The sequence below is a fragment of the Thrips palmi genome, unplaced genomic scaffold (genome assembly GCF_012932325.1).
Source record: "Thrips palmi isolate BJ-2018 unplaced genomic scaffold, TpBJ-2018v1 HiC_scaffold_4, whole genome shotgun sequence".
NCBI classification, from domain to species: domain Eukaryota; kingdom Metazoa; phylum Arthropoda; class Insecta; order Thysanoptera; family Thripidae; genus Thrips; species Thrips palmi.
Window position 1 is genome coordinate 7342736 of NW_023144631.1, and position 134848 is coordinate 7477583.

The window sequence follows — 134848 nt, forward strand, 5'->3', positions numbered from 1 at the left end:
GACACGGCACGCGCAAATCAATGGGTGGTCGATAATCGCAACGTGCGTCGACCGGAATAGCCGGCGTGGCCAAACGCGACCCAAAGACGACTGTACGGCGGCGGGGCGGCGGGGCCGCGGCCTGTCAAGAACGGCGAGACTACACCGGCAAGACGACGGACAGGGCGGCGTCACCCGGCCTGGCGTGCCGCGGCCTGGCGTGTGGGGCACCCCGTGAGTGCGAGAGAGACAGAGCGATGAAGACGACTCTCGGAATCAGTTTGCTGTCGAGGAGCACCGCGGTGCTCGGGCTGCAGAGTTGGTCTGCCAACAACAACCTATCCGTTTTGGGTCTTCAGATAACAATCAGCCGTCTGCATTAGGCCATTTCTTAGATATCTCAGGTTGAAAGTTTCTCTTCTCCATGAGAATAACATTATTTTTTGGGTGGCTGTTGATCGTCTGGAAAGTTATAAACGCTTGCAGACGAAAAAAGTAGAAAAGAAAGGTAGAAAAGAAGAAACGGAGTGATTATAGACATGCCCCCGGTGGGGCGGGGCAGGGAGGCCGCCTGCACTGCGTCATCGGGATGCAGCAGCCCCGCCACGCCCCGCCACGCCGCGGCGGCCAAGTGGCAGCAAGGGTCTCTTCGGCAGGACAACATGCGGCAAGCTTTGAGGTTTGAGGGCGGCAGGGTGGCAGGGCAGGACGGCAGGGCGGGGCGCGGGGCGCGCAGGGCCGGGCCAGGGCTTGGGCTTGGGCCGGGCGAATGAGTTGGTACAGGCAAGGACGGCGCTCGGCGCATGCGCACCAGGACCGCCAGGACGCCGCCAAGGGGGCGCTGGGCCATTCATGCCGGGTGCCGGGGCTGGAGGGTGGCTCAGGCGTCGGACGCGGTGGTGGTGGAGGGGGGCGGCAGGGGGCGGCAGGGGGCGGTGCGGACGGGGTCTGAAAGCGTGGGCGGCAGGCAGGGGGGTCTAGGGGGGGGCTGGTTAGGGACGCGGCGGGACGCGGCGGGACGCGGCGCGCAGAGTGCGGCTCAGTAGCGGGGATGTGCCGCGGCCTGGCGGGCGCCATGTGCTGCAGCAGCGCCCGCTAGCACCGCTAGCACCGCTAGCAGTACTCCACTCCAGTGCTCCATGGCGCCTTGGAGGCAAGCGCCCTGGCCGCCGAGGCGAGGGCCAAGGCAGCCAAGGCCCCTGGCGCAGCTTTCCGGGGCCCCTGTCGCGGGGCCCCCGGCGCCCCCGGCGCCCCCGGCCTCGGGGCTCACGTCCTGGGGGCCCATGGCCTTTCTGGCAAGCGCCGCCGGTCGCCACGGCGTGCTGCTGGCGGTGCTCATCATGGCCTGCTTGGCGTGCGTGGCGCCGCGCTGCGAGGGCCTGCTGGCCAGCCAGCACACGGGGCACGCGGCGCACACCCGTGACCACGCCGCCAGCCCGCAGCTCGGGCCGCAGCCACAGCCGCACGCGCAGCCCCAGCCGCAGACACCACCGCTGCAGCCCGACAAGAAGCTGGTCCTGATGCGCGCCGCCGCGCTCGGCCCTCGGCTGCGACGACAGCTGCGCTTCGCGGAGGCGCCGACGGACGAGGACGACGCGGACGCGGAGATCGGCGAGGCGGCCGAGCGGTGGCTGCTGTCCCCTCATCCCGGTGGCGGAGGCAGCGGCGGCGGCGGCGCGGCGGCGCGGGCCCTCGGCCTCGACGACTTCCCCCCGCCGCCACCGCACCCCAAGCACCTGCTGTACAACGCGGTGCTGCCGTCGCTGCCCTGGCGCAAGCGCGACGGCCGCGACAGCATGCACGGCCACGGCATGCATGGCCACGGCGTGCACGGCCACGGCCTCGGCCACCACGCCTCGTACGAAGAGCTCGGCCCCGGCGAGGACCTCGTCAACCACCACATGTTGCGCACCACCCGCGGCAACAGACAGTACGACGTGCCACAGATAGGTAAGCCTGCTCCACCTTGTCGGTCCTCGCCGTCCTCGCGTTCCGTGAACGCCGTGAACGCCGTGCACGCCGTGTAGTCGGCGGTGTCACCTTGACGCCGCGACCCCGCCGAGCCCCGCCGAGCCCTGCCCTGCCAGAGCGCCCTGCGTTCTAAGGGCTCGTGTGACCCAAGGCGAGCAGCTGGTGCGGCTGGTGTCGCATGCCAGCGGGGCGGGGCGGGGCGGGGCGGGGCGGGGCGGGGTGGTGTTTCCGGCGGCTCCCTCGATGAGTGCTGCCCTGCCCAGGGTCCGCTCCGCGCTCCGCTATCTATCGCTGGCCGCGCGGTGTCCCCTGTCCTGTCCCTGGCGGCTCGCCTCGGCCCGCCGCCCGCCCAAATCGCCCCGTGTTTGTCGCGCCTCCATTACACTGTGACGCACGCCCTGGCAAGGCACGCCCTGGCACGGCACGCCCTGGCACGGCACGCCCTGGTACGGCACGCCCTGGTACGGCACGCCCTGGCACGGCACGCCCTAGCAGGGTATGGCGTGGCGTGGTGTAGCAGCGTCCTCATCAAGATTAGCGCGCGGTGGGTGCCAGCGCTCCCTGCACCCGAGCCGAAATGTCCCTCCCGACTTCTTGTTTTCGCTTTCGTTATTGAGGAGAATGTGTTTTACCCGACGCGGCGCACTCTGCTCACGTACCGCGGCGCGGCGCCGTAAGTGGATTTCCACGCCACTGCCACCGCGATGCTCCGCCGCCCATTCCCTTCCTGATCTCGTTCCGCGTCTCGCGTTTCGCGGCCGCGAGTCTTGCGCCAAGATTCGCTGCGCCGTGTCGTCAATCTCACTCACTCAAAAAAAAAAAAAAAAAAAAAAAACGCAGATAGGCTTTCACAGCGAACGCTGTTATTTCTTTAGCTGAGAAATTTAGTGAGCACAGCAATACCAATGGCTTCGGCCGCAAAGATTGCTTCAACAGTCGACATGAAAGTTAGTCCTCACAAATTTTACCTGCGAAGAACGAGAGTTTGCTGCACATTCCGATAGGTGGCTGTAACGACTGGAATAGTCGCAGACGAAAAGAAAGAAAAAATCTGACGAATTTAGAAACGAACTTGGGGTCCGAAGGGTGAGAGCTCGGTGAGAGCCAAGGTCGCTAACCACTGCGCTGACACGGCGGCGACATCTCTTCTTTCCAAAAGATTGCTGCGTATCGACTCACAGAGAGAGGCGGCGACGGCTCCGCGCTTTGTTCGTCTTGGCCGTCTCCGTGTCGCGGTGCCGCTCCTCTTCGACGGGATTGGCCAATTTCTTAGTGACGCGCCCCGCCCCGCCCCGCCCCGCCCCAGGCGCGGCACGCCCTCAACCGATGGAGCACCCCGCCGTCTTTCTCATACTCGAAGACGGAGCGTCACTGTCAGCCGATCCGAAACAAACAACAAAATACGAGACGGAGACGTGGAGCACGTGGAGTGCGTCGCGTTGCACGTCGGTCCGCGGCCAGTCGCGGCGCGTCACGGCCAGGCCGCCGGGCCGCCGGACCGCCACACTGACAGAAAGCGACGCGAGGAAAGGAAAGTTTTCTCGTTGCCGTGCGCTGTGCGTCGCTGTGCGCTCTGAAGACCGAAAAGGCCGCCCGGGGCGGCGCGGCCGGCACGGAGTGTTGCAGACTGATTCCGAGAGTCGTTTTCTTCTCTCTGTCTCTCTCGCACCTACACTGAAAGGACGGTCCAGTTAAAAGTACCAGACTGTTCCTAGTTAAACGAGCTCTACGGGACGCCCTACGAGTGCGAGAAAGGTAGAGCGCCCAACGCGACTCTCGGCATTAGTCAACTGGAGCACTGCGTCGCGCTGAGCTCCACGAGGCCCGTGTCGGTGGCTCTCTGCCCCTGGGGCTCCTGGCTCTGCAGCCGCCAGCAGGACAACGCCCTGCCTCGCCTCGCGCCCGCGGGGACGAGCTTGGTCGGGCTGGGTCGGGCTGGGACCGCCCGCACGGCTCGCGAAAGGGCCATGTCACTCTGGCACTCTGGCGTGTCGGGGCGAGGCGCGCGATACGGCACTGAGGCCCGGGGCGTTCAGGCGGCCGCTGGGGGGCGACCGCGGCACAGTGGCGGGCCAGCGGAACCTCCGGAAGGTTGTTTCTTGGCCGCAAGCAGCCTCAAGCGGCGCCACTCATGAATCGAATTTCACACAGGATAAACAACTCGGCAAAGTACAAAGTGGGGTGGGTGGGTCGGACCCTCCCTGGAGCCACCTGGGCCGCCGTGTCCTCCCTGGACGAGTCCCTAGATGGCCCGAGGGACAAACCACAGAGCACACAGAGCAGAGAGTTGCCCCTGAGCCCACCCCGCCCCGCCCCACCCCACCCCGCCACGCCGCCCGGCCCTCGCTGGGGCCCCGGCGAGAGCCCCGCCCACGCACTGACCTCAGGCGAGGAGTGTGTCTTCATCAGGATGACGCGAATTCTCTTTCGCACACTCCCCGGGCGGGCGCTGTCTTTCCCTGCGCATCCTCCCGGCGGCCCCCGCAGCCCCCGCAGCCCCCGCAGCCCCCAGCCCCGCGGGCGTCAGCCCGTGAGTGATGGTGATGGCCCGCCGTGCGCGCGACACTGCTGCTTGTGTGCGAATCAAATAAAGCGCCCCCGATGGCAGTGAGTGCGAAGCGAGTGCGAGCGAGTGGTTGCCACGGAAGTTGCCGCGCCGACCGAGTTAGGCAGTGCGGCGGTCCGGTCCGGTCCGGGCCGCGCCATCCCGGACTGGAAGTGACGCGGTGCTGCGCGGTGACACCCCGCCCGTTTTATTGACAGCCCAACGAGGCAATTGTACGCGGCTCGCGAGCCGATCGGGCCGAGTGGGCCGAGAGGACGGGGGTGGCGCGTCGCGGCGCGGGGTGCGGGTCAAGCGGCGGTCGCGCAGCGCCGCGCAGCACCGCCACGCCAGTCGAATTAAGCCGACCAGGAAATGCCTCACGCCGCGCCTGCCTACGGCGCCTACGGAGAGGAGGGGGCATTCATGTGACCAGCCGGACCACCGCAGTGAGGCCACAACAATGGGCCAATTTTCGGGCGCTGTCAAAGAGGGCCGCCGCGCCCCATCGGGTTAAACATGCTCGTGGGCATTCGCTTCGGATGCCAAAATCATGCTCCCGAAGGACCACAAGCGCCGCCCTGCCCGTCGTGTGTCCTCGGTAGGAAGGGGATCCGCATCATTTGGTTCGATGGTCGATTCGTTTTGAAAAAAAAAGAGCGCCCGATATCCGAAAAGAGTGCAGCTAGTGGTACGTACAGTGCTTCGCACATGCCCACGCTCACGAAGGGTTGAATGTCATCGTGTGCGGGCCAGCACGCGCTATCGCGTGAGCCCTCGGCAGGGCACGGCACGGCAAGGCGCGGCGCGGCACGGCGCGGAGGAGGGACTCGAAACAGAATGGCAGCACTGCGGCCAAGCCATGCCATGCCATGCCATGCCATGCCATGCCATGTCATGCCATGCCGAGGACCCGGAGCGGACTACGATTTCCATGGGTAATTCGTCCCCCATGCCGTGTCCGTGCTGTGCAGTGCTGTGCCCATCCCGGTGGCCGGACCGGGCTCGACTGCGTCCCAGGCTACACATTTTCCTCGTATCAGGCCGAGGTGCCCCGAACGACTACCGACACTCGTGTGCCTGCACTGTTAGAAGAAGCTGACGTGTATGGCGCGGGAGGTCGAGGCTTTGGCTGGAGAGACTCACGCCCTCCGGCCGCGCGACCTCTCGATTGGAAAACAAATGCGTGTTTCAAGCGTGGATCTGCGCTTGAAGACCACGCACTTCTTGAAGCGTATGCCTCGAGGTGATTCCCCCTTGCTTCAAGAAGGACTTCACACGAGTGCTGCGGTGCGACGCCGTTTCGCTTGTTTCGCCGCTCGTCTGCCCTTTGCTGCCCGGCCCGGCCCCAACAGCCTGCCAGCCTGCCAAACGACTTATTTGAATTTTACATCGGCCGCTCGTTACTGACGGCCCAACCACCACCGCTGTGCCCCGCCGTGCCGGGCCGGGCCGCTGCTGTGCTGTCGCGTCTATTATATTAATATTCGGTAGCCCCCCTCCCCCACCGGACTGCCCCGACACGGCGAATTAGCAAGTCGCGAGTCGTGCGTCGGCGCCCTGTCTCGGTGGATTAGAAAATTGGCTATTAAGGAGCTTCTAATTGGAGCGATTTGCATCCTCCGCCGCGTGAGCAGTCGAGCCATCGCCGCGGTGCACCGCACTCTAAGTGATTTCTCACAAATTCTGGACGAAACGTCAGAGTTTTATTTTTTTTTTTTGAAGATCAAACAAATTTGTTCGTAATTTTGCACAGCACTTGGGCAAAATGTGTAGTTTTTCGTTACATATACAAACATGAAATCTTACGGAAAAGTTCATCTGTAAGAAACTCTCCGACGTCTCGGGTAAAATTGTGCGTGTGAGCTTGGCTGGCGTGGTGAGCCACGGGCGTGATCTCGTTTGCACGATCTGCTAGTATGAAGGTTCAGCCCATAAGAGCGGCACCACGAAGGCACGGCGCGGCCCTTTTAAGCTAAACTGTCAGCACTCAGCTCGTACCGCTGCCTGTTTTCTCACGCCAGTCGATATTATGCTCGTATTACACAGTTCGGGCGAGCGCGCCGCCGGCCGGCCGTTTCAAATCGCGCCCCGACTTTGTACTCTCGAGAATCGGGCAGTCTACGTCGCCAGTCCAGTCAGTCACCCTCGTTTCCTTCCGCTCGTCAATCATTCGGGCATTCGGGGCATCGGCATGCCGCGGCAGTGTGGGGACGGACGCACAGGCCCACTCATGGTAGATTCCCGCGCGACTTCCCCGTGCTCACAGGAAAAGCGGCAAATCGCTGCCGCATTTCGGGACAGTATTTATTTACCTCCCTTGACGTCCTGGCCGTATTGCTCTGAAGCGCCGAGCGGTGAAAGCGCGCCCCACCGCCGCGGACCAAAAAGACCCGATAGAAGGCTTCGGTGTTAATTTTTCAGCACGCTGCCATTGGCCTTTTTATCTTTTCGAGAATGCATTTGGCAGCTTTAAGGGCTTGCCACTCTATTTGCCTTTCTTGACTTTTTGCTTCCATTTAATTGTGCCACATCCATATTCCGCATCGGAGCTCGGAGCCACCGCGGGCAGACCGCGCTCGGGCGCGCTGTTGCTCGGCCTTTTCGCAAGCGCTTTTCAAGCGCGTTCACAATGGCGCCCCTCGTCCAGCCGCCCGGCACCGCCCGGCACCGCCCGCACCGCCCGCACCGCGACAAACAAAATACTGATTGCAACAAGGCGACACAACAGCAACAACAAGGACAAAAAAAACTGCGTCGCTTGTCAGCCTGGGACGTTTTAACAGGATCCTGTCCTGTCTCTCTCATTTTTTTCACTGCCGTTTATGGCGACTGTTGATGTTTTTTTTCCGCTCGCGGCCATGGCACGTCGCTCGTAGGCACGGGGCGATGCGATATTTACATTGCGCTGCTTTACAAGGTGGCGAGTAAACAGGTCGCGTAGTAGGGAAGTGGGACGTGGATACGGAGAATTCTAATATCGCGAAACTCTACAGGCACCGACCACAAAGTCTAGCGGCCTCGCCGCACACTCACTCACACATCGACCTCACGTACACTCACACGCACACACATACACAAACCGTTTGCTTATCAGCAGCCGCCTGTCGGGGCGGCAACAACCTCCAGAATAAGACATAGGCCGCCGTATGGGCGTTGGTATCGAATTATCAGACAGTTTGGCACCGCGGGGCGGGGCGCTGCCCGGGGCAGCTCACGAAGTGCACGAAGTGGAGCGGCGGCAGGCTATAATTAGAAAGGCGGGGTGGGGCGCGGCAAGGTTTGCGTGACGCTGCAAGAACATGCCAACAGGTATGGAATGGCGGAACGGCCGGAACGGATAGCGGAGCGGGCCGCGGGAAGGGCCTGCGCGCCCTGCTCGCCCTGCCCGCCTGCCCCCTCCCTAGATTAGCGTCCGGCCGATGTCGTTACTCGCCCCGCTGGACGTCACTGCTCCCATTAGGGCGCGAGGCGGCCGCCGCCCTCGAGGCCGCCGTCGTGGCCACCGTCGTGGCCGCGGGGGAGGACGTCGTCGTGGCCGCGGGGGAGGCCGCCGTCGTGGCCGCGGGGGAGGACGCGACGTCGTCGTGGCCGCCGAGCTTGCCGCCATCATGTGTGCTCTAGCCTCTAATGGTAATGGTGACGATAGGCAACGCGGGCGCAGCCCTGTGCGGCGGGCCTGCCTACCCGCTCGACTGCAGGCGCGCGCCGCCCCGCTCCGCTCGCTGCCAGCACCAGCCAGGCCAGCGTGTCGCCACGTTGCGAAACGTTTTAACCCAGTTCCTGGGAAGCCGGTCGGAAGCCTAGCCGGCTTTCCACCTGCTGCGACACGGATGTTTCCCCGCCAGTTTATTCGCTCTTTTCCCTGCGCTTGTTTGTGTTCCGGGAAAGCCTTAATAATGAAGAAAGTCGAGCAGTCAGGGATTCAGGCATTCGGTCAGTCAGTCGGTCAGTCAGTCAATCAGTCAGGCAGTCAGGCTGGCAGTCACGCTGGCTGTGCGGCAGGCAGTCGGGCTGCGAATCAACCAGCGCGTCAATAAAACCTCGGCAGTGCAGTGCACGGCGGCGATTCCTCGGACAGGAAAACCGATAAACTGACGCTTGTCGCGTGCACTGTGCACTGCCCTGTGCACTGCCGTGTGCACTCAGGCGGCTCGGACGGCGGACCCTCGGACTCGCATTTTGATCCAAGACTAACTGTGGTGTTGGCTCATAGACACTTTATGTGCCTTGGCCGGGTCGTGTCGCACGGGTTCATAACTTTTAAATGGGGACTTCTTCTTTTGCTTTCCTTTCCGTCTTCCTTTTCGCCCGGTCATGATTGAGTCGTCCGGAGTCCGGGCAGGGTGCGGGGGCCCGTGAATTGGCAGGGAAAGCCCAGCCCGCCTCGGCCCGCCCGCACACATCTTGACGACTCATGGGCCGCGCAAGTCGGCCGCGCGACCACCACCACCACGCCGCGTCGCCGCGTCCTCCAAGTTCGGTGCCGTTTTTGCGACACGCCGCCTGGTCCCAGTCCCAACCCGGCCCCAGCCCCCGGCCGCCCCCGGCCCAGGGGAGCCACCAAAGCTCGGTTCATCACTCCCGCGGCCAGGCCGAGCCGGGCCCTCCAGTGACTGCGACATCTCCAACGACATCGGCGGCGTCTGCCACTTTTTTCCCCCTGCCACTCCGCCATTTTTTTTTCTTCTCCCACAGAGCGCGAAACTTTGAAAAGGATTTGCTGCATTAAGGAAGGCACTCTGGTGAGGGCGATCCATCCGCAGCGTCCGTCCGACTGCACGTCGCCGTCGTGGCGGATGACTGCTTACTTATACATACAGCCATCCTCCCTGTACTTGAGGAACTTCTCAAATTTTTCCCCGCCATTTTCCCGTCCGGGACGAGTCGGCGGCCCGCCTCGCCTTTATTCCACTCTCATTCGCATCATTCGCGTCGCCCCCGCCGGAGTTTCCCGACTCCGGGCCGATTGTTATTACAGGGTGAGCCACCGCCTGGCTGCCTAGAAAAAACAGAGAGGGTAGGTCATGGGGAGTACAGAAAGAGCGGGGGCGGGGCGTGCACACACGCTGAATGCCAATGCCAGCTGTCTGCACGTCCCGGGCCACGTCACCATACTGCCATGCAGTGCAGGCGGCAGGCACGTCCTGCCCGGCCGTCCTGTTCCTGTGCGTTCCACGCGTGGGCAGCGTGTAACGCCGTGTCAAACACGGAGAGAAGGCGGCGCACAGTGGGCCAAGGGACCGGTACAGGCGTGCTCGAAATCCCGGACGCGTTTTGAGCTCCAGAGTCGCTAAATGGGACTCAGACCCAGCGTGTGACCCCACCAATGGATTGCTCTCCGAACGAGGAACCCATTGGTGGGGTCACACGTTCGATTCAAGTCCTGTTCAGCGACTCTGGAGCTCATGCCCAGTCCTCTGGCTGGCCCAAGGCGGGGCTCGCTGAGTTTCAAGTCGCCTCTTCAATTGTCTGCGAGTGCGCGTGTGCCGCCGGCAAAACAACGGCCTAGTCGGCGAGGTCGTGACCGCTGCCGTGGCTTTGGCCGTTTTTAGGTCTGACGCACGCCGCGTCGCCGCGAGGGCCCCCCTGCGCGGCGCTCCGCCCGGCTTTGTGTTTCTTCTTCGTACACCCGAGCGGGCGATTTCGATCAAAGTTTCACGCACAAGACCACCATAATGCGACGATCAACTGAATTGGGAATCAATCAGGGAATCGGCTGAAAGGGAAGGGGATGGAACGTCGCCGCGGCGGACTGTTTGGTCAAAAGGAGGGAAAGTTTTCCACCGCGAAATACCGTTCTCTCCTGCGGGAACGAGTGGCTCGGGACGCAGGCGAAGGCAGCGGGGCCGTTGGTTGGCCAGCACTGTGGGCCGGCGCGGCTAGCGGCCGGGGGAATGAGACAACATAGCGGAGGTATATTGGAGGCGGGAGAGGGCCGGGCTTGAATTTCATATACATACCTGTGTCGCCGCCCCGCCGCCCCGCCGCGGCGCGCAGTATTTTTGTTTTCGCTCGGGCGGGCGCTCAAGGCTGCGGCGTGGCTGCGCGCCTCGCCGCCCTCCAATCGTCATCTATTTCTGTCCGGACGATTACGTGTAATTTGCCAGATCCCAGGGCGCAGGGCGGCGGCCGCGGGGAGGCGCGCCAGGAAAGAAAGGAAGGGAAAACGACTCAGTGGAGCTTGCCGGTGTCGTCTCCCGGAAGCACCCCGAGAAGGCCCTCCGGGCGGACGGCCGACGCCGCGCTCGTCAACTATTCATCGATTGTCGCGTGGCGCGAGATTCAATTGCCTCGACTTCACCCTTGCCCTAATCGAAGCGATGGGCGCGCGGTGATCGGGGCTGCTTGCCCTCCTGGAGGGCCCGCCTCGCCCGCCTCGCCCGCCTCGCCCGGCCTCGCCCGGCCTCGGCCCAGTCGATACCACGTCCAAATATCACCCCCTGTCCGCCGTCCTGCGCGCCCGGCCAGGTGTGTGTGTGTGTGTGTGCGTGCGTGTGTGAGTTGCCGTCCGGGTCTCGTGGCAGGTTTCCCCAGCGGAGCAATTCACACCGTGCCCCGCGCCCCGCGGCGTGCCGCGCCACGCAGCGCTTTGCGGCGAGTTGCCAGCACCTGCCGCGCCGCGCGTCCCCGGGGGCCGTCCGAAAACGGCGTGCTCGGGCCGGGCAGGCTCGGCAGGCTGGGCAGGCTCGGCAGGCTCGGCATCACCGAAAGCAATCAATCAACCGATCCACGCGCGGGCCGCCACCGCGCTGCCTCGCGCACGGGCCGCCCCGCCACGGCCCCGCCACGGGCCACGGGCCGCGTCAAACTAATTCCCCCGTGTGTGGCTTTGGCGCTCGCGCGGCCCAGGGCCGCCCAGGGCCGCCGAGGGCTTCCCCGGTGGCGTGAATCAGCCGGTGACTCGGCACGCTGGGGAACGCGAGGCCGCCGAGCCGCGCCGAGCCGGAAGCCCCGTGCGCAACAAGAAAGCCCCGCGGCCGCCGAGCCAAGCCAAGCCGAGCCAAGCCGAGCCGGAGCAACAAAGGGGCCGCGAGACCACCGCGCCGCCGCGCCGCCGCGCCACCGAGCACCGCGAGTCGCTGGTGAGCGCGGTGCCTTAAGCATGCACTGTGTGATGTCAAGCAGAATCCCCGGCGCGCTGCCATGGCGCAGCCCACCCTCCCTCGCCCCGAAGCGCCCCGACCGGCGGGCTGCGGGCCGGCAGCACTAACCCTCCCAGCACTTCCTTGTTACGACGAAGGGCTCGCTACAGCCCGACGCCTCCCCCTCCCACACTCACAAGGCCGTCGAGGCCCACCCCGCCCCTCTCTGTGACGTCACACGACGAAAGCGCTCGCCGCTCGGCCGCCTCGTGAAGCGCTTCGAGTTGACGCGATCGGTATGGCAGTGCACCGCCACGGCCCCTCTCGCCCTCTCCGTGGAGGCCTCTTTTATTCAGTAAATTGGGGCACAGGTCGAGGCTGGCCAACCGGGTGCGCTGCTGATCGCCAATATTGTGGAACGGTTATTTTTTCATCCGCCCAGTGCCGCGGCCCAGGCCTGGGCCCAGGTGGCAGTGTAGCTGCAGGCCTCGCGGGACGCCGAGTGTTTGTCTTCCCACCTGGAGGGCTGCTACAAGGGCTGCCAAGACCCGCGCTTGCTCCACGTCGTGCTGTGGACTGATCTATCGCTCTATCTCTCTTGCGCCGGTAGGGAGCACCCCATGAGTGCGAGAGAGAGGGACCTCCCACTCTGGAGTGCCTGCTCCCCGCCTCCCGGCCCGCACGGCGCACGCGTCGCGAGATGTCAATGCCGCCCAATTTCCATCCGTCGCGGCCAACTTTACATTTCGGGGCGGCGGGCCGCGGCGGCAGGCGGCGGCACCGGGACGCACGCCTCGCGGCAGAGCGACTGAGACCGCCAGAAAGGGAGCGAGAGGGAGGCGCGGGCCGCCAGGCGGCGCACAAAAGAGCGAGGGAGCAAAAGGAAGAAGAGCAAGAAAAGACAAGCAGACTTTACGCCGGAACTGCGTCCCCCCCCCCTCCCCGCCGCCAAGAAGACGGGCAATCTGAATGGCGGCGGTCGCCGAGTAAAGTTTCTCCCCGCGAACAAGAAGGACTCGCCGCACTTTTTTCCCGCGCTTTTCGGCACCACGCAGCGCTGTGCGGCATGCCGTGCAAGGCAGTATTGCCTGGAAGTGCTGGTAGCGAGCAACAAACAGCCTAGCCGCCCTCCGCGGCAGTACGAGGAAGAACTGCGTCGCAGTCACAGTTGGAGACGGATCCATCCGAGCGCGACAGGCGGCATGTTATGCACAGGTCTGCCGCCGTCATTCAAACACCGGCGAAGACCCCCTTCTCTTTTGTGTGTCGCTGCGAACTGGAACAACTCAAACTGGCATCCGACGCCGGAGCCGACAGACACCCCCCGCTGGGAGCCTCGCCCAGCCTTGCCCCGCCTCGCCTCGCCTTGCCTCGCCGCGTCGATGCCTGATTCCTGACGACACGGAACCGCAAAAGCTATTGTGGCCCGCGGCCGCGGCGCGCGGGACGAAAATAGAGTTTAGCCCTGCCCCTTTGGCCGCCGCGCCCCGCCGCGCCCCGCCGCCTCGCGTGCCTGCCCCCATAATACACGAGGTTATTGCAGAACCACTGGATCTGTTGCTTCTCCTGCTTCGCCCCGGCCTCCACCATTCCATCGCGGTGCGCAGCCCTCCGCGCAGCCGGCCTGCCGGGACGTCCTCCTCCCCGCCCTCCGCGACCGCGGTCACCGCGACCACGCCGCCGACGCCTCGGACTCTGCGGCAGTAAAAGCCGTGTTCCGGCGGCGCGCCGCGGCCGAGCCCGTTACGACTTGGAGAAGTGAACGACCTTTGCAGCGGGTCTGCGGCGGCGGCTGGCGGCGGCCTCGGCCGGGGACTACTCCACCTCGGAGCGGCCCGCCGAGGGCGCCTCGTGGGAGTTCCCTGCCAGCCGCGCGCCGGCGGTATTCACGAATACCGAATGCAAACTGCGAAAAAAAAACACACAGTGGAGTGAAACAATCTTTGATTGAAAGAGTCGGCGCAGGTTGGAGCCCCTTGCTTGCTTGGCGAGCGGGTCATCGAACGCTGCTGACCCACGACGCCACTGAGCACTGAAAGCAAGAAATCCGAAAACTTTTCTTTTTCGGTGCGCGGCTCGCCGTCCGATCACCGACACTGTTCCATCCCAGTGCGACCAAACAGAGACAACACGTGCGGTTTCTTTTTCTTTCCGTCTTCCTTTTTTGCGATGGTCGGCGGTCTGTTCGGCCGGCAAGGGCAGTGCGGTCGTGCCGTCCGGCCGAGCGTGTTGTTGACCGTCGGCGAAAGGGGAGGAAAGGGGAGGCGGTGCAGGATGAGGGGCAGGGGGGGGGGGGCGGACACAACAGATCTCGTCCAATCACGGAAGGCAAACAAAGGGAACAATAATGTTGCCCCGACGTATCCTCGCAGCGTCCTCCCATAGGCCCACAGCAAATACATCATGCTTCGGCGGCAGCGCGCGCACACACGCTCACGCACACACACACGCGCGCGCACAAACCACCTGACGCAGGGCCACACGCGTACCACCAGTGCCACGCCAGACTTTCCAACAAGAGGCATGCAGTGGCTTTGTCCGCCCGGCCCGGCGTCCAGGTCGGCCACCCGCCACCACGACAGTTCCAAATTTAGTCCCACGCGAGGCGGCGGGCCCAGCGTGCCTGGCCGGCCGGCAAGCTGACTCCGAACGGTCCCTCCGTCGCTGTGTCTCTCCCGCACGCGTGGGGTTCCGCGAGGGGGAGCGAGACCGAGCGACGGCGTCCGAGGCTGGCCGGCGACATTTCAATCGGCGGAGTCCAGCCGGCCGCGTGCTGCCTCAGCCTGCCTCAGCCCGCCTCAGAGGTCGCGGTAGCAGCGTTGCAGCCGTTGCGCAACACTTTCCGTTCGAAACCCCTTTACCTGCCGGCTCGCCCATCTAAAGTGGAGATCTCCGTCTCCATCCCCGGTAAGCGGCCCCTTGTCGCCCGTTCGGGAACAGAGGCAGGAAACCCGGCCGAACAGCGGCGCGGTAGTCGCGAGTTGGCGGCGGGTTGAGGCTTGCAGGGTGAGGGGCGAGGTTCGGCGCTTGCTGTCTCGGCGCGCTGTACCGTGTGAGTGTTGCTTCAACGCCACTCGGGGCGCGGCGGGGCGCGGCGGGGCGCGGAGCACGTCAGCACCTTTGTGGGGCCCGAGATGAGATGCCACGGTCGCTGCACACCCAGAGTACACCCAGTGTACAGACGGGCAATGATAAAGGCTAAAGACCTCGTCAACGCGAGCAGGCAGTGGGGCAAACTTTGAAGAGGGGCGAAAGCGACTAAGCGGCGCCGAATAAGGGGGGGGGGGCGGGGGGAGTGAGGGAGAGGGAGAGAGTTCTCATTAGGCCACTCGTGCAACTTGCGCTCGCGTGGATTTAGCGGCCGGAGTTTTTGATCCGTTCATTATCCCAACAAGCAGCCCCTGCGAGAAAGTAAACTGTGCCCATGTCTCTCCACCCCCCCCCCCCGCCCCCTTCCACACACACACAGAGGCATGCATGTACACAAAAGAAACACAGAGGGCTTGCATGTAAAAAGGTCCATCAGCTGTTCACGGCACGTCCGCCCCTGATGGTGGGTCCCTGCCGCGCGGCCTTCCTCGGCTCTCTCTCTCTCTCTCTCTCTCTCTCTCTCTCTCTCTCTCTCTCTCTCTCTCTCTCTCTCTCTCTCTCTCTCTCTCTCTCTCTCCGCCGCCGCCCTCGTTTGTCTCTAGTTTACATCGTGCGGCCACCCAAATCACCCCCTAGCTTGTCGAGGACACACAGCGGCAAGGCGTTTGGAAAGTGTAGAGGCCGCTGAGACGAAACACTCGCGCTCGCGTGGTGCGCGCGGCGTGCGCGGTCCCCGGCAAGCCCCTCGACCCCTCGGTGTCGGTGGCACCACCGGGCTTTGGCGTCATCGAGTACCTGGCCGCCCCGCCCCGCCCCGGCGGCGTATCGCGTGACGGCTATCGCTTCCAAGACGACGAGAGCAGGACCGTGATTCCCCGGCTCGGGTCGCACTCGACTTGCTTGACCGGCTTGGCCGGAGAGGTGTGGAGCCCACACTGTGGGCAGCCTGCGCCGCGTTGGCGGTGCACGAGGGGCAGGGCTCGGCCAGGCCGGGCCAGGCCGGCAGTTAAGACCCCGGAGATTTGAGGCCCCAGCCACTACGGCGGGAACAGCGCAGCGGAGCGGCGCGCTGGGCCGAGGGCGGCCGAGGGCGGCCGGGCCGGGGGCGACCGGGGCGACCCGGAGGAATCAGGAAGACGGTGCGGAATCCCCCGGATATCAAGGATGAACCGAGACACGTGGGAGGAAAGGGGCGGGGTCTGGGCGCGCGAGGCGGCGCGAGGCATGCCTCTGCCGTCCAGGCGCTCCAGGCCCTGCAGGCCCCCCAGGCCTGCCAGGCCCCAGCCCGCCGGGCCTCGGCCCCTCGGCTGGGCCACCGAGCCGTCTCGTGGCGCCCGCCTAAGCCCTTCTGCTGCTAAGGGCGGACCGGGGAGTGGCCTTAAGAACCCAAATTGCGGGCCGGCCGAAGGGCGGGAGGGGTGCCCCCCCTCAGCGAGCCAAGTGCTGAGCCAAGAGCGCATTTCTACACAAAACTGTTTTTTAGAACTGTTTGGAAAACTTACAGTCGACCTCAAATCAAATTACATGAACCCCAAAAATGTCAAAAATTTCTCGCTGGCATTGAAGTAAGAAAGTCCCCCACTACTTCTAATTGAAAAAGACTTGGATGACGGAACTGTCGCATGACTATTGATTTCTTTCCGTGCGTGCTGGCCGTAATTTCCTTGAATCCGAGCGCCGGGCCGCAATTCGCTAAGATTGTTCGTTCACGGGGGCAAGGGCGCATGCAGGCGTTCTTGGGTCGCGATGATCTATAACGCTCTATTATTAAACAATTGCTGCTTGGCCGGGCCGTGGGCCGGGCCCTCCACAAGGCCCCGCCACGCCCCATCAGGCCCCGCTAGACCCCGCCACGGTCGTGGGTTGTGCCAACCGTACGAATTGTGAGGGCTCTACAAAAACAATACGGCATGGCGGAACTTATCCAGTAAATAACCCGGGAATCTTATTGGAAATAACACTCGAGCTGGTCTCCTTTGAGGTCCTTAACATGTGGTAGTCTGCAATGAAAAGCCCTGAGTAGAGTCTACACACGACCCTGGGACTGAGTAGGATGCTTTGCAATGCAGGCAACACGGCTCGAACGCAGCGACCATGAATATCAAAACACGGCAGACAGCGAAAAGGCATCCTTATTGCCGACTAAAGAGTATCACGGTTGCTAGAGGGACTTGATGTTCCTGGGGTTCCGGACGGATTCCTGCGCGGCAGCAACATTGCCCCCGCGCCTTCTGATTGTGCCTGTCGGAGCCTTCGGAGCCTTCGGACTCAGGGTGTAATCCCCCGCTCCAGCCCGCGTGATCCGGCCCAGGCTCCGGGCCGCCCCAGGCTCCAGCCAGCTCTCCAGCTGCAACGACTAGCTGCTGCCCCGCTGCTCCGGGGGCGCCGCCGTCACCGTGAAATGACGCAGAGTTGAGCCGTGGCCGTCGCTCGACGAGGACTCTCGCCGGGACACAAGCTGGAACAGACGTGTTGCATCTACCTCCTAGCACGACTTACTCGGGTAATTACACACTCTGGGGACACTCCGGTCTATCGTTGAATCATACTCATGACTCGTATTTTCCTTTTTGGTCCTCCCTCGCGGTGCCGGGGCGCTGCACCTCCGCCAGTGCCCCTCCTCCCGACAGACCCATCGCGCCACATGGCGCCACGCGTGGGCTGGCTGGCTGGTCCGTTTAAACCGGATAAAGGGGGTCATCTCTGCGCGAGGCACGGCAACGTTCTGAAGGCCAAGGCAGACGCGGCGCCTCCAACTCGCTTATCCACAATTGCTGTGCCAGTCGGTCCACTCCGCCTGCTCGGGCAGAGGCGGCCTGGACGCTGTTCCGCGAACGAGCTGCCCGACGCCAACAGAGACATTCTGGGTCGACAGAACACTGCAACTTGAAATCAGACTACCTGAAAGGAGTTCCTGTTAAAATGTGAAGCGTAAAGAGCGTCGCTGGAATTGAATGCAAGCGAACTTGGAAACGGAATGGGTTCCACGGACGTGTGACAAGCTGTTCATGAAGATCACCCCAGTGGTGAATAAAGCGTTGGAGAGCTTCGTCGTGCGATGCATTGTGTTCAAGTGGCGCGCCTGGTCACGCCCCGCCATGCATCGCTGTGCCTGGCTGTGCCCCTGGTCTTCCGTCCCATTGTTGCCGCGGACAATGACCGTCTTTGTTCCGGAGTGATGAGACAGCGCGCCGCTGCGCTGCCTGCGCGGGCCGCCGGGCCGGTCCGGGGCCGGGCCCTGTCGCGAGCCATCCCACTGCATTAGTGTCTTCGCGACGTCCGAGTCCATCAGGTCCTCCTCGCCGAGGCGGGCCGAGGCGGGCCACGACGCGCAGCATCGCGTCCGGGGGAGGGGCGAGCCGTCTCTCACTCTCGGTTCTCCTCGGGCCCGTCAAGACCGTCAGGCTGACAAGGAACGGCGGTCGCGGGTCTCTGTCGGCGTCCCTATTCGTAATTTTGTTCCGTAATTGTTGTTTTTCGACCCTGGCCGTCCTTGGCTCGCTACAAGGGCTCGGTCCTGGCATACATCTTCCACCCACGCTGCCCTCACTGGCTGCTGCCCTGCCATGCCAGCCACGACGCTGGCGCGCTGGCGCGCTGGCGTGGGTCGCTTACTCGTTGTTGTGCTTGGACCGGGGCCAGGGGCTTTGCTTTCCGATCGGCTGGTTGGATCGGCCCGCCCCAACACGGACCGCCCTTTGCCGCCAAGCAAATCGTACAGCGGTCAAGAAAACAACAGGCAATTAATTGAGCCTCTCTGGTAACCAAAAAGAACAAAGTGAAGCGGATAGTTTGTGGGTATTTTAGTGCCTTACCAAACTACGGCCACAGGCGCGAATGAAACATTGATAATAAGAGCTGGCTGCCTCGCATTCACCGAAACGCCGGGAAAATGTTGGAGAGGAGTGAACGAAAGTGCCTGTCAGGGAGGCATTGTTGCCAACAAAACGTTGCCTGCCCCAACGCTCTTATCGATTGAAGCAGGTACGCAGGGCCGTCGGCGCCGTTGGGTTGGCAGGGTCAGGCCGGGCACGGCCGGGCACCACCGCCCCCAAGCCCCGCAGCGCATCCCTGCAGGGTGGTCCGCCGGGGCTTTTCGGGGGTGGGGAAGTGGACCCAACACGCGTGCGGCAGCGCCCGGGTCAAATCACAACTGGACCCAGTTTCTTGCGACGTTTAAGCCTGGTTGGCCGAACCCAGCCAGGCAGGCTCTGTCGCTGAGAGCTGTGCTTGGTGCGGACCCCAACATTAAGAAGTGATATCCGCCATCGCAAACTCGCAGACAGTGGGCCTAGGCCCAAGCTGGCGGCCGGTAGCCGGTGCAACACACGTCGCGTGCTCAGCGGCTCCAACTGTTGGACCCTAAAGCACGCCCTGATCCTCGTGATATCAGGCTTAAGTCCCGCGGCCAACAGGGTACACAATACCGCACTGCAGCTGAGGCTGGGCACGGCGGTGGCCCGGGGGCAGTGGGTGGGGTGGGGTGCCGGAGGTACGCAGTGGAGGAGGGGTGGCTACACCGTCCCACGTGGACCCCATTTTGTTTTTGTTTTTGTGGCCTTGATGGTTCCGATTTTTACCGCGTGCTGCTCCCCGCCGAGCCCAGCCCTCGGCCCGGCCGCGCTGCCGTGCGTACGGCCGGTGCGCCTCCCCTATTTCCCTGCATCATTTGCTCTCAAAAGAAAACGGAGCACGGCCTTGGATGGCCTTGAGGGGGAAGAGGAAATAATCCCCCGAAGGCCCAAAGCGCGAGGGCCGTGAAATCCATGACGTGCGCGGCCGAAAACTCCCAGTAGTAAGATGCCCCCAGGATTGCCTGCCGCCATCTTGCATCCCCCTTGGTTTGCGGCACGCACACCGTTCCTGAAAGAGGTGGGCTTGGACGCGTCACAAAAATACGACATTGACGAGGAATGAAGAAAAAGGCTGTACCCACGCCGATGCTGTTTGCAGCCGGTGGCACCGATCTTGGCCAGACGTCATCAGTGGCCGCGTGGCCGCGTTGACAGAGTGCGGCGGACAGGCACTCAGCCAAATGTCACGGGTGGCGCCAGCTCGCGCGAGGGAGACTCCCCGTAGGTGGGGCCTCGCCAGGCCTCGCACGCATGGCTGCACGGTGCGTGGGGGGCGACGCCCGGCGACGCCCGGCGACGCCTCGCTGGAGGCTCCAGGCTGCCACGGCACTGACCGCGGCGTCGTTTGGACCGCAGCCGTCTGCACCTGCTGCTTCTGTGCTGGGGGATTTGCGGTGGCGGGGCATCTCCAGGGTGAAGTGACTTTCTGTGTTTCAGGGTGGGAAGAGGAGTAGATGGGGCGGGGTAATGTCCTTCCGCGTCCCAATTGCGTGCGTAGCCCCACCCCACTTCACCCACCCCGCCTCACCCACCCCGCTTCACCCCACCCCACCTCACCCCGGTTAGAGTAATGAGGGACAGGCGCCGTGGTTATCCCTCGGGATGGCTCGGCTCGGTTCAACTCGGCTCGGTTCTACTCGGCTCCCAAACTTGTTCCCATTACGAGAGCAACAACATTTTCGAACCACCGGAATTTCCATGCTGCCTTCATTCATAAATGAATAAATGCAGGAGTCAGGTGTTGCCCTTGTTCCCAGCCAGACCATTAATATCCGAGCAAAATTCGGGTGGGTTCGATGCAATTAGGAAACACTTTAACTGTATTCATAATGAACTTTAAAATGATGTGTCCACGAGTTTTGGCCCTTCATCCCGCATGGGCCGTTTCCATTATAAGGATGAGGAAGAAAACGGCGCTGCCGGGCGCTGCGCTCGCACAGGCAGCGAGTGGTAGGGTGGCACTCTCCGGAGACCCCTTCACCTCCACCGTGGTGCAGTGCTGCCGCTGCTGGCGCGAGGCTGCAGGCTCCCTCCTCGCTCCCAGCAGGCTAGAAAGGCTAGAAAGGCGAGGGCCGCGAGAACAACTCCGAGGAGGCCTCCTTAAATTATGCAAGCCTCGCCACCAACTTTTCGCAGACTGCAAAGAAAAAGTCAGCGGCTGGTGCATGGCCTCGCGGCGCCTCGCGGCTCCCTGCGTGCACCTTTTCGCGCCCGGCCGCCGTGCCGTGCATTAGTCGGCCGGTCTGTGGGGAACTCTAGTTCGCACCACCTGCTGCTGCCGCTTACCTACACTGCCAAGAATCGATGAGAGTGACCAACAGTTCCCATACTACTGAAAGTCAAATAATTCATAAGCATTCTCCAATTAGGCAAAGAAAACTTTGTTGGTGACACTGTAGAAAAGGAATAGTTGTCCTATTTACATTTTCCGTTGATCTAGGGAAACCTCGGATCGAAATAAGATGCTTGCCTCACCACGACCAGTGTGCAATGGCCCCGGTATCCAGAATGTATCCGGGTGCTTGCGCATCTTTGCGAGCGCGGTCGTATGTGTGCATCTTTGTGCGTGTGTGTGTGAGTGTGTGTGTGTGTGAGCGCGTCCTTTAGCTGGGAGCCTCCCGAGGGCACACCGCAGGCAGACTGGTTCCCCCGGCTGGACGGATCAATACAATGCCACCTCAGTGTGACCTGTTGAACCCCGCCTTCACCTCACCCCTGCCTGGCCAAACCAGAGGGGTGGGTGGAAAGAAGGAGAAAGAAAATGTAAGGAGTGCGAGGTCATGGCACCTGCGTCATTATCTGCCTTCCCTTCGGCCGCTCGGCCCTCGGCTCGGCCCTTGGCTCGGCCCTTGGCTTGGCGCGGGGAGCGACGCGGAAACGCGGAGGGGGGACCTGAAACGGCGCGTGTGCTTACGAAATGCTGTCAAGCCCCCGCTCGATCCGGCGACTATCAAAGGCCGCTCCCTTTTACAGGAGCACTTTATCGGCAGATGGGAAATTTGGCCGTCACTCCGCGCCCACGTGCGCTCTCCATTAATTAATTTTCCCTGCCTGGCCTGCAGGGCCCTGCAGGGCGCGTTATCCACTACCGCTACAGTAGCAGAGAAATGGGGATCAGAGTCCTAGGACCAAGTACTTAGTTTTGGGACTAAATGCTAAGATCGGCCGTCCCAGAAGGACTCGATACTCTATTATTATCCAAAAAGAAACGACTGCCTTTGATCCCTCCAAAAATGCCCCGGCCGCGTCTGCCCTGGTCCCTGTAGCTCCAGCAGCAGCCGCACTGGACAGACTGAAGGTGACCCACGACACGGCGTCGAGGACCGCGAAGACTCTTATGGGGGGCTGAGCGGATGAGCCGGCTGACTTTAAATCGTGATGCTGCAGCAGTCCTGTATTATGCACTGCTTGGAGGCGCGCCTAGGCGGGTGGGCCGAGGGGTGGGCGGGGTGATGGGCGCCATGAGTAATGCAGACTCCTCTCACGGCACGGCGCCATGGGGGAGGGGGCAGCACGCAGCACCTCGCAGGCAGCGAACGCACACCAGATTTAAGCATCAAGCACCGAGCAAAGCCCACGAGGGCGAACTTGACAAAAACGTTCAAGCTTGCCTTTCCCAGCGCAGCGAGCGTGATCCATGTGAGAGTCGTTTTTTCAGTTCCTTCTCTAAAATTAATTATCTAGTACGTAATGTCTTTAGCCCTCCCTGTGCACGAGGTAACACCATCACCGCTGGGCATGAATAATGAGTTTAGCACTCTTTGTACGCGAGGCCCTGTTGTTTTTGTTTTTCTTTTGAAGACTCTTTGAACGGGGATCAGACTACTTGACAGCATGTTTTCGTAGTGCGAACTCGTGTCCAACACGAAAGGGCAAAAGCGCTTCCGCCTAGCAACTGCAAGCGAGCGGAGGAAAACGGGCAGGCCTTTCTGTCACGGTGGTCGACGATGTACTGGGTTGTGCGGACAGCCCGATGGAGCGGCCCCGAGCAGCGCTAGAGCGCTTTGCAATGCACGGCCGAGCAGAGTGCCGAGCTCTCCTGTCTGCACTCGTACTCCATGCGCAGACGGCGGCAACCTGCTCGCGCCGCACGGCCGCCACAATACGGCAAACTCGGGCGCTGCTTCAAGTTTGATAAACTCAAGCCAAGGCGGCGGGGAAAGAAAAATATTCGACATCCTCTCAGGACGGCTAAGGGGCTGGGCAGGCGGCCCAACGACCGAAAACGGCCCGCGCCGAAAAAGAAAGGTTCTGAAGAGACTCGAAGTCAGAAATAACCGTTCGGTAAGAGCTCCTGATTGCGGGCTCTCACGCGTGGGCTGCGAATCGGACGCCCACTGAGGAGCCACTGAGGAGGGCTCCTGCAAAGAGGAAGGGTTGCCTAGCCTACCGAGTGGTCGACTCGAGTTTCGTAAGTGCCTTCTGGACTCACGCCCACGCCCTGAAGGGATCATCGTCCCAAAGGTCTCCTGTACCTTACGGCCGATGTTTTATTAAGCTGCCCATGCAAGAGAACAGTTGTTCTTCCTGACAAAAAAACATGGCATAAGACTTGTGCTAACAGGGTTAATCTTTTAATACCATCTCGTTTGTGGCTAGATGCCTTCAGTTTGTGTTTTACGGATTCCTGCTGACAAAGCTCACTGTCCCTCCTTAGTCCTCTCAAAATGTCAGGGGTGGCCGACAGAGTTTGTTTTCCGGGACGGCAAACGCCCACGCCGTCCAGTCCTGCCGGCCCGGCCGAGGCCCGGCCCTGCCACCTAATCCGTGCTCACTCACCCCCCTCCCTCGCTGGCTCACTCAATCCCTTACTCAGTCAGTCCAGTCAGTCAGTTTGCCCCGAAGCCAAATTAGCTGTTGGTTGCCGCTGTTCTCCATACGGACTAACGAGGACAAATTAAAGGAAGGACTCTTCGCGCGTGGGCGGCCGTTCAGAGCCGCCAACCAGACGGAGCAGTAGGCGGCGACCGATCGATTTCATCGCGCGTGGAATTTTACGCCGCTAGTTTAAACACACCGCGGCCTTCCCTCCCCCACCCCACCCACGGTTTCTTCATTAATTGCCAATAAAACAAGCGTGTCTGTAACAGCGGCAGCAGCTCACTCGTGCGAACGTAATCCCCATTGAGGCTGCCGTGTTGTCGCTGGTTCCAGCGGCCCCTGCCCCTCTCCGCCTCGCTGGCGACACGTTGGCAGCCAGCGCGCTGCGGAGCGCTTTCCACCTCGCTGGAGGCCCTCTTCGCCGTCATTGTGCTCTCGGTGAATACACAGCCGATTGCCAATTACGCCGAGCGACGGCTGGAGGCATTTTTGCTGCCGTGACACTGGCGGAGCGAGCAGCTGACTGCCCTGCGGCGAAGAAGGCCTCGAACTAGGAGCACTGAATGGATGAAGCAGTCATTGATTGAGTATGCATCAACAAGAGACAAGTCGGGCTGGGGGGAGGGGGCGCCCTCTGGCCTTTGTGAAGGCGCAGCAGCAGCGGGGCGAACTTCCTAGCGCTAACCGGAAGCACGTATTGCTCTATCTGCACGTCCGTCTGCTCTTCGGACTGTCTGTCGGTCTGCCTGTGTGTCCACAGCCCTCATCAAGCGACAACATGCACAAGGAGTGTATCGCTCGGTCCGCGCCTGTCCTGTCCGTCCGTCCGTCCGTCTGTCCATCCCTCATCAGGCTGAGCGGCGACATGCGCGCTGCGTGTAACAAGGAGCCTCCCGCGTGCAAGTCCGCGCCGCCATCGGCGGGGGCGGGCGTCTGTGGATTTCAGACCAAGTTGGTGCGAGGATGGAGGCGGTTACGTCACGCCGGAGCGGAACAATGGCGGCAACGCCCGCAACGGCCGCAACGCCAAGGAAACCCGCCCACGAACGGCCTTCCAAAAGGCGCGGGACGAGCGCCCTGCAGCCTCGCGGCCTCGTGCGCTGAGTTTTGTGATTGCAAGTGTCGGACACGGGACCTTGCCGCCCCACGCGACGCACGCCGCTCCAGCACTCCAGATTCAGGCACTCATTGGCCTCCTCCCGGAGTCCTCTCAACACCTGTCCCCGCCTCTGCGACGCCACTGCGACACCGCAGCGGGGGCCCCCCGCCTCCCCATCTCAACGAGGAGGAGGGGAACTGATTTGTTCAGTGCTGCGCTTCAGCGGCGCCTTGCCGCGCGCCTCGCGGGGTGCCTCTCCAAAGTTCATGATGACTTCTCTTTCACGTAGAAGTGCTGGAAAGCTTTCAGCTCGCTCTGTCCGACTCTTATACTCCTCGCCTGCTTGAATTTCAGCGTTATCCAAAATGGGATATTCTTTCTCCTTTTAGTTTTGTTTTGATTATTTTCCCACCGCACGATACTTTTAGCCGTTTCCTCGTGCCTATGACGCAGGCGGCGTTCCACGCTCCAGCCACGCACCGCCGTGTCAATTTGTATATATGGGCTGCGGGGGTCGAGCAGGGGCCGAGGGGTGGGGGCGGGTGGGGCGTCAACTACAATCCCCCGGATGAGTCGGGCAGTGGGGGCTTGCGGAACGAGCTGAGCCACTGACGTGAGCTGCCAGCCGCTGCCAGGGTGGCTTGGCCGCCGTTACACGCACCAACACACGCGCACGCACGCACTTCAGTCAAGGGCGCCGGCAGCCGCTGCCGCGCGGTGGCCTCCCTGAACTACATGATTACTGGTAGTCATAAAAAATTCCATTTGGTGGGAAGCGATCGCAGCAGCGTCATTGTCCGCCGCGCCATCAGCCCCACTCTGCTGGCAGGTCACGCGCGTGCGTGCGAGTGTGATCGCAGTGCGTGGTGCGTGACGCGGTGGGGCAGGGCGTGGCGTGACGAGGCGCTTCCCGGAAGCGATCACGCCGGAGCGCACCTGGCTGTACGTGCCTGTGCGCAGCATTGCCGACAAAGGAGCAGTGAACGGCAAGGCGGGCGGCAGAGGGCCGGGCAGGCCGGGCAGGCCGGGCAGGGCCATTAGATGACCTCTGGCGGGTCGTAACCCCAGCGCTCCGCAGCGCTCGCAGCGCTCCCTGCCGGCGGCCCGAGGACACCTCGCGGCGAGGTCACGGCAGCCCCCCGGGACGAGAGGGCCATCATGCTGGAGGGGCTGCTGGCTGGCTGCTGGCTGGCGGACGGGCGAACAGAAGACCGGTGAGGCGGCCAAAACTCAAGACGCGTTTTGTGCTCTAGAGGCGCTACAGGACCCGAACCGAACGTGCAACTCGTTCTTTGTTCGAAGGGGAATCCATTGCTGGTGTTACACGTTGGTTCGGTTCCCATTAGCGACTCTGAGGATCAAAACGGCTCTGGAGTTTTGGCCGCCTGCGCTGGTCTTCTGGCTCACTATGGAGCTCTTCTGTAACATGCGCGGCCAGAAACCACGTGGTTCCGGATGGCCTCAGCAGAACGTTTCGACAAAGAACAGAGGTCCAGGCTGACTGACTATAGGCAGAGCAGCTGGGAGTGCCGGGGAAGTAGTTCAGGGACACGCTCCATTCAAGGCGGGGCGCGTGGGCGGCGGGCGGCGACAGTCTGTCTGTTCATGACCCACGCGATGGAGGCCGCCAGCCTTGCCGCCAGCACAGCAAAAGACGGCCTCCATTTGAAACCTCTGCCTGCCGCAGGCTAAGCAAACACACAGAGGGGTGCTTTCTGTTTCAGTGGTTTTTCTGTTTGTCTGACAAACACAATCCCACACCCACATTCGTGCACGAGCTACACCCCCCCTTTTTTCAAGCTTACACGCACGTATTAGAGGGTGAATCCGGAGCGTGGTGGATAGTGGGTTGTCACGTTGCCTAAACTCAGCGTTATAACCTTAGACGAGGCCTGCAGAAAGCGAAGAAATAAAGCAGCCTCAGCTGCCGGAAGCAGGCAGGCAGAGGCGGGCTCTTGCCACGCCTCCCCTTTCCCGTTTCTCTCCCTCTTGCCGCCCAGAGGCCCAGCCTGGCGTCGCCGCTCTCAGTTAGAGTGAGTTAGCGAACGACAAGACAGGCGTCTCCACGGACGTCACATCGAGGACGTCACCGTCCCTGTCGCGACCGTCCTGCCTGTCTAGAAATGCCGCGCTTCCCGAAGCCTTGCGGACCTTGCGGAGCCGTCTTTGAGTGCTTTCGGGTTGCGGCAATGTAGACCAGGTGGCAACGCTGGTGATGGTGATGATGGTGATGATGGTGATGATGGTGATGGTGATAATGGTGATGATGGTTGAGGTGGTGGCGTAGGAGGGAACGAAGACAACAGGTGCGTGGCCCGAGCCCCCATTCAGGGCGTTCAGAGCCTCATTCTCCCGGGCAGTCGCTCGGCTCTTCACCCAGCATGGCGCTAACAAGAGGCCCGGACCGGACCGTCCGTCGGGGCACCCCTCGGGGCCCTCTCTGGGGCAGGCACAAGGACCTCGCGTGCGCCCCTGAGGGCCAGTTGGAAGGGGCGGAGCAGGGTGGGAAGGGGTGGGAAGGGGCGGGGTAGGGCGAGGTGGGGCGGGGCGCGATGTGGTAAGCGTGGGTTAATTGTCGCGTTCCCCCGGGGACGCGCTGCTGGACCCCGAACCGGCCATCAGGCCACGCCTGCTACGCGCATGGCTTGTTTTCGAGACCGCTCTTTGACCCGGCATAAATGGGTTACCCAAGTAACGCGTGGTCTGCTGGCAAGCTTTGAGTTTGTGGGTCCCGGCTGATTAGGTTTCAGCCTTCGTGGGGGCACAGCAGGTCGGAAGTCAAACCTGACGTTGGATTTAATAAATCACGATATGCATACCCTCGGGTGCGAAACAATCTGGTAGACTCCAGCCTACTCCACCACAAGCACTTCTCTTTTCTGTTTCGCACTTTTTGGTTTGAATGCCAGTCAATCCCAAGATGAAGTGGCCAGTCCAGACAATAGACTAGCGCCGGTTCCGTTCGACTCAACGTTTGCGGAGACGGTCTAGGCATCCCTGGGGAAGCAGCCGGCAGGTATTTGGCTTGGCGACCTAGCTCCGCCTGGCTCCGCCTGGCTCCCACGCGCCCGCCCCAACGGCGCACCGCGGCCCCACCGCATACCATCAGCAATGCCGCAGCTCTACCGAGACCAGGGGCCGCCGGGACTCAGGGGAGGGTGTGGAATGTTTGATACAACTGGCGCACCGGCTGGGGTCCTAAGTAAAGGGCGGTAATGGGAGGGGCAGGGGGAGAGGGAGGGTGCATCCCACAGGGCGGGGCAGTGCTTCGCAGTGGAGGCACATCCCAAGATGGGGCCCGTCTGATAAGAAGCAAGTAGACCACGTATTCACTTGTGAGGTCAAAGGCTCCCGTCCCGCTGTGCTACACTGTGCTCGCTGTGCTACACTGTGGTCGCCGTGCCACACTGTGCTCGCTGTGCCACACTGTGCTCACTGTGCTACATTGTGGTCGCTGTGCCACACTGTGCTACACTGTGCTCCGCTAGTCCGCGCGGTGCGATACGAATCCTTGCCTCGCTGCGCTCGCCTCGCTCCACTGGTGCCGTTCATGGAAACGCGGAGCGCGCGCTCTGCAGATCAGCTCATATATCTGCCCCGCCACGCGCCGCCCCTCCGCGCCGCCTACTTATCGTGCCGGGGTCACTTTGAGCTCGACTCGGCCACCAGTTTGGACTCTCTCTTTTTCGCCGAAGCGACCTCCGCCTTCGTCCCCGCCGTGCCCCGCTCGCTGCCTCGCTGCCGCATCTGCGGCAGTAACGACGCTGAGGGCTCGACTCGTGCTCCACGACCGGAAAGAAGCCTGGCGCACAGAAGAGGAAAACAGGACGAAAGGAGCGATGATTTCTGAAAGTGTCGCAATCACGTTTTCTGACATTTATTTCTTCGTCATTGTGACTGCGCGACGGGGTAATCGTGTTTCTCTTCTCATCCGCTCCCGCGCGATGGAGACAAACTTTGAATGAACTTGGCGCCCCGGCGGCGAGTCCCAGTCAATTCCGCGGCGACTGCCAGCGAGTTCTGGCAGTAGTAAAGGGGGCCCATTTCGCGGACCGCCATCTTTGGGGTTCATTTCAGACTGCCCGTGACCAAGGGATTCCAAACTACTGCCCGTGACTATGGGGCGTCCATACTACGGCCCGTGACAATGGGGCGTCCATACTACTGCCCGTGACTATGAGGCGTCCATACCACTGCCCGTGACTGTGAGGCGTCCATACTACTGCCCGTGACCGGGGTGTCGTTACTACAATTCCCCGTTACATGTCCGCATCCTCCCTGTCCCGACAAGATACCTAAGACCCGGCATGTCCAATAAAGACCCGCTGGTTCTGATGCGAAAGTCGCCCCGTCATGCCTAATTAGGTCCATCGGCTGGCGAGACCAGCACCGGCAGGCCACCGCAACGCCCCGGCACGGCACGGCCCGGCACGGCCCGGCACGGCCCGCCACGCGGCCACCCAAGCGTGCGGGTGTCATGAATAATGCAGAGCCTGGACATCGAAAAGGAGTGCGATATACTGCTGCCTTGCTGGCAAGCGCGGGGGCACGGGTTGGGGCCACAGGGAAAAATGTGTCCACAGATTGAGGGCGGGGAGGGGCGGGCACGGAAAGCCCGATCGACGTGATGACCGCCACCAGCTACATGTGTAGCACGTCGGGCCCGGCGGCCGGGCCGGCCGGGTCCGCCCCGCCGGGGGCAGTGTGATGGATGCGCGGCGAGGGTCCGCCAGGGCGCCACCTCCCCTCCGGCCTCCGCCCGCACCGCTCCGCGCGCTGCCGCCGTGACCTTCTCACCCGAAACCAACGCGGTCGCCCGCACTGGCCGCAACGCGACAAAACGAGCGCACTGTCCGCAATTCTTTGTTTTTCTTAGCCTGTAGTTTGCGTTTATCAGTTTGATCGTCGAAACAAAAATCCAGTCGATGCGATATTTGTTTTCATTTTTTCATGATGCCTCTATATTTTTGGCGGTTCAGACAGAGTAACCCCCCTGACCCTAGTGACCCCGCAAACTTATTCCATTCCAGCCACAGGCTTGGCTTTTTATCCTCAGCTCGTTTTTATTTTTTCGCAGCTCCGCGTCTGCAAGACTCGTGCAAATAATTTGGCTTGATTCATCAGGAGAGAGGGGAGGCGCGCGCAGTCTGTTTGTTGGTGCAGTCTAAACATTCTGCCGAAGCGAGCCAACCATTTTCACTGCGGGTTTTCGTTCGCAAACACACCAGCTAAGTTTCGTGTCAATGCTGCTGCTGCTGCTCCGAGCCACCCTTCGCCCGTCCCGCCCCACCCGAACTTGGCAGTGTTTGTCCGCGGGCGGGCGGGCGGGCGGGCGGACGGAGGCGTGCGGACTTGCCGCCAAGCAATCTGCGAATCCGCGCGCAGCATCTCCATTCTCCGTTCCCCGCGCCACGACACGCCGTGCCGCGCCACGCCCACTCCGCGGCCCGCTGCTTTCAGGCAAGTGTGCTCAGCGCCACTCGCAGAACTTGGCGAGAGACAGTCCAAGAGTGCTTGCGAGGAAAGGCCACCGCGCGCCCGGCGCCTGGGCCAGGCCTGGGCCTAGTCCCCAACAGTTGCCCGGAGACGGCGGCGAGATGCGCCGCTGCTGAAGGTAGTGAGACCACGCACGAGTTACTACGGGCCGAGAGCGGGCGAGGCGGTGCAGTCGGCCTGTAGCACGGGTTTCATGGCAGGCCGAAATCTAATTTGATAATCCACTGCTGGGAGTCGGGCGGGAGGCGCTCCAGGCGAGCACAGCCCAGCAAGCCCGGCAGGCCTGTGGCCCTGTAAACCTTTTCCCATCCCTCTTGCCTCTCCCACGCCGCAGCGCGCTGTCACTATGTCATCAGCTTGGCAGCGGTTCTGCTGGTTCCGCTGGCCATCTTTAGTAACGGAGCGCCCTGCCCCATCCCGGCACACCACGGCACGCCCCGGCCGGGCCGCAGGGTGGGGAGTACGGCGGCAGCGTTCCGGACGCCACTTGTGACGTCAGCGGTGGCCGTGACGTCGCACAGTGGAGCCCTCCCCCAGCCCTACCCACCCCCGCTCTGCAAACCCTTTACTGTATCTGTCCCATCCCTGCCGCCTGGGTGGCGCCTGTGGCAGTGTGGTGGCTGGCCCTCTAGCGCCGCCCCGGCAGTCATCCCCGAATTCCGACTCCAATGCAGCGACCACACCAGCTCCGTTCGCGCCGCTTGCTAAGTAAAACCAGGGAGACGAAAACAAACAGAATCATAGCCATGTAGAGGTTCATACACTCTCGGTACCTGCTTGGCCGTGCTTGGCGCAGGAAAAACTGGAGAAATATGTAAAGGACACGAGCCAGGGGCCCAATCCTTCTCCATCCCGAGACGCGGCGCCACGCCGCGGCGGGCGTGGGCGAGATTTACGGTGGGGGAGGGGCAGGTCGCACCGACCACGGGTTTCTGCCTATCCCGCTGTCCCACGGAATTGAGGGAATAGATTTATTGGCGCATATCAGCACCATTTGGATCAGAATTGAAGTTCTGGAACTGTTAGATGTGCAGAAAAAATGACGCTTTATTGAAGAAAAATTAATGACCGAGGGTGACCAACAGTGATCAGAATAAGTACCGAAACAAGAGCGTCTATAACATGCAAAACTATCAGACATCGTGATGTCTCAAGACTAGATGCCTGAAAACCATCCCGGCAATTTGGTTACAAATTTGGTGGGGTATGTTCATTTGGGAAGGGCAGTTCAAGGTCTAAATTACCATCCTTTGGCCTTCAGAGAAAATGGCGAGCACGTGAAACGGAAACAGGGAATTGGATCGGCAGGACCCCTAGAGCCATTTGGCCGTCCCGAATTTTTAAAATGAAAACTATCGATTCGTTTTTGTGGATCAAATTTTTGATTTACTCCAGTGGTGATCAGACCCGAGGTGATCAGAGCCACGCTGATCAGAAAGTGATCAGGAATCAGGAAAAAAACGAGAAAGGGTCGAAAAAGCATCAGGTGTTTTCCTGATCTTCAATTTTCTGATCCAGAAAGTGATCAGCGCTAGGTGATCAGAAAATCCTGATCCCATTTACACCTGTGGAGTGTCGCGCCCGCCCCACCACGCCACGCCGCGCCCCATCCCGCTGTGCCACACGGAATCCTGAAGAATAGTTCGTTGCGCATGCGAGCAGCCATGCGATCGCGGTGAGTTGTGCGGGATCCGATTTTTAGCCACTGCTGCAGCAAAAAAAGACGTTTAATCTAAGTAAAATCAATAATAGACATCGAGGGCACCGAGTGAGGGGGAGTCAAAATGGTGCCTGCAACAATGAGGGGACCATACTACTGACTTTGCCCGCAGTCGCAGTGGATGTGTCAGAGAGTTCCTCGCCGCCTCACTCCCAGCGCCACAGTGTACCGACTACAACAACTTTGTGGGTATTGATTCATGCAAGGGTACAGCGTGAACATCTACCGTCTTCCGCATCCTTGCGTCCCTACAAAGAAAAGTGATACTGCACACAAAACAGGAAAAACAGGGCAAAAGGGCATGCGGCGAAGGACTGAACGTGTCCTAAAGGCCGTACGAATAAATATGAAAAGGATTCGGAACTCGTTTCATGTTTCGCGGTGGATCATTTTTCCTTGTTATGTGTGCTTGCTTCTTCCTTTCATTTAATTGATTGTTTCACTGTGCGCGTTAGGAAAAGTTTGTCGCGGTAAAAAGCGTCCGTTTGAAAGCGATGTGGCCGGCGGAAGGGAGAGAGGCGAGCAAGGGGAGGGGAGCCCGCCGTTGGCGGTCTGCCCCCGGCGCCGCCCAACACCGCCCTGCACCGCCCTACACCGCCGCTCCTCCCAGTGGTCCGGAAAATCACTTTATTGGCATTGACAAGGACCGCGGCACAGGGCTGGCAGGCAGGACTGTGGGGACTACCGCGCTACCGCGCACGACTGGGCGCCCCCATTCACGCCCTTGCGGTGGCGTGGCGGCCCGGCAAAGGAAGGGCGGACGGGCCAGCCCACAGTGCCTTACACGTGTAGAAGAGACGCGCGTTCGCCGACCTCAGGCACCCACACAAAATCCTTTCTCGCCGCCTTTATCATTTTCTCTCTTTCTTTTCCAGGTACGTTGGCAGCGCTACCGCTTCCCGCCCGAGCTTCCCGCTCGAGCTTCGTCGACAGGCGGAGGTCAGAGAGGCTACGGAAAAGCAACGGTTGACGGCCGAAGGGGCCAGGCAGTCTTGCCGTCGGGCGTGTGCGCGGCGCGCAGCGTGCGTCGGGAAGCACGGCGTGACACTTGTTGCGTCGCGTCCGGTCGCGTCGTACCGCCCTTCGGAAGCAGACTCATTCCGAGAGTCCTTTCCTATCTTGCACTCATGCGGCCTCCCTTGTAGGTGCGAGGAGGGACACAGCGACGAAAACGACTCTCAGTATTAGTCTTGCTGCGCGTCGCACAGGACGCGTTTGAAAGCCTTCCCACTGGCCGCGATGGCAGGCTTCACCGCGGACGGGCACTTCTTCGCCCTCTGCGGGAAACGAGGTGGGCGGCACGTGGTCTCGGCTCCCGCGGGCACCAGGGCTCGAGGCGGAGCGGGGCACGTCGGCTGCGTCAACACGTCCGGCAGGCACGGCCGGGCTCGGCCACGTCGACAAGCAATTCGGCGGGCTGGCCGGGCTGGGGGAATTACCTGCAGGCCGCACGGACGCCCCTTTATGGCTCATTTCGAGGAGGACAGCGCCACCCCGCCCCGCCCCGCCCCGCCCCGCGCAACCTTGCCCCGCCCAGAGCCCGGCCGCACCCGGCCAGTAGCAATAAGGGCAAACTATTACATTCCCTGGAAGTCCGGCCTTCACCGCCTTTACGGGAAAAAATGAGCGAGGTCGAAGTGACTTCGGCCGCTGTATTAGACAGCCGCCCGAAATGTGAAGACGCGAATCCAAGGCCTTTTACCGCTGCTTTTTGTTGCTCGCCAGCGTAATTTTCCATCTTCCCTGTCACTTCGCAAGGCCCTTGAAAACTCGCACCTGCTCCCAGCCTCTGCTCTGCTGCAGGCGTCGGGGTAAAACGATCACTTCGGTTTCTAGTGAACACTTACACAAGGTTAGCGCACTCGTAATTTTTTTGAAAAATGAGCGATGTTTGCTTTTTTAAAAACACGTCAGTGCATTGAGTACGCTAGTAGTGATTCACCCCGCGGGTTGGTCGCGGCTGCTTGCGGCTCTGCGTGTATCGCACACAGCGGTGAGTTAATTGGCAGGCCCGGCTCGGCACGGCTCGGCTCGGCACGGCTTGGCACGGCTCGGTTCGGCTGAGCGGCACGCCCACAGGCAGGGACCCTGCCCCAGCCTGCCCCTGCCCCGGGCCACTGCGGATGCTGGAAAGGTCACCTGTCGAAAAGCCCTGGCAGCCGAGCGATTCAGGAGATCGGCTTGTCGCTCTGTCCCTCTCGCACCCTGACGGAGAGCCCCATGAGTGCAACAGAGACAAGGGAAAGGCTCAACTTAAAAGGACGCGCACGTAACGCGGAGCTCCGGTCGCTTTTGGACGCGTAATCGACGCGACGCCAGTCGAAAACGGACGCTTTTCGCGGGAAAAAACACCCTGGAGCGAAAAATTAAAAATTCACTCTACGCACGTGCTTGATGTAAAATTCAGTTTCCGTCGTGAATATTTGACCGTGTTTGCGGCAGGCTTAACCTCTCTGACGTTTAGACCCCGAAACAGGCTTCGGCGGTAGATTAGTCGTTGCGGATCGTCCACTTATCACGTGACGTTTTCCATAGCTCTGTCCTTGTTGCTCCTCATGGACTGCCAATGAGTGCAAAAAGCCTTTCGGGTCAGGAAACGCTACGTAATTTGTTAACGGTCCCTCGGTCGGGTTCGATTCCTCGAGAAGCGTTCCAACCAACCGTTTCATCATCGTAAATTATTTCGTGAACAAGTTTGGCTACGTGGCTACGAGGCTTATGCAGTCCGTTGGAAGGAATGTTCAAATTTTTGAAGAGGCTTTAGTGCACTCTAGAAAGGACTCGCCTGCTGCGGCGGCCGCGCACGAGTGCCCGAGGCCTCCGAGACCCACGTCAACCTGGCCGGCTAGCCTAGGCACGCCCAGGCACGCGGCCTCGGGCAGGGTGAGCCTCCTCCCTGTCCCAGCCAGGAACAGCCAGCAGACTGATTCCAAGAGTCGTTTTCGTCGCTCTGTTTCACTCGCACCTATAGGACACGCCCCTTGAGTGCGAGAGAGACAGAGCGATACTCTCGGAGGCAGTCTGCCGCGGAAGCCGGAGGTTTGGGAGGGCCGCGGGGAATGGTCGTTATCGGAATCAACTACTTGTGTCTTCTGCGAGCTTTGTCCGCCAACACGACGCTGAGGCAGCCCGTGGCAGCCTCTGGGGCGGGGGGTCTCCTGACCAGCCTGGAACCGGGAGCGAACACACTGTAAACATCCTTTCGCCGACTCCCATGATGTCCTGAACGAACACTGCTAGAGAAAAGTGAAATTACCAGTGCACCGCTCTCCTATCCGTGCAAAGTCAAATTATCTCACAGGGAAAACAATTGAAAGACCTCTTTATCTGCCAACGGCCCACTGAAAGGGCCGTGGGCCATTGTCTGGGCAGAAATGGAGATGTCCTCGGCTTTCGCTGTGAGTGTATTTTTTGGGGGTGAAAGCCTTTTTGAGAGCGGCGTGGCCTTGAAAAAGGCCGCGTTGTGTAGCCCCGCGAGGCCCACCAGCAGCGGCGCTCCTTTCACTTTCTGCGACGTTTGGCAGTCTCTGTCGCGTGGACCGCGGACGCCGAGACTGCCAGCACCGCTGACACCTCAGACACCGTCCGAGATGGAAGGTAATTGCCTTTGACAGATCCCGCCAGCGCCTGCTTTGCGGAAGGCAAGAAATGTTCAAGTATTCAACGAGATTGCAGCCGGATTTCAGCCGTGTTTCCCCCGTTTGTGCGTTCACCTTTGATTTTTTTTGTTTCGAGGAAAAATCGCAACAACAATAATCCTACGCCAGCACCTTTTGTTTTTCGTTGCGATAACAACTCGTCCCTCCACGTGGCGTGCCATCGGGCGGTGCGGGCGGCGCGGTCCGCGATCCGCGGTACACAGCCCGGGGCGCGAAGCACATCCCGCCCGCCACCGCGCCCTCTGCCCTTCGGGACCACCGAGTAACTCAATTCGCACATAAATACCGTTCACGATGCACGACGCTTCGAGCTGCCTGAAATGTGATCGCGCGAGTGGCCCTCTCTCTCTCTCTCTCTCTCTCCCTCTCCTTCCAATCACCTTTCACCACAAAGGACAACATCCGGCACCTGGTGATTTCAGTGGGGTGACATCTTTGTTGCCTCCGGCTTCGATTGCCGGCAAGATGCTCCGTGCTGTTTCCTCCCCGTGCTTTTTCCTCCTTTCCTCCCCGTGTTTCTTTCTCCCCGTGATTTTCCTCGCCGTGCTTTTTCCTCCCCGTGCTTTTCCCTCCCCGTTCTTTTTTTCCTCCCCGTGTGACGCGCGTGGTGCGAGGCCCGTGTCCCGCCCTTTATGACGTGGCCGAGGCTCCCGGCCGCTCCCGGCGGGGCCGAGGCCGCCTCCCGGCCGCCTCCCCGGCCATCACGAGCGGTAAGCCGCCTAATGCCCGCCTTGTGCCCGCCACGCCACCGTTAGGTAATTGAAAACTTTCCTTAATTTCGGCGGCCACGTCGGCCGAACGGCGTCTAATGAGCGCGTGGCCGTCACCCGTTCCACCGCCTGAACCGAGGCCTGGACCAAGGCTTGCACCAAGGCCTGCGCCAAGGCCTGGACCAAGGTCTGGGTCTTGCGCTGGGATTGCAGCCCAGCCCGTCCTCAGCCTTCACCCAGTTTGCCTCTTGTTAGGACGTCAGGCTACCATAGCACGACAAAAAAGATATGACTTTTGCTTATAGGAAGTACAGACATGCAGTTCCACCTGTAGCTCGCTCGTTTCTGCCAAAATAGCCTCAGAAGAAACAGACCACTGACAGCGCAAAGGCAAACTGCTGTGGACGTTGTCGTCTTCTCGGACTAGGTTGTATTTCCAGTGAAGGCGACTTTTCTTTTTCCGCGTGTGGGATTTGCAGTCCTTTTTGGCCTTGCCGGGCCTTGCCGGGCCTTGCAGGCGCGAGTGGCTTGTATGCAGGCATGTCGGCCCCGGCCGCAGCGGCGGAGCAGCGGGAGCAGCGCAGCAGCCGTTCATGAATAGTCGATAGCCGTGGGCTATTCGGCCTGGCCCTCGGCCTGGCCGCTCCCGAGGCCGCTCCCGCCCTCGCCTCCGCTTCGGCGACCACTGCAAACAAGCGGGGCGCCGTGCGGAGCGCCGGAGCGGCGGCCAGAGCAGCTCAACCTCGGCGGCCACAAGTGCGAGCGCGGCGCGGCTGTGCCCCGACAGCAGACTGATTCCGAGAGTCGTTTTCGACGCTCTGTCTCAATCACACCCCTGGAGCGTCCCCTGTCGACGCGAGAGAGACAGTGCGACGAAGGCTGGCGGAGTGGGCCGAATCTGTGTTCATCCGCGAGGACCAGAGGGACTATGTTACAATGCTAATCTTATGGGGCCTCATTTTGCAATGGCAATTATGAAAAAACTACTCAAAAGTTAGCAGTTTAACCATACAATTCGTAAAAGCTGATTTTTTTCGGAACCCACTGACGTAAGATCCTTCTTTACTGCTGTATTTCGTCAAAACCGATGTACTATAATCACGATAAAATTCCGATGTTTCGCGGACATGTCACATTACCTCAATTATAGTGCCCCACTTCATTCTAGAAACGGTTTAGATGTATCATTACAGAAAAACAATGCGTCATTTCTTTTGAAATCAGCGAAAACCGGGACATTTATAGGTTATGTTGACCGCGCGGAGGGCCTCCCTCCCCTCCCCGGCCGCGCAGTCCGTCTTGCCGCCGGGGACGCCAGGCCGCCGCCAGCGCAGAAAGACAAGCCGATTACGGTCATAAAACCAGGAAGCTTAGAGCCAGTCGTAACGCACATTCTTATTCCGTCGTTGTCGCCTGGCTCGGCCGGCTTGGCCGCCTCGGCCGGCCAGGCTTTGTCTTCGCGTTTCTTCTCCAGCCGTTTCAATTTTTCTTGCGCTCGGCGAGAGTGGCCCTTTCTGGCGCGCTGCGCACACTGTGCACCCCGGGGCTCGTTCCTGTCGTCCCTCGGCCTCCGGGCCTCCGCCACCACAACGCCCGCCTTCTAATCTCCCGGCAGGTCATAAATAAATCACATGACACCATTTGACTTAACTCCGGCGCCATAGCGCGCTACCGCCGGCAGCCTCGAAGGACGAGGGCACATCCCTGCCTCCACATCGTCTCAGCCCCCTTAGCCGCCCCTACGCGCTGCTCATTTCAACCGCCCCGCATCTTTCTTATTGTGCGTGCTCGGCAAGCACGCCGTCCCCTCGGAGGCCGGCTTGGCTCGGAGGACGCACTGAAGGCGCCGCCGCCGCTGCTGCCGCTAGGGAGCGCTTCTGAGCGCTAACAACCTGCTGTGAGAAATTTGCCGTTTGAACGCGCGCGCTTGCTCTTGAATGCATTATCCGTGTCGCTGTCCCGAGGCATCGCGCCGCGCCGCACCGCACCGCGCCACGCCCGTCCCACGGATGACGGAATGGAACGCGTTGTTGGGGGCGGGGCGGGGCCGGCCGCGCTGGGAAACGCCGCGGTGATAATTACTCTCCTGTGAATATAAATTGATCCGCGCGACACCCCGCGGTGTCCACAGCGTGCTCATCAGAACGACGAGGCAGGCAGGCAGGCAGGGCTGAAAGTAGCCCGGTAAGTGCCTCCAGGGGAAATTGATATGATAACAGCGAGAGGCTTGAATGGGCCGGAAACATCCTTCGGAAACCCCGGCGAGCGCGGCCCCCGCTGCCCCCGCTGCCCCCACGGCCCCACGGGCCGCGCCCCTTCCGTGACCCTTCGGCCCTGCCAGTGTAGGCACCGCTAGGCGTTCTCGTCTTCCGCCGCGTCACCGTGGACCGCCACGGCTTCTTTCTCATTCCCCTTCCCGTCCTGTCTCTCTCGCATCTACACGGACTGCCCCATGAGCGCGAGAGAGACAGAGCGACGAAAACGACTCTCCGAATCGGGCTGACCGCCCGGAGTGCCAAGCTTCGGCAGCGCGGTGGTCACGCGTGTCCACCGGGTTGCCTAACCGCTGCATCACAGGGGCTCCACCACCGCAGCTGCTGCTCCTGCTTCCTCCTCTCCCCTTTTTATTTGGCCCAGCAATGACGTCACGGAGGCCACTTGCGAAGATTCCAGAGATAAAAATCTGGACGGGGCGCGTTGCGCCTTGCCTTGCCTTCCTCTCTCCAGCGCCTCATCCTCTCCCATTCGGGACGCGCGTGCTCACAAGTCGGCCGAGGGAGAGAGAGAGACAGTCGGGCCGCGCCAAGATTTTTCGAGGTCAGAGAGAGAGAGAGAGAGAGAGAGAGAGAGAGAGAGAGAGAGAGAGAGAGAGAGCTCAAAGAGCATCCCGGGGTGCACGTCTGTCTGGCGGATTCATTACGCCGGCTCGCACTGCTTTGCCGCTCCGCTGCTCTGCTTATGGTGTGCTCGCGTGGTCCGCCCGTTCGCTGTGAAGACGCGGCACCACCTTGGTCAAAGCCGCTCCTTCCATTAATTTAAGGCACCCGCGGAGACAGCGAAAATAGCGAAAATTCCGAGGGGGTAACGACTAGTAAATTTCTGGTCATCCGGATGACGGATTACCATTTTGCTGTCAGCCGGATTACCGAAGTTGTTACCCCCTCTAAAAATTCAAAGGGTCTGTTGAAAATAGAATGTTCATTTTCACGCCACAAAAACTTAATTCAGCTGCATATTGGAAGTCGATCGCGTGACGGTGAAGAACTGAGTGATCATGTGCATGCAGATCCTCCTAAATTATTATTGCTGACAATTTACCCCCTCCAGCTTTCCTCTTCTCTCTCTCTCCCTCTCCCGCGTCTAGACAGGCACGACGCATTGGCACCACACTCGCACACACCACACGCGCACGGTTCGTTTGGTCCCCTGTCTGGCCACCCCTGCTGCCTTAATCGAATCCCGGCTCGGATTTCAAAACGTCCACAGGGCGCCACCGTCGTGCCCCCTCGCATCCGGGCCATCCCGCCGTGCCGCCCTGCCGCCCCCGGGGCCACGCCGCCCCCACTGCGCTGATTGGATGCGGATGAGAAATACGCGTGCACGCCTCGAGTATAAAATGAGCAGAGAGAAAATTTGGCGCATGACGCGGACGGATGGCTGGGGTAACAGGGCTCGGCCTTCCTGTCCGTCTGTCTGTCCACCTGTCTGTCTGTCTGTCTGTCCGCGCGCCCGTCCACCAGGAAGCGCTTTTTATAATCTAAACTGTCTGCCGCTTTACCTGACCGCCAGTCCGTCCAACGTGTGTTTGCCTGTCCGTCACTTGTCCGCGTCTGTTTGCCGGCTCGCTCGACGGGCTGTCGGCTGCCCCGCAGGGCGAGTACGCTGGCAGTGGACAAGGGGTCACGGACACGTCAGTGACACGTCAGTGACACGTCAGTGACACGTCGCGGACACGTCGCGGACACGTGACGGAATCGGGAACTCACCGACAGACTGGTGGCTCCGCGTAAAACAAACCCTGGAGTTGAGGCAACTTTGATGCGACCCGTAGTTCCCGGCCCGGGGGTCGAAGCGAATTGAGCTGCGTGCTGCGGCCAGCACGGCGGCCCTTTTGGGGGACTTTCAGGCCGAGGCCGGCCGAGGCCACACACCGCATGCGACCGGCGGGGCCGGGCGGGGCCGAGGCGGGGCGGGCCGCGGGAGGTTCACGCGTAATCTGTGTTAATGACGCAACTTGTTCGGCGTTCCGCGCCACTCATTGCGCGGGTCGGCCGTGGGCACTGTGTGCAATGCCCCGCCCTGCCGCGGGGCGTGGTGGTGCGCGGCGCGGTGCGGCGTGGCGTGCTGTTCAACAGGTCTAGTGGTGTTTAAGCGCGCGGCCGGCGGCGGCTGGACGCCGGACGCAAAGTGACTGTGCCCTGTTGTTGACTCGTGCATTTGCCAGCAACAGCCTGTGGCACTACTTAACGATCTGCGTGCGTGTGAGTGAGTGTGTCTGTGTGAGTGTGTTTGCCGAGAGCACGTGTGCGTGAGGGTAGGCCTAATTGCAATCAAACAATCAAACACGTGCAGTACGCGGGGAAGTGCACAGTCTGGCTTTGCACCGATTGGCTCGGTGTCACTTGCACAGTGGAGTGGTCTGTCTGCGTGTGTGTGTCTCTCTGCGGCAGAGAACACTCCCCGAGGCCCACGCATGGACGTATTCTTGGATCGCGCTCACATCAAACATTTAAATTCGACCGCGCCGAAGCCCCGAAATGGCTTTTCGAAAGCACGCCAAGGGAAGCGCCTCCGGCCGCGAGGACCGAAATAGGAGTATCCAGGCGTGGGATGTACGAGAGAGAGACAGCGCCAGGCGAGGCGCCAGGCCCGGTGAAGCCTTGCCAAGCCTAGCCAAGCCCATCGGAGGAGGAGCCCGATACGCCGTGGCACCGCCATGGCACGTCCCGGCGTACACCTTGCGAGCTATTTTGATGTTGTTGTTGCTAGTTGTTTTCCGTTCGCGTGGAAGGAGGGGAAGGGTCGGAAGCGAAAGAATACAGCCGCCCTGGAGGGCCTGGAGCAGCTGCTTCAACATGTACAACACGGGGTGATAGTGGGACGGTGGGTGGCCTTGGGCTGGGGCGCGACTACGGCCGGGACTATGTTAACGGGATAGTATTCTGACCTTAAGTCGATCAGCTTCCTCGAACCCCTGTCGCTGGCGCGCTGGCGCTCTACGGCATGGAAAAGCGCATGGGTGCTGGATTCAGATTCATATCCAGATTCAGCCTGCCGCCTGACTGGTCGCGCTACGCTCCGCGCCCCGCCCGCCACGTCGCCGGCCCCTGGGGACTGGTTCCGGGAGTCGCTTTCGTCGCCCTGTCTCTCTCGCACTCACGGGCCGTGCCGTACAGGTGCGAGAGACACGGGGCGACGAAAGAGAGTCTCGGAATCGGTCTGCAGGGTGGAGCGAAGGGTGGAGCGAAGGGTGGAACCAGAGACCCGCCGGCTCATGAATAAAAAGCTCGCGGACGGATGCGCGGGTGTCCTGAAATTCATGGGACACGGAATGGATAAGTGGCGTTGAGGCCTCGGTCCGCCTCGGTCCGCCTCGGTCCGCCCCGTCGGCGTGCTCAAGGCGTGGCCGACACCGCCGCCGTCCTGGACAGTCGCCTTCCAGTGCTTTCCAGAGCGCAGAGCGCTCACCCGCGGCCCCGGACTCCCCGATCGGCTCTCCGCATTCAAGCAGCCGCCGCGATTCGCGATTCTCCGCCACATTTCTCGCGCCAAATGTGCGCAACATTCTCGTGCCGAACGGCCGTGCTTGGCCGCGCCGGACTGGAAGAAGCGGTGCGGGTCGTGAATTTGTCGCCGGGCTAACCGTCTGCCTGTCTGTCTGCCCGTCTGCCTGTCTGCCTGTCTGCCTTCTGCCTGATAGTCCGTCTGTCCGTCTACCGTCCTGGCTCCGTTGTCCTCGCTCTCCCTTTCTCTCCCTTTTCCGCCGCCTCTGTTGGCGCCAATTATTCATTCATTCAAATTGTATTGAAATGCCGACAGCTCATCACCGCACGCCCCGGGCCACCGCCCCCGCCTCGGCCACCGCCTTGCCGCCTTGCCGCCTTGCCGCCGCCGCTTCTTCTCAACTTGGCGGCCGCGTCGCGGTTCGCGCCGAACCATAATCGTTCTCAGAACAAAGCCCTCGTTTTTAACACAACTTGGCTGATTACGGTTTGACGATTTTGCTGCCCCACCGAGGGGTAATATCCGGGGATTAACTTTGCCGCCTTGGCTGGCTGCCGAGGCTGCCGGGGCTGCCGAGGCTGAGCGCGGAGGCGAAGGGCGAAAGGGAGAGCGGAGAACGGCCGAGGGAAACACCCAAAAAGGTGTAATCTTGTCCCTGGAGATGCCTTCGGCGAGATCAAGAGAATTACAAGGTCGTAATGAAAATACGCTAAACTCAAGGCCACGGCCAGGAGGAAATCTCAGGACAAGAAACCACATTTTAGGGCACACTGAAACTGTTAAGTTGAGGAACTTATCTGCTAGAGGAGTTCCGGGGGCTCAACTGCGCCCCGCCTCTTCAATTTGTTCAAAGGCAGTGAAATGGGAAGCATTTGAAAGACGCCGCCGGGCTCAGCGCACCGTGGTCTTAGCCACTGGAATCAAACGAGGCATGCGTCGTTTCCATGGAGACGGACACGGCGCGCCCCGACCAATAACGGGATGGACCCCGCTAGAGCCGCTGGCGGCCGCCGCGCCCCGGGGTCCGGGAGGCGGGGCGGGGCGGGGCGGGGCGGGGCGGGGCGGGGCGGGGCGGGGCGGGGCGGGGCGGGCCCACTGCGCGCGTCAGCCTGATGACTTCGAAATTTGATCCGCGGTGGTTCGAAATCATTCGACATTATTACACATTACTATTCGCGGTGCGGTGCGCGGCACGCCGAGGCCCGTAAAATATGTATAGCCTGTCCGTGGGGAGGGCGGCGGCCGCGGCGGCAGTGTAGGTGGCCAGGGCCAGGGCGGCCTGGGTGGCGTGGGCCACAGGTGCGTCGGCCGCGCGTTTGCCGACGCCTCCTGCTCCAGCGGCAGGCCGACCCGGGCCGACCTCGCCGACGGAGAGGGAGGTCGAGCCGTAAAGCCAACATTCGTATATTTTCGGGGGAATTCCTGCAATCTGTGAACGAGGCTAGACGTCGCCATGGGAACCGGAGAGGGTCAAGAAGATACCACACGCGCCACGCGCTGCCTTGGGTTCGGCCTGGCGAAAGAAAGTTTGCCCTGTGTCGCGGCGTGTCGACTGATCCATTTCGGGGCGGCGGTGAAGGGTAGCCGGGGGTGGGAGAGAGGGCGCAGTGCTGCAAGAGGTCAGGCTCATGGTGAACTCCTAAACATGTCAAGGTGCGGCGCCGGGCGGGCGGGGGGCGGGGGGCGGGGCTGGACTGGGGGTGGCCATTGCCTCGGCTACTCCTTCTCTTTAGCGGCAAGGCCCCTCCTGTCCTGAGGAGCGACTCGCCTTGCCGTGCCGTGCCGTGCCGAGCAGCGCCAACATTACACCACTCTATTTTTGCCGCGCGCTTCGGCCCGCCCTGCGGTGCCCTGCGGTGCCCTGCGGCCCCCGACGCCCACGCTTCGGGTGCGTAGGGGACGGAAAACCGGCAGCTCGTTCACCCCAAAGTTCGCGGCCAGGCGGCCACACACTAAACTATCTTTGGCCAACAAGCACGCATTGATCCCCTTTGCTCGCCTCAGCACAAACACGCGCACACACGGACGGACATGGACAACGACCGCACGCACACAGACGCAATCGGAGCGACGCCGCCGCAGACGCGACGAGCCTAGGCCCTTCCAACGCAGTGGGGAGGCGGGAGTGGCGAAGCACACAGATATATTGGGCGGATCGGCCTGGGCGACGCGGGGCGACCACAAGCCCCGTCAAACTACACAAGTCCATTTTCACGGCGGGGTGAGACGAGGCGACGACGAGGCGACCCAGCACGTTATTAGCAGGCCGAGGCAGGCAGGAGGAGGAAGGTGGCCCCGCAGACACGCAGGGCGTGGCGGGCCTGGCGGCGTGTCACCAACTCCGCCCCGGGGCCCCTGCTGCTTGCGCTGCTTGCCGCGAGGGGCTGCTTTCCTGCACCCCATTCAATCTACGTCAGTAATGACGTGTCAAGTCGCACCTACACAGGTAGGGCCCGGCAGGCACCCCCCAGGCTGACGACAACGCAAGTCGCCTCCGGGGGTCACCTCGCCCTCCCCCTCCCCCTTCCCCGACCCTCGCCGCACGTCTTCCGATACGCTCAGGGCGGCCTAGCCTTTGCCTGGCGTCGGCCGCCGTGCTGCTGGTGGCAGACAGTGGGAGACTTCCCCCGACCCCTCCGGCGGCCAACCTGCTGAAACAGGGCTCGGGGCGACATCCGGTGGGGCCGCCCCGCCCCGCCCTGGTGGTGGCCGCGGCACCTGGCCGTGATTAGCCAGAGTAATGCATCGGGCGGGACTCGGCGGGCGGGGGAGAGCGCGCGCTTTCAACGGCTTTCAAACTCGCTTTCATCGCCGTCCGCCGCCGGCTTTCAGTGCTTTCACCGCTTTCAGCAGCGCGACGCCTCCAGGAAAGCCCCGGGGAGACTTGTAACCACCCGACCGACCCGTGTCAGGGCAATGCGGGGCATAGGGAGGCCGGCGACCCAACGGGCCGCCTTGGCTGCACGGTCCTGGCCCTGGCCCTGGCCCTGGCCTTGCCCGCACCGGCCGGACGAAAGCGGAGTCCCGTAATGGTAACATAATGGAGTGACTCGGGCGCTTTTAGCGAGACAACGCTCATTAAGACGCCATTGAGGAAGTACCCTGGCGGCGCTTCGGCGGCGGCGCCCCGCCCCGCCTCGCACGCCTCGCCGTCGCGTTGCCACCTCCAATCTCGGCCGGGCTGGGCTTTGATCTGCGCAAATCGACTTTCATGCCGTGTTTGGCGATTCCCCCGGCCGCTCCCACCCTGCCCGGGCCGGGCCCGCTCGGCTACGCTCGGCGCGCTCGGCGTGCCGGACAGGGTCGGACAGGGTCCTTGGACGCACGCCCACCCTCTTTGGTAGAGTGGGTCTCCCCCCCCCCCTCCCCGGGACAGGGCCCGGGACTTTGATGTCGACCCGCTAATGGCCAGAGATTAATGGACACTTCGATTAAAGTCGATCTAAAACACACGACTGGCGCTGGAAAGCAGAGACAGGACGGCGGTACAAACTGGCGCGGAGCGGAGCGTGTCTGGGCCACCGTGGCGCGGTACACACGGCTGTCTGCCCTCGCAAAGAGGGAGAGAGAGAGAGAGAGAGAGAGAGAGAGAGAGAGAGAGAGAGAGAGAGAGAGAGAGAGAGAGAGAGAGAGAGAGAGAGAGAGAGAGAGAGAGAGAGAGAGAGAGGTGGGACCGTAGCGCGAAATCACTCCCCGGGCTCCTATTCAAGGAGAGCAGGACCAGCCAGCCAGCCTGCCCGGCCTGGCGCGTCAAAAATTAATTGAATTCGCGTGCGATGCTGCTGCTGGGTCGTGCTGTCTGATGATGATGAAGAGGGTCTCCGGCGCCGTATCCCGGTCATGCGCCGCGCGTGTGTGCGCAGGGCGGCCCATGGCGGCCCAGGGCGCGGCCCTTAGCGTGCCCGGTGTTTGCAGCACACGTGTGGCCCGGTGTGGCCCGGTGTGGCCCGGTGTGGCCCGGTGTGCGGCCCCTGGCGCCGCCGTGCCCCGTGCCCGCCACGCGCTTTTCACAAATCCCTCACCGAGGCTGCAACCTCCGGCCAGGAGACTATTCCGAGAACCATTTTGGTCGCTCTGTCCCTCTTGCACCTAGGGGACGCCCCTAGTGCGAGCGACGATGACGGCTCTCGAAATGAGTCTGCAGTCGGGGCGCCGTCTTCGTGTTTGGCGCGCACCATTTCGCGGGCCGCGGCCCCGCCTTGCCCGGCGCCGCCGTCGAGGCCGCCGTCGTGTCTGGCACGCACTGGACGTGGGCCCGGCCTTGACAATGCAGCATTGTCTGGGACGCGGCGTCCGCAACGTTTTGCCTCACAATGGAAAGGGCACGGGAAGGCAGCGAAGCCAAAGCGGGGTGGGGCGGGGCGGGGCCAAGCGGAGGGTCGTCGAGTCAAAGGTCATGCAGTGTATGCAGGCGGGGCGGGGCGCATCACCGCTGCAGTAGGCGCAAGCGGCGCGAGGCTTACAAAAGAATGGCAAAGCAGTTTCCATCGTCGCAGTGCGCCGCGCTGGCCCCCGCGTGACCCCGGTGCCCTGTGGCCGTGGGCTGGGCACCCCACCCCGATGGAGCCTCTGCCGAGCCTCTGCCGAGCCTCTGCCCAGGGCCTCTGTCGCGGCCCTCCAGCCCAGCGGCCGGTTAATGAACAAACTGGCTGCGGCTTACAGGGTGCCATGGCGGCCGTGTTGATCCGCGCGGGGCGGGGCGGGGCAGGGCAAGGCTGGAGGCTGTGTCGAGGCCGTCCCCGCCGTCCCACCGTGCCAACCTGGCCGAGACGGCACGGAAATTGATTGAGCGCGCCACGCCGGGCCTCAGCCAGGCAGGCCAGGCAGGCCAGGGTCCGCTCTCGGCCTCAGACGGGGCGCCGCCAGGACCACCAGGACCGCCAGGACCCAGGACGCTCGTTTGGGCGACGTTTCCTCCGCTAAGTGGCTGCCAGGGACAGGCCCGGGGACAGGCCCGGGGACAGGCCCGGGGACAGGCCCGGGGACAGGCCCCGACTGCTTCCGGCCGACCCTTCTAGGCTGCCGTGCCGGAAGTACCGGAAGTACCGGAGGGGCAGGCGGCGGGTGCGGCCCACAGTGGGCCAGAAGACCGGGTGCAGGCGGGCAAACCTCTAGACGCGGTTTTAGCTTCAGAGTAGCTAAAAGGACTCGAACCGAACGTGTGACCCCACCAATGGATTCCTTGTTCCGAGAGCAAACCATTGGTGGGGTCACACGTTTGGATCGAATCCCATTTAGCAACTCTAGAGCTCAAAATGCGTCTTTGGCCGCCTGACCGGTCTTCTGGCCCACTGTGCGGCGGGCCCGGCCCAGCCCCGCGCTCCGGGCCGCGTGTTTTTGAGCGTGTACGCGTTGCCGGCATTGTCCGAACATGTTGCTGTAATGAATGTCGTTCATCAACCCGGCCAGAGCCCTCCGCAAAGCCCCTGGAAGCCGCGCCGAAAGCCCCGCGCCGAAAGCCCGCCGCCTAAGCCTTGGCCGGCAAGCAGGGCAAGCCCGGCCCGCGCCCGACTATGAAGCGCCCCAGCGCCGAAAGACACTTTGGCCGTCGTTTGAACATGGCGGACCGCCAAAGAGGGTGACATCAGGTGCGTGCGAGATTTTCGGGTGGCCAGGCATGACGAGAAGCGTGGCCCGACGTTCAAAGCGGACGGTCGCTCCCAATACGTCTTGCCGCCGTTGTAGCTCTGTTGTGCACAGTTTGGTTACTTTTTTCTTCCTTTGCTTCATCAAACGTCAGACCTTTAAGTTTTTGAAGTTTCCTTTGAAAAGTGAGGCACTCCAGAGAGCGGTCGGGCCGAGTCGGGCCGAGTCAGGCGCTGCTGCTGCACTGGAACTGGCAAGGTCACTTCCGGCGGGAAGGCCTTCCGAAGGCCGCCCGAAGTCCGCCCGAAGGCCGCGGAAGCAACAAAGTCATATTGGCGGACAGCGCGCCGTAAAAGGGGGAGGCGAGGGGCATTGGGCGAGGAGCGAGGCTCGAACAACGCCGCCAGACGGCTTGTAACGGCCGGTAGCGCGGTACGCGGTACGCGCTACGCAGCGCCGAGGGCCAAGCTTCCTGGAACGACCACAATGTTGCCGTCCAAACACCGCCGCGCCTGGCGTAGCCCAGGCGTAGCCTCGCGGATGGGGAGGGCCACAAGGTCCTGTTTTGTGGGCGAACAATGGACGCGGGGTGTCCACGGCCACACCACAATTCGACGACGCGCAGTATGCCGCGCTGTTCTCCAGAGTCTTTACACTGTGCGTCCTGTTGCAGAGTGTCCGCCCGCTGACGACGGCATGGAGCGCTTCGCCTGCCCGACCCCCGACCACATGGGCCGGTATCGGTGTATAGACGACCACGTGCTGTGCGACGGCTTCATCGACTGTCCCTCGGGGGAGGACGAGGACCGGCAGGCCTGCATGTTCTACAAGACGGTGAGTCACACAGCGGACTGAAAGTCGATTTCCTTGTTCTGTCTCTCTCGCACTCATAAGGCGTCCTTATGGGTGTGAGAGAGACAGAGCGACGAAAACGACTTTACAGGCTTTTTCTTCTTCAGAACTTAAAAAGTGGTGATGGCTCTAGGTCACTCGTCTATCGAGGGTGACACCATGGTGACTCTGAGCCGAGAGGCGATACGAGACCAGCAATCAGTCGGCAGTTAGGCCTGTGCCACTCGAACAAGCCGGCCAACCGAAAACGCGATGTCTCACACACGCTCACTGCGCGGTGTCACCGCGGTTTCACCCCTCTGGCGGTGCGTGCGTGTTTTCCAGTACGTTCCCCTTCCAGCAGACTGATTCCGAGAGTCGTTTTCGTCGCTCTGTCTCTCTCGCACCTATGAGGCCACCCCATGAGTGCGAGGCAGACAGAGCGACGGCTCTTGGAATCAGTCTGCTGGCGATGAAGGGCGTTTGGCAGTTTGGCCCCGCTCCCTCGAGTCGTTTTTGCGGCGCGTTGGCGGCCGTGATGACGGCCGTGATGACGGCGATGACGAGCAGGGGAATCACAGCCGGCCGGCGACCGCCACTAATGCGAGTGCAGTGTCTCCCATGACCTTTAGACGGCATGAGTCGGGGCGCGCGGGGAGGCACAGCGGTCGGGGAGACGCACGGTCGGGGAGACGCACGGTCGGGGAGACGCACGGGGAGGCGCACGAGCAGGCGCACGGCACGGGGAGGCGCACGGAGGCGCGACCCCACCCACTGGCCCGTGTTCAAGGCCGCCGCGCGCCGCACCCGCCCCGCCCCGGCCGCCCCGCCCCGGCCGCCCCGCCCCGGCCAACGCGCCGAGGGTCGCGGCATTGCCGCTGGCTGACGGCCACTGATTCGAATTAATTGACCCGAATCCGAACAGAGCCCCCCTCCCCTCCCGGTCTTTTCAAATTTTGCCGGCCGGAGGCGCGTCCGGAGGGGCGCTGCCTAGTCAGCGGGGCCGCGTCTGGAGGCGGTGGGCAGAACAAAGTGGAAGTGGAATGTTAAAGTGTTGTGTCTGGCCAAGCGCTTACAACTCTCGATACGGTCCACCTAAAGCTTTAGCTCTTGTCAAGGTCGTCGCAGTATGCACTGTTGCACTGCACTAACCCCCACGTTCTCTCTGTTGCAGACAAAGGCTCATCTAGACCTGCTGGCCGACGCCCTGCTCCGCTGGGCGAGAGGGCGCTAGAGGCCGCGACGCGCCGCGACGGGCTCCACCCCACCCCCTTCTCTCTTTTGCTGCTGCCTGTAGAGGCGACTGCCGCCGAGCGCGCTGCCTGACACGAAGACAAGAAGACAAGAAGAGGAGCGAGGAGAAGAAGGCCTTGAATCAACCGGTGGACCAAGCGACGTGACTGTGTCAGGGAGCCCGCCGCAGCGCGGCAGCGCCACAGAGCGACGGCCAAGTCTTCAGTTGTAGTCTTCCCTTAACCTGCAACACTCCCGCTTTCATCGGTCCCTTTGGTTGCTCTTGGTTGCCCTTGGTTGCCCTTGGCTGCCCTTGGCTGCCCTTGGTTGCCCTTGGTTGCCATTGGTTGCCCTTGGTTGCCCTTGGCTGCCCTTGGTTGCCATTGGTTGCCCTTGGTTGCCTTGGTTGCCCTTGGTTGCCCTTGGTTGCCCTTGGTTGCTCTTGGTTGCTCTTGGTTGCCCTTGGTTGCCATTGGCTGCCCTTGGTTGCCCTTGGTTGCCCTTGGCTGCCCTTGGCTGCCGTTGCTTCCCATTGGTTTGCGCGGCGCCGTGTCGCTCCGAGCACCGAGATCCGCATCGTGAAGTGAATTCGTTGGGTTTTGTCACCCATCGCAGCGCCGATCGGGAAAAGAAGAAAGACAGAATGAAAGAAAGAGAGTGGTGCGTTGTTGGCGAGGCCGGCGCCTCGCCGTCTCGCCGCCTCGCTGCCTCCAGCTGGAACTATCTGGATCCTGGGTTTAGGAGTGAATACTTTTCCGTTTGTTTACACGCGTATTCTCCCCTCCTGTCTCACTCGACGAAAAGCGTGTCACTCTCTTGTCACGGCACTGGACTGGGTGCGCTGGGCATGAATCGGTAGACGAGGCGGTTGGAGTGGGGCACTCTCTAGCGGTGCATCAAAGAGTTAATGCCAAATTGACGCTCGGGCGGCTGCATATTTATCCAGTACCTGATAGTGTTTCTGATTAGTATAGTTCGAACACATGTGCACACGTAGGAATATAGGTTCATGTCTTACACTCTATCTCTCTCTTCTTGCTTTGTTGTCCCATATGCTGTTATTTTTAATCGTAGGACGGCGTGGGTAGGATGAATGTGGGTGGGAAGAAGGCCAGTGGTACCGTCGTAGCTCAACGCTGCATCAGCGCCGCGTTCGACAGTGCGTCTTGATTCCGTCTGTGCGATTCAGTCACAGGGGTCCTGGGAAGCAGCCTCTGGTGGGCAGGCAATCCCGTGCGCGGTGGAGCTGAGCCGGGCCTGAGTCGCTCGGTATACTCCGCTCGGTTTAAGCTGACATCAAGTTATTTTAGAAACTTTTCACGTAAAAAGGCGTTTGTGGGAATGCGGCGACGTCGAGAACGGGCGCGCAACCTTCGACAGGACGAGCATGAGCCGCGTGAGTCCAGGAGCAGCAACCCAACAAAATGAAAAGTGGCTCACGTGGTTCAGAGTCGGTCCGGGAAAGAAAAGATGTTGACATAACAAGTATCCAACGACAGGAATGTGCGACACGCCTCGCAAGGCGGGGTGCTGCAGCCCTAGAAGGTCTGGCCTATACTTATACTCTTTAATATTTGCACCACTCAGGCTGCACTTGACTGAGCTGCTTGACAGAGGAAAGAAACGTCTTGTAAATAGTCTCAGGCAGCTCCAAGACCCTTGGAGCCTTATCCAGCGGCAACTCCGTGGTCGCTCCTATAAGTATAATATAATGGAAGTTCTTCGGTAGGTTGATTTTAGACCACGAGTAGGTCTCACTATTGCACCACTATTGTTACACATTTCATGTAAGTCAGCAATTTGGGGGTTTGCGATGTAAGCTCGTTTCGTTTTAATTTCCAGTCACTTTCTCTCACGTGCAACAATTTTATATGGGTTCAAATTTGTTCATTTTCGTTTCAGTTTCCGAATCGAGACAGGCAAATTGTATGCGCTTTCACGGAATAAGCAACGTCCTGTGCGATTTACAGTTAGTGAAAAAAAAACGTGGTACTTGTTTTTTGCATAAGATGGAAATTCAATGGCAATACTGTTAATCATATCAAGACTTTCTTGCTATCACTGTTGCTTAATTTTTGTAAGTGAACTATTGGCTTTGTTACACTGTTCTTAGAGTGTTTTTCACGAGCTCGTTTGTTGATTTTGAATTTGCTCTTGTGATAAATGAGAAATGTGAATTTTTTGAATTAATATTCTGTAATGCAAGTTGTAATAATACGGCCTACGTATCTCGAAAGAAAACACTATATGAAGGGAGAGAGATACCTTGAGCGCGCGACTTTCTTTAAATTAGCATCGCATTGTTTTGGTTCCATATTGCAATGCCGCGAGTCTACCAAGACATTAACTGCATAACTTGCTATTTTTGAACTCGGAGTCGGAAGAGCTACAACAAAGAAAGTCAAACATAGCTGCGGTTGAATCGCTCGTTTAAAATCTGGGAAATTTAGACTTAGTAGCTACGTAGATTTGAAACACTCATATACTTCACATATATTTTTCTGTGAGATACAAAATTTATTTTTGAGACAACTGTAAAAAATGCATTGCCCTTTTATTTTGAGTAAAATAGACTTTTTAGCTGTGGTCTAGGCGGAGGTTTGTGTAAGCTGTCTACGCGATAAATGCCCTGTTTAATCTGCATCCTCGCAGAGACACGCGGTTGCTCTGGTGTCGTGTCCCCCGTGTTCGTGTCCTCGCAAGTGTTGCCATCAGGCCGTTGGGCATTGCGTTCGGGGTTCGCACATGGTGCTCCCTTTGTATTCATCATTTCGGATCCGGTTCAGCGCGAAAAGTACAAACAGATTGCGTGGTACAGTTCAAAGATGCAGATTCAATGAAGTTAGAACTCGTGTTGCTAAATTACTATATCGTATTTACAATTATTTAATGTCATAATATATTATATTACTAGTTAATTATATCGTTATTCGTAGAAGCTGGTAGCCATGCTGTAGAGAGTAAGTGTGCTTAACTAGATAATTGGAATCGGCGTGCCCTAACTGATTCCCTAGATGAGTTTGATGAGTGTCATTAAATTATTTAACATTTTAAATATGTCTTTGTAGTCTAGAGTTTTCTTTTCGCATACTATCTGTTAGTGATAATTCAAACATTTATGGAGAATTTGATTGAATCTGCGGAAATGGGCTTTACCATGGAGAGTATTTTTTATGTAACTACCAGTTTATGAAAAGCTGGTTTCAAAATTTATGAGAGAGTACTTTTTGTCGCTTTGGTTTAAGTGTCACATGAAGCTTTTCCGTCGTTCTTTTCCTCCGGAGGCTGGACTTCAACCACGACACGAATATAAAGTAAGGCACCAGTCGCTTGATTCTCAAGAAAGACACCCGGAAGATGACACTCGTGCCATCCTGAGCCACCGGGTGTCTTTATTGACAAAGAGGAAAGAAAGCACAATTTGTTAGCCAAAACAAGAGCGAGAAAAGGAGATCTCGCACAAATATATCCGTCTCGTGTTGAAGGACAAAGAGGATCAGAGTCTCGGAAACCTTTCATGGACAAGATGCTTGCAAGTGGTATACGAGGGAAGTCCCACGAACTTCAACGTATCCTGATAGGCTTTGCTTGGTGCAAGAGAACCTGTTCATATTCAAAAGGACCTGAATAGAGGATAAAATATTCCTTTGGCCGCTTGGCTATATTTTAAGGAGTAATGAGTGTCGTGTAACGATTTGAAGAAAGAAGGAATAGACATCGCGTCCAAATGCCCTACTCGTGGCCGCACCAGGTGACAAATTTGTTGAAACTTTTGTCGCTTGGACCGTCTGAGACCAAAACTAAAGATGTTTTCCTTTTTTTTCTATTTGTGACTTCAAACTCGATCTTGGCTTAGTTAATCTTAACTACACGCTACAAGGCCTAAAGCAACCAACAAGGTTTACTAAATTACAAAACGAGACTGCGAGGAAGAATTCAGCTTTATCAGGCCTAGATTGTTGTTGACAAAGTCGAAATATTTTTCATAGACAGTAATGTTATTTGAGATCTGTGTGGATTTAAAAAGAAACTGTGGTTCAATGTGCAATGAATGACATCAATTGGTGGCAAAACTCGTTCGCAACATTCAGTGTTCCTAGTATTCCCTCGCTAGAGTCTCACAAATTATACTTCGGAGTTAATGTCGCTTGTTTTCTTTCATTTACAATTTCAGAAACATGTATTTCTTTTTGTTTTGATCGGTCCGTACCTCTGCTCTACACAGTGTTAATGGATATTCCCACCTCAACTGGGGAAGTTTCCGCTGAGGGTTGCTTTTCTGGGAGCAGCACAAAACATTAATTTAAGGTGGTAACTCGCCGACGCCAAAAATATTGTTTGAAATTGCCGCTTCATTTTTTTTCTCGGTAACTTACTGCATTTGTTTCCCTTGGATTCTTATTAGAAACAAACCCTTTTGCACCAACACCTATACATGTATATTGAGAGTAACTATCCATTGCACTCTAAACACACACACATTCACACCAACACAAAATCTTTTTAATAAAAGATCTTTTTTATATTAATATTAAGAGCACACATTAGCTGTAACGTTATATATGCACGTTGACTACTTAAAACAGCACTGCAAACATTGTGATACGATATCAAATCCTGCCACACTTGTTAATTCTTATACAATTATTAGTGTTGCACATTTGCACTTTGTGAATTTTTCTTTTAAACATAAACTAACACAAGTGTAAAAAATCACGTTTGAAAACAAATTTTAAACTTAAAGATCTATTGATGTTACTTTGTACTTTTCTTAGTTATTTGTGTTGATAACTGTATATTCAATGACTGTTATGAGTAGAGTGTACATTATACTGGTGATGTGCGATTGGAGCCGCGCGTAACTTGTTCCTGATTTCAATTGTTACATTATTTCTAAGTTATTTTGTTCTCTTGCTGCGGCGTCATGTTATACTCCTTGTGCATTCCATTACAATTTTCTTTCTCTGGACAGTGTTGTTTTCTACACGATGTAGGCGTTTGTTGGCGTTTTTCTTCGATTCTGACTACAATCAAGCCTGATATTCATTAAGACTCGAGAGCATGCTCCTCGAGAATATTGTACATGTGTATATTTTACTATTATAATGTTAATTAACTATGTATGTGAAAGTCATATCGTAGTATGTTCGTAAGGTGGTTGAGAAAAATAAATAGCCTCGAACAAAATCGCTCGCCGTTTGCCTACTTATGAGAAAACCTTCCATTCGGCCAGGCAGGCGAGACTGAGAGGTCGCCTGAAAAATAAAATCGAAGAGAAACGAGTCTTCGCGAGCCAAACAAAACAAACTTGAAACGAAGCCCCGGTGACAAGTCGCAGCATCACGCTGCGCCGTGGTTCCGTGGGCTTGGAGGCTTGGAGCGCCGCGGAACGGCCAATGCCAGCCCGCAACACACGCGAGCGCGGCGGGCTGGCCTACCTCGCCGCTCGCAGGGGCTTCGGCCGCCGCTCTGCAGCAGAGCAGCAGCGACGTCGCGCCCCGCCCCGCCCCCTGCCAAGGGTGACAGTAAGTGCTCGGCGGCATGGCCTTTTAGTTTGAGAAGCTCCAGACAAAAAAAACCACTTGGTCGGCGACATCCTAGGAGCGGGCGCTTGTGGTGTTTTATCGGTTCCTTGTATGTATACGAACTGCCGAAAAGACACTTGGACGAAATCCGACACCCCCTGTGGCTTTGGTACGGGTCTAAACACCCCAAAAACAGCTGTTTTCGAGGGTTTGGGACTAGATGGGTTCTCGCAAACCGAGATCCAAAAAAGTACCCAAATGGGTCTCAGATACTCAAAAAAATGCGCTCTTTCGAATGCCGTGTCGAACGAGGCTCTACGACGTCGGGTTTGGATGCTACGGGCTCTCAAAGTTGCTCAATTTCACTATTTTTACTGAAGATTTGAGCATATCAGGGCCGTTTGAAGTAGACCATCGGCGATTTCGCTCCTCTTTGTCTTAAATGGTGCCTACCCATAGGTTAACACCCCCACAAAATTTCAGCCATGTCAGGCAATTATTAGAGGAACTGTGAACAATTTAATTTTTGGGTCATTTTACCACTGGGCTTAGGTAGTTTTGGGTCCAGAAAAAATAATTTTTTTAGCTATCTACTTTTGATCAGCACCTCTTGAAACGCCTTTTTTAAAATGGTGCCTCAAAACTTTTTTTCAAGGACAAACTTGTCTTTTTCTAGCTGTAATTGGAACATTACTTGGGATACGGCTTTTGGTCTGCCTCATACGGTTTTTGGTTTGCCGCATACGGTTTTTTGTTTGCCCTATACGGCTTTTGGTCTGCCTCATACGGTTTTTGGTTTGCCGCATACGGTTTTTTGTTTGCCCTATACGGCTTTTGGTCTGCCTCATACGGTTTTTGGTTTGCCGCATACGGTTTTTGTTTGCCCTATACGGCTTTTGGTCTGCCTCATACGGTTTTTGATTTGCCGCATACGGTTTTTTGTTTGCCCTATACGGCTTTTGGTCTGCCTCATACGGTTTTTTATTTGCCGCATACGGTTTTTTGTTTGCCCTATACGGCTTTTGGTCTGCCTCATACGGTTTTTGATTTGCCGCATACGGTTTTTTGTTTGCCCTATACGGCTTTTGGTCTGCCTCATACGGTTTTTTATTTGCCGCATACGGTTTTTTGTTTGCCCTATACGGCTTTTGGTCTGCCTCATACGGTTTTTTATTTGCCGCATACGGTTTTTTTTTTGCCCTATACGGCTTTTGGTCTGCCTCATACGGTTTTTGATTTGCCGCATACGGTTTTTTGTTTGCCCTATACGGCTTTTGGTCTGCCTCATACGGTTTTGAATTGCCGCATACGGTTTTTTGTTTGCCCTATACGGCTTTTGGTCTGCCTCATACGGTTTTTGATTTGCCGCATACGGTTTTTTTTTTGCCCTATACGGCTTTTGGTCTGCCTCATACGGTTTTTGATTTGCCGCATACGGTTTTTTGTTTGCCCTATACGGCTTTTGGTCTGCCTCATACGGTTTTTGATTTGCCGCATACGGTTTTTTGTTTGCCCTATACGGCTTTTGGTCTGCCTCATACGGTTTTTGGTTTGCCGCATACGGTTTTTTGTTTGCCCTATACGGCTTTTGGTCTGCCTCATACGGTTTTTGGTTTGCCGCATACGGTTTTTTTTTTGCCCTATACGGCTTTTGGTCTGCCTCATACGGTTTTTGATTTGCCGCATACGGTTTTTTGTTTGCCCTATACGGCTTTTGGTCTGCCTCATACGGTTTTTGATTTGCCGCATACGGTTTTTTGTTTGCCCTATACGGCTTTTGGTCTGCCTCATACGGTTTTTGATTTGCCGCATACGGTTTTTTGTTTGCCCTATACGGCTTTTGGTCTGCCTCATACGGTTTTGGTTTGCCGCATACGGTTTTTTGTTTGCCCTATACGGCTTTTGGTCTGCCTCATACGGTTTTTGATTTGCCGCATACGGTTTTTTGTTTGCCCTATACGGCTTTTGGTCTGCCTCATACGGTTTTTGAATTGCCGCATACGGTTTTTGTTTGCCCTATACGGCTTTTGGTCTGCCTCATACGGTTTTTGATTTGCCGCATACGGTTTTTTGTTTGGCCCTATACGGTTTTGGTCTGCCTCATACGGTTTTTGATTTGCCGCATACGGTTTTTGTTTGCCTATACGGCTTTTGGTCTGCCTCATACGGTTTTTGATTTGCCGCATACGGTTTTTGTTTGCCCTATACGGCTTTTGGTCTGCCTCAACGGTTTTGATTTGCCGCATACGGTTTTGTTTGCCCTATACGGCTTTGGGCTGCCTCATACGGTTTTGATTTGCCGCATACGGTTTTGTTTGCCCTATACGGCTTTTAGGGCTGCCTCATACGGTTTTTGATTTGCCGCATACGGTTTTTATGAGGCAGACCAAAAGCCGTATAGGGCAAACAAAAAACCGTATGCGGCAAATCAAAAACCGTATGAGGCAGACCAAAAGCCGTATAGGGCAAACAAAAAACCGTATGCGGCAAATCAAAAACCGTATGAGGCAGACCAAAAGCCGTATAGGGCAAACAAAAAACCGTATGCGGCAAATCAAAAACCGTATGAGGCAGACCAAAAGCCGTATAGGGCAAACAAAAAACCGTATGCGGCAAATCAAAAACCGTATGAGGCAGACCAAAAGCCGTATAGGGCAAACAAAAAACCGTATGCGGCAAATCAAAAACCGTATGAGGCAGCCCAAAAAGCCGTATAGGGCAAACAAAAAACCGTATGCGGCAAATCAAAAACCGTATGAGGCAGACCAAAAGCCGTATAGGGCAAACAAAAAACCGTATGCGGCAAATCAAAAACCGTATGAGGCAGACCAAAAGCCGTATAGGGCAAACAAAAAACCGTATGCGGCAAATCAAAAACCGTATGAGGCAGACCAAAAGCCGTATAGGGCAAACAAAAAACCGTATGCGGCAAATCAAAAACCGTATGAGGCAGACCAAAAGCCGTATAGGGCAAACAAAAAACCGTATGCGGCAATTAAAAAACCGTATGAGGCAGACCAAAAGCCGTATAGGGCAAACAAAAAACCGTATGCGGCAAATCAAAAACCGTATGAGGCAGACCAAAAGCCGTATAGGGCAAACAAAAAACCGTATGCGGCAAACCAAAAACCGTATGAGGCAGACCAAAAGCCGTATAGGGCAAACAAAAAACCGTATGCGGCAAATCAAAAACCGTATGAGGCAGACCAAAAGCCGTATAGGGCAAACAAAAAACCGTATGCGGCAAATCAAAAACCGTATGAGGCAGACCAAAAGCCGTATAGGGCAAACAAAAAACCGTATGCGGCAAATCAAAAACCGTATGAGGCAGACCAAAAGCCGTATAGGGCAAACAAAAAACCGTATGCGGCAAACCAAAAACCGTATGAGGCAGACCAAAAGCCGTATAGGGCAAACAAAAAACCGTATGCGGCAAACCAAAAACCGTATGAGGCAGACCAAAAGCCGTATAGGGCAAACAAAAAACCGTATGCGGCAAATCAAAAACCGTATGAGGCAGACCAAAAGCCGTATAGGGCAAACAAAAAACCGTATGCGGCAAATCAAAAACCGTATGAGGCAGACCAAAAGCCGTATAGGGCAAACAAAAAACCGTATGCGGCAAATCAAAAACCGTATGAGGCAGACCAAAAGCCGTATAGGGCAAACAAAAAACCGTATGCGGCAATTCAAAAACCGTATGAGGCAGACCAAAAGCCGTATAGGGCAAACAAAAAACCGTATGCGGCAAATCAAAAACCGTATGAGGCAGACCAAAAGCCGTATAGGGCAAACAAAAAACCGTATGCGGCAAATCAAAAACCGTATGAGGCAGACCAAAAGCCGTATAGGGCAAACAAAAAACCGTATGCGGCAAATCAAAAACCGTATGAGGCAGACCAAAAGCCGTATAGGGCAAACAAAAAACCGTATGCGGCAAATCAAAAACCGTATGAGGCAGACCAAAAGCCGTATAGGGCAAACAAAAAACCGTATGCGGCAAATCAAAAACCGTATGAGGCAGACCAAAAGCCGTATAGGGCAAACAAAAAACCGTATGCGGCAAATCAAAAACCGTATGAGGCAGACCAAAAGCCGTATAGGGCAAACAAAAAACCGTATGCGGCAAACCAAAAACCGTATGAGGCAGACCAAAAGCCGTATAGGGCAAACAAAAAACCGTATGCGGCAAACCAAAAACCGTATGAGGCAGACCAAAAGCCGTATAGGGCAAACAAAAAACCGTATGCGGCAAACCAAAAACCGTATGAGGCAGACCAAAAGCCGTATCTCAAAGTAATGTTCCAATTACAGCTAGAAAAAGACAAGTTTGTCCTTGAAAAAAAGTTTTGAGGCACCATGTTAAAAAGGCGTTTCAAGAGGTGCTGATCAAAAGTAGATAGCTAAAAAAATTATTTTTTCTGGACCCAAAACTACCTAAGCCCAGTGGTAAAATGACCCAAAACTTAAATTGTTCACAGTTCCTCTAATAATTGCCTGACATGGCTGAAATTTTGTGGGGGTGTTAACCTATAGGTTGGCACCATTTAAGACAAAGAGGAGCGAAATCGCCGATGTTCTACTTCAAACGGCCCTGATATGTTTAAATCTTCAGTAAAAATAGTGAAATTGAGCAACTTTGAGAGCCCGTAGCATCCAAACCCGACGTCGTAGAGCCTCGTTCGACACGGCATTCGAAAGAGCGCATTTTTTTGAGTATCTGAGACCCATTTGGGTACTTTTTTGGATCTCGGTTTGCGAGAACCCATCTAGTCCCAAACCCTCGAAAACAGCTGTTTTTGGGGTGTTTAGACCCGTACCAAAGCCACAGGGGGTGTCGGATTTCGTCCAAGTGTCTTTTCGGCAGTTCGTATACATACAAGGAACCGATAAAACACCACAAGCGCCCGCTCCTAGGATGTCGCCGACCAAGTGGTTTTTTTTGTCTGGAGCTTCTCTCTGCCGCGGGCCGCAGGTTCAGTTTGAGGCGGGTTGTCTTCTTCGCACTGTGTGTTTCTCAACAGGTGCCGTTTGGTGGGAGAGCCTCCGCACCGCTCGGCGCCGAGAAGCGAGGGGTGGGGGAGGGGCGGTAAGGCTTCACGTCGCCTCGCCGCGCACCTGGTGGCCGTTTTAGAGAAATGAAAGAAGCTCCGCGTGCCTACGCGTGCCGCGTCACGGACGGCGTGCGAAGCGGCCGAGGCGGCCTTGGCTGCCTGGCGGGGCGGGGCGGGGTGCGCCCGGGAACACCAAGTCACGGACGGCGTCACGCGTGGCCACGCGCACGTCACAAAGTCACAGGGGACGCAGAGGCGGGGTGGGACCGGGTGGGACCGGACCAGAGGGCGGAAAATGACTCGGACTGAAATAGCGTTCAGACTCGACGCGTTCTAGCACCACCCTCCCGTGTTGGACAACTTTTATTTCGGGGCTGAAGAGAAATACCTCGACGCGCCTTAGGCGTCTCTGAGATCGAGGTGTTTGAGGGAAGCGACATGGAATAATGGGGCACTCTAGACATGTATAATTAAGGAATCAGAATCAAAGTTTATTATAACAACAGTGAGAACATATCATACCCACATATTGACATCCATTTAGAAATTCTTAGTAAAAGTAAAATCAAACATGATTTGATAAATTGTTGCCCACAGGCAAAATTAAAGTTTCTTTCAATCAAAAAATTATTAAATTATATTTATAAAATTTTCCTTATTGAAGATAACAAAGAGAGTCTTCAAACCTCATTCAAACACCACAAACAGTCCATATCACATACACATGCGTCAATTAAACAGACTTATTTCATGAAAATATCACTCTCTACAAGCACACCTATAACAAAACTCAACAGAACAGATGTCTGTTTTATAAACAACAACTGTACAAGTATAAAAAAAACACAAAACAGATTTGACATGTAGTTCAGTAAAATAATAATACTGTTTTCGCACATTGTACCTAAAATATAAGATCTTGATCCCAAATTTTCTGAAACAGCAAAATTAGCGGCTGTTGCGCCAACACTCCATTACCCCTCACAAACTTAATACAAATGGATCAAATTTTCTGAAAAATTTAAATGGTTTAAAGAGAAAACAAATCTGAAATTGTTCTTCAATGAGGATTTCCAAAGAGTATAAAATAGGATTTTAATTCAAGCATCTTCAAACTGCCCATCATCAGGAACAAAGGGATTCTTGTCGGCTCGGATTGAAGGAGATGGATGAATGTCGGAAGGTAAAAAAGAACCAGAATGAAGAACCACTTCGTGTATGATTAAAGCTCTGGCTGGCATCGTCAGATGAGTTCTTGTTTGTTTGACTAGAGAAAAAGTTAATGTACAATGAGAAAAATCATATGGAAAAACATAACTTCAGCAGAAAAGTGCTGCAGAAAATTTTACATACCTGTTGGATCAAAATAATCATCCTGTCCTTCATCCAAATCCCAATCTTCATCATCGTCACGGGAAACATCAGTACTAAAAGTACTTTCTTTGAGAGAATTGTAAGAACTTTCTCTGAAAAAATTGTAAGAAACAGAGTTAAACAAAATCTTTTTCATTAAAGAGTCTATGAAGTTTTTGTTTGACAGAGAATAACTTTTATTACATAGGCTTTGTACTTACACAAGATCTTCTGTGTCATTGTCAGATACTGTTGACTCATTGTCGCTAAGCCAAAGTCTATCTGCTTCTGTGTGACAATTATTTAAACATTAATTCAAGGAAAATTACAAAATTTATAATGGGATATAGAAAAGAGCCAAACATACGAGAATCACTGGAATAATCACTGTGTGTGTCAGGTTTCTGGAGACCACTGCGTCGAATCAGTCCATTCTTAGCACCTACTTGCACTTTAATGTGCATTGCATCTTTTAAAGATGTGTACAACTTTGAAGAATAATTCAACTGTAAAAAATTGATAAGAGTTATTAACTTTCCAACCAACAACACATTGTTTTTTAAGATGCTAATATTTACAGTACTTACAGAGGACTTTGGATTGAAATAATTGAGTTCCAAGTCCACCCCTGAAAGATTGCCGAGACCCTCCTCAAGAAAAGATGGCAGAGCTTCTAAGTTATTTTTGTACAGATCCAACCATTTTAAACTGTGGAGTTTGGAACAGGAAGATGGCAGCTCTCCTATCTGCATCAAAAAAATTTGTTAGTGATTTGGAAAAAAAAAGGAAAAAACACATTATATTGAATGAGTTAAAGCAAACTTTAAGCAGTAATCAAATATATTCAGGAAAATTCTTATGACTTGCCTGATTACTATCCAACAGCAATTCTACTAAATTAGACAGATTTCCAAATTCATCAGGTAAGTAGAGTAATGAATTATTTGAGAGCACAGCAACTCTTAACTTAGATAATTCACAAAATGTATCAGGAAGCCACTGAAGTCTATTCCCATCACAATTAAGGATCTCCAAAACTTCTAGGCAATTGATGTCATCTGGTAATGTAGACAAACCAAGTCCACATAAAATCAACTCAGTAAGCACACCAGTGCATTGAAATGGTTTGAACGAAATTTCCCAAATAAAATTGTTTAGAGAGCGCTTATTTCTCTTGATGTCCACAGTCTTGTCATCTTTGGTATTTCCTATGTCAAGTCTTTCTAATACTTTCAGCTGATGAAGCAGATTAATGTGGGGCGTAGAGAGGCCACACTGATATAACCTGAGGTTCTTCAATCTGACAGTTACGCCAGTCCGCCACAAGTTGTAAGTTTTCACCACTTGGGATGCATTGGAAAACAGATTGAAACTGAGGTCTAGTTCTTCTAAAGAGTGGCAAAAGTCACTCCAAAGCCAAGCTGGATTTGCTTTAAGACAATTGTTGGAACAATTCAAAACTTTCAGTGCATGTCCACACATGGGCGCAAGGCTCCAGTCTTCTATGTGGTTGTGAGACACATCAAGATAAGAGATTCTGACAACACCTTCCTGCAACCAATAAAAGGTATAAGTATCCTTTCATAGGGGAAAATTAAAACCTGCCTCTGTGATACGGTACCTGGAAGCAAGTTGGAACTGCTTGCAGTTGATTGTGCGATAAGTTTAAAAACTCCAATGATCGGAGTTCAGCGAAGGAATCAGGCAAAGTTGTCAGCAAGTTTTGAGGCAAGACAAGTCGGGACAAACTTTTCAGCTGGCCAATGGATGAGGGCAAGCAAGTCAACAGATTGTTTGATGCTTGTAAGCATTGCAGGGCAACTAAATCACTCAGTGCCTCTGGTAATGTAGATATTTTACAATTTGATAAATCCATATGAGTCAGTGTTCTCAATTTGGGTAACAGGGCTAGGTGGAATGACAACACTCCACTGTTAATGGCATACACATGATTCGTGTTTTGGCAAACATTTTCTTGGTCAAGGGGTTCAGCCATTTTACAAGATGATAAACCAGTCGATAAGATATACCTGGAATATAAGACGAAGAGTTAAAACTCGCGATTGTCAAATATCCAAACTTTTATTTTCAAAGATTAAGGTTATCGTTAAACGTAGTTTCAAACACTTCTCAACATGCTCGACTCAAATTATACATGGAACGTATTTTACACTTACCAATATGTGTCTCAACTTTCTCAGTCGTTACCTACGTCAGAGCAATGAACACTATGATCTAAAACCTCGCAATCAAACTCGAACCATATGATCAGTGATCAGGTTCAAATCCGCCACCACCATCACCTAAACACGAAGACAGAAGAGGGCCAAAAAAAGTTGTCCAACCTTGAAACAGAGAAAGACTACTTTTCTAAAGTCATTTCACGTCCGTTTTGTCTATTCTAATCCCTCTTACTTCTGCCTTCACCTTAAAAATTCCTAATTAATTGTTTCACAATGAAGTTTTTGCAATAAAAAGCGTCTTATTACTACTGTTTCGGTTGGAACTTTTTTTTCTGCTAAATCAGCTGTGTAGCGCGCGCCATTTGACTCGATTCGTCTTGATCATGATATTTGCACGTTTCGTTCTAGTTTAGTCTTCAGTTGATGGCATCCATGATAGTAAAGTTATTGATTAATGAGGCAGCAAAAGAAAATGTCAGTTTTCTTTGTTTGTATGGAAGGATTCAAGTAGTGACTTTTTTCTTGGGCAGCGAGCGCACTGTGAAAGGCGGGGAAGGGGAGAGAGGGGAGGGGCGCAGGAGGGGAACCAAGGGAACCAACCAACCACAGGAGTCATTAGGTTAGGGCCAGTTAAATTTCATCTGCGTTTTTGTACTGGAATCGTAAAAGTTACTAAAACTTGCTTTATTTCCGCGTAGGTGCACGCGATGAGTCGTACTCGCTGATCAAGAATCATCTGTCGTGAAAAATCACATCGCTCGTCCTGCTTCAAATATTCAAGTCCAAACATCGTCTGCAGTCTTCACGGCCCACGGCTCATCTTATAAACAACATTGTCACATTTCCAAGTTTATCTCTCCTGACAGATCAAGAATGTTTCGTCATCTCTCATCCAAGGTACTGGGCATACCTGGTCGCACTCACAGCACAACTGCCTCTTCCAAAGGGGGCAAGTGGAACCTTGTTTCTTCAGTCTGTCTGCAACGGAAACCCATTATTAACAAAGAGATGAAAGACATCGAGAAGCAGGTGCAAAACTTACTATTTCAAGTTGAAAAAGAAACATCCTGGAAGTGTGATTGGGAGCTGGAGATTGAGAAGGATTTGAAACATTTGCAACAGATTAAAGAGTCTAAGAATGCCAAGGCTTCTGATGGAACTTTGAAAGTTGGACTCAAGCTTCGCAGAGATTGGGAAGATGAATGGAAAGCAGAACTCTCAAATTTTTCGCTGCAACCGCGTGTCACAGAAGCAGACAAGAAGAATAATGTCAAATCATGGCATCGCCTCCTGGATAGTACATTAATTTTTGTTGTTCAAAGTGAGGACAGTGGTAACCGTTGGGTTTTGCCCTATGGTAGTCGTTTGGAAGGGGAGACTATGCGACAGGCAGCTGAAAGAGTTCTGAGAGAAAGCTGTGGAGCAAACTTAAAAGCTCAATTTTATGGTAATGCACCATGTGGCTACTATAAGTTTAAATATCCTAAAGCTATTAGAGAAAAGATGGGTGTGGAGGGTGACAAGGTGTTCTTTTATAAAGCATATTTAACTGGTGGTGATGTTAAATCAAGTACTGCTTTAAAAGATTTCAAATGGGTTCCTCGCAATCAACTTAGTTCAACATTATCAGCAGATTACGGTCAGTCAGTTGAGATGTTCTTATTTGATGAAAATTAGTAATATATGTCGGTAATTTGGGTTTTGTAAATAACAGAATAAAAGAAACTCCAACTGGTTCTATTTTTTATTTCTGACAAATAAATAACTTCAGGTACGAAAGATGATATTGTTGGAACAATATCTCTAGAGAGAAAGATAATACTTAAAATACTAATGATCATCCCGTGTTGGGCCTGGACACTCATTTTGCATGTCTTTCTCATCATCAAATTTCAAGCAGCACCATACACAATAATTATATGATCTTCTTAAGTACTTTGTGAGCATTTCTAGCTTTTCAGATGCCTGCAAAAATACACACAATACATATATACAATTTTTCACATTCCATTATTTTCTATTATATTTTTTTTAAAAACACTTACCTCAAACTCGTCATCCTCTTCCTCTTCTTCTCCATCCTCGTCCTGTTCCTCCTCTTCCTCTTCTTTGGAATCACCTCGTAGTGAAGTGCCTTGTTCAGAAGAATTCTCCTCCTCAGACCCTTCACAGTCAACCTTTTTCCTTTTAGAAGTTTTAATTTTTGGCCAAAACCAACATTCATCAGGTTTACTCAGACCCTAGGGAACAAAGGTAATGCAAAAGACATTATTGGAGACAGCAAACACTTTTTAGATTATTTTTTTTTTCATTTAGATATTCATGCAAAATGATATAAGCTGCAACACACAAATTTACCTCATTTGTGTCAAGTTGATGACAAGATTTCTGGCTTTTGAAAAGATCGATCTCCACCAATCTTTGATCAGATTTTTGCTTCATCCGAGCGCGAAACTGCTCTATACTGACTTCTGCTCCTTTTGCTGATTTCTGTTTCTTGGCTCTGAATAGGCGTTTGGCCTCTTTAAGTTCCTCAATGGCAGCAGCTCGACCAAGTCCTTGCCGATCAGTTTTAAGTTGCAAAGGAATAGGATCTACATTTCCTGTGCCTAAAACAAATCAGAAAAAAAACCATGAACAAAGGTGTGCACAGCGAAGGGAATTTGTGCTTAACTTGACGTACCCGACTTTCCAATAGCTGTGCCTGGTGTGTACCCCATTTTCTGGAGCAAAGCAAAACCTTTATTGCTAGCTCCTAAGGCTTCTTGTAATCCTTGCTCTCTTCGCTGTGCTTCGATCACTCTGACTGGCTGCTGTTTCTCTCTCGACTCAGCATCCTGAACTTGCTTTTTCTTGTAGTTATCATGAGAGCGTTGCTGATTACGGTTGTGTAGGAGACCGGGTCGTACATCTTGAGCTGGGCTACAACCAGAAAAAATTCGTATTCGATGTTTGGAGGAGAGAAACCAATGGAAACCAAGGACCAAATGTTTAACCTATACACACCTGTCAACAATGAAGGCAGCTGACATGTAGTCATCCTCGTCTGAAGACATTTTATTACGTAACAACCGACCACTGAAAGGTTTGGTACGTTTTTACAACCAAACACTCAGTATATTTCTCAGAAGTGTGACTTAGGAATGTTCACACTGTTTTTGTTTGTGTTCAGTTGAATGAATGAATGAATGAATTGAATGAATGGCAAATTCCTTATTCGCAGGTAGAAACTTTACTGCGAATTATACGACCAGCAGACGAAGGGAAGCAGACGAACTTCCGAGGACTTTATTCAAAATTAGATCCGGAGAGATAAGATGACAATGAAACTTTTTAATAAGAAGTAAATATCCTTATCAGCGAGGTACAAGGTGCGCAACGTGGTTCGATGCGGTGCACAAGGTGCCCAGGGCACAGTGCGTTGGTGCGTTAGTGGAGTCAGTGTAGTTGAAGCTGATGGATGGCCTTTGTTGTTTTCTTCATAAACGCAGATGTATCGCACCGCCAAAAGTCTCTTCTCCTCTGCGAGTGTGCAGTTACCTGTAGTGGCATCTTTCAGGCGAGTCCACACCGAGGTGAAAGTACCTGTACCCTGGGGACATGTGGCAGGTAAATGTTGCATCATTTTCTTATTTCGAATTGTCACTGCCTGTTTAATATTTTGAAATTACTGTTCGTTATTATGTTTTGCAGGAAAGTGGTGGAACAAAGATGAAGGGAAGCCTATCATTGCTCTTCATGGCTGGCAGGATAATGCCAATTCGTTTGATCGCTTAGTACCTTCGATTTCGCCCAAGGCATCAGTTCTTGCAATCGATCTACCTGGGCATGGCCATTCTTCACATTTTCCTCATGGATTTCCTTACCACCGCATGTCAGCTGTTATGACCTTGCGACGAATAGTGGAGCACTTTGGATGGAAAAGTGTTACATTAATGGGCCATTCCCTAGGCGGCCAGACCTGTTTCATGTATGCAGCTATCTATCCAGGGGAAGTGGACAGCTTGATTACGATTGACATTTTAGCTCCTATTCCTTTGAATCCTCAGAAGTACATAAAGCATGGTGGTAAGACAATTGATGAGTTTATCAGAAGAGATCTTCAAACTGAGGCAACTGCTCCATCGCATCCATATGAAGATCTTGTGAAAATGGTTCTTAAATCTCCAATTTCACCAGATACTGTAGAAGGAGCAAAAATTTTGATGGACAGGGGAAGTGTAAAAACTGAAGAAGGTAAATACCGATTAACGCGAGATACCAGATTGAAAGGCAATTCAACTTCAGGATGGTCAGCGGACGACATACTTAAATACTGTCTTGAACTGAAGACTAATATTTTATGTATCAAAGCAGAGGGCTCACCTTATTTTTCTACAAAGGAATTTTTTGATCAATCGTGGGAGAATGTTACTAAAGCTGCTAAAAATGCTGAACTTGTATATTTGCCAGGAAAGCATCACCTTCATTTAGAAAATGTAGAAGCTGTAGCTCCTGTTGTGAACAAGTTTTTATCTAAGTATTATACTAGGTAGTTCACTACTTAAGTAGGATTATTTTTTGAAAGAACTGAAAAAAACAAATGTATTTCATCTATATCACTTTATTTTTCTCTTTAAAAAAATATAAGCTTATATTTGTACAATAAACAGTGATTAATCTAATTACCGAGTACTTTTTTAAAATCAAAGAACAACATCCACTGATTGCATGTAGATGAAAACACCAATGATATATGGAATATTAAGTTACAAACAAGAAATAAGTCTCAATAATTACAGAGGACAGAATCCTATTGGCCTATGGAATGCAAAAGAAAGCACCAAACACACAATTCTTGCAAAAACTGTCTCATTAATCCCAATCATCCTCCTCTTCAGTAGCAGAAGTAGATGTTGCACTTTCCTTGATTGGAGGTGGAGGTATCATTGATGAGATTTTGTCCATTGCTGACCCTTCTGGCAATTTGTTGGCACCAGATATGCCTTTTCTCCGCAATGCCAGCTTCAAATGAAGATCAGCCATGAGGTCACCACCACCCTGAGCTTTCTCTTCTTGCTTTTTCTTCTTGGCTTCCACTTTTCTGTCTTCCACCGACCGCTTGGTCTTTCCGCCAGCCTTACGGATTGCGTCCATAAGCGTTGCTCGAGAGTCCATTGCTGGAGCTGGGACTTGTTTGCAAACTGCTGATTCTTCAGCTGGTGGTGCACTTGAGGGTTCAGTGGTTGGGGGTGGGGGTGGGGGTGGGGGTGGAGGTGGAGGTGGAGGAGGCGGTGGCGGTGGCGGCGGCATATGAGGAGGTAAAGGAGGTGCACTTGTGGGAGGTGGAGGAGGTGGAGCGCTTGCTGCAGGTGCAGACTCTGTTATCGATGAATGACTTAGATGTGGAGCTGCTTCTCCTGAGAACAAGCCAGAACTCGAAGGAGTTGTAGGGCTTTCAGGGACTAGACTTGGCAATTCTGGAATAGCAGGTGTCGTAGTGACTGATGGTGCAATAGACAGCCCAAAGTCCATATTGTAACGAAGGTCATCAGCGATGCCAGGGAGGTCAGGAAGGTCAAGTGGAACATCAATGTCAGGTACATCTCCCATTCCAGGGGAATAGAAAAAGTTTTCCCCAGACCTTGCCTCCAGGTGCTCTTGATGAGCAATGGACATCGGAGCATCATCCATGGCACTGTCCCCTTCTTCCTCCAAAGACTGGCGCGTTTTGGTGACAGCTCCAAGCGGATCCAGTAGCACATAACGTTTGTAGGGGTTTTCAGATGTATTGAACAACAAAAGAGAAGAAACTGAATCTATATCAGGGGGAAGACTACCCAGTCCTTCCTCAACAGCAACCTCCAAGTTACGGCGAACCTTCGAACCCACTTTAACATGATAAAACTGCAATTTTTCTTGAGGTACCTTGCCATCCACAGGCTCCTGCTTGCTTTTAATTATATTGTCATGGTGCCTGAACTGTGTGGTGGCTGGTGGGTTGAAGGTTGATTGGTAATCTTTGCGAGCATCACTAGCTGGGTATTTTGCACTGGAAAAGACCTTGGTCGCTTTGTTACTTCCTGTTAGTTTCTCAATTTTCGCCTTAGCAACGGAAGTTCTTCGGCTGAGCTGCTGTAGCTTGTTTCTGTTCTCTGCAATGCGACTATCAATCCTACCAAAAACATCATTGACAACATCACTTAAATAATCTAGAGCATCAGCAATCTGATGAACAGTTTCTTCCTGGCGAAGGTTCAAGGAGATGACAGGAATGTTGTAGAGTTGATGTCCCATTTTTTCCTGTTCTTCTTCAGGTTCTAACTGGTATCTCGCCGAAGGGCAGTATTCCGTTGTACATTGATGTTATAATGAACTAAATTCTCACAGCCCGATGTCAGTGCGAGATTAACATGAAGTCTCAGGCTCAGGTTCTCCAGTTGACACTGACACAGTACATAACAGCAGACGGCGGAGGGGGGGGGAGGGGGGCTCAAGTTAGACATAAGTATTCACCGCCGGCGCCACTGTCTCAAATTTGACGAAAATGCCATGAGCTGTGAGTTAATGACGTGAAATTCAAGGAATATTATTGAAAGTATTTTTTTTCGTTGTGAAGAGTATGTTTGATAGAGCGCGACGTTTCCGACACTCATAATGGAGGAATGCATCGGACTCTTAACTTGACAGGCATGAGACAGTAGACAACATTGCAAATATGATAGTGAATACCGCTTTGGAATGAATCTTTGACCATTTATTTGAGAGCTGTGTAGACTTTTTAACTGTAGCTCAATATGTTAATTTATTTTGAAAAAATACTGTTTTTACAAAGTCTTGACCTCTATGAGTAAGTTAAGCTTCAATCGTTAGTTGGCTATACCATACACAGCCCTCTGAAAGTGTTGGAGTAGTGTTGGCATTCATTTTCCAGTGCAGAAATCCGATCCGATTGACGTGGATGTGAAATAATTCATTCAGTCATGATTTCAGACAACTTTTAGTCATTTCACCAAATTATACAGGAGCTTAATTACTGAGGTAATTAGTTAAGGCCCAGACGCATTGTATCCGTGTCCGAGAATTAATTTGCTTGACTTGTTGAACAACCCGTGACAGTCATTACTAGTATTCTTGGTTAGGATTCTATTTTGTTATTTTGTGCTAGTTTTGGGAGAATTAGACGGAAACACTGAACTTAAAACTATAAGTTCATTCCCAAAAACTGACAGGTTTTCTCTATCAGTTCTAAAATTTGAGTTTGTTTCTTTCAACATTGTCTCTTGCCACAGTAAGGGTATCAAATTTAGTACTGCTCTATTTATCTAATCATTTTACCTCGCCCATCAAAGAGTTGTAAACATTTTATTTTCAACCTCATATATTCAGTTTCTTCCTCTGTTACTTCCTCATTTTCTGAATTTTTTGTTTGTGTGAGTCAGGATTCTTTTTTCAATCCTCTCGACATGTTCCTTTCTACTTTCTTTTTGAAATGTCTGTGTGTCTGGAATGAAGTATTTTGTGTTCAATTCTCTTCTCTGTTTCGAACGCTTCTCTGGTTGAACGCCACTGAGTGATGCACTTGTTGCGATATTGACTAATTGTAATTTAAATTATTACATCATTGTTTTCTCTGTATTTCAGATTTTTCTTTCTTGTCAAAGTGGTCCCGAATAGAAATTTTGTAAAATGATGGACGACATAGATAGTGGAGCAGCACAGTCTGAAAGGAAATCAACTATTATATTCAGAAGGTTACAGCAGGTCTGTACATGTTTTGAAAACTGTCATTTCCACTTGACAAAACTTTTGAAAAACAGGGTTAAACCATTTGCCTTTATCTATGTCCCATTCTTCCTTTTAGAGATATCAAAAATTACTGGATGATTCTACTCCACATACCATTGGACGATGGGCATTTGCAATTTTTTTGCTGTTCTTCTTCCTGGGCAGAGTGCTTATAATGCAGGTCTGTATTTTAGAAGAATAAAAAAATGTTTGGATGTGTGTCTATTATAAGTTGGTAATATGATCTTTCTCTCCTTTTCTTAAAAATATATTTTTAGGGCTGGTATATTGTGACGTATGCATTGGGAATCTATTACCTTAATCTGTTTGTTGGATTCATCACACCAAGAATAGATCCCGCTCTGGAGTTTGATGGTATGGATGTATAGTTAGTTACAATGACAACCCATTCACAGCTATATAATGCACTGTAATGTATTACATTGCTATTTTTTTTCAGATGATGCTGGTCCAGAGTTGCCAACCCGGGCTAATGAAGAGTTCCGCCCCTTCATTCGGCGCTTACCAGAATTTAAATTTTGGTACTCGGTCACTAAATCAACATTGATTGCAGTATTTTGTACATTTTTTGAAGTTTTCAATGTTCCTGTCTTCTGGCCAATTCTTGTGATGTATTTCTTCACCTTGTTTGGAATTACCATGAAGAGGCAAATCAAGGTGAGTTCAAGTGATTTTACATTCCTATTTTGACATTCCAAGTGATGAGGATTTTTTTTGTGCCGCTTATGTGGTAGCTAAGGAAAATCTTCTTTGTTACAGCACATGATCAAGTACCGGTATCTACCATTCACTCATGGGAAGCCAAAATATCAAGGCCATGAAGAACCAGGAAAGGTGAATAACTCTAAGTGATAGTATACTTGGTACCTGAACCTTTATTTTAATCTCTTTTCTGTTTGGGACTGTGTCTTGCCTCCTTGCATTTCTGAGTTTTCTGTGTGCCTTGAATCACTCTGTGGTAAAACTTAATGAGAAAGAGTTTTAAGACTCCAGTAACAAAGGGTAAATCAATGAATGTATATGCCTTGTGTGAATTCATTGGAGGTTTTGGTAAGGTAGTTTTTCTTATGTCATCGTATTCATAGGAAATTCTTGCTTAGTATGGAGGTGCCCCAAAGCAATTTTTTGTCTAATGGAGTCACAAGCACTGAATAGAAAATTATTGGTATTGTCAGAGGTCATGTTAGCTTTAGTATATTATTTTCAAGTTAACCCGTCCTTGACATTTTGTTACTTTCTTAAGGAGAGCATTTTGATACTGAAAATATAAAATAAAAATGTTGGTGAAAAATTTAAGGGTTTTCTAACTTGAACTGGACAGATTGTTTGGACAGTAAGAGAGATGTACCCCTTTGAACTGAACATTACATTGTGACATTTGTTTCCATTTGTTTTTTATTAGTAACATCCTGATCTTAGCACTATACTATGATCGTGAGATGGATGTTCAATTTCAGTGTGTTCTCTTCTTTTCTTTTTCTTATGAGTGATCATTTGGAGTTAGATATAGTAGATTGTTGAATACAGTAGGAATTATGTTGAAAAGTTCCTGTAAAGTGTTGACAAGAGATCATCATAATCTCTTGGTGTTAAAGTCGTCATATTGACAGGGAGTATAGTGAACCATTTCTTAACTCATGCCAAAAAATTATTATCTATCTGTTACGTGAATACCTGGAGGCTATTTGGCTTGACCAATCCACTACTGTGCATAATTCTTGTAATTTGAAGAGAAGCTGCAGAAATCTTTATTTATTATTAGTTTCTTTTAAATTTTAGTAGTTTTTCTCTCAGCCAGACTTCATCTTGTCCTTATTTCAGTCAAGCATTCCATAGCCTTGTGTGGTAAATACCATCATTGATCATAATCATTTTCATCCATTGTTGTTGATTGTTACATACATACCACCAGAAAAAAGAAGAAGAAAGGATTTGTTCTAAACATGTTTACTGTATTTTTCAGTATTAACATTCTTTTGTGTCTGTCCATGGCTGAATATGAAACTTCTTGTACTTTTGAATCCAATATTTCTGTTAGAAATTTTGAATTGTTAAAATTAACTAGTTCAATTGGAACTTTTCTTCAGAGAAAGTTTCTTGTCTGCATTTATAAATTGTTGTTGTTGTTTTAAACTAATTTTGTTGTTTCATTATTGCTACTAGTTTTTCTTAACATTATCCCAATTCCTGTTCAAAATGTTCCATGTCTTGCAGTCAAAAGTTGTCAACGTAGGCCAGGAAGAGTTATGTTTGGAAATGGAATGTTAGGTGTTGTTTCATTCTTTGATCATTGACCAGCTTGTCTTAAAGCGCAGAATATAATCTTTGCATGTGTCTGTTTAGTCCTTCAGACACCTTTCTTAATTTAAAGAAATATTTGAAAGTGTTACCTTATAATTTTGAATAAAATGTCAATGATGGCAAACCACATACTTCTTATTTTGGACCACTTTTCCCCTCAGAATTGACATTTTTCATTTTAAAAGCATAACAAGATATTGTTACGGTAAATGCTGGTGTGTCATTAAACTTTCTTAAATATCTCAAAGTGCGTGGTCAAAAACTCACTTCATCCAATTCTGTTTTTTCCTTAACAGCTCGAATATGGTCTTCATCTTTCATTATGGTTTCTAGGAACCGCATTAAGCTTAAGTTTGTATGATGAATCTGGCTGAGGTAGTGTATTACAAAATTTTGGCCCTTTGCCCCCCTTTGCTAGGACTGCAAACTAACACTGTAATAATAATTTAAGAAACTGTGCATAGAGCTTCTAATGAGGTGACCAAGTGATCTAGTCAGTAAAGGAATTTCTATAATTTTCTTTTGTATATGTCAATATTATCATTTGTCTCTCCCTTGACAGTTTCTTGGCCTAGTTTCCCATCTTGTTATACCATAGTTTAGTCCAAACACTGACGAAGAGAAATCAGAACAGAATGTTTTGGGGAGGCTTTCACTCTATCATTTCTGCATATGATTGTGTATAATTTATAATCAATTTTACAGAAAAGCATTACAGCCACTGTTTGCCCATCGCTCAGTTTTCTTCAATCTCTACCTGTCCTTGTCCGTTTCATAGAACACACTGCTCTTTTGTTCTTTATTACTGTTTTCTTTTTCTTTTTTTTTTTAACCAAAAGCAACTCTTTCTGCTGTGACTGAGAGAGATGGTTATCGGTTTTCATGGTAGAAGTAGCAACTCACTTTGATCATGTCTGACCAACCAACCAGTATTAACTAAGTTTCTCATTTGTGTAGTATAAATACACAAATAATAGTGTGCGTTGGAAGGTCTTCATCTGGTTCCAACCAGCCATGCCAATTAACAATAATCACTATGAAACTGATACAAAGTCAAATAACTGCAAGTCATTCATTTATCACACCTCTCTACTTCTGTGTCTGTGTTCTATAAATCGGCATGACTGATTTCCGATCTACTTCCTGCTACTACCTCTCATTCTGTTTGTCATGCCATTTGTTTTGAAAGAGTTTTGTTTCACGTGTTGCCTTTGGCTATTTTAAGGTGTTGTTTTATTCAGACCAATGTGTTTTTCGCAGGTGCCTGTGACCACAAATCCCACTCAGAGAACACTAGAAGAGGTGGAAAAGGTTCCTTTACCTGCCAGTATACCATTGATTTCTTCAACTCAAGTTGTTTGACATCAATTGAAAGAGAAGTAAAGCTATGAACACTGAGAGTGAGAGGTGTGGAAGGTTTAACAGATTTTACCATGTTTTAATGTGAAGACTGGTTGTTTGGTTTGGTTATGAGCAGAATACACTACTTGGAAGAGCGTAACAGACAAGCATTAGAGCTTTTTTTTTGTATTTATTGTATAAAGTGGAAATAAACATTTGTATTATGTGATAGTGCGTTCTCACAGCTGTGTTCACTCATCTATGTGCATACAATTATGGAAAATACTTTGTCGAGAGCCCATTAGAGTTTCTATGGATATTTTAATTGTATATGTGTAAATAATGAGGAATATTATAATATATTATGCAATACAACAGTAACTCCATTCTTTGTCCTGTTTCATTGTTCCTTGTGATGTCAGCCTGCAAGGTAGGGATTATTTCCGCCGGCATGCACACCTGTGCTGCGGGACAGTAGGGGCTACGCCCAAATGCTTGAGGGAGCGGGCCCCGGGCCCCGTCCGCGTGAGGCGCGGGGTACCAGTTTACTTTCTTATCGCTGCCTTTTCAGCGTAGTAGGAAGAGAGAAGTGCGTTTAGAAGGTTGTCGTAGCTGCCGACGTGGTCGTTGTAAGTTGACGCCCGAAGATCACGCAGCCTGCTGCATTCCACTGAGTGAGAGAGCGCAGGAACACCGAGGGCTGCCGAGCCGAGGGGTTGGTTCCGTCGTTCCATCCGTTGGTCAGACCGTCAGACGCAGAGAGGGCGATAAGGGCGGACCTCGAATTCCGGTCTGCCGTTCACCGCGAGTAGCGAGAGTGTCGGGGACAAGAGCAATGACTTCTCAGTGCTATCTGCTATCGGTGGCACGGGGGTGGGGGTTCTTGCCTTTCTTCAGGTCCATACCTACGTTTCGGCTTCACCTGTCCTAACTTTTCGAACTTTGCAATTGAGAAGCCTGATAGTTATTGGATAAATAAATCAATGATAACTTGCTGGCACAATTTTACTATACTCTACTAAAGCCAAGATAAATGAAACAAAAAGAAACTGTAAAATAAACGCTCGCTAGAAGAAAACTAGAACACAAACTGAAGCTACAGGCTCTGTCTGGGCGTAATCAAAAACTGGATTTGATCGACAGATGGTTTGAGATTTGGGTTGCTGATTGACAGCGCGACCTCTGGCGGAGCCCTGGCCGAGCCCACGCACGGCACCGACGTATAATTGAATGATTATATGTTACGCTTTGATGCGGGAAACTGGCCCAAGGAGAGTACACTACAGCTCGTTGTGAGGGGGAAGGGGGGCGGCGTGTACCTGCAACCCCCGCCGCGCCACGCGGGGGAGGCGAGAGGGGGAGGGGAGGGGGAGTCACGTTTGGCCTAGTTCGCCGTAAAGTCCGCCCGCCGTTCACTGGCGTGTCCTCCCCGTCCGTCCAGCGCGATCCACTTGGACGCGCGTGCTAGGCCCGGCGTGGCGCGGCGTGGCGCGGGTGCGCGCGGGCGGCTGGCGGGACACCGCAGGGCCGCAGGGGTGCGCGAGGTGAAAGTTGCCACTTATGCAAATGGGACGTTGCCGTCGGTTGTTGTTCAAGTCGTTACTGCTGCACGTGAAATGAAAATTGACCGGCAGCATGGCAGGGGAGACTGTTGCTCGCGCGCCACGCGGGGGTGGAGCAGTCAGGGGGCCTGCTGAGGGGGCAGTCACCCCTGACCCGAAAAGAGAGTGTGTGCCTGTGTGTGAGAGTGAGTGAGTGAAAGGAGGAGGGGGAGGGGACTTAGTCAATGAAACAGGGCCAATCCGGCACGATAGGTAGTTGAGATCGCGATATGGAACGAGGTCCAGGTCATTCGGGGTCGCCCCGCCCCGCCCCGCCCTCGCCCCGTGGTTGGCTCGCCACCGGTGGCTAATTTGGCGGCCCCGTCTATCGCGGCCTTGGCGGCCCGGACGAGGAAGCGCGTTCGCCGCGGCGCGCGGGGCGTTCCCCACTTCCGGTTCGCGTTTCCCGCGGTTCCCCGCTGCGGCGCCACGCCTACTCCGCCACCCCTTTGCCTGCCTTGCCTTCGCCGCAGCCATAAGGAAGGGCGGCGATGGCGCACGATGGTGAGACCGCGGTGCGCGAGGTGCGCGAGGCGCGCGAGGCATCGCAGTGCGCCTACCCACTACCCAGTCCCAGTGGTGCGCCGACAGTGCCTCTCTCTCGCACCCCTGCGGGACTTGCGGGACGCCCCCGAGCGCGAGAGAGACAGAACCGGCCTGCAGCCCCAATCATCGGCCGCGTCCGCCGCGTCGCGTGTCGGCCGCATCCCCATTCTATCGCTGCGTGTTGCGCACCACGGCGCCACGGGGAGAATCGAGGGCAGGATTAAAGAGGGCAATGCTTTGGAGGGGGGGGCGATCCGAACAGGGGCATAGTTTGTTTTGCGGAGGCCGCGCGAGCCCTGCTGTGGTGCAACGCTGCAGCTCTGCAACACTCCATCCGTCGTCGGCGTCGGCCAGGTCCGGTCGGGCGCGCCGATGTAGTTGGTGCTAATCTAATTTGGCCAGCGTTGGCAGTGCCATGACAGCTTACAAGGAATCCAAGCAGGGTCGGGCTGTCACTCCCGGAGGAGAAGTTTTTTTTTGGGGGGGGGGGACGGTTCGGTTCTCGACGGTCACCTGAGGCTATTGCCGTGCGGGGTTTGGAACGTTCTCGAACTCGGCGGCCTCGCTGCCGGACAGACTGACACCGGCCAGGCCGAGCCAGGCGGCCACCCCATTTCCCAGGGCTCTCCGCTCTTCGGCACGCGAGCTACGCGAGCTACGCTAGCCGCCATGGAAAGGCTCGGTGTGGTTCGGTTCGGTTCGGTTCGCCACTTCCGACGGCTGTTTGCCCTATTTGGAGGCCCGGCCGGCTCGGCGCTCGGCGCGCACCCCGCGCCATGATTCCGATCCGCGTTGTTTGTTTAGTCCTCGTCGGCGTTGCCTGAGCTGACAGCCCTGCCTAGACGGCTGGCGGCGCCGGCGGGGCTCATGCTGGCCTAGTTGGACTCCTCCATCGACGTCCGATCCGATGGAAAGGGTGGAATGGAGTCACATCACATGTAAAATTCACTTAATCCAGCCGGGGCCGGCGGCCTACTCTGCCCCCAAAGCCCCGGCACGCGAACCAGGCAGGCAGGCGGGCAGGCAGACACGCCACTCATCACGACAGGCAGGCAGGCAGGCAGGCAGGCAGACAGACTCGCTTCGCTACACCCGCCAGACGGGGCGGCACCAACGTCCCTTGGCAGACTTTGCCTGCCTCTGCTTTGCCTGGCTTTCCCTGGCCACCCCTGCAGAGTCACTCCACTCGACTCCACCCACCGCCCCACGCGGCGCACCGCCACGCCACGCCACAGACAGTCGGCACGACGGCACCCTGGCCTGGTTGCTCGGCCGCCTCGACCGCCCCGTCTGCCTGCTCTATTTTTCATGGCGACTCAAACTGTTTTATTCCTCCGACAGACACCCTGTCGCCAGCCTGGCCGGGCCGTGCCGCGCTCGCGCGCGGTAACTCCTCCGCCGCTAGCGTCGCGTGGCGGACTTTTCCCGCCAAAAAACGGCAGTCTTTCCCGCGTCTTTACGACTGGAAACGCCGGCCAGAGTTTGCGGTCGGGGCGGTGGCGACTTTTGCTCGCCGTCAAGAAGACCGAGGCCCTCGGCAGCGACTCGGCGACGACGAAGACGACGTCGCCAGGCCGTCGGCCGCACTCGTGACGTCGTTGTTTGTCCCGCGAGGGTGGCGACCATGGTGGCGACGCTGCACCTGCCGGACCGGGCTACCAGCACTCGTTTTCGTCGCTCTGTCTCTCTCACACCCATATGGGACGCCCCACGAGTGCGAGAGAGACAGAGCGACGATAGCGACTCTCGGGATCAGCCTGCTGGCCGTGCTGGTGACGAGGCCCGATTCAAAATGGACGCGGCGCGGCGTGAGGAAACGAGGAAACGCAACGCTCCGTTGTTGTCTCCTTTCTTCGCGACGCGAGCGCTAGCCGATTCTATACTAAGATTCAGGATGGAAGGCGCCGCTGAGTAGCGCGGTGGTAGATGACGGTCGACTACCTGACTCCGCCCTGGTGTGGGGGTGGGTCCGGGTCGGGGCCCGGCTGGAGTCCTTTTGTCTCCTTGCATTTATAATGAGCAATTTAAAATCTCTTAGTATTACTTCAAGATTCTAGAATTGGTATGAAGTCAATGCAGATTTGAAACCACAAGAAAAATCTGAGCAATTAAAAAAAAATTGGAGGTTTGAGTCATTATTATTTGCCAGTGTGATAAACCGGTTCAACAGGACAAAATTGTCGTAGAAACACGCCGTTTTCACAAAAGTTCATAAAATTTTAGAGTCATTTCAAAACACCGATCTATTTCTAAAAATTTCTAATAATTAATGTTTTGAATTGGTGCCAGAGTTAAAAGCCCATCACTATTCGACGGCCTTTTGTCGCGACTGTGAGGGTCGCTCTCCACCCGCACAATGGGGCGGGGGCTCCGGGGTCTGTGTCAATGAGCAGGTCAGAAATGTTGTTGCGGTAGCTGGGGAGGCGTAGCCAGCAGAAAATCGGGCCAGCGGCGCCTGGCCGCCACGAGGCACCGCGGCGGGTGTGAGTGACTCACCTCTGCGTCCGTGACTGTCCGTGACTGTCCGCGGCTCGAGGCGGCCGGCCGGTCATTATCGACGCTTTCGGTGCACTTAGGCCCCTGGGCACCGCACACCGCACTCACAGTGGCAGGGCAAAGGCCGCAGGACGTCTCGTGAACTTTTACCGTTCCGAGGAACCAGCACACACACACACACTGTCATGATTTTACCCCACCTGTAAGTCCGTTATTTTTAATTTGGGGTGCACGTCGCCATCGCGACGGGGTTCGTGTTCGCGAGGACGCACCACAACGCGCGTCCAATTAGTTACGCTTTTTATTTGTTTCTGCTTTTTAAGGGTGGGTGTTTCTTTTTTGTTTTTCCTTTTCAGTTGTCGTCGCTCGGCGAACGTAGAATGGTGAATGGTAGGGGAGGCCGCCCGGCCGGGCCCGACGGTGTCGTGCGAAGTGGACAGGTGTACAAACATTCCGAGCCGCGAACGAAAAATGGGTGGGAAAGGCCTCTCCGTCTGCGGCTGGCCAATGGTGGGCTTGTTCAGTTGTTGATCCACGTGCGCGCTGGGTGTGCAGGTATCCGAATATAGTTGGCACACGATTTTTTCAGCGCGACTCGTATCCGAATTCTGAAAATGAGTGCGCACCGGCTCAGACAGACAAGCCAACTGAACCAACAGAAAACAAAGCCTTTTTAGGCCCATGCAAACAGACAGGAAAGAAAAAGATTCGCTTTTTGTCGTGGTTTCGGGCGGTGCGGTGTCTGGCGGCTGGCGGCAGTGCGCTGATGATGATTAACGATGCACGGTAGAAGTGGAGTCGCGGACCGTGGAGCCGCTCGGGAGTTGGCAGCCCTGCACCGCCTGCACAAAGACCGGCCGATAGCAAATTAACTTCTGATGCGGTTAATTTTGACGCGTGTCGAGATGGGTGGACTTATCAAGTAATTGCAATTATTCGTCGGGCCAAGGCCGAGAGCCTGCATGCGGGTGTAACGCCGTGGCACGCCGCCAGAGGGCGTGGCGTGGTGCGGTGGCGGCGTGGTGGGAGCACACAGGGCTGCCTGCCCCCACTGAGTGAGAGCTTCCGAGTGACGACGACGACGACGCGCCGCCTGGGAGCACGCACAGCGTAGCACAGCGTACACCCCACAAGCGCCCGTGGGTGGAGGTCTTGTCTTCCTTGGCTGCGTTTCCCGAGGCCGCCCCAAATCCCTTTGACCGCTCATTCCCACACATTTCCGTCATGTGCGAAAAACATGGGCACATTAAACGCATAATACATTAAAGTATTGCTGTAAGGCTGTAAAGACGCCGTTTCTACACCGGTATTTTACATGGAGGAATAAGAATTGGCCGTGGGAAAGGATTTTGTACTGGCGGGTGGAGCGTCGTGGCTGCTTTGTCTTCGGGTTGCCTGCCCTGCCCTGCCGCCGTCTTAGCTCGCCCGCCTCCGGCACTGCGGCCTGGCGTTGTTGACCTCGTCTCGTGGCGGTTAGCGCCGCCGACGGGCAGCCGGGGCAGACGAGCCATCGGGCGGCCCGCCGTTTCTGTTTACCCATCGCCAAAATGCAGTGCAGTCGCCTCACCGCGGTCATAAACACTGTGAACGGCCAACGGCCGCGCGGCGCGCGGGTCACGGCCGTGTCCTGGGACGGCGGCCTCTTCAAGGGAATCTCGCTCAATTTCCACATTATTTTTTCTAATCGTCCGCCCCCGCCTCTGTCGTGTCGCGGGCATCGTGACCGGCCATCGTGTGCATAGGGCGTGTGCTGTACTCATTTGTATTTTTAGCGGGAGGGGAGGGGGAGGCACAGTCCCGGCCACCACGTCGCGCGCGCCCTCGTCGGCCCTTGACAACCCCGTGTCGCAGCCCGGTCGCAGCCCGTCGCAGCCCGGTCGCAGCCGTCGCGGCGGACAAGACCTACTTTCCGTCCACTTTGTTTTTTGAGATTTATTTCGGGTCAAACAAGGGAAGGCTTATTTCTGGCCGGCCCTGCCTGCCGGCCTTCCTGTCCCCGTCGTCTCTCCTCTCACAGTGGCTGACCGCGCGACCCACAAAGCGACCACTCCGCGACGCACTTCTTCTGCAGGCTGAGCACTGTCTCTCTCGCACTCAAGGGGAGACAGCGTCGGAAGCAGTGCTCGGAATCGGCTTTTCCTGCACAGTGGCCTCGACGACGAGTGGCTTTCGGTCACGTGAGAAAGCACGGCGTGCGTGTGCGTGTGTGCATTGGATGCGGGGGACAGTCCAAACAGTGGTATCGCTACGCAAACGGCAACGCTAGGGCATGCCGGACGACGCAGCACACAGTGACTAAGGCCCTCCCTGTGGTGTCGCCGCTCCCCGCGCCGCCCTGTAGGCTGCAGACAGCGAGTCTCCGCGCGCCCGCAACCACGCCGCCGTGCGTGTGTCCCTGCGGGGCCCGAGTGGGGTGCGTGGGGTGCCTGCCGTGGCGGGGCCAGGCGGGGCCAGGCCAGCCAGGCCAGCGGCGTGCACAACGGCGTCCTTGCGCACTGCACCCGCAGGCCGCAGGCCGGAACCGCAGGCCGGACGCGTTTCGCCATGCCATCAATGGGGAGAGCGAAGATGCTGATGCTGGGCGAGGACCGGCCAGCATCTCGGGGCTCTTGGTGTCCTCGGGGCATGCGCGGCGTCCGCGGCGTCCGCGGCGCGGCATCGATCGCAGGGCGCGTGCGCGGAGAGGTTGGGCAGGTAGCGGCAGGGCGGGCGGCGGGCCCATGGGCGGGCCGCGGTGGGGTGGGGTGGGGCGTGGCGGGGCGGGGTGTGTCGCGGCGGCGCGGCGTGGGCGTCGCGAGTGCTCGGCTCGGCACGCCCCGGCTGCGCTCCGGACGGCCGTGCTCGACTCGGCTCGCCTAGGCCAGACCGTGTTGGTTCCCCGTGGCGCTCGCCGCTCGCCTCGCGCGTCGCGTCTGCCTCCTGCCGTTCAGTTCCTCGGCGAGCACTGCCGCGAGCGAACACTCCGCGTACACTCTACACGCACCGCACCAAGACCATGACGACCGCCGACGTCCGCGTCAGGATAGGGGTGGGGGTGGGTGCGGTGCCGGTTCAGGCGGCCCCCCTGCCCGTGCCACTGGCCGGGCCTGGGCCCCTGCAGGGCCACATCGAGTCCCTGGACCCCAACAACGACCGCACGCTGTTCGCCGTGTACTGCTTCATCAAGAACTTCATCGGGTGAGTCTAGTGCGGCCTGCACGCACCAATCCTACATGCCCGCCCCGCCTCCCCGCTCCGCCTCCGCCTCGCTCCGCCGCAGTGCCGCCCAGTGGGTGGCTCTTTGTTTACGTTGGCGCGTGGCTCCACTCCAGGCTCCAGGCCGCTCCAGGCCGCTCCAGGCCCGGCCTGGCCTGGGCTGGGCTGGGGGTGGCTCGCGACCCTCGCTGGTGTCTCTGGCCGCGCATGGAGGCTGCGGCCCGACTGGCCGGACCAGCCTCGGCGGAGGCAAGGCAAATCGTAAGGCAATCTAACAACGCACGGCGGCGGTGGCAGCACACCTGTGCGTGGCAGTGGGCGAGGGTGCCCCGCACCTTGCCGCCCCAGGCACCCTGCCGCTCGTCCGGCGAGCACCCTCCGCGGCGGCAGCCTTTGTCCAAACACGCCAAACATGTCGGCGCGGCTTTGTCGGCTGCCGGCTCCTGGTCTCCGCCAAGCAGGGCTCCAAGCTGGGCGTCGGGCTGGTATTGATCCCATGCGTCCCGCAGCTCCACCGCGGCGCGACGCGGGCCCAGGACTCCGTCCTAGAGCCCTGCTGGAGCTGTGGGTCCTGCGGGGGCTGCTGCGGGTCGCGGTGCCGAGTCCGGACGCAGTGCGTGGCGGCGTGGCGGCGTGGCGGCGCCCGAAAGCGCCCGGCGCCCGCAAGGGCCTCCAGCGCCTGCTTTGGCGCAGCGGGACGCATGCCCGTGGCACAGCAGCAGCAGCGGCCAAGATGGCGGGGCGAGTCGATACCGCTCACAGATTTCCAGTGCTGGAGATGGAACCGTTCGCAGGGGCGCTGGAGTGGAGTGTTCTGCTTATCGAGCCACCCTTCGTCAAAACACTGAACAGGGTCGACTCGGATCAGCGTCGAAAGACAATAGGGATTAACCTAGACTTGTCGCTTTGCTCACGGCACACTTAATTTCTAGGCATATTTTTGTGCATATTATTCTGAAGAAAGAGTCAGGCTATTCGCACACAAAATTGAAAATTGTTTAAGTATGAAAATTACCTTCTTTGTCTTTAAAAGTTTCCTCAAAATTTTCGTGAGTAGAATTTCGTTTGGCTGGCTCGCCCCGACACCGGAAGGGCGCATCATGTTCGCGTTTCGCGTCCGGTCCGGTGACCCGTCTCAAAATTCGGCGAGTCCCTCCGAACAGGACGACGAGGCTTCGCTGCTTCGACACTCTTCGGCCGTCCTGTGTAGCCCTGTGCGCTCCAGCGGACCCTGCCCCTGTGCGTCACCCGACCCGGACCTCGTCTGCTGGGGGCAGGACACCGAGGACACCACAACAACAACACGCAGGACCCGAAATAAACCATTAATGAGCCGATGCTGCGTCCGCGAGTCCGCGGCCCTCTCTCTCTCCCCCTCTGCTCGCGCGGCGTTGGCGTCACACATGCGGCTGGACGACGCAGTTCGAACAAACAGTGCGATTCCGAGAAGAGCTTCGTCGCGCTGCCTCTCTCGCACCCCAACGGGATTCCACATGAGTGCGAGAGAGACAGAGTGACGCGTGCTCGCGCATCACTTTCTCAAATCACGCGGTCCGATCCGAAATTCAAACCGCCGCGGTGAACTCATCGCGTGGTCGTTCTCGTCGCCTTTTCTATTGTTGTTTCCCTCGCTGAGTCTCCGTTTCCTCTTCTTTTTGTCCCCGCTCGTCCGAGATAGGTCCCAGGTCCCAGTTCGCGGGTGACGCAAAGCCGCGCCAGCGAATTCGGCGCGCGGTCCGCGATTCCTCTCTCGCGCCGCTCTCTCCTATACGGGACGCCCCATGAGTGCGAGAGAGGCAGAGCGAAGAAAACGACTCTCGGACTCAGTCTGCTGCGGTCAACGCGGCGATAATTCGGATTTCGCGAGGCGGCGACGCGAAGGGGCGGTGATTTTGATCCGCCGCTGAGCTGTGCGGCGCCGTGCCTGGCCGTGCCTGGCCGTGCCTGGCCGTGCCGCGGTGTTTGGCGGCGAGGCGGACGCGGCGTAAACACTATACGACCCCGACCCCCTCCCCCGGCACCCCGTTAGAACCTCGGTGTCAGCATCGGGGCGCGGCGGGGCGCGGCCAGGCGCGGCGATGCAGGCCGCTGCACTGCGCAGAGTCAGCCGGGCCCGCGACGTGGTTGGCGTTGGTGGCGTCGTTGGATTCGAACGCGCCGCGCCGTGCCGCCACACTGCCAACCCCCACGGCCGCTCCACAAACATTCGCCTTCCTCACTGTTTCGCCTTGTTTTCGCGGCGCGCGCGTGTCGCGCCATTTCCCCGTGTTTGGGCCGCAGCAGACTGAGTCGTTTTCGTCGCTCTGTCTCTCTCGCACTCACGGGCCGTCCCGTTTAGGTGCGAGAGAGACAGAGCGACGAAAACGTTTCTCGGAGTTGGTCTAGGGACGGAGAACGCAAAATATTTTCTTACTCGCGGGAAAAGGGACAAGGTGCCCCCGAAATGGAGCTCTCAGTGATTTGGGGTGTTTGGTGGAAATATTTTCCGGTGTGTGTGAATTCTATCACCGTGTCGGTTCAGCATATCCGACCCGCTGCGTCTGCTGTTTGAAGCGGCCGAGCGCCGCCAACTTACCCCGTCGATACCCCGGGCGCGAGAAGCTTCTCATGGACAAACACCGGGCGCGGGGTATCGCCGCCACTGGCTTACGCAAAAGGCTGCATTGTTTGTGGCAGACGCAGGAAAACCTGTCGAACAGGGCTGAGTTGAAGCTCTGCCGGGCGCCTGGCGCGCAGGCAGTCCCGGACGCAGCCCTGTTCGACGGGACGGCCTGCCCACGGAACTCGCAGGCGTCCGTCGGGGTGGCTGGCGCGTGGCGACGCTCGGTGCAACAAACTCTGTGACTCGGCGTTGCTCTGCGTCTAGGGTGGCGCACAACAACACTATCCGGGAAACCGTCCCACCGCTCAATCAAAGTCCGTCAAACACGGCGCCCGCGGCGCACCGAAATATCCGCGGCCGCCTGCACCGAGCCGCGTTTTCGCCGCTCTGTCTCTCTCGCTCCCGTGGCTCGTCCCATAAGGTGCGAGAGAGACAGAGCGGCGAAGCACCGCTCGTAACCAGCCTCCTGCTGCACCGTGCCGCCTTGGCGCGCTGCCCGCCCCGGACCAGCCCGCACAACATGGGGCGGGTCAGGATCGGTTGTCGCGGTCGGCTAGATGCAGCGGGGCCTACACGGCCAGCCCGACGGACACCAGACGGCCTGCGCGACGTCCGCCGAGCTGTCCGCGGCCCTCACTCACCCACGTCGTTAGTCCGGCCGCACTGCGCCGCACTGGGTCAGCAGCGGCAGCAGGCGCCGCGCCGCGCCGCCCCAAGCCCCAGGGCCCGAAGTAGACCGGCATCCTGAAGACTGACTCCGAGAGCCGTTTCGTCGCTCTGTCTCTCTCGCACCCACACGGCACGCTCCGTGAGTGCGAGAGAGAGGGGCAGAGCGACGAAGACGACTTGTGTCTGCTGGCCACCACCCGGAAGCGAGGCCTGGCAGTGCGGTGACTGGCAGTCGGTCCCGGGCGGCGACAGCTCGACGGGGCGGCCGCACGCGAGCAGTGTAGTGCGTGCTCCACGCGGACTGTCTCGCGGACTGTCGACTGGCGTGGCTGCAAGCATCCAACGTGTGGAGCTCGAGACCGTGGGCAGGCTGCAAAACGCGGTTAACGCGTGAGGTCACAACATCCGTAGGAGGAAAATGCGAGAAGCCGTCCAGTAGTGCCAGTGCCCTGCTTTTGACCAGGCCACCCCTCCCCTCGCGTGCCCTGGGTATCTTAACTTTCCCATGTTTTTAAAATAGGGCTCCCGGCGTGGACCCCCCACCCAACCACTTCCCCAAAACCGAGCACCTGGCCCAACGAACGGAGTCCGGGCCTTCGGGGTGAGTGGCAACGCCAGGCGACGCCGCCGTCCTGGCCTGCCTAAGCGGCTTTGCGCCCCGACGGCCGACGCAGCCCCACGGCCCGCCACGGCCCGCCACGGCCCGACGTCGCGCTTCGGCACAAACAAAGGCGGTGCTGATTCAGGCAGGGGGGCTGGCAGGGGGGCTGGCAGGCTGATTCCGAACTAACTGTGCTGTCGTCTCTCTCGCACTCGTGGGCGTGCCGCAGGAGCGGGACAAAGACAGCAACGCACCCTTCCGGAATGAGCCTGCTGGCCGCCTGGCTGCGCGTGATAGGCCCGCCTGAAATCGGCACCCCTCCGGGGCCCTGCCCCCCCCCCCCTTTTCGGCTGTTGCGTGCGCTGCCGTCGTTGCGGTTGACTCGAGCCAGCCAAGTGAACGAACTTGCGTTCGGCGGCGCGGTGCGCGGTGCGCGTCGGCGGCTTGGGTCGCTTCTTGTTGTTGTCGGCGATGCCGCGCACCAGTAGGTTGACTCCGAGAGTCGTTTCCGTCGCTCTGTGTCTCTCGCACTCATGAGGAGTTCCGTATAGGCACGAGAGAGACAGAGCGACGAAAACGACCCTCGGAATCAGTCTGCCGGCGCCCGGTCAGACGCGGAGCAGTTAGGGCGCCGAGCCTGTAATGACGCTTTTGTTGTTGATGTTGTTGTTGGAGCACCTGCCGCTGGCCTGCGTGGCCGGGGGATCTGCATAGTGTGTAGGGTTGCCGACCCGGCGCGGCCCGCGGGGCCCGCGGGGGCCCCGGGCCGGGCTGGCTGGGGCCGCTGGCACCGTGTGAACCGGCGCCGCTGTTGGACACCCTACAGACAGGCCTTGGGCCTTCAGGGCCTGCACTACACGCTCGATAAGGCCGCCGGGCTTTTGTCCAGCGATACGCGCTGCCAGCTTGTCTGTCCGGCGGGCCTCATTTGCCAATGCCAGGCGGCGTCATCACCGCCAAGCAGTGCCCTAGGCAGGCGGGGCGCGGCGGGGTGGGGCGGGCCCTCGTTCGCACCTCCGTGACACGTGTGTCGGCCCAGCCGAGCCGCCCCTCCAAGGTCGCCGTCGTGAGAGCCTCTCTCTGTCTGTCTCTCTCTCTCTCTCTGTTGTGGCGCGTGGACGCGCGGCCGCGTGGCAGTGGCAGCCGGTGGCATCTTGAGGCGTGGCAGGGTGAACAACCGGCGGCCACATCCGTGTCGCTGTGGCTCCCATTCATGCCTAGTCGGCCCGACAAACAAGTGCACCGCGCATTCCCCGCTCCCTTACGCGCCGCGCGTAGTCGCCAGTCAATGATACCGCGGACACTGCCAGAATAATTAGTACCGGACACCGGGGACAAGAAGTCGGAAGGTGTTCGGTGGCGCGTTTTGCGTGGCTATGCAAGTGGAAGTCTGGGCGAAGTCGGCTTTCGCGTGTGGTGTACGTGCGATGAGGCCTTACTGCGCTGTTGCTGTTGCTGCTGCTGCTGATGATGATGATGATGGTGATGATGCTGCTAATGATGTTTTGTGTGCGGCTAACGAGGCTCTCTCTGTGCTCATCACCCACCCGCCGGCAGCCGGCTGGGTCCTGATTGGTGCTGGCTGGTCCTCCAGGGCAGCTGGGGGAGCGGTGGCTCCAGCACAGCTATTTATAGACCGTGGCGTGGCGTGGCGTTGCCAGTCAATACAGCGACCGGGTTGGTTGACGCGAGCCGAACCGCTGCGTCACATCCGCAACTGCGCGCGCACTGAAAAATTAAAAGTCGGCATCGCGAGTGAGGAAAAGTTTTGCGGCACCGGTGTTTGAACCCGGGGCGGCACTGTGCATCCTCTCACAGGCGCGGCGGGCGGGAAGGCCCAGGCAGCACGTGGGCGGTAGTGGTTACGCGCCTTCGCCCCGCGCCACAACGCCACCAGCCACTTCGCCAAGGTCACGTTCATGATCACGCCCGGCGTCCCGTGCGTGCGATCGCTCGGTCGCTCGGTCGCGCGCACAGATACAGATATCCGAGCAATCCCTTTTGTGCTTTTAAAAATAAATGAAAAGGACGACGTGGGCGTCTGGCTGGCGTCCAACAGGGCCTCGTCCGCCTGGCCGGGGGAGCGGCCGCCGCGTCGCATGGGCGGACACCCCAATTGCGCCCCCGGGGGGCCGACCGCCCCCGCCCCCTCTGCCCCCTCCGCCAATACTCTTCTCCCTACAAATCCCCCTCCCCGCCACCGCCGCCCGCTCCCAACAGACAAACCGCGCAAGGCCTCCACCAAGGCCGCGCGCTGCCTCTGGCTGCCTCTGGCTGCCACTACCGCCACGCTGGACCGCCTTGGCGGAAGGGCGCTGCCGGTGGAGAGAGCGCTGTGGTGATCCCGCCACGTGCCCACAATGCCCGGCCCCCGGTTCTGCCTTTGACCCGCCAAGGGCGCACTCCCCCGCCTCGTCCGCCCGCCCCTCTTTGTGTCTGGGGCACAGGCAACCCTTTATCGCGCACGTCCATCGTCCTGCGCCGCGGACTCGGCCGCGGACGCGGGCACGAGAGCGAAAACAATAACAAACAACAGCAGTGGCAGCAACAAAAACCAACAAGGCGCGAAAGGGCGCGTGCCACGTGGCCAGCAGGCAGGCGGTGGCCTTGCCCTGCCGCCCTGCCGCCCTGCCTCGGCTGCCTCGGCCCTTCGGGGTTCCTCAGCCTCCTCCACGCGCACGCAGTACGCAGTACGCAGTACGCAGGCCTAGTGCCGGGGCATTCGCGTCTGCCGGCCTGCCCGGCCTGCCCGGCCTGCACGTAAAAAAAGAATTTGTTGTGGCAACGAAAATGTATGTTGATTTTGGGATAGCTAAAAAAAGTTGTTCGGCGTACTACCAATTCGTTGTCTGAACGAACATTTCGTTCTGACAACGAACTATATCGTCAGGAGTACTAAACACAATAAAAATGAATGTTTGTACTCCTGACGAATAATTTGTCGTGAGAGCAAAGTGTTCGTTCTCACAACAAATTTATAGTACGTCTAACAACTTTTTTTTTGCTATCCCAAAATCAACATACATTTTCGTTGTCACAACAAATTCTTTTTTTCCGTGTGCCCACCCCCGAACCGGGCCGCCGCCCCACCCCCACGGGGCAGACACGTGCTGGCGAGATGTCCTTGGACCGGGCCACTGCGGCAGCGGGGCGGGGCGGGGCGCGGAGGGCGGGGCGGCCTAAGGGCTGCGGGCGACGCACTGCGTCGCCACGCTACGCCGCGGCCGTCGTAGCTGGGGCGTGGAGCGTGGAGTCCTTGGAGAAGGCCGCCGCGCTGCCGCCACGCCTGCCCGCCTGCTGCCTTCTCGCAGTCCATTTCGCCCCGACGCGATTTACGGCGTGTTTAGCCGCCGCGGAGGGCGCGAGGGAGGGCGAGGACGATCCGGCCGGGTTGTCGCGGAAGGGGAGCCGCCGCCTGCCTCTGCCTGCGCGGCTGCGCGGCAGGATGAAGCACGGGGCGAGGACATTAGCGAGGGCACCGCTAAATGTCAGTCGCGGGGAGCGGCCGACGGGCGCGGCGCGGCAGTCCTCGAGGCGGGGTCGGGTCGGCGGCACGGGGAGCACGGAGCACGGGGAGCTCGGGGTGGGGAGCGCCCGGCGGGTAGGCACCGCGGGCACAGCCCTGCGCGGCCGGCTGGACGGTTGCCTACCCGCCGGGGGCTACGCCTGACCTGCACACTGCAGAGTCGCTCTCGTTGCTCTGTCTCTCTCGCACTCATGGAGCGTCTCGTGTAGGTGCGAGAGCGATGGAAACGACTCTCGGAGGCAGTCTACTAGCCACAAGCGGAGGTAGCTCTCCACTCCGTCGCGTGGGTGGGCCTGGCGACTGCGGACTGTACCGCGCGGACCTACTGTACCCACTGTACCCACCCACACAGGCACAGCCTCACAGCCACACAGCCACACGGCTAAGTGGATTGTTGCCTCTGCCACCTGCTGCAGATTGCTGCCGTCATTTTCACGTGTCGGGAATTGGGAGGGAATCCCTACACCGCGGCTGACGCGGCAGGGCGGGGCGCCACTTCTACCCTCGCCACCGGCCGCTTGCCTGCTTGAGTCACGTGACGGCCAAGACGAAAGACGGCCCTACAGCGTCGGCGCCACCCGCCGTGACAGCGCGCGGACGCCAAGGAGGAGAAGGAGGCAGGGCGGAGGGTTATCGTCGCACCGATATACCGATGGAGGCCGAGCCAAACAAATGACGAAACGCGAAGCGACGCGGAACACGCCGGTATTGTGTGCGAAATGCGAAATGCGGTATCGAGAGTCGAACTGTGGCGCAACGCTGCCGCTCGGTCGCGGCGCGCTGCAAGAGCTCGAGTTGAAACTCAGCGGCCGTGGAAAAACAAAGCGCACGGCAACGGCCAGAGCGAGACCAACCCGAGGCCAACAAAGCACTATGAACCCGAACCGGAGCCAATTATTTTTCTCGATAATTCGCACGCGCGCAGCGCACACTTCACACTCCACTCGGAACGCGTTTTTTCGGGAGCCGCGGATCAAGAAAAAACTGTTTTGACTTGTCTGGAGGACGCTGAGAGGTTGTAGATAAAGCAGAATGTCACGGCGATAAGCAGTAGCACGCGGCAGACGCAGGGCGGCCAGCGAGGCGCTCTCTCTCCCTCCTTCTTGCGCACGGACTCCAACCTATGGCGGTGCCGTCCACCTGCTCGACTAAACATTTTTCGAAAATAAAAACACGATCCTAGTGTACCCCAAGCGGGGTCGCGAAATTTTTTTAAGGGGTCGCGGCGATGCTGGGGTCGTGTTTTAGGCCGATTTTAAGCAGCCACTGCGTCTGATCCGAGGCGGGCATTTTGCTCCCTCAACGGGCAATCGGTCTTTGGACCTTCCTTTAGCATGCCTTTGTTACGGAGTGCAATTATCAGTCTTAGTTTGAGAGCAGTATTGTCTCAAAGTTGGCCGAAACGCTCAGAAATGTCTATGAAAAATCGTGTTTTGGGCCGATTTTAAGCAGCCACTGCGTCTGATCCGAGGCGGGCATTTTGCTCCCTCAACGGGCAATTGTTCTTTGGACCTTCCTTTAGCATGCCTTTGTTACGGAGTGCGATTGTCAGTCTTAGTTTGGGAGCAGTATTGTCTCAAAGTTGCCGAAACGCTCAGAAATGTCTTTGAAATCTCGTTGTGCTGTTTTGGTCAACTTTGAGACAATACTGCTCCCGAACTAAGACTGATAATCGCATTCCGTAACAGAGGCATGCTAAAGGAAGGTCCAGGAAACAATTGCCCGTTGAGGGAGCAAAATGCCCGCCTCGGATCAGACGCAGTGGCTGCTTAAAATCGGCCCAAAACACGATTTTTCATAGACATTTCTGAGCGTTTCGGCCAACTTTGAGACAATACTGCTCTCAAACTAAGACTGATAATTGCACTCCGTAACAAAGGCATGCTAAAGGAAGGTCCAAAGACCAACTGCCCGTTGAGGAGCAAAATGCCCGCCTCGGATCAGACGCAGTGGCTGCTTAAAAACGGCCCAAACACGATTTTTCAAGACACTGCTGACCGTTTCCGGCCAACTTTGAGACAATACTGCTCCCAAACTAAGACTGATAATCGCACTCCGTAACAGAGGCATGCTAAAGGAAGGTCCAAAGACCAACTTGCCCGTTGAGGGAGCAAAATGCCCGCCTCGGATCAGACGCTGTGGCTGCTTAAAATCAGCCCAAAACACGATTTTTCATAGACATTTCTGAGCGTTTCGGCCAACTTTGAGACAATACTGCTCCCAAACTAAGACTGATAATTGCACTCCGTAACAAAGGCATGCTAAAGGAAGGTCCAAAGACCAGTTGCCCGTTGAGGGAGCAAAATGCCCGCCTCGGATCAGACGCCGTGGCATGTTAAAGGAGGGGTCCCGTGGGGTCGCGAAATTTTTCCTGGGGGTCGCGGAAATTTTTGGCTTCAAATTTGGGGTCGCGAGCCGAGAAAGGTTGAGAACCGCTGCCTTAACCGGTCAAAGCCTCGGCCAATGCATCGCCTCGGCCTTGGAGGCAGTAGATGGCCGTCGCCAATGCCTTGGCCCGGGGGTTCAAGGCCGCCTCGCCCATCGCTCTAGCAGGGGCGGGGCGGGGCGGGGCGGGGTTCGCGATGTGGGTCAGGTGGACTGGTGCGGATGGCCAGCGGGCACCCACCCCAGCAAGGTACTTCCAGCCGAGGGCTGCACCGCCAGGGCGGTCGTGGTCAAGGTTCCTACTTCTTTCCTCACAGCGATAAAGGTGGTCGGATGGTGGTAAAAGATTCAGAGGGTAGTCCAGAATGCAGAGGCGCATGCAGAATGCATAGGGCACGCATTTTAGATCTCTGTTTACGTATGTGTTTGACAGAGGCTTCGTTGTCCACGGTTGTCTCTCCGGCACCCCGATGAGGGTTACCCTGTCACTGGCTCCGCGAACCACAGCTGCGGCCTTGACGTCCGGCAGCTGTGTAGTGCAGCTAGCAGCGCTAGCAGTGCCGGCCCAAAAGGCAGCGAGGCGATAAGGTGCTGATAGCGCGTCCCTGCCGCGCCGCCGGGCCGTCACGCGGGCCGCCACGGCGGTATGCCGACGCCGCGCCCGGCGAGTCAATGACATTCTCGGCGTGCTCCAGGAACACGCGGTAACACGGTCACGGCCTCGGGGCGGCCGCCGGGGGTGCCGTTTTAGAAGCAAGGCTGTGGCGGCGGTGGCGTGCGCGGCGTCGCGGCGTCGCACGGCGTGCAGCCCCTCCGGGTCGCCGGCCAGCCTGCCACGCCTTCCGCGTGCCACACTCCTTTCGTCCGCCATGGCTGCGGCGTTATTCACACCCAGTGCCGCCAATTCTCGGAACGGCCGACGGGGGGCGCTAAAATGCAAATAAAAGGAAACAAGTTCCTCCGCCCCCGGCAGCCGGCAGGGTCGACGGGGCGAACGCGTGCAGTGGGAGGGGGCGTGCGATGCGAGGCATGCACACACAGCGGAGAGCAAACACATTATGACACCGTGGGAACTCGTCACAACTCGCCGTCGCTGCGCTACGCATTCTGTGTGTGTGTGTGTGTGTGTGTGTGTGTGAGTGTGTTGGTGTTTGCGTGTAGTGAGTGCGAGGAATATCAATCGACATGGCGCAACGCAAACGCGGCGCAAAGTGGAAAAGCGTTTGATTCACGATTGATTGCACAAAACGGAGATGAAGTTTGCAGCACAGTGCAGAGAGCCAACTCTGGCCGCTGCTGCTCGGATGCCGGCTGGTAGGTCCTCCAGGGGGCCGGCCCTTCGCCCTTCGGGCGGTCCTTCGGGAAGGTCCTTCGGGAAGGTCCTTCGGGAGGACCAGCGGGCGGCTGCATCCCTTTTCCCGCCTTCCCGCCCTCTCCCATTCGAACCTTGCGTAACCTTGGAGTGCGCGGAGGGGCGGCGGGGCGCGGCGGGGCGCGGCGGGGTGCGGCTGGGGTGCCTCTATCGAGCCGCGCGCGCCTCTCGCGCTGCGGTCGGTGGGGTGGGGGAGGGTGGGGGTGGATGGGAGGATCGGCGGGCGGGGCCTGCGCAGATCTTTGTTTACTTCCAAACAACAACGCGGCGGCGCGGCGCTGAGACACGCGAGGCGCGAGGGCGACACCGCGAGGAGGCCGAGGAGGGACGCCCGGCCGGAGTGGAGTGGAGTAGCTGCCGCCGCTCACCGAGTCGCTCACGCAATCCGAGGGACGAGGAGCACGCCGAAGCCGTCTATCAGGCAGTCGGCCTTGATCTAGCCACCCCGCGCATCGCACCGCACCGCGCGCTGACGACAGGAGAGGCATTTAAAAACTCCCGCCAGAAGCGTGGAGCGCGCGACGGTAGGTCAAAGCCCCCAACCCGACCGGGGACCGGGCCGGGCCCTGGCCCCACTGACACATTGTAGGAGTTAATTGAATCACCAGGACGGAGCAGGAGGCCCCCGCTGCCTGCACAGTGCGCACACTGTAAGACTGCGCGGCGCCCAGGCTGGCCGTGGCTCGCCGAGGCGGAAACAGGGAACACGGACAGGAAGCCCCAAAACACCGAACAGAGTCCGAGGCGCCCTTCAAACATCCCCGCGGAAACGCGCGGCCGCGCGCCGCCACTGCCTCATTTCGGGTGCGGCGAGTGGACCGGAACCACCTCCACCACCGGCACGCGCTGGCACGCGCTGGTCGGCGGGAGCGGAAGGGACTTCCTCGGCGAGCACGCCGAAAAGCAATCAGTATTTAAATCAGGGGCCGGCGGCACCGGCCTACCTGCTCAGAAATGCATTAAAATGGCAAACACTAATATCCCGGGCTGGCCCCGCCTCGCCTCGCCTTCAGCGCAGCGACGCCGCGGCCGAGACGCACGTGCCGCGCCGCTGGGGCTGGGCGCGGGGGTGGGGGCAGACTAGGCCACGGAGGGGTAGGGGTGCGCGCGGCGGAGCGGCGGAGCGGCGCCCTGCCCTAGGCTCTACGGCGCAGCCCTCCCGGCGCAGGGCGGGCTGGGGCCGGGGACGCTTGCCCGGCCAGGCCGAGTAGTGGCGGCGGCGGCGCCCAGGCGGAGCGCGCAGCGCGGCAGCCCCCGCGGCCCAGGCCCCAGCCCAGGCAGTGGCCCCGCGCCCGCCAAGCAAGGAAGAGCTGCGACGCGCACGCCGCTCCGGCCGCCGCCACGTCCCCGTCGGCCCCCCGCGCCCCGCGCGCCGCCGCGCGCCCTGCCCGCCACGCGCCGCCACCCCCCACCGCGCTGGCGGCCAACGCGGAGTGGTGGCAGCCCGTTAACGGCGGGGCTGCCTCGGCGTCGGGCCCATCGGGCCCATCGGGGGCCAGCACAGCCAGCAGTGCCGAGCCGGCAGGGTGAGTGCAGCACGGCCAGCACGGCCTGCCCGGCCAGCTTCTTGCTGGTCAGGGTCGCAGCGTCATACGCGCCCTGGCTGCCCCCGGCTGCCCCGGCCGCCCCGGCCCCGGCATGCCCCGGCAGGCCAGCGGATCGATACACGCCCCTTGAACCAGCCCGACAGCGCGAGGCGCGAAGCGCGAAGCGCAGCTGCCAATAAATCGAGTGGCACTACTCGCACGATGCAGGCCGCACGCAGATTGGGCCTCGCGAACAGGCCAAGCACGCCGTCCGCGCGGACAGGCTTTTACCCCCTCCTCCTCTCCCCCTCGCAGCTTCGAAGGGTAGTCCTGCGGACGGGGTGGTCGGCCAGACACTTATTCCCACCCCCGACCACTCCGACCGGGCATGGAACGGAACAGGCCTTTCAGAAGTTTTCGCTCGAGAGCATTCGCTCCCACCCTTCAGAGGAAATCCAGCGCAGCGCACGAGGAAAAGCCAGGGGCGGCCAGGCTTCACTCCAGGAGCGGCTGCTTTGGATTGGCCGCGCTGCCGCACTGGGTCACTGGGTCACCGAGGTGCACTCTTGCACGTCGCCGTCGTCGTCGCGGTGCTCCCCGTCCTCCCCGTCCTCCCCGTTCGCACTGCCGCCAGCCTCCGTCCATTAGCGCGCCTTCCTCGCGGTGCTCAGGGCCATTCCGCGGGGACGACGGGGACCTCAGAGGCCGCCGTGCACCGCCAGGAATGCGGACGGGCGTCGGGGTTGGCGGGGTGCGTGGCGCCAGCGCGGCGGCGTGCACGGCGGGGCTTGCAGTGTGGCCACCAAGCTTGGCCACAAAGCTTCGCTAGGCAGCCTGGCTTAATAAACGGCTCGGTTATACACTCTGGCTAAACCAGCCTGACAAACAGCGTAACAGCGTGGCTAACGCCGTGGCTCCTGCCCTGGCTAACGGCCTGGCTAACGACCTGGCGGACAGTCCGCCCCTGAGGAACGGCCGGCTTGGCTCGCGGCTATGGCAGTCAGACTTACAGCTTACGCCGGCCAACCGCATCATGAACGCTGTGATCGGTTCACTGACACCGCAGTTTGGTTATCCGGCCGGGCGGATCCATTACGATCAACGGATTGATGAACTGCCAGCTTGACTAAACAGCCAAACAGCAGGGCCAGTCGGCCGTCTGTGGGAAAGAGAGAGAGAGGTTGTGGAACGAGTTGAATCGTTCTTTGGATGTACACAATGTAGCACCGAGCTCTGCCGGATGCAATCCCGCCACGGCGCTGCACGCGGGACTGCCGACCTCGCCGCGCTCCCGGACGGGCTCCAGTGCAGCGGTGCCGGGTGGCGAGGGGCGGGGAGAGCGGCAGGGGAAGGGGAAGGGGCTCCAACGGTCCGACACCTCCGCCGACTGAGACGGATGCGCCTCCTTACTTATGGCTACGTGTTGCGCTTCGGACCGAGTTAGCCAGCAGAGTCGCAGCCATTTGCATTTGAATTGTGGCGCCACCACCCTTACGGGGAGAGGGTGGGGGAGGGGGGAGCCAGGCTGGTGGTTGGGCCTACACTGGCCTACACGCCGCACGAGGCAAGGTCATCCCGGCGAGCCACCCCCTTCGAATGGTCATCAGCCCCCTCCCCCCTCCCCCTCCCCCTGGCGGTACCCCCAGCTCCACTACACACGCGACTCGGCAACCCCCTCCCCTCCCCCTCCCCTTCCACGTGGCGGTGCGAGCACTACACGAGCCGCCGCGGGCTTTTCCAGAGGCGGAAGTCTTCCCGCCGCCCCTCCCCACCCTCCGCCAGCCCTCGGCCTCAGGCGGTAAAGGTGCTCCGTGCGGCTTTGTCCGTCAGGGCGCAGGGGAGAGAGGCAGAAAGACGGCGCTTGCCAAATTTTAATTAGTTTTCCGCGCGGCAAATGGCGCCAAGTGCCGTGTTGCGTGTCGTGCATTCATTGAGCAGCCCCGCGTCTGTGTGTGTGGGTCCTGCGTCCTTCCTGCTCGACGCCAAGCAGTACAGCCCCGAGGTGCGTCCGGGAGCTGCCTCTGGTCTGGCTCTGTCACTCCCCTGGCTCGGGTTGCAACAAATGAAAGAACAGGAGGAAGTGACAGAGTACAGTGAGCCTGCATTTGCCGCGCACGCTGCCAGGACTCGCCTCGGCTCGGCTCGGCTCGGCTCGCGTGCCAGGGGTGCCGCGAAGCTATTGCAGAGGCAGAAGGGCTCACCGTTCTACTCGTGAGAAGGGCAAGGGGTGGGGGAGGCCGACGACAAATAAATAGAGCTGATGTCATTGTTCCGCCAGCCGGGCCTGGCTTTGGGGGAGGGGCAGTTGGGGCGCCACCTGTCCCGCGCACAACGATGCACAGCGACACGCAGCGATTCGGGAAACAATTACGCAGTTGCCCCGTTACGTCGCCGGTTCGGCCGCATTGTTCGCGACGGCCAAGGCCTGGCCAAGGCCCCACTCCAGCGCACACCAAGTGCCCCTCGCAGTGCCCCGAGGCGAGGCTCCTGCAGTCGTTTCCAGCGATCCGTGAAATGTCAGTGGTGTTTCCTAGCGACGCTGTCACCCAATGGGGTCGTGCGGCAAGCTGTAGCAAGCAAGCAAGGGCCAGAATAGGACAGAAAAAGGCCCCAACTTATGAGAGAACTTGACTCAAAAACGAAGAAAGGACGCAATCGCCATTTACGTAGGGCCTTACGCCGAATGTTTTTCTAGGCTTCGGGTTGTTTTGACGTTTTTCATTTTTCGCTGTGCACGCGGCGCGCGGGGCTTATCGTTGCAAGGCAAATCCCACAAACACATGGTGGTGTGTGCCCTTTCCACTATCGTCTGCCATAACACCGACCAGCCATCGGAGCCATCGGCCGAAAAAAAAAAGAAAGAAAAGAGAAGCGCCATAGACTTCGAGATAATCGAGTTATCTATCGCGTCCACCGAATGGCATGACTCGATCATTTCGCCACGAGCAACGCGGAAACGGCGCTAATTTGTGGAGAGATGCACCAATTGTTGACTGGCTGCAGACGACCCGCGAAGCGCTGGCCATAGCCCCGATGATCTCGGCCCGGATTGGGAGCTCCGTGACCTTGGCGCTCTCCGTGACCTTGCGGCGCCGCCACACTCGACCAATGATGCTCACGTGAGTGGTTTCAAATCCGCCCACTGGGACGGGAGGCGCGTCGAACTCCTCGTCGGGCTCCTCGATATATCGCGCGTTATTGGTGAGGGCCGTGCGGGCACTTGGCGGCTCTGACGCAATGCCCGGCCGGCCGGCCACGGCGGCAGCGTGCGAGACACTGTGCGAGACAGTGTGCGAGACACTGTGCATGGCGTGCGCGGGGCTCGGGGACCGGCGGGGACGCGCGGCCAGGGCGCCGGCCTTGCGCGCCTACTTAGCGTTTCATCGAAGCGTCACACCACCAATGATGGCGCCGGGGCACTGCTTCACCGCGGCCACGCCGACCACGCCGGCGGCACCGAGTCCCCGCGTGACGTGGCTGTGTGTACTGTGTGCCGTGGTGTGCCCGAACTCACGCCTCTGCTTCGTGGCGAGCGGAGCGGCCAGGCGACCCGGCCGCCGCCCGGCTCCGGGCCCCGCATACCACCGCCTAGGTGTTTGGACGCCGAGCGAAGCGCTGCGGCATTTAAGCCCGGCGACAAGTTTGGCGTCTCCCCTTCAAGTTTCATTTTATTTTCCTTGCTTTCTTACGACCCGGCTCTCGCGGCCGGCCGGCCGGCGTGGTGCTGCCTGCTGACAGCCAACTCAACTAAATTATTCCCAGCCCAAGTTGTTGTCGGTTGTGTTCTCTGCCACGTGGAGAGCTGTTGTACTGGGACCGGGGGCCTAGCGAGATTGGGAGGCCCAACATACAATCACTCATCAATCATCGAGCAGAAAAAAAAACGCGAGACGCCACACTGCACGAAATGCTGTGACCAGCCACTCCGGGCGATTCATGCAGCCACCTTAAATGCACCTGCGGGCGTCCTGGGTTGATCGTTTCGCACGCATCGGCTGCTGCTGCTAACCGAGGATTAGTGCAACGGCGGTTGGGCACTGATAGAAATAGCAGCCGGACCTATCAGCCGGCGGCGGCGTGGCGACCGCCTGCAGCGTTCACGGGGTGCAGTGCACTGTGCAGTGCACTGTGCAGCGCGAGGCGCGGCGTGGCGCGCCAGGCGCATCTTGTTGTCAAGCGGCAGCAGTGTTTTGTTGCCAAAGAACGGGGGCAGCAGGCTGCCCGTCACTCTGTCTCTCTCGCATCTACACGGGACGCCCCACGAGTGCGAGAGAGAGAGCGACGAAAGCGGCTCTCAGTCTGCAGGCAAGAAGGGGAGTGGGGGCGAACGCCACGATCGCGGGGTGCATCAGGACGCGGCCGACGCGCGCGGACGCCGTGAGGAAGACGAAAACAACGCCTAGCGCGGGGAGGAGGGGGTCGTTAGCCCATGAGGGAACGGCCACATTGATGGACGCGTGTCTGTCGCATCGGGGAAAATAATTGGTCGGTGCTTAAGCAGCCAGTCGGGCCGCGCGCGGTGCGCTGGCGTGGCCGCGGACGTCCTGTCCTCCGCCACCACGCCGCCACGCCGCCACGCGCGCGACGCGTGGTGTCGAACACCCGTCCGGCGTCCGGGTCGTCTGGTCCGCGGTATGCCCCTTCCCTCTCTACCTGTTCTCACCGCGCGGACTGTACGCAGCCCGGCCGTTCGGTTGGCGGCTTGGCTCACCGGCCGGCTCCACGGATTTAGACTTATCTCTCCTGAACGAACCCGCGAGATAAAAGGAAACGCCGCGTCCAAACATTGCGGCGGGCGCGGACGAAAAAGAAGTAGGTGTGTTGACTGTTTAACATCGCTCCCCCGGCCCGGCCCGGCCCGGCCGGCCAGCCGGAGTGGCGGAGAAGGAGCGAGCCCGCGAAGGAGTGGCTGGAGACCGGTTCGGTTCGCACTGCGTGACACTTCGGCGGGACGCGACGTGATGCGACGCCGCGGTCGACGCGCCGCACTGCCGCAAGCCGAAATCCATGTTGTGACGAACAGATTACGGCAGAAGTGTCAAGTATGAAAACGTGGAGGCCTTGTGCTCACGGTGCCCTCTGTTTGTCTGTTGCAGGTGAGTGTCCGTCCCCGTGTCCGGGGAAGTGGGTGTCCGTCCGTCCGACTGCGCGGCCTGCCCGCCCGGCGTCGGGCGGAGGCGGCTCCGTCTTTTGCAAGTCAGTCCAGCGAGGCTCAGCCCGCTTGCAAGTCGCGGTGGAACAACAACAGCCATCGCGGTGTCGAGTGCCTTTACAAGGTGGCGCGGTCACAACCGCGTCGGTTCACTGGTTCGCAAGCCGCCTCGGCCCACGTGTTCGTACCGTGATCGGGCGTGCTCGTGGTTGGAGCTGGAGCGGGGCTGCCGGGCGGGCGGGCCCTCGCTGCAGATGACGGCGTCCGTCTTCATTTTGCAGCCCCATGCCCACATTGGCCACCATCAACGCGCGGCCACCAACAGCCAGCGAAACTCCCACTGCCCATCAGCAGTCGCGGACCAGAATAGAAGGGCCCGCCCCGCCCCGCCCCACCCCGCCTGCCCCGGCACTGCCCCGCAAATAGGGCACTGATTCCTGTGCGTCTTTTTATTTTTTTCGTCCGCCTGCCACACCACGACGCGGCGACGCGCGCTTCTCTCGCTGCAGGAAGGCACGCGCGCTGCGACTCAGCGACCCGCCTCCACACTCGCACTCCGCACGCGTGGCCGCGCGGCACACTGCACTCGGCCAGCCCCGGCAGCCGCGGCAGCCGGAAACCAGTCCCGGACCCGGATGGCGGCGGCGGCGCCAGGTCATCTGCTGTAGGGCGTGCTGGCCGGAGCGCCTGGAGGGTAGGCCGCGCCGCGCTCCGCGTGCAGGGCCTGGTGGCCTACCTCGGGCTCCGCGGGCGCTCGCCCCGCCGCCCCACCTGCGCCGCCCTCGCTGCTGGCTGCCGCGGGCTGCCGCTGGCACGGCGGCGTCCTCGAGACAAAGGAAGCACTTTCTAGGGCAGCCGTCGGCGGCAGGTCGGCTCGCCCGAGGAACACACAAAGTTGTGAAACGCGAGATAAGTTTCTGGGATGAGGAAGCTGGCGGGCGGCCCAATGCTGCTGCTGCTGCCGCCGGCCGTTCGAGAGGCCGTTCCGCCGCCCCCCCCGCCCCGCCCCGCCCCGCCCCGCCCCGCCCCGCCCCGCCCCGCCCCGCCCACCCGCACCCCATCCGGACGTGCCGACGTGGCGGTCGTGCTGGCTCAGGGGTTCGTCGGCCTCCAAGAGATGTATCGACCTGGGCGACTGACTGGCAGGCCGAGGCCCGGGAGCCCTGCTTCGAGGCGGGAACGAGAACGGGCCGCCCTGGGCTTCGCCCTCTGCTTCGGCTTTGGGCCGCGTGTTCCTAATTGCCCGAGAAGCGCGTCGAGGAGCGCGTCGCGAAGCACCGCACGGCTGCCGCCAGATTCAGCCAGGATAGCGAACTGCTTCCTGGCTGGCCACCACACTGACGGCGAGCATGATGGCGCGCCACGCAGGGCGTCCGCCACGACGGGGTGCCCGTCGACCCCCACCGCATGCCCCGGGCCGGGCCCTGCAGTGCAGGTGCGCAGTGGGTCAAGGCCGCGTCGCCGCGTGCGTCCAGTGCAGGCGTGCAGTCGCGGTGCATCCGTCCATGGCGGCGCCCCGGCCTGCCCCCGCCCGGCGGGGTGCGGCGGGGTCGGGTGGGGGTATCAGATGGCGGCGCCGTGGCGTCTAGAGGCGGCAGCGTCCGTCCACCCGCGCGGCCCGCGCCCGCGGCCCCGGCCCCTCCCCGCCCCCGGCGGCGTACAGTGTACAGGAGCCCCGTCCCCCTCCCGCCGCGGCCACAGAGGCCGGCCCGCGCCGCGTCCGCCCGCCAGCCCGCCACACTCCCTCGCTCCCTCAGTGTGGCGGCGACGCGGCGACCGGGCTGACGACTCGAGAGCTTCAGACAAAACACGGCGGAGCGCGGTGAAGCTGCCTACGCCTGCCTAGTGGGAGGTCGCCGACGACGCGTTCCTGACAGTGCCGCGCGCCCGCCGCGTCCCAACCCCCCGTCGTGCCCGCAAGCCTTGCCATGGTCGGCGCGGTCCGCCGCCGCAGCCCCATGATGCTGCGACACCTGCAGGGCCTGCAGGGCTCCATCGCGCAGTGCCTGGACAGCCCCCAGGGCAGCCCCACCGGGGACTCGCCCTGCTTCCTGGACACGTAAGTCGGAGACGGGGTGCAAGACGGGGTGCAAGACGGGGTCGGGGCCAGCCCTCGGCACCCGCTGGGGCGACCAAGTGCTGCACGTCATCACGTCCTGCCGGAGGAATGGCCGTGGTCGGAGCGACATCCACCGCCATCTCCTTGTTCTTGGCGCCGTGTTGACTGCGCTCGAGGGCCGGGAGCAAGGGGTTGGCATCGATAGCTAGTTCAGCTTTGTTCACGACACTGCAGTCTGCAGTGCGCGCGTGGGTCGTGGTAGATTTGAAGGGATTTCTCGGAGGACACCGAGTGGACAAGTTTGTTCGCACGGATCGCCGCACGAGGAAGTCGGCCAGTCTGAGGAAGGCTGTTCCAAGACTGTTCCCAGGAGCGAAACATTTCGGAGACGAGTAGGAAGAATTGAGTAGTTGGTTGTCCCTCTCGAGCCGGCTTATGTCAGGCAGCGAAGCGCTGCGCGCTGTGCGTCACCATCCGCATGCCTCTGGGCCGGCCCTTTGAGGCCGAGGCTCTCATTGGTGCTCGCTGCCGGTTCAAGCTTATCTACCTATGCGTTGTCGAAGATGTTGTCACGCCGAAATCCTCCTCGCCTGTTGAGGTTGAGAGTGCGATAGCGGCTAGGCAGCCATGCAGCCAGGCCGGGACTGCGGGGCTGTGGCCCACAGTGTGGGGACGCGGCGGGCTTCCTCGTCGGCGACGTCGCATCACGCAGCACGAGACGCGGCGGCGCGGCCCGCGGCGTGCATGCATGCAAGCGACGGGCCATGCACGTCAGCAGAGGCGCACTCTGTCTCTCTCGCACTCATGGGGCGTGCCGTGCGGGTGCGAGAGAGACGGAGGGTCGAAGCACTGTTCTGGATCGGTCGGCGGGGTGACACCGGACCGCCAATAATGCCGGGCATTACGGTCAATTTGCGTCACGCCGCCCAGCAGCATGCAGGCTGACTCCGACCGGCGCCTCGACGCTCTCTCTCTCTCTCGCACTCGTGGGGCGCCCCGCAGGCCACAGGGGTACAACGAGAGAGACAGCGCGCTTCCATTATTGGAGCAGGTTTCGGAGGAACCAAAGGGATGGCGTTACAGAAATGGCCGGCAGGCTGCCTTCTACGCAGTGAGGGCTCGACCCTGGTGCTCCTCGAGAAGCCATCGCCACGCCTCGCTTCGCGCTTCGCGACATTTGGGCAGGCAGGCCGGCCGGGCCGCGCTGCTGAGCCGCTCGGATTCCCGCGCATCGCGCTGCATCGGCTCGCGGCTCCCGGCTTCCCTTGCCTCGCCGCTCGCTTCTCCGCCTCGTTTAGTCGCTTTCCGACGCATAGACTTCCCGCCCTGGAATGCCTAGGCGACGGCACGAATCGGATTCAGCAGTGTGGTGGCATTCGGCGCCCTTTCCGCCGAGCCAGCAGACTGATTCCGAGATTCGTTCGCGTCGCTCTGTCTCTCTCACACCCTTACGGGGCGCCCCATGAGTGCGAGAGAGACCGCAGTGAGCGGGATCGGCCTGCAGCAGCAGCGCGACGGCGACAAGGAGCGCGGCAGCGGCTACAAACGGCGCGGCGGCCTTCCCTTCCCCGTACACAGACTAAGTGCGAAAAGACTAAAGTGCGCGACTTTGCCCGCCGAAAATAACTGTCGCTATCTGCGGGCGCAAACAGGTGCCGCGGCGCCCCTCGAGATACATTGTAGGCACGCGTGGACCGCCGGGCCGGGGCCGGCCGGGCCAAGGGCCAAGGGCGAGGCGAGGACCGCCACTCCGCCACCGCGCCGCCGAGTCCGGGGCAGCAGCCCACGCGCTTGTCGGAGTCCCGCTGGTCTCGCTGCATCCGCTGCTCCGCTCTGTGACAACACTGGGAGCAGCGCGGAGCCATGGCGGAGCGGACGCCTCTCAGGCCGGCACTGACCTGCCTCGCTGCCCGCGGCTCGCTGCTGCTTGCTGCCTCGCCTGCCGGGCCGGCCGGCGCGCGGTGGGGCGCGGAAGAGGCTGAAGACTGATTCCGAGACTCGTTTTCGTAGCCCTGTCTCTCTCGCACCTATACGGGGCGCCCCATGAGTGCGACAGAGACAGCGCGACTCTCTGAATCAGTCTGCTGGCCGATGGCGCGATGATTATTCCACAGGCCCATTAAATTCGGGACAAACAATCTGACGAGCCGGCGAGGCTGAGGCTGGTCCCCGCGAAGATCCCATTCCCGTCCCGCGTTGCCAGCGACATGAACGGACGGCGGCATAAGCCAAGGCATAAGCCCACCTCCTGCCCCTGGCCGCCAGCGCCGCCAACGCCGCGAGGCGCCAAGCAGTTGCAGTTTGCTGACGGCCACCTCCTTGGCGCGGGTGGCGGCACCGCGAGCGCCAAGCTGCTTGTTGCGCCGGGGGTTAGAGACAATTAATAGACTGGTGGCTGATTGCCTGCCTCTCCCTGAGACGAAACACAGCCTTATACGCTCCACCCCCTGGGCGTATCGGTGTGAATTCGAGCTTAGTCAGTTGGGAAGCCTGCTACGGAAACAACACGAAAGTCGTGACACCGCAACTCACAACATTGCACTACTACATCTGTCGACGGCGCACTTTCGTTCGCGGCACAAAACACACCCACACCGAGACGCTCGTCGGGCGGTGGATGGAACCGTGTTTGCCACTCCCTCTTCTTCGTTTTTCTTCTTTTTCCTCTTTTTCTTGGCCGCGGCAGGGCCGTGTCTCCCGGCCAACCGGCTCTGCTGGCAGCACCTGGCAGCGCCTCCTTCAAGGGCATGAGAAATGACACTCGTCACTCCCCTCTGCATTGGGACCATTGTGTTGGCCCGTTCGCCGCGAGCCGATGGCTGACTCACACTCGCTCGCACACACTGATCCTCGCACACACACACAGACACACACACACCGCCCTAGACAGCCACGCATTTGAAATGGCCGTGGCGTCGCCGAGGCGCTCCCGAACCTGATCGGTCGCCTGGCTCTGTACAAACCGTTGGCGCTATTCTTAGTGCAGCCGTTTCCGAAACGACGGGTTCCCCTTCGACCAATCCCCGTCGTTCGGGGCGTAGTGGGTGACCTGCGGACTGATTCCGCCAGTCGGTCCGTCGCTCTGTCTCTCTCGCACTCATAGGGCGTCCCGTAGAGGAGCGAGGGAGACAGAGCGACGAAACGACTGGCGGAATCAGTCTGCTGACGCTTTCCCAATTTTCCGTCCAATTTTTCCCGAGCTAATTCTGGGCCGGCGTCGTGTCCGCCCCGGCGTGCCTCCAACATGTTTCAAGGAGTCGTGCGTCGCGTACCGCGAGTCGCGTCCGCGGGCGCCTACCTCAAACCGAACCGCTAACGAAAAACAGGTCCGCGCCGTCTGGGCCGTCCCGGCCGTGCCGTGGGGGGCCGCCACGCCGCGCGGTCAAGCTCGGGAGGGGGAGGGTTGAATTGAAGGTCGAAGTGGCGTGGCGCTTGGCGCGGCGCGGCGCGGCGAAGACACGCGGTGCGACACTGCATCGGTTGTGTCCACCGCACCCTTCCCTCGGTCCTCGTCCCCGGTGCCGAAAGGCGAGGAAGGCGTGGATGCACCGTGGGCTGCAGGCAGCCAAAAGACGCGTTTTCAGCTCTAGACTCGCTAAACAGGAGTCGAACCAAACGTGTGAACCCACCAATGGATTCATCGTTCGGAGAGCAATCCATTGGTGGGTGGGGTCACACGTTTGGTTTGAATCCCATTCAGCGTGCACCTAAAGACGTTGGCGCGCCGGCGCGTCGCGACGGCTGCTTCTAGTCAAACAGAGCCCAGCCGGCCGCCACAGTGAAAGACAGCCAACAAGTACGCCGCCTTCTGCGAGAAGAGAGAATTCGGCGAAGCCACTGATTTGCACCCTGGCTTCGAGAAGCGGCAGGCGCACTACATTCTCTTCTTCCGAAGCTTGCCGATTTATTTTTAATTTTCCTCACCGACAAACCCACCCGGCGGGCACGACACAGCCATGCGGGCCAATGTGACAGTGGGCCAGTCGAAGTGGACTTGTTTGCCAGGACTGCATGCTGCACTCGGTGAGCGCGACCTCGCACGCCGCCCCGCCCCGACCGGGTGGGTGTCCCAACCCAAGGCAGCGCGCCCAGCCCGGCCCAGCCCCCTCGCTCGCTGCACACAAACTTTCCTCTCAGAACGAGGAACAAGGACGGGGCTTTTCCAAAGCGACATGACATCTCGGCGTCGCGGTCGCGGGGCGGGTCGCGGGCCGTCGCCAACAGCACGGTGGCCATTGGTATTAATTATGCCGGCCGCTGGGCGAGTTCAGCGTCTTCCTGAAGGCCGACCTCCTACACTTTCGAACGAAGGGGTTCCCGGGGGTTCCTCTGACGCGTGACGTGGCGTAAATGAGCACGTGTTGTGATCAGTGCTCCAAAGGTGAAAACTCGGAGTTTTAACACCCTCTTCTTTCTCTCCCGCACTCTCAGCACGCCCCACGCCCCTTGCGTCGGCGAGAGGGACAGAGTGTCCTGAATCAGACTCCCGTTGTTGATGCATGGCGCGGCCGCGGCCGGCCGCGGGTCTGACGCAAGCGCGAGCGGAGAGCGGAGCGAGCGTCGTGCAGCGTCGCGCAGCGTCGCGCCGGCTAGGAAATGGAGGGCAATTAGGCGAGTCTTGCTCCGCGAGTGTGAGTGCGAGATTGAATGTGTGTGTGTGAGTGTACAACATGACACAGTACACGGCCGGGCGGGCGGGCGGCGCGCGGCAGCACGCCGTCAAGTTGACGCCAAGCCTAGACGCCGCATGTGCGTCGCGGGCGTCGCGTCGACGTCGACGTGCTCTCCGCTCCGCTTGCTCCGCTCGGACAGCGCCTGGCGCCGCCCAGGGTAGGCAGCCCATCCGACGCGGCGGCGAGGCGCGCTGCAGGCCGCCGGGTGGCAGGCGCGCTGCGCTACGCGGGGCGGCGCGTGCGCGCTGCGTCCGCGTGCTGGCGTGGCGGTGGCTGTGGTCCGCCAAGTGCCAAGAGGCCTCAGAGGACGCCTGCACAGCTTCCTCGTAGTACGGGACGTAAAGAGTGGCACCGTGGGCGTACCGACATGAATGTTACATGTTCAATGATGCCACCAAATTGACGCAAGTTTTCACGTGTACGAAGCGTGATTGTGTTTGCGTGTGGCGCGGCCCGAGAGTTTAAATAGAGTGTCGCGGTGTGACGGGCTGTCAAGCCCGCGGTGCCGCCCCTCGAGTGATTGGTGCTCATGTCTGTCACCGGGGGCTTGCCAAAATCCGAGCTCGCGCGCTCACGTGAATCACACTCACAAGCGGGTCCTTCCTCGAACGCCCCTGGCACACGGCGGCACCTGCCCGGCCTGCCCAGTGCCCAGGTGGCGCGGTAGACCGGGAAGACGCGACAAGGCATCAGCGGCCGAGAATACTCCGTTCCGGCCCCATTGTGGCCGCGCCAGCGGTGCCAGCGAGCAGCGAGCGGTGGCAGTGTGGCGGCACCGTGGCCTCTGGGACTCTGCGACGCCCTGCTTCTCGCTGCCGGCCGCGGCCTGGTCAGCAACCGACCGACTGGTCACTCATCGTTGCGCAGGCCATGGGCCGCCATGGGCAGCCTTGGGCCTTGGGAGGCTGCTGCCTCTTCTGCTGCCGCCAGCCGTGACGGCGGCGAGGCGACGACGGGGCCCTTCCTTGGGCTCGGCCCTTCGGCTGGGGGCTTCGAGGCGAGGCAGTGCGTGGCGGCGCGGCGCGAGAAGTTGATTCAGGTTCGGGAACTCGGGAGCATCACTCGCCACCCAAGGGCGCACGCCAGCGTCCACTCCACCGCGCAGCTTCGGATTTTACGAATTCCGCGCCTCCGCCTGGCGGCTAGGCGAGGCGGCCACCGGGGCTCTGCCTGAGTCTGGCTGGCACGCCGCGCTGCCGCGCACCTCGGAGGGCGGGGCCGCGGGGCGCGGCATTCGGCCTGTCTCGTTTCGCGAAAGAACGGCCTGGCAGTCCGCGCCACTAATTCGTCACTGCGTTTTCGAGAGTTGGCTTCCACTGCCCATCCGTTTGCTCCGCCACCGTGCAATAAATTTCTTTCTATTTTCCCGCGCCCCGCCCCTGTTTCGGCGTGTCGCCTATTTATTCCCGAGGACGCCGACGTCACCGCGGCTGGGCCGCCCTAGCGGCAATAACCTCTCCACCCGGCGTATTTTCGGAAGTGCTGTTTGACCCGCGTGGGACGCTCATTAAGTGGCAGGCCAGCATTCTTGTTTTCCGCACTGGATCGCGCTGCTGGCGGCGCGGACTGGCGCGGACGCCGCACTTGTTGCCATGGCCCGTTGCATCACGGACACCACCAGGACGGCGGACTGGCGGTCGGACGGACGGACGGACAGGCAGACGGACAGACAGACAGAACGGTCCGACTCTACTTCTTCATGTCCTAGACCGATAATGAATTGACGGACGCTCCGCGAACTGATTGAGTTATTGTGATCGCGGTGCAGCGTCGCGCCGCTGCGTCTGTCTGCGCCGTCTCGTCCCGCGTCTGCAGTCCGCAGCCGGGAAGCCTCGCCTCCGTCTCGCATGACGGCGAAAACAGCGGCGAGAAAAAGAACAACTCGCAAACAAAAACGGGACCGACGCAAAACACACACAGCAACACTCAGTCGCCGTACGGTCGGCTGGATGCGCGCTGTTCGCTTCGGGACGGTTAATTGTTCAGGCGTTAAATGATAAGACGCTGTAATTTTAGAGCAGTGTTGCGTTCACTGCGACGTTTGTGTCAGTGTCTTTTGTTTTTTAAGCCGCGTCCTTATGGGCTCGCTCGCGGGTTTTACGGTGGACGTGTTCCGGCGGCGGACTCCGCGCTAAGGTCATGCCGGTCGTGCGTGGGCCCGGCACTTCGCTGAAAAGCCACTGAAAGCTCTGAAAGCACGCGAGCGGCGCGGGTTCGAGGGGCTAAATTTTTTGCAGGGTACACTCGCTACACGTCAACGAGCAGTCGCGTGGATGATGCTGTAACGCGGTGGCTGGGTTTATCTCCGGTGGTAAATGGAGGCCTAGATGACGGTGTGCCAACACACAGAGCCGCCACCGGTGTGCTGCATCTTCACCTTGAGCCGCACTGGCAGTGTGTCAGCAGCAGCAGCAGTAGTTCATGATCCGGCTCACCTGCTGCCAGCACACGGCGCGCTCAGAGTGATTGTCGGATTACAGAGTCGGGTTAAATGGCCGTGTCAAAAACGGCGCCGCCGGAGTGTCGTCGCCCTAAGGACCATCCGCGACCCACCACACGGGGCCAAATAAGGACCCCTGTCCCCCCGCCGCAATTGTTTACGTGGTTTATGGTAGGATTAGGCGTGGATTACAACAGAGGGCACGCCTGCCGGCGGTCTTGCCTGGCGGCTGCAGACTGAGTCGTTTTCGTCTCTCTGTCTCTCTCGCACTCATGGCGCGTACCGTAAAAATGCGAGAGGAAGCGCGAGCAGGCTCCAGGACGGCCAATGGGCGGACCGCTGACAATGCTCGCCTTGCTCACCGACGTGGCGGCAAAGGCAAAAAGTGCGGAATGCGACCGCTCCCTTTCCTCCATGCGATTGTCCCTCCTCGACCTTGACATCGAGATATCGAATAGCCGCCGCGACGAGGAGGCGCTCCTCTGCAGCTGCCTCGCACTCAATCAAGAATCATGTCGCCGCCGCGTCGCTGCGTCTGCCTTGCCTTGTCGGTCGGAACCGCCGGCCTGGCCTGGTCAGCGGCGGCCGGTTCGCGCCGTTCGCGGTGGCGACTGATTCCGAGGCACTCCGTCCTTCTCGCACGCACGGGGCGTCCCTTCGGGGCGCGACAGAGACGGAGTGTCGTGAATATGCGCGAATTAGCGCGCGAGGCGATAATGAGGCCGCTGGCGCCGCGACGACCGAGTGCGGGCCAGCAAGGGCCTCCTGACTCCTGGACGACAACAACAACACCGCCGAGGAGGTGGCGTGTCTTGGCGGCCTCTGCAGGCCGCAGCACGCCACGCCGCGCCGTCCGCGGCACAGATTTTGTCCGGCCGTGCTGTACGTCCTGCTGGCCGGCCCGCCCTAGGCCCGCCCATGGACCCGCCGCCACGCCGCCTCGCTGACCCACAAGCGGCAGCGGCGGCAATTTCTCTCGAGAGGCTCGACAGGTTGCCGTCGATGTGGCGGTGCCGGCAGAGCCGAGGCGGGACGCGGCGGGACGCGGCGGGACGCGGCGCAATCGCGGGGAAACGAAACAATTATTATAATCTCGCCGGCCCCGCCACGTGCCCGCACCCCCTCCCTCGCCTGGATCTGTGTCTTGCCGTCTTGTGTCGGCCGGGGCGGAGGAGGGGGCGGCGCGGGGGAGAGGGGGGGGGGGCAGGGGCGTCCCGACGCCACCAACGCCGCGCCGCCTCGCGGGCGCGGAGTCAGTCAGTAGCGCGACGCGTGTAGAACTCGCAGCCCGTGTTCGCGGACTCGACTCGACACCGTGCGCGCGCGTGTGTGGGTGTGTGAGCGTCTTCCCCGTCCCAGTGTGCGCGCGTGAGTGTGAGGGCCGCGACGCCTCCGACCGTGCTGGACCTCCTGCTATGTCGGCCATGGGGCGCGGGGCGCGAAGCCGGTCCCTGAGCCACCACGGCGTGCTCAGCCCCGCACCGACGCACGTCCTCGTCCGCAGGGGCACCTGGGCCAAGTCAGTACGGCAGTCATCCGCCCGCTCATCCGTTCATCCATCCTTGGCTTTTCATTGTGCACGAGTTCACGCGGCGCGCTGGCGCCGCAGACTGAGAGTCGTTTTCGGCGACATGTCTCTCTCGCACTCATGGAGCGCCCCGTATAGGTGCGAGAGAGACAGAGCGACGTAGACGACTCTCAGTGTGCTGCTGGCGCACATGCCACCCGGCAGCCGATCATCCCGGCCCGCAGTTTCATTACGGAATGCTAATCATGCCTCGCCTCGTAACGCCATTCGACATGTGCTGCAGCGGCTGGACGCGCCTGCCGGCCTACTGTACACTGTAATGACGAATGTGGGGCCTGGCAGACTGATTCCGAGAGCCGTTCTCGTCGCTCTGTCTCTCTCGCACTCATAGGGCGCCCCGCGTAGGTGCGAGAGAGACAGAGCGACGAGAACGACTCTAGGAATCAGTCTACAGCGTGGCGTGGCGTGCTGCACGTGTGGAGCGTCCGCCGCATGCAGTGCACCGCGCTGCACGCCGCGGCCTTGGCAGTGCCTTGCAGTGCAGTGGGCTCGCCGCGCGCCGCGCCCCAGCAGGTGGGCCCTGCCCGGGCCTGCCTGCCCAACGCGTCTATTTATTTCATTACTTTCTCCAAGGCCGCGGCACCCGGTGGCGGTAGCGTGTCCGCGTCGCCGCCCCGTCGCCGCCCCCGCGCCGCGGCACCTCTTTAGTGGCCGTTACCCGCGGCGGGGCGTCGCCGCGTCGCCGCCGGGACTCTGTAACAGGGTGCCGAGTTACTGGCGGCGTCCTGGTGGCGGTTATTGCCGCCCCGCCGCGGTTTGACGACGTCCTGGTCCTGGCGGACGGCCAGCCGCGGCTTCATCAGGCACGCCGCGCCGCGACGCGGAGGTGTGGCGCCCGCGGCGGCGGCCCGGCCGGCCCGGTGCCTCGCCTGCCCAAGGATCCGGCTGGCCAACGGAGCTTCCCCAGGACCCTCGAGCCGAAGACGTCGCCGGCAAGCCTTTGTTTTCGCGTCGTACTAAGTGCCTCGCGATGACGTCACGCGCCCCGCCGCCCCGAAGCACCCCTCTCCGTCCCCCGGCCAGCCGAGGAAAATAAAGCAGTGCCTGGCAACGCCCTGGGAGTGGGAGTGGGAGGCCGCGGGCCGCACCGCGCCGCGCCGCGATGTGGACGGAAGAACGGGACTGCCGTGTAAATAGACAGAAGGCCCTGCCGGCCGGCGGTCCGGTCCGCCTGGCGAGTGTCACTGTCCAGCCCGCCCCGCCCAGCCACTCCCGCCACGCGCCGCCCGCGCGGCCGGCTCTGCATTCCGTCGCGGAAACCAGAAACGCCGCGGGATTCCACCCGCGAGCTGAAATTGGAGGCCAGAAAGCACAACAACACGGCCGGCACGCCCTTGGCCCTGCCTGCCCTGCCTGCCCTGCTTGCCCTGGCCAGGCCGTGTGTGAGCAGGCTCGGGTTCTCCTTCACCTCCGCCGAGGACGGGATTCCGAATGCTCTGTCTCCCTCGCAGCCCTGCGGCACGCCCCACGAGTGCGAGAGAGACAGAGCGACGAAATCGCTGTTCGGCCGGGGAATGCCGCGTGGGTTTCGCCTTCGCCGGCCGATTAATCTCGCAAACGTTGTTGGAGAAACTCAATTTCTGGCGGGCGGGGCCGGGCGGGGCGTGCGGGGCGGGCCTTCACGTCGGGGACGTCCAACGCCGCCGGCTAGGGTCACGGACCCTTCCGTTCCGAGGGCGGGGCCCCGCTGTCCTTGTTGTGCCGGCGTGACGGGTCGCGTCGTCCTCACCCACTGGCCTCTTGTCGGTCGCCTCGAGCTTGACGTATCGATGAGTCGACGATTCGGCTGTCGGATGGGCTTCTCAGGGCCTCGCCGCGCCGCGCCACGACGGGACGGGACGCGTCGGCGGGTCGTTTCGCTCGGATTGCCTTGTTATTGTTTTGGGTTGACGACCGCGTCGAGGCCGAGAGGCCCTCGCTGGAGGTGAGCGCCAAGGTCAGACACCCTCTCCTCGTCCTGGGGAACAGGTTCCTTGCGGCTAGCGGCCGCCAGCCGGGTTGCCATCGGTGTGGGAACCCTGGCCACCCCTGACCCCTGCCGCCGCCTGCAGAGCCCCTGTCAACGGAGGCCTAGGCAACCGCAACTGCACCGGTGCGGCCCCCTCCCCTCCCCCTTCCCCCTGCCCGGAGAGGGCGCGCAGCTGCGCTGGGCCAGCCGGGCGATGCCTTCGCTCTGTCTCTCTCGCACTCACGGCGAGGGTGCAGGGCACGGCAGGGCAGGTGCGCTGGGATCGCTGGCATTTGGCAGGCTGGCGTGGGGGAATGGGATGGCAAGCGAGCTGGCTGCTGGCTGGCTGCTGGCTGGCTGCTGGCTGTCGGCACCCTCCCACAGCATCGCGCGGCGTCGCCATGGTAATGGTAATGGTGTACAGCCGTCTCTGACCCTCGCCTTGCTTGTGTGTTGCAGTGCCTCGGGTGCCAGCGCTGTCGCCATCGACAACAAGATCGAGCAGGCCATGGTGAGTGGAGCCGGGATGGCGCGGTCCGCCAGCCGGACACAAAGTACTGATTACACTCAAGTATCTTCATGAAACAGTAGTTTGGAAGAATACCGGGGTTGGACTGCTGCAGCCACTGTAAAAAATTCCGTACTTTTGTACGGAAATGGTACAGAAAAATATAGTACGGAGGTACGGAGAAAGGTACGGATCGTTCCGTACTTGCTCCATATGAACCCATGTAAATGGGCACGGAAAAAAGTACGGAACGTTCCGTAGTTGGCAAGTACGGACGGTCCAGGCAAATTATTGACCAGACATGTTCCGTACTTTTTCCGTACTTTTTTCTCACAGTGGCAGATCGAGCTGGGGGCTAGCCTCTCAATCGTCCTCGCGGGAGCTGTGTCTCACAATCTCTGTTTCCGCTGCGCAGGACCTCGTCAAGAGCCACCTCATGTTCGCCGTCCGCGAGGAGGTGGAGGTGCTCAAGGACAAGATCGCCGAGCTGATGGACCGCATCAACCAGCTGGAGCTGGAGAACTCGATCCTGAAGGCGCACGCCACGCAGGAGACGCTGGAGCAGCTGGTGGCGGGCAAGGCGGTGATGGACGTGCCGCCGGCCGCCGCGCCCGAGCAGCAGAACGGCATCGCCACGCCCTGAAGAGGCGGCCACCCCGCCCCGCCGCGCCCCGCCGCGCCCCGCCGCGCCCCACCACGCCCTGCCTCGCCGCGAGGGTCCGCCGCCCCTTTGCGCGGGGGCCGTCCGCGAGGGGCAGCGCGTGCCACCGCAAGCCGCCGCGGCCTTGGAGGCCTCGGGGCGCGGCGGGGCTGACGCCATCCTGGCCGCCATCCGGGACGCCATCCTGGACGCCGTGCTGGTGCAGCGCGGGGCGCCGCGACAAAACGACAACCCTCATTTCCTCCTTTGATTTATTTTCCGGCTCGGGCGGCCACCACGCCCTCCTGGCGGCTAGCTATTCTACCGCCAGGCCGCCGACGCTGACGCGGCTCAGGCCGCCCGTCGGGGCGCCCCTCGTGGGGCCCCGTCCCGCGACGTGACGGAGTAGTGGAAGCCACCGGCTTTGGTTCAAGCCGACTCCCTTTACTCCTGTCGTAAAAAAAAACAAGAAAAAAAAAAAAAAAAAAGGAACGCTTTTTCGGCGTTTGGTTTCTTTTTCTCTGTGTCTTATACGGTCGGAATCCGAGACGGTTCCCCGTTCTTTTTTGTACAATGCCGTGTGTGATTGTGATCCGATATTGTTTTCGGTTGTTGCGTTAGGTTGATGCTATGCTGGGAACGGGAAAACCTTGGTGGGTGTGATGTTATGATGCGTCAGAACGAAACACGTGGCGACAAATTCGCAAATTCGTGGAGAGTTGTGGGGCAAACCCTTTTTTCCTCATTTCTGTAGCTCTAGTCGTTACACATAAGACTGAACCCCTCAAAAAATAGTAATAAATCGAAAAAAAAGGTATGTAAATGCTATTTTATACCTAAACAAGCCCCATGTAAATCTAAAACACGATATAGGTGGAAAAAAGAGGAAAGCTATTTTTGATCAGGTGATCTCTCGCAGTTGATCGTTCTGAACTTCGGTAGCGCAGCGGCCGTCGCACATTCCGTTTGCTGTGATGTAGGCAAAGGCCGCGGGGGAAAGCAGAAGCAAAATAGCATCAACCAATTTGTTTTGCCACATTATTGCTGTTGTTTTGTTATAGGTCTTGTTTCGTTTTTCTCGCGCTTAATAATTGATAGACCTTTTTATTTTGGTTGTTTTAAGGGCGTCTGATTTATTTCAGTATTTTTACTCTTACGTTTTGCAACATTGTGCAAGCATTCAAAGTCATAATGGCTGTGTTAGTATGTAGCTAGGTTAAGTCCATATTCATTTTAAATATGTTTCTCGTTCTTACTCTTTATCATCGTTTCTTTCGATTTTTTTTCTGTTCAATCTGTTGTTTTTGTTGTTCGTTTCGCCCGACGATTTCAAATCGTCACAACGTAATCGTACCATCGCCACTCCTTCGCGAGGAGTGCGCTCATCCAAATTGTTGCCAAATGACCACCCAGGCGTCATTCAATTTTTATACTTGTCGGAGCCCGACCATGCAGTCGCTCCGTGGCCACGCCGTTCCAACACTCTCTGGAGAACTCGTTCTTCGTTGCCCGTTCGTGCGCCGCGTTTCCCACCCTGTGCCTGACCGCCCTCCTGGAGGCCCTCCTGGAGGTGCGAGTCAGTGTACACGACGAACGGCCACACCCACGCACACCGGGTGCGGTAGTCAACTTTTTCATTTTGTTCGACTACAAAGTAAAATTAAAAATATCGATTGGTTTTCTCGCTCATATTCGTAGTTCATATATCCTGACTTATTTAGGCATCGGCTTTTGCCGTGAAGCAATCGCGGTCAAGAAAACGAAAACACCATTTTTCCCTTTTTGTAGAGCGGCTCGCACGCTTCGTCGTAGCGCCACGTCCCCGCACCGCCGCGCGCTGCCCCCTGTAGGCTCATTCCGAGAGGCGCCGCGCTGTCTCTCTCACACCTATAGAGGCCTATGAGTGCGAGAGAGACGGCTTTCGGGATCGGTCTGCTTGACTGTGACGCCGGGACTCGCTTGGGTGCCCCGCCGGGCAGCGGGCAGCCCGCCCCCTCATGATGAGCAGGACGGCGACGCAGTCCCTGCTGCAGGGCATCTCTCTGCGCGTCGTCTCTGGCCGTCCTTAGCGCAGAGGAATTCTCCTACTTCCACCATTTTGCTCAATTGGGAAGCGTCGTTAAGACGGGCCACGCCATGAGGGGGGCTTCGCATTGCCTATTTGCACTTTGTACTGTACGAGGGCGGGAAAGTAGTTCTGTGAGGCCGGAAGCAAGTCACAGGGAGGCAGACGCTCGTCCGTCTCTGAGCCAGCGGGTCCACATGCGGTGCACCAAATTAAATTCGACTTTGACACTTTTCTAGGCAAGCCCCAACACTGACTGAGTAGGATATGGGCATTTTGCATTTTTTAAAGAAAGAACCGCAGGAGCCGCCCTCAGCTCGGACGAGGTCTGCCTTGTTTTGACGCCACACGATTCCTATTGTAAAGGAAGCTAGTATACGAAAACTGGTATTAGCCGCACTAAAAATATTTGTACTTTTACAAAGTTCCCGATGTCGTACGCCTCAACGAGAGTATTGAGCCCACGGTGTTGGAAACACCAGTGGGCGGAGAGAAAGTTGGTTCAATTCTTGTTTCTGCCGGAAAATGTTGGACTTAAGGACCCTATGCAAAAAGGTAATGGCGCCATTTTTGTACCTCCTGACATGTGATATTGCTGTGTATAGGTACCCACGCCGGGTACGTGATAAGAACACTAAAGAACGCTGAGAAACGGTTTAACGATTATTTAGATTTTAAGTTTCGAGTCATTAAAAATATTTCTTTTTGCATTGGGTCGCAAGTATGGCGTGGGTGTGTGTATTTGATAAATATGAATATTTATTGTTGATCGTAAATGGAAACTACCTTTTTGTTGTTTTTATCTCGTAGTTGCTTTCGGAAATTGTTTAGTGCTCGTTGTTGAAAAGGCAGCAGAATAGAGTAGAAGGTGAAATCTATCATGTGAGATTATTTTTCCTAGTTATGTATTTTGACGGATACAGAAAAAAAGAGTAAGCATGCTGTGAGATGTATTGTAAATATTACATAGTTATCTAATATTTATGAGAGGAAAGTATATTTGAAAATTATTTTTGTGTGACACAGGCAATGTATGTGTGATGGCAAAAATGGTCATACAACTTTCAAACAGGAAATGTTTTCTGCCCTACATTTAACTCTGTTTTAAATACTGTACATATTTATTTCGTAAAATGAGATTCCTCCTCTGTTAAAATGATATTAATAAATGATACCTACTTATTAAAACGTTTGTACCTCGTCGTCATTTCCCAGCGCCTCACAAACAGGCGTATCCCTCCACAAAAGCCGGGGGCTGGATTGGACTCGGAGGAGCCAGAGGAGCCAGAGGAAAATCGAGGAAGTTGGAACCACTCATGAGCTGCGCCGTGCGCCCGGGAGGCTGGCAGCCCGGCGCTCGGCCGGGGCGGATGGGATGCCCGCGAGCGCCTACACTGCCTACAGCGGCTTTCTCACTCTCTCACCCGCTGGCTCTCTGTGACGCAGACGGGACGCGCTGCTCGCCGACCGCGACCCGCCGCGAGACCTGTTTGCGTCTCCCGTCATTAATCCACACGCGGAGCAACGAAATTCAGAAAAACGCGTCTCTGCGCGTACACACCTTCGCGCACACCTACACGCTTACACGCCGCAAATTCAACCACACCAAGAAGATGCGTTCTACACAGTGAGCGAGCCGGTGGATGGTTCTGACCACGTCGCCGTGGTTCGCATGTAATCTCACCAATCACCGAGAGAGAGAAGCAAAACACGGCGGTCTTTAAGAGGCGCGCGCTGACGTCAACGTGATGGGAATCACCCACGGGTATCAAAGAGGGGGTCCGAGGCATGTGACGTCACGACCAGAAGACCGCCTGCACCGCTGGAGGCTGTGCGCCGTGCGCGGGCACTACACGCTGAATCCGACAGTCGCTCTGTCTCTCTCATTCATGGGGCGTTCCGTGGGGGAGCGAGAGGGACAGAGCGACCCGCGACCTGCCCGAACCGAAGCCCGGACGAGGAGGGCGGCGCAGGGCCGCGTGGAATAACACCCTCTCGGGTTGTTGATCCTGCCGTCCCGGCCATCCTGGCCCGGCACGCCCAAGGAGCCGCCAACCGGCCCAGGCGCCGAGGCGCCGAGGCAGCGAAGCAAGCGAGGCAGTGCCCGGAGCAGAACCCACGAACGGACAGAGAAGTTACAGTGGTTACAGTCCGATCGCAAATTTAGTGCGGGCCACTCGTTGCAAAAGTGTTTCAAGCATACGAAATTTACACTGAAATAACTCTACATGGCCTTAGAATATTTTTATCGACATGGGGGAGCTAGTATTGTCAGCTGTCAGCTGTGGCCTGGGGCCGATGTCCCCCTGGAGCCTGGCACGCACACACGCTGACGTCTTCTCTTCGTGTTCCTGGGCTCCCTGCCACCACGGCCCTGCCCGCCCCTTGGCCCGCCCGTCGCACTCCGGCAGCCTCTGCCTCTGGCTGCCTCTGCTGGCGGCCGGGCCCTGGCCGGGCCTCCGAGCGGCGAGGCACGGCGAGGCGAGGTTGGCGGCGACCCCGCCAGAGAGCGCCTCCGCCGCCGCGCCCCGCCTTCCCTCTCGCGTCTCGCGGCGCTCAAGCCTCGGCGACTCGCTCCGTCCGCTCGGCTCCGCGCTTCGCAAGCTTCGCACAACGCGGCGGTCCGACCAGGTCCGACTCGCCTTGTGTCTTCTCTTCTGTTTTCTTTGCAGCAGTCTCGCCCCGCCCGCATGTTCCGCCGGCATGCTGCGCGAGCCCGCGACCTGCGATTCGGCCGTGCAAGTGATAGAACGACTCTCGGCCGGCACGGACGGACCGGACGGACCGCGTAGCGCAGCGCAGCGCGAGCAGTGCACCTGACGTGGCCGACGACACCGAACAGGCCGCCAACGACAACATGACCGCCCTCGCTCGGGCCCTAGGTGAGCTCTGCGTTTTTGCTGCGACTCGCCGGCGACCAGAGTCCGGAGCGGTGTCGGTGCCGCACTCGGCCGCGAGAGCGCGCGCCGGAGACCTTGGCGGACAAAGGCGCGAGACGCGACCACCGCGACCACGACGCGGGGCATCGCCGTGGCCCAGGGCCAGGGCCCAGCCAGGCGCTCACTCATTCTGCACGTCACCCCGTCTCTCTCGCCCTCATACAAGACGCCGCGGGTGCGAGAGAGACTGTGCGGAATCAATCTGCAGCCGCTGCTGTGTTAAACGGCCCGTCAAACAGCGCTGGGCTGGGGCAGGGCGGCCAGGGGCGCGTCCAGTGTCCAGGCAGCGGAAAAGTACCCGGCGAGGGAAGTCGGCGTGGCGCGACTGCAGACTGAGTCCGAGAGTCCAATTGCAGTGCATTACCGGAAGGGTGCGCGGCGTGTTCGCGAGCAGCAGACTTTGGGCTTTCTGGACGACACCGCTTCGTGCATCGTGCACCGCTCTCGGCCAAGGCCGTGGCCTCGCCACTGGAGAAGGCCCGGAACAGGGCCCGGCCCGTCGCGTCCCACGCCGCCACACGCGCCGTTCACCGCCGACCTAGTCCGCGGCCGCGGAACCGCAGTCGGGTTTCCCAGTTTCCCGGGCCGGAGCGCCTGCGCGGTAGGCAACGCGCCGCCGCCACACACAGCCGCGCGCGGGTTGCCTGCCGCCAAGGCGCTTGGACGGTGTTGTCGCACACTGCTTCACAGTCTTGGCGCCGAATGTTGGTCCGGTCCAAGACGAAGACGGCCGCCAGTGTGATGAGAAGAGACCCCGGTGACCCTGTCCCCGAAGCGGCCGCGCTGCAGCGGTTTGTTTTTATCTGGCGCTGCGCTGAACGCGGTCGGGGAGTTTCCGCGTTGGCGATCCGCACGATAGCGTTATTGAATCCCCGATGACGGGGCGCGGGGCTCGGAGGCGCGCAGCGTGCCCCGCGCGGCCAAGCATTGGGAAGGCGCGGCCAGGCCCGGCCCGCAATTACCCCGAACCGGACTGGCGTGGCCGCCACGGCAGACGCGGCACTGCCATGGCTCTGCCGTCACTGCGGTGGCTCGACCGGTGATGCAAAAATAAAGCCACACTTTGCATGTCGTTGTTGATCCTGTTCCCAGGCCCGCTGCTGCTCCTCGTGGTGCTGGCGTGCGCCGCGCAGGCCGCCGACTACACCGCCCCGTCGTACGCCGGGGGGCCCTCCTACGCCGACGTGCTCTCGGGCAAGTACAAGCCGTCCGTCAGCCCCTACAGCGGCCAGCCTCAGCCTCAGGGCCCCGCCCCAGCACCGGGCCCCGCCCCAGGCCCCGCGGCTCACGCCCCCGGACACCATGCGCACCACCCAGCGCCCGCCGCCGCCCGCCCCGAGCACGCCGTCTCCGAGGCCGTCACGCACTTCTCGCTGGACGTCGCCAAGGTAAGACCACGGCGCGGTCCCTGAAGCACGGTGGGCCAGAGAACCGGCGCCGGCGGCCAAAACTCTAGACGCGTTTTGATGTCCATAGTCGCGAAACAGGACTCGAACCGGGCGTGTGACCCCGCCCCAATGGATTCTTCGTTCGGAGAGCAATTCGTTGATGGGGTCACACGTTCTGTTCAAGTGCCACTTAGCGACTCTGGAGCTCAAAACGCGTCCACCCGGTCCTTTGGCCTCCTTGCCGCCTGCGGAGGGATGTCGGACTCCACGTGGACGTTGTTGCAGGACGTGCTGGCGAGGGTCCCCGGCAACGCCGTGGTGTCGCCGATCGGCGTGGCCAACCTGCTGTCGCTGCTGCACCAGGGCGCCGACAGGCTCTCCGACACGAGCGCCCAGCTCGAGGACCGCCTCTACCTGGACAGGGAGACGTCGCGCCTGGGCGTGCCGCGCCTGCTGCAGAACGCCGTCACGGTGAGGGTGCCTCTGCCTGTCTCTTCGCAGCGGAGTGACTCGAACTCCCACTGACCCTTCCCCTTGGCCTTGGCCCCACAGAAGCGCAACGCCAAGTCCGTCCTGGAGAACGCCAACACGCTGTTCGTGAACGAGCAGTGGACGCTCAAGAAGCCGTTCCTGCAGCTGGCGCAGTACGACTACGGCATGAACGTCTCGTCGCTGGACTTCAAGCAGCCCGAGGCCGCCGTGGCCGCCATCAACAAGTGGGCGTCGGACGCCACGCACTCGCGCATCCCGTCGCTCGTGTCTCCGGGTACGTCTGTCGCGGACCGCTCGGCGCCGCCCTCGCGGGGTGAGTTCCTCTTGTCATTGAAACTGACTGTTTGTGGTTCCGTGCTGCAGGCGCCGTGACCCCGCGCACGTCCCTGGTGCTGGCCTCGGCCATGTACTTCCGCGGCGTGTGGAAGTACATGTTCGACGCGAGCAAGAACGTGCAGAAGACGTTCTCCACGTCGCCGAGCCGCAACGCCACCGTCTTCATGATGCAGCAGCTGGGCGACTTCCGCGTGGGCGAGCTGCCCGACCTGGAGGCGCAGTGGCTGGAGCTGCCCTTCGACGTGCGTGTGCTGCGTGTGCTGCGTGCTGCCGTGTCGTGCTGTTGCTGGCGGCGTGCTCAAGCCGAGGCTCAAGCCGGAACCCGGTTCACTGGTTGCAGGGTGACCACTTCTCGCTGGTGCTGGTGCTGCCCGACCGCCGCCACGGCCTCGGCGAGTTGCTGCAGCGCCTGACGCCCCGACACGTGGCCGCCATGCTGACGGACTCGCCCGCGCGGAGGACGCTCATCACGCTGCCGCGCTTCACCCTCAGCACCGACGCCTCCCTGGGCCGCACCCTCAAGACCGTAAGTTGAACAAACGCGCGCCACCCGGCTGGGATTCGAACCGCTGATCGGAAATTGTGTTTTGTCTCCGCAGCTGGGCATGAAAGCGCTGTTCGCCCGCGACGCCAAGCTGCGGGGCGTCTCCGACAACGCGCTGTCCGTGTCCGACGTGATCCACAAGGCCGAGATGAAGGTGGACGAGCAGGGCGCCACCGCCTCGGCCGCGTCCGGTAAGCCTGCACTGGGTTCAGCACGCCCGGCGTCGCTTGAGGAGAGAATGTAATGAACGTTCGTTGTCGACAGCCGTCCTGGTGAACACGCTGAGCCTCATCTCGTTCACGGAGGACATGAAGTTCTTCGCCGACCACCCGTTCCTGGCCCTCATCGTGGACCGCAACTCCAAGGTGCCGCTGTTCATCGGCCGCGTGGCCGAGCCCATCGAGGGCTTCTAGAGGACTCTGGCGCGGTGACCGGCCGCCGCGCCAGCTCGTCGTAAGTTTTAATTGTGTAAATCGGGGGCATCCGTACTTTGCTCATCGCCCATCACTCCCTGCAACGCGGAGACAACTCAACTGTGATTATTAAAACGCTAAATTAGTTTGATGATTGCTGCCTCACTTTACAAATGATTCGGCGGTGACTTCTAGAACTGATGTTTGTTTTGTAAATGAGGAATGGTGATTGACGCGCGTCATGTTGTCAGAAGTTTAATTTAAAGCCTTTTTCTCTTTTTTTGTACCTACAAAATGTGATATGAGTCGATGAAATAAATTAAGTCATGTGATGAACGTCTGTGCTCCTCTGCGTACGGCTGATTATTCCCCTCGGTCCCACTGCACTGCCAACTGGAAGCAGCAGCCACATTCCCAGGCCGGGAAAGCCGAATTGTCACTCCTCTGTGGTTAAGTGACGAGCATTCTCGCGGAGGCAACATCAGACCCGCTTCGCTCGACTAGCATAAAAGTTGGTACACCTGGCTTCCGAGTTTGCATCTTCTGCAGTAGTCTAGTAGGTGTCCGTGTCTGTGATTTTTTTTCCCGCTGCCAGTTGGTGCTTTCGCGCTGTTTTCCATTCTGGGCGGCAAGGTTAGGCCAGGCAAAGCCGGCAAAGCCGGCACGAGCCAAAGAGGCGCAGGAGGCGAAGACCGAAGACACGGCACTGTCGGCACAGCGAGAACCTGTTAGCCTCATTCACTCACGCGTCGCTGCTGTGCTGCTGTCCTGGCGATGACGCGTGCGAGCGCAACTTGTTGCACTGACTGTCTCTCTCGCACTCGCACGCCGGGCCGGTGGGCGGCTGGGCCGGGCGGCATGCCACCCCTTCCGCGGCGCGCGGCGCGCGGCGTCGATCCTGTGCCTGCTTGCCTGCTCCGCTGACAAGCCTGCAGCCCTCCGGCCCCGCGCTATCAATCAACGCGCTGCTGCCGGCGACGCGGCCTCGGTGGCGGTGGCGGTCGGCACTTGCGCGGGGGAGTGCACGGCGCCGGCCAGCAGGATGAGCTCGGCGTCGTGCACCACGTAGAACGCGAAGGGCCGGTTCAGCACGAGGCGCGGCGTCGGCTCCACCCGCGCCGACTCCCGGCGACTGCGGTGCGCGCGCTCGGCTGCAACAAGGGGGATGGCGTCAGCGACAAGGAGGAGGCGGTACACTGCACTGCCGCGCCCGGGCGGCAGGCAACCCATCCGGCGCGGCTGGCGTGCGCGAAGCGTGGCGCGCCCGGCGTCTGGCCTGGAGAAACCAAAAAGAAGGCAACCCCCGCGGCGTGGCGGCGTGCGTGTTGTCCTCTGACCCCGTTTTGTTTTGGTTGGTCGTTGACCGCCAAACTGGCCGCGCTGCCGCGCTGCGGACTCGGCGCTCGCGAGGCCGGCGCCGTGGTTCCCGCAGTGGCAGGAACGTCACACCAACTCACCGAGCCGCGCGCCCACCGAGCTAACGGAGTTGATGGCGACGAAGGACGTGGACACGAAGGCGTCCTGGGTGACGCTGCCCACGTGCTGCCGCATCCTGGGGTCGAGCACGGCGTTGATGCCCATGGCGCGGAGCGCGGGCCGCAGGTCCTTGCCGCGCGACACGGCGGCCAGCTGGGGCAGCAGCACCTCCATCTCGGTCGGGGCCAGCTTGTTGACGAGGCGGGGGATGCGCGCCGACAGCGCGGCCACGGTCTCGGACACGGCGGCAGCGCCCGTCGCCTCGGGGAGCACCAGCACCAGGCTGGTGCCTCGCGCCTGCAGGGCAAGAAGGGCACGGTGGAGTCTCCCCAGCATGGCTTGGGACTACTGGAGCTGCCTCGCGGCGAGCCTCACCTCCAGCGGCACCTCCACGACGTACGCCCCGCTGGCGTCCTTGCCGGCGCCGACGGCCACCCGGCCGAAGCGGAACACGCCCACCAGCGGCACCATGGGCACCGTCACGACGTCCTTGGGGCCGCGGGTGAAGGGCGCGGCGGCCTGGTGCGACAGCAGCACGTACACGGGCAGCAGGTGGAAGTCGCGCCAGTGCGACATGACCCCCGTGTCGGAGGACAGCGACAGCACCAGCGTGTCTGCGGGAGCAAGTTTTCTTGGATTTATCACAGTGGGGTGGACGCCAAGGGGGTGGTCATAAGACCTGCCTCGGTATTACGATTGGCAGCAAGCGTTCGAGATAAGTAGCACCATTGGGCTTCAAGGTCCCTCACTATCCGCGTCGCTGCTTACCGTTGGGTGCCAGGTCGTTGTCGGAGACGGCCTGCTCGGCCTGCTTCTCGGCCTCGGCAGACAGGGTGGCGAGGTAGTAGTCCTCGAGCAGGGCGCGGTACGCGTCGGGCAGGCGGCGCGAGCTGTGCAGCGTGGCCTCGGTGAAGGCGCCCGACACGTCCTCGTGGTCCGCCGTCGCCTGCCGCATGGAGAGAGGCCGTGAATGGAGACGTCGCCCACGTCGCGTTCTCAGAGTCCCCCGTGTCGTTACCTGGAAGCGGGCCAGCACGGCCCTGAAGCCGGTCCGCAGCAGCTCGGCGTGTGTCTCGTTGACGCCCAGGGCGGCGCGAAGCTCCGCCGCGGCCTGGCCCCTGGCGCCCTCCAGGACCATGCCCAGGTTGGTGGCCACGCCGAACGGAGCCAGCACCAGGTTCTCGCCGGGCACGGCCAGCTCCTGAGCACAGACAGGTGAATGAACTTTGTGAACGGAGGCGAGCCACAACAGCGTGACAAAAATTGAAGCCTGCTGACTGGGTACTCGCCTTGAACAGCACGGGCACCAAGTTGTTGCTGCTGTTGGTCACGAGCGCCACCGCGGTGCCGATCTCGGGGCCCTCGTTGTCGGCAGCCAGGGCGCGGTGCGCACCCAGAAGCAGCAGCAGCGGCAGCACCGCGACGACGCGGCGCGCTGCGACACCGGAACACAAACAATGCCGTCAGAGTGGTAGCGGGGCGCGGCAGGGCGGGGCGGGGCGAAGATTAATAAACTCATCTCATGCCGCGGCTTCACGGCTTTCTCTGTGCTCACGGGGCAGGACGCCTGTCGCCTTGCCTGTCGCCTGGCGCGGGAGCCAGGAGGTGTCATGGGCGTCGCGTGTCGTCGCGTGTCGTCGCGTGTCGGGCACACGCCGCCGCGCGGACGCAACGGCTGCGGGGCTGCGGGCGGTCACTGCCTCCCGTCCTCAGCCGCGTAAGATTTGACTCGCCCTCGCCCTTTCCTCGGCCTACCGGTCCGGTCCGCCCCAACCCCTGAATCACACGATGTGGAATGGAAACTTGAAAGCGGACGATACCCAAACGCTCCGGGTTATGAGGGGAGTTGCGGCATCTGCCGGCGTGCCTTGCGCTGCCGCTCTGCGCCGCTCTGCGCACTTGGCGCCTTCCCCGCTCTTCCGGCGAGCGGCGCGGCGGCAGGACACGGCAGGATGGCGAGCCCGGCCCTCCAAGCCCTTGGCGTCCTTCGCGGGGCCCCTCCGGTCCTTCCCTCTGCAGCTCAACGGCGTCGTGAACGCCGTGAACATGGAGGGCCGGCCGGCCAGCGCGGCGTCGGCTCCCCGTCGGCTCCCGACGCCGTGCATTCTGCAGCCCCGGCCAGCGCACCCGCGGCCCTGCCCCCCGTGCGCCTAGTGGGGCGTGGCGGGCGTGGCGGGGCGTGGCGTGGCGGGGCGGGGCGTGGCGGGGTGCGGAGGGGAAGAGTGACGCAATTACAAGAAACCGGTCGGTCCAGCCGCGAGCTCTACGACGGCGCGGCCCGAAGCGTGCGTGCTCTTGGGCTACTCTGTGCCGGTGTCGCTCGCACTACGCATGTGGCGTACGCACGTACGCACTCCGCGGTGGGTACGCCATAGCGCCACAGCACTCATGCATACGCCCAAAACGCATTCGGAACCGTCCCCACGTCGACGCGACGCGCGACGTCGGTGTCCTTGCGCGCGTCCTCTTTCTTCACGTCGCCGTCGTCGTCCGTACGGATTGTTTCATCACGGCATCCTCAAGCAGTGACACAGGGCGGTGCGAGGGTGGGGCAACACAGGGCAGCACAGCACGGCCGCCAGCCGCCCCTGACCCGCCCGCCTAGTGGGCCTAGTGACAGTGGGCCTAGTGGGCTTTCGCGAAGCTCCAATTAACCACACACAGCGTCACGAGCACACACAAACACGCGCTCGCCGTTTCCTTCAAGAACGAAACACAACGATTGTGGTAATCGCACAGAAACCTGTCCGTCAATTTCGCTACATGGTCCAAAAGTAACAACGAGGCGGCGCCGGGCGGCGCCAACTCATTGGCGGCCGTTTCCACAGCGGCGTGAACCACACTCACCCGAGGAGCTCGTCATGACGGGGGTCCTGCCGATCCTGCCGGGACAGCTGACGACCGCGCGGAGGCGTCGACCCAGACTACAGTCGGTCCGCTCCAAGCTGCCCAGCTCGTCCAGCGGCTGCGTCAGACTGCGCTAGGCTGCGCCGAGGGCTTCGCGGTTCAGCTTGAGCGGGAGGTGCCGTCCAGCTCGCCGCGTGGTCCCCGTGCTGCTGGTGCTGGTGCTCTGCCTGCTCCGCGTGGCGGCTCCTGCCTGCGGACTTATGATGCCAGTTTGACGGCTTGCCTCGCCTCGCGCCTCGCGCCGCCTTGCGCCTCGCGCCCCGCGCCGCCTCGCACCGCCTCGCGCCTCCTCCCTCCTCCAAATCCAAAGAGGTGATCAGTAGTAAGAGCCAGAAATGAAACAGAAAGTAAAATCATATAAAAGAGAATAAAACGTTACACAACTTTTCCGTCACTACTCCCTGCGCCGCCCACGGCAGGTGTCTGGCGGCGCGTCGCTACCCCGCGCCCCGCGCAGCTGTGGTGTCTCCCCTCCACTCCCCCACCCCTCGAGCCCCGTGTAAACGCCGACCAGACACCACTCCAGAGTCCTACTTCATGGTCTTCAGAGGAGAATAAAATGTCTAAAGAACCAGATCTTCTATTTACACAATTGAAGGATCACTTCGGTCACAATCAATTCAAGAGCAAGCTTCAAGAACAAGCAATACGTGCTATAGTGAAAAGTAGTTGCCTTTGTTTCTCTAACCTCTGCTACATGTTCCTTATTTAAGTTGACTTAGATTCTATGTGGTCGCCTGTCATCTTTATTTTACCATTCTATTTAACACTTCCAACACTCAATGTTGTTCTTTTACATCCCTTTCGGTCGCCATTTTTTGCAATACGTTTATTCTGGTGCTATTTTGTTTGGTTCAAGGAGTCATGACTCTTTGGCTCATACTGATCTGGTTTATTCTTTCTCAGGAAAAGGAGATGTATTCGTTTCAATGCCCACGGGATCGGGCAAGTCATTATGTTTTCAGCTTCCCGCTGTTGTATGCAAGGATAAAGTGGCCTTGGTATTTTCTCCCTTGCTGGCTTTAATGAAAGTAAGTTGCTTGTCCCAATTTTTGTGGAATCAGGATTCAAACTAACAGCAGGCATTTTAAGGCATTTTTTTCAACATTTCAGGATCAAATTGACCATTTGACAAAATTAAAAATTGTAGCAAACTCAATAAATTCCAAAATGTCAGGGGGAGATCGAAAGACTGTAGTTCAAGATTTGCGTAGCATCCGACCAGACACTCGCTTATTGTACATTACTCCAGAACAAGCCAGCACTGAATTCTTTCAGGTATGTGCAGAGAATTATTTTTCCTATTAAAGATGTTGACACAATGTTACCAAAGTTTCTTGTCTGCAGTCTCTTCTGCAAGATCTCCACCGTCAAAAGAAAGTTTCATATATAGTTGTAGATGAGGCACACTGTGTTAGCCAATGGGGACACGATTTTAGACCTGACTACTTAAAACTAGGGAGACTGCGGCAGGCTTACCCGGATATTCCCTGGATAGCATTGACAGCAACAGCAAGTAAACAGGTAAGTCAAGCTGTCATGTTTATCCTTTCATTAGCATAATTTTTGGCTGTAAATAATTTTTTTTATATTTGTGACTTTTACTATAGGTAGCTAAAGACATCATGAAGCAGCTGAGTTTGAGGCAGCCCGTGGAGACATTCAAAACGCCTTGCTTCCGGAAGAACCTGTTTTATGATGTTGTGTTTCAAGATAATATGCGGGATCCTTTCAGTCATCTTGCTGAATTCATCAAAGACACACTGAAACTAGAAGATACTTCTAAAAAGCCTGTAAGTATTTCTTCATCTTTTTTATTGTCATCTATTCTTGTACCATTTTCATGCAATTTCATTTGCAGAGTGAGCGAGATTCTGGTATAATTTACTGCAGAACAAGAGAGATGACTGATTCTGTGGCAAAATCCCTTATTGCTAAAGGAATACCGGCTGCTGCATATCATGCTGGTTTGAATGACCGAGACCGAGTGCAAGTTCAAGAGGATTGGATGAAAGGAATTTTTCCAGTTATTAGTGCCACTGTCAGTTTTGGAATGGGGGTTGACAAAGGCTCTGTGAGGTGGGTAGCAGTCACAACAGCATTGCATGTGTGATTCCAATCAAAAAGTCACTGATTGTGTCTTTTCATTTAGGTTGGTTGCCCATTGGGGTGTCCCTCAGAGCATAGCTGGGTACTATCAAGAATCTGGTCGAGCTGGAAGAGATGGCAAAATGTCTCGATGTCGTATCTACTATTCCAAGCAGGAAAGGAATGCTGTTGATTTCTTGCTTCGTAAAGATGTTAGTCATGCTAAGACTGAGGGCAAAAAAGAAAAAGCTAAAGTTTCCTATCAGAGCTTCGAAAAAGTTGTTAATTATTGTCAGGAAGCCAAGTAAGTTATCATTTCATGACACTTGGTCTTGCCTATTTTTTAAAAAAAAAGTTTGGCCTTTTTCCCTCAAGAACAAATTTTAATCAATCTGTTTGTTACCCATCAGGTGCCGCCACTCTGTATTTGCAGAGTACTTCAATGATGATCCCCCCTCCTGCAAGATGTTGAAAGTTTGTGATGTGTGTCAGGACAAAAATGCTGTCGAGAAACAGATTGAAGAATTTATATCTCATTTAGGATCTAAGCTTACATTTTCTGTGACGGGTGATTCTTCTGATCTCTATGGAGGTGGAAAACTTGGTGGGAAAAGGTAGAAGAAGCTCATTAAGTACCATACTGGTTTCGTTAACCTCATACATCCATTAAAATTGTGATTTACTTTGTGATTGCAGTGATTATTATAACGATGACAGTGGTGGTGAAGGGGATGCTGCTCGACAGAGAGATCAAGAAAAGAAAGTTTTGAATTCTTTGATTCAAAAGCAATTTGCTCTGCGGCGTTCAGGTCAAGGGCCTCAACCAACTGAAGAGGATTTCGCTGCTTTAGCCAAAAGTTCTCGTGTGCTGTCTGCTGACAGTACAGGAAGAAAGATAAATGGCCTTACTGTGCCTGTTAGTTGATAACATTTCTAGTTACAGTTTATTTTTACAATTTTAAATATTATAATTTATGATCTTGTTTTATGATTTTCTTTTAAGGTAAGAGAGAGTTACATGTCTCTCATTGAGGGAGAGCTCACCAAAAACCTCAACAAATGTGGAGACATAGATCCCCCTAGTAGAAGCTTAAGTAAGGATGATGTTGAAATGTGTGCAAGGCAGATAGAATACCAGGCATTTACTACCAATAAAATAGTAAGCCTGTACAAAAGAGCCATTGTGAAAGAGGTTGGTAATTGCACTCCATTTGTTACCCTTTGCATGTTAACTTTTCTTCTAATTATCTGATCTCTGCTTTAATATTTTTAATTAACTTTCAATCTCTCAAATTTAGATATCCTCCATAAAGAAGAGTTCAGAACTAATGAAAGTCCATGAACATTTACATAACTTCACTCCAGATACTAATATTGTGAAGAATTCAAATGTGACTGGCTCTCTTTCTCATTTAGCCAAAGAAATTCAAGACACTATTGAGGCACAAAAGAAAAGTGGAGGCTTTGTCACTGCATCCCAGCTCATCACCCAGTTTGAAAACGGCCCAGAAAGTTCAGCAGAAAAGTCATCCACTGAAAAGCCTTCATCTATCAAACCGAAATTCAAGAAATTTTCATTGAAAAAAGATCCTCTTCATCAGACATCAGTAGATTCATTTTTCACAAGGAAGCCTCCCGGCCCAGATACTATCAGTTCGTCTGAAAGTGATGACGATAATGATAAGGGTCTTGAAATAGAATCAGATCGGTCTGTGATGGAGGATTCTGAATGTAACCTTGAAGAGAATTCAGAATCCTTTAATGTAGATAGTGATAGAAGAATAATTGATGATGAGTCCCCCAACTCATCACAATCAGAATTTAAGGCAAATGAAAGCAGCAATGACAGCAACAAGTTAAAACATGAGTTTAAGGGAGCTTTAGTAATTGATGAATCTGAATCATGTGATGCAGAAGGTTTGTTAGAAAGTGGCTTGTATAACAGTAACCATACCTCCACAACAGCATCTGGTGGTTGTAAAGACCTATTAGCTAAAAAACGTGTTTCCCACTTAAGTAAGGAGGAATTTAAAAGTGAATCTCCTAAAGTGGCTTGCTCTCTCTTAGACTTGTGGGAACAACAGAAACTCAATTCTGACAAAAAACAACCTGAACAGTCAATAGTTGAACACTATGAAGAGCAAAATCCAACTGCCAAGGACAAAAAAAGGAAACTCACAGTGTTATTTGGAGATAGTGATGAAGATGAAGAAAATGGAGAAATTCATAAAGTGAGTAAACAGGACTTTAATCAAAAGAAAGATCAGAACGCTAAGAAAACTGTAGTCAAAAGTAAAAAACCATCTGCAAGTGATATGGAGTTGAAGCGTATGGCAGAGTTAGTTGTGCGATTACTGATGCCCTACTACAAAAAGAAGAAAATATCTTCAAGGGACTTATTTAAGGCTCTTGCTCGTGCCTTATCTCAGCATGCTTCCAAGTTAACTAAGAGCAGTGGTAAGTATAGACAGATCTCTTTTCTTAAAGATTTGCTCTTATTTCTCCAAAGTGTTATCATTGAATTGTTGCTTTTACAGATGAAAGTGGTGTGCAAAAAATAATCGGACATTTTTTTCACAAGAGGAAACATGTCAGCAATGAAGCAGACTTTGCAAACCTGTGATTTTTTCTGTTCTGACTGAAATTCTTTGCCTAAACCAATATCTTCTCCCAGTGAATCAAAAGAGAAACTTCTTTTCCTATTAATGTCGAAGCCAGTGATTTATTTTAGACTTTATTTGTTACATATTATAGGACAAATTTTAAACAGAAAAAAAAAAAAACAACTTAGCAAAAGAGGATCTGCTATGTTTTTGGCCTTGTTTGTTTTTGAAAGAGAATGTGAGCTGCACACACATTTCTATTTCAGTTTAGAGTTTAATGCTTCTGAAATCTTGAGCCATTTTCTCTCTAAACCAAATTAACTTTGGTTGCTATTAAAACTTGTCATGCTCTATGTACTTGTGATAAAGTAATTATTATAGCATGTTGAAGAGTCATACTTCATATTTGAATGCACTGTATTTATTTGAACATAAAGAAGTACACCTTCTCCAGATTTTGCTTGGGTTGTGTCTTTGTGTGATTCTGCTGTCATAAATAGGACTTTCTTTATAAATTGGGGAACTTAAAGATGCGGGTGCTACTTATGTTCTATTAAATGGAATAAATATTTGAAGCAAGCAGTAGGGAGGGCAAGAGAGGCGAATTTATGGTCAAGTTTTGCATTTAAATAGTTTTCAAAAACTTTGGCTGGTATGTTACAAAACGCTGTTGCTATATTTTTATGTCTGAGAACTTTAACTTAATCAACAATTACTTGCAAGTGCCTTGTTTTTATCACCAACTACCACATCAGTCTGAATGTAAGCTCCATCCCCACCACCCTCATTTGGGGTCTCTAAATGTTGGGGATTGGGCTTAAATTCAGAACACTACAGTAGAAATAAAAATATGGACATTGTTCTATTCTATTACAGAATAAATACCTAATTTTAAAAATAAAATCATCTTTAAAGTATTCATAGAATACAAAAATATTGGTAATTGTCTTATTTTTTTTATTTTACCCTTAGATCAACACCAAGAGCTTCAACGGCTTTACACCCAATCTCATTATGCACTTTGTTCACCTCATTCTTTGTCAGGGTGCGCTCCATGTGCCTGTAAGTAATGCGATAGCAGTGGCTCTTCATCATTTTCTTGGGGTGTAGAAATTGATCAACAAGTGATACCTGTTGAAAGCATTAATAGTTACTCTTTGGACAAGCAAACCAAATTCAGGATATAGACCCCCTCCTTCCCCATATCCCAAAAATAATGCAGTTAATGAAAGTACAAATTTATCTAGTCTCACCTCTTCTATCATGTCTCCACCTACAGATCGCACAATATCAAAGAAGTCATTTGAATTAAATTCACCCTCAGGTGGAATCCAGAAGCTGATATCATTGACGCAAATGGGATACACACTAACAGGCTGTTCAAGAACACAAGGCAGTTATTATTATGAGTTTGTGAGAATGCCTAAAAGGCTCTTATAATAGAAGTAAATTTAAATTTTTTTAAAGTTACTTTTAGTTATACCTGGTACTTAATGGGAGTGTGAGGGTCATCAACAGTAAACTGTTTTGTGAAAGAAGGATCAGTGCTCCAAAATAGTCGAATATCTGGTATATCATACACTCGCATAGCAACTCTCTCCAATCCAAGGCCAAATGCCCAACCAATTCTGTCTCCTGCACCAGCTGTCAATTTTATACAATTTTGTTTGAAACCAAAAATTAAAAAGTGCACAATTTGTGAATAAGGTCATGCAGCAGTTGTACCTTTGGCAACTATTTGATGTTCCATAATGCCACAACCAAGCAGTTCAAGCCACTCTCCATTATGCTTGATTTCTAATTCCCAGGACGGATGAGTAAATGGGAAATAAGCTTCAACCCAGCGATATTCAACATCTAGAAAACATTAGTAAATCGCAAAATAAATCCGAGTAAAGTGGATGAAGTTTATATCACATACTAAATAATTGGGAGGTGAACCACCTTGACCAAAGAGAGCTTTTGCTAGGTCCTGAAGAGTTGTTTTCAATTGATAAGAAAGTATTCTCACAGCATCTACGGTGTGCTCTGCCTGTTTGTCATCCGTTCTCCTATCTGGCTTCTTTTCAAAGACATTCAATCCATATTCTTCTGGAAACAACTGTAAAAATAAAATAGATCTTTAAAAGTAGGTAAAAGCTTGGAAATCAGGCCACCTAAAATTGAGTACCTCATGTTGAGTCTGAAGTCGAACAGCATCACATTGATGGAACACAGGATAGTGAGTAGAATCGACTGTATCACGGCGGTAAACATCACCCACAATCAGAAAGTTATCAAGTCCCGATGCAATTAGATCAGACTGATGAGCTGTGGTATGAGCACGCAACATGTAGTTTGAATTGAGATAGTATGAGTCACTTTTCCTGAAAAATCAAAACAGCAAAAAACTTAACTTTGGGTTCATATTTTTTGGGCGCTCTCTGAAGCATTTAAGTATGATATCATCAATTGGACAGCTACATAAATTAGGATTTGGATTTCAAAAACTTACAGACGGCTAGAATGATTATGTGGCACAAGCAAAGAGTCAAAATTTTGATGAGTTGTGACAATTGGGTCTAGGTTGTCATACACTGAAAATACTGGGTTGCCAGTGCGCCCAATATACTTTTTATAAAAGTAACTAACTATGCGTTCTTTGATCAGATAAATAGGATGACATTTTTGTTGATGAAGTTTTCTTGACATCTGCTTAATTATGGTAGGAGTAATGTTGGTGTATGAGTCCTAAGAAAAGGCAATTAATATTACAGAACAAAATATACATAAAAAATAAAAGGAAATATTAAGATATGCTACGTACTTTTTCAAATTGTTTGCCAGAGACAGTGAGGGTAGCGACAGGAGACGTTTTCGGTGGCAAAGCAGGCGTTGTTGATTTCAATGGGGCATCAGAGTTCGCAGAACTAGACATTGAGCACACCAATGCTTTCACAGCAGAACAAGTTGGATTTTGAACGCATAATGGGCGTAGTATGATGTTTTTCATCTGAAAAATAGAAACAACTAACTACTGTACAATGCTACAGACACTTATATAATATATCAGAGCCTGCAAGCTACAGGGACAGAGTAAAATTAATTAAACACACAAGAGGCCATTTTGAAGGTCACATGAGATC

The 134848-nt window shown here is 57.2% G+C and overlaps 12 protein-coding genes across 16 annotated transcripts in view; 7 read left to right on the forward strand and 5 right to left on the reverse strand.

Moving 5' to 3' along the window:
• Positions 1-1707: 1707 nt before the first annotated feature.
• Positions 1708-54587, forward strand: LOC117649377. Its single transcript, XM_034392072.1, has 3 exons — positions 1708-1929; positions 48010-48170; positions 49342-54587. Exons 1-3 carry the CDS (start codon positions 1776-1778, stop codon positions 49399-49401), a joined length of 375 nt encoding a protein of 124 aa, XP_034247963.1. The 5' UTR covers positions 1708-1775; the 3' UTR covers positions 49402-54587.
• A 5859-nt stretch (positions 54588-60446) lies between these two features.
• LOC117650004 (leucine-rich repeat protein soc-2-like) lies at positions 60447-63666 on the reverse strand. 2 transcript variants are annotated; one of them, XM_034393250.1, is made up of 8 exons: positions 63510-63666; positions 62954-63362; positions 62200-62883; positions 61920-62078; positions 61700-61838; positions 61554-61617; positions 61333-61445; positions 60447-61246 (listed from the first exon to the last, which is right to left on the reverse strand). In XM_034393250.1, exons 2-8 carry the CDS (start codon positions 63326-63328, stop codon positions 61080-61082), a joined length of 1701 nt encoding a protein of 566 aa, XP_034249141.1. In that variant the 5' UTR covers positions 63329-63362; positions 63510-63666; the 3' UTR covers positions 60447-61079. The 2 variants fall into 2 exon arrangements, with proteins under 2 accessions (XP_034249141.1, XP_034249140.1); XM_034393249.1 differs by having other exon boundaries at positions 61554-61620.
• Positions 63667-64000: 334 nt separating this feature from the next.
• LOC117650009 (39S ribosomal protein L46, mitochondrial) lies at positions 64001-65251 on the forward strand. The gene is made up of 2 exons (XM_034393255.1): positions 64001-64134; positions 64214-65251. The coding sequence occupies exon 2, from the start codon at positions 64389-64391 to the stop codon at positions 65190-65192; it is 804 nt and encodes a 267-aa protein (XP_034249146.1). The 5' UTR covers positions 64001-64134; positions 64214-64388; the 3' UTR covers positions 65193-65251.
• On the reverse strand, positions 65237-66721 carry LOC117650008 (G patch domain-containing protein 11). Its single transcript, XM_034393253.1, has 5 exons — positions 66522-66721; positions 66199-66437; positions 65874-66124; positions 65561-65755; positions 65237-65480 (listed from the first exon to the last, which is right to left on the reverse strand). The coding sequence occupies exons 1-5, from the start codon at positions 66569-66571 to the stop codon at positions 65346-65348; spliced, it is 870 nt and encodes a 289-aa protein (XP_034249144.1). The 5' UTR covers positions 66572-66721; the 3' UTR covers positions 65237-65345.
• A 16-nt stretch (positions 66722-66737) lies between these two features.
• LOC117650007 (probable serine hydrolase) lies at positions 66738-68179 on the forward strand. Its single transcript, XM_034393252.1, has 3 exons — positions 66738-66886; positions 67007-67124; positions 67209-68179. The coding sequence occupies exons 2-3, from the start codon at positions 67007-67009 to the stop codon at positions 68048-68050; spliced, it is 960 nt and encodes a 319-aa protein (XP_034249143.1). The 5' UTR covers positions 66738-66886; the 3' UTR covers positions 68051-68179.
• On the reverse strand, positions 68101-69984 carry LOC117650006 (WASH complex subunit 1). Its single transcript, XM_034393251.1, has one exon. The coding sequence runs from the start codon at positions 69789-69791 to the stop codon at positions 68370-68372; it is 1422 nt and encodes a 473-aa protein (XP_034249142.1). The 5' UTR covers positions 69792-69984; the 3' UTR covers positions 68101-68369.
• A 399-nt stretch (positions 69985-70383) lies between these two features.
• Positions 70384-75317, forward strand: LOC117650010 (protein RER1). The gene is made up of 7 exons (XM_034393256.1): positions 70384-70535; positions 71139-71258; positions 71359-71463; positions 71561-71657; positions 71743-71960; positions 72063-72137; positions 74865-75317. Exons 2-7 carry the CDS (start codon positions 71184-71186, stop codon positions 74964-74966), a joined length of 672 nt encoding a protein of 223 aa, XP_034249147.1. The 5' UTR covers positions 70384-70535; positions 71139-71183; the 3' UTR covers positions 74967-75317.
• Positions 75318-82460: 7143 nt separating this feature from the next.
• On the forward strand, positions 82461-114499 carry LOC117649535 (protein bunched, class 1/class 3/D/E isoforms-like). Of its 4 annotated transcripts, none has more exons than XM_034392410.1 (3): positions 82461-82765; positions 113784-113835; positions 114248-114499. In XM_034392410.1, the coding sequence occupies exons 1-3, from the start codon at positions 82584-82586 to the stop codon at positions 114473-114475; spliced, it is 462 nt and encodes a 153-aa protein (XP_034248301.1). In that variant the 5' UTR covers positions 82461-82583; the 3' UTR covers positions 114476-114499. The 4 variants fall into 4 exon arrangements, with proteins under 4 accessions (XP_034248301.1, XP_034248300.1, XP_034248302.1 ...); XM_034392409.1 differs by lacking the exon at positions 82461-82765 and adding an exon at positions 98170-98583; XM_034392411.1 differs by lacking the exon at positions 82461-82765 and adding an exon at positions 102366-102675.
• Positions 114500-119121: 4622 nt separating this feature from the next.
• On the forward strand, positions 119122-122989 carry LOC117649685 (leukocyte elastase inhibitor-like). The gene is made up of 8 exons (XM_034392648.1): positions 119122-119419; positions 120569-120864; positions 121150-121335; positions 121417-121630; positions 121720-121934; positions 122033-122218; positions 122292-122427; positions 122501-122989. The coding sequence occupies exons 1-8, from the start codon at positions 119395-119397 to the stop codon at positions 122647-122649; spliced, it is 1407 nt and encodes a 468-aa protein (XP_034248539.1). The 5' UTR covers positions 119122-119394; the 3' UTR covers positions 122650-122989.
• A 617-nt stretch (positions 122990-123606) lies between these two features.
• On the reverse strand, positions 123607-127217 carry LOC117649574 (serine proteinase inhibitor A3K-like). The gene is made up of 7 exons (XM_034392462.1): positions 126973-127217; positions 125415-125560; positions 125144-125326; positions 124894-125071; positions 124501-124739; positions 124107-124422; positions 123607-123800 (listed from the first exon to the last, which is right to left on the reverse strand). The coding sequence occupies exons 1-7, from the start codon at positions 126986-126988 to the stop codon at positions 123607-123609; spliced, it is 1272 nt and encodes a 423-aa protein (XP_034248353.1). The 5' UTR covers positions 126989-127217.
• A 299-nt stretch (positions 127218-127516) lies between these two features.
• LOC117649064 (ATP-dependent DNA helicase Q5-like) lies at positions 127517-131911 on the forward strand. The gene is made up of 12 exons (XM_034391462.1): positions 127517-127697; positions 127939-128063; positions 128146-128310; positions 128380-128556; positions 128643-128825; positions 128894-129111; positions 129185-129424; positions 129531-129734; positions 129817-130036; positions 130124-130312; positions 130419-131577; positions 131658-131911. The coding sequence occupies exons 1-12, from the start codon at positions 127592-127594 to the stop codon at positions 131741-131743; spliced, it is 3072 nt and encodes a 1023-aa protein (XP_034247353.1). The 5' UTR covers positions 127517-127591; the 3' UTR covers positions 131744-131911.
• A 465-nt stretch (positions 131912-132376) lies between these two features.
• The window catches only part of LOC117649065 (phenylalanine--tRNA ligase, mitochondrial), a 2811-nt gene continuing 339 nt past the window's right edge, over positions 132377-134848 (reverse strand). The window contains exons 2-9 of the mRNA XM_034391464.1: positions 134530-134715; positions 134218-134453; positions 133894-134089; positions 133668-133824; positions 133449-133580; positions 133207-133367; positions 132977-133099; positions 132377-132854 (exon numbers count right to left, since the gene is read on the reverse strand). Coding sequence (XP_034247355.1) covers positions 132681-132854; positions 132977-133099; positions 133207-133367; positions 133449-133580; positions 133668-133824; positions 133894-134089; positions 134218-134453; positions 134530-134715 — 1365 coding nt within the window. The 3' untranslated portion in view covers positions 132377-132680. The remainder of the gene's footprint in view (positions 132855-132976; positions 133100-133206; positions 133368-133448; positions 133581-133667; positions 133825-133893; positions 134090-134217; positions 134454-134529; positions 134716-134848) is intronic.

What these genes read in the sequence shown, in the direction of transcription:
- LOC117649377 (XM_034392072.1), top strand. Translation starts at nt 1,776, where the DNA reads ATGCACGGCCACGGCATGCATGGCCACGGCGTGCACGGCCACGGCCTC. An exon ending in GTACGACGTGCCACAGATAG is followed by an intron (nt 1,930 to 48,009) that starts GTAAGCCTGCTC and finishes GTCCTGTTGCAG; the next exon opens with AGTGTCCGCCCGCTGACGAC. An exon ending in CCTGCATGTTCTACAAGACG is followed by an intron (nt 48,171 to 49,341) that starts GTGAGTCACACA and finishes TCTCTGTTGCAG; the next exon opens with ACAAAGGCTCATCTAGACCT.
- LOC117650004 (XM_034393249.1), bottom strand. Translation starts at nt 63,328, where the DNA reads ATGGCTGAACCCCTTGACCAAGAAAATGTTTGCCAAAACACGAATCAT. An exon ending in ATTTCAATCCAAAGTCCTCT is followed by an intron (nt 61,839 to 61,919) that starts GTAAGTACTGTA and finishes AATTTTTTACAG; the next exon opens with TTGAATTATTCTTCAAAGTT. An exon ending in AATGACACAGAAGATCTTGT is followed by an intron (nt 61,446 to 61,553) that starts GTAAGTACAAAG and finishes CAATTTTTTCAG; the next exon opens with AGAAAGTTCTTACAATTCTC.
- LOC117650009 (XM_034393255.1), top strand. Translation starts at nt 64,389, where the DNA reads ATGTTTCGTCATCTCTCATCCAAGGTACTGGGCATACCTGGTCGCACT.
- LOC117650008 (XM_034393253.1), bottom strand. Translation starts at nt 66,571, where the DNA reads ATGTCTTCAGACGAGGATGACTACATGTCAGCTGCCTTCATTGTTGAC. An exon ending in CACAGCTATTGGAAAGTCGG is followed by an intron (nt 66,125 to 66,198) that starts GTACGTCAAGTT and finishes GATTTGTTTTAG; the next exon opens with GCACAGGAAATGTAGATCCT. An exon ending in ATCAACTTGACACAAATGAG is followed by an intron (nt 65,756 to 65,873) that starts GTAAATTTGTGT and finishes TTTGTTCCCTAG; the next exon opens with GGTCTGAGTAAACCTGATGA.
- LOC117650007 (XM_034393252.1), top strand. Translation starts at nt 67,007, where the DNA reads ATGTATCGCACCGCCAAAAGTCTCTTCTCCTCTGCGAGTGTGCAGTTA. An exon ending in ACCCTGGGGACATGTGGCAG is followed by an intron (nt 67,125 to 67,208) that starts GTAAATGTTGCA and finishes TATGTTTTGCAG; the next exon opens with GAAAGTGGTGGAACAAAGAT.
- LOC117650006 (XM_034393251.1), bottom strand. Translation starts at nt 69,791, where the DNA reads ATGGGACATCAACTCTACAACATTCCTGTCATCTCCTTGAACCTTCGC.
- LOC117650010 (XM_034393256.1), top strand. Translation starts at nt 71,184, where the DNA reads ATGATGGACGACATAGATAGTGGAGCAGCACAGTCTGAAAGGAAATCA. An exon ending in TCCCGCTCTGGAGTTTGATG is followed by an intron (nt 71,658 to 71,742) that starts GTATGGATGTAT and finishes ATTTTTTTTCAG; the next exon opens with ATGATGCTGGTCCAGAGTTG. An exon ending in GCCATGAAGAACCAGGAAAG is followed by an intron (nt 72,138 to 74,864) that starts GTGAATAACTCT and finishes TGTTTTTCGCAG; the next exon opens with GTGCCTGTGACCACAAATCC.
- LOC117649535 (XM_034392409.1), top strand. Translation starts at nt 98,387, where the DNA reads ATGACTCGATCATTTCGCCACGAGCAACGCGGAAACGGCGCTAATTTG. An exon ending in ACTCGACCAATGATGCTCAC is followed by an intron (nt 98,584 to 113,783) that starts GTGAGTGGTTTC and finishes TGTGTGTTGCAG; the next exon opens with TGCCTCGGGTGCCAGCGCTG. An exon ending in ACAAGATCGAGCAGGCCATG is followed by an intron (nt 113,836 to 114,247) that starts GTGAGTGGAGCC and finishes TCCGCTGCGCAG; the next exon opens with GACCTCGTCAAGAGCCACCT.
- LOC117649685 (XM_034392648.1), top strand. Translation starts at nt 119,395, where the DNA reads ATGACCGCCCTCGCTCGGGCCCTAG. An exon ending in TGCTGCAGAACGCCGTCACG is followed by an intron (nt 121,336 to 121,416) that starts GTGAGGGTGCCT and finishes TTGGCCCCACAG; the next exon opens with AAGCGCAACGCCAAGTCCGT. An exon ending in GGCTGGAGCTGCCCTTCGAC is followed by an intron (nt 121,935 to 122,032) that starts GTGCGTGTGCTG and finishes CACTGGTTGCAG; the next exon opens with GGTGACCACTTCTCGCTGGT.
- LOC117649574 (XM_034392462.1), bottom strand. An exon ending in CCGTGCTGGCCCGCTTCCAG is followed by an intron (nt 125,072 to 125,143) that starts GTAACGACACGG and finishes TCCATGCGGCAG; the next exon opens with GCGACGGCGGACCACGAGGA. An exon ending in TCGTGGAGGTGCCGCTGGAG is followed by an intron (nt 124,423 to 124,500) that starts GTGAGGCTCGCC and finishes CTTGCCCTGCAG; the next exon opens with GCGCGAGGCACCAGCCTGGT.
- LOC117649064 (XM_034391462.1), top strand. Translation starts at nt 127,592, where the DNA reads ATGTCTAAAGAACCAGATCTTCTATTTACACAATTGAAGGATCACTTC. An exon ending in AATACGTGCTATAGTGAAAA is followed by an intron (nt 127,698 to 127,938) that starts GTAGTTGCCTTT and finishes ATTCTTTCTCAG; the next exon opens with GAAAAGGAGATGTATTCGTT. An exon ending in CCTTGCTGGCTTTAATGAAA is followed by an intron (nt 128,064 to 128,145) that starts GTAAGTTGCTTG and finishes TCAACATTTCAG; the next exon opens with GATCAAATTGACCATTTGAC.